The following is a 127690-nucleotide window of genomic DNA, read 5'->3' as shown; positions in this document are numbered from 1 at the left end:
ACATCCTACATCACACCCAGCCTACATCATCAGACACATCCTACATCATCAGACACATCCTACATCACACCCAGCCTACATCATCAGACACATCCTACATCATCAGACACATCCTACTGCAGTCTGCTGTGGATGTTTGACCCAGGCTGTCAGCCGGTGTAGACCAGCCAGCGTAGACCAGCCGGTGTAGACCAGTCAGGGTGTGTCGGCCGAGCAGACGTGTTTGTGTACCAGTGGCTGTCACAGCTTTTCTTTCATTGGTTTTCAGTCTCTGCTCAGCACTCTGCTGCGGTCGGCGTCCTGTCAGCTGCAGGTACACATCCTGTCACGTCCTACATCATCAGCCTGCGTCCTATCAGCTGCAGGTACACATCCTGTCACGTCCTACATCATCAGCCTGCGTCCTATCAGCTACAGGTACACATCCTGTCACGTCCTACATCATCAGCCTGCGTCCTGTCAGCAGCCACTGGTTCAGCACGTGCACGGTGGCAGCCTCAGGGCCGTGCGTGGTGGCAGCCTCAGGGACGTGCGTGGTGGCAGCCTCAGGGGCGTGCACGGAGGCAGCCTCAGGGGCGTGCACGGTGGCAGCCTCAGGGGCGTGCACGGTGGCAGCCTCAGGGGCGTGCACGGTGGCAGCCTCGGGCGTGCGCGGTGGCAGCCTCAGGGCCGTGCGAGGTGGCAGCCTCAGGGACGTGCGTGGTGGCAGCCTCAGGGGCATGCACGGTGGCAGCCTCAGGGGCGTGCACGGTGGCAGCCTCAAGCGCATGCACGGTGGCAGCTTCAAGCACGTGCACGGTGGCAGGCTCAGGCACGTGCACGGTGGCAGCCTCAGGCGCATGCACGGTGGCACATTTTTTCTTCTGGAGCTGCAAACATTTTTTGCAAACATGGCCAAAACAATTTTAGGCAAACATGGCTAATACATCCTGAATGTGTGGCCACATTTGGTAATGATGCCAAAGTATTTGCTAAAAGCAATTCATTCAACATGGCTGTCACTTGACTTTCAGCTATTTAATGTAGCTTTTTTCAGTTTTGTTGACAGCCCTATGACACCAGACCAGGGCATAAAAATGCCTTTAACAGAATATGATTTTAGGGCTTAATTTTTGCATCTTCTATAACTATAAATCAAACACACTGGCAGTCCCGCATGGGTAGTCCCGCATGTGCAGTCCCACACTGGCAGTCCCGTACTGGCAGTCCCACGTGCCTGACCCCAGCTAGTGCGCGTCCAGCCACCGTTATGACTCTGCTCCTCATCTTCACCTGGAACCGTGTAATTCAAGCAGGACAACACCCCCAGAGAGGCAACATGTGAGTGCTGTCTGGGCACCAGTAGCGATCAGCTCTGCTGGGGTGACCTTCATGCCACCAGTGCCGTATAATTATTCTACATTTATGGTTCTTACGTTTGCTGCCAATGTGATACTGTGACACTAAATTCAGTAATAAACGAATAAAGTCTCCAATAAAGTGTCAAGGTTGGGTGCTGGATTACAGGCAACCTGCACAAAGTCCAGTTTGGGCTAGAGGGTAATTCATAAAGTCATCGCAGAATAGCCTGAACGCTCTGTACAAGTTTTGATTCGATCAGAGACACATTGAGTCATAGTCAATGTGCCTCTGATAAAGGAAAATGACCTCTGAACATGAGATGTTTAATACACCTGTAACTTCAGTTAAAGAAATCCGAGATGACTGTCATTTCCTGACTGACTTGTGGGTGAACTAATGCTCCCATATGAAAAGGTGGATTAGAAGAGTTTAAGGATAGAATACCTGCTAAAATTCAAATCAAGGGGAATTCATCAAGATCTGAAACTCTTCAATCATTAGGAGGGGAATTCTACAGATCAGGACAGTAATAGGAAAAGGTTTCCCTTCTACTGTAATGCCAAGTAGCCAGTAAGACCAGCATGTTCCTGTGAGCTGAACTGAAGGCTCTAAATAGTAAAAACGTAATGATCGTGTCATATGATTGTGGCACAAGACCATGAAACCAGTAATGGTGGATAACTGAGTGAAGACAGGTCTGGAGTGATTCCTTGTGTGTGTGTGTGTGTGTGTGTGTGTGTCGGTATTCCTGCTGCATCATTTTGCACCCTCTGTAAATTCTCTTGGGCTCTTGGGTAGGTCAGCATTACAATAGTCAGGGTGTGAAGACATGAACGTCTGTGAATGTTTTGTGGTGTTCCAACACACAGACATGGTGGAGACTTTTGTTTTTGTGTAGATCTGTGGTGGGCTCTGATTGGTGGATTCCACCAGTATAGATGGGGGATTGCCTCTGGTGCCGACCCTCTTGTTTTCTCTCCCTGTGCCCAGCCCTGTCATATGCTGTTGCTAAAAAGTTAGAAATAAAACTCAGTTTGGTTTTTCCTAGATTCTGCCATTGTGTTTTCCAGTTGTCTGCTTAAACAGTACTGAACGTAGTGGTGAGTAAATACATGTTACTCCCAGTCAGCCAATGGGATCATGTTACACACCCTGTACATATTTATAAGATGAAAGTAAGTTGTTTTGCAGACATTGCTAAAATTTATCTTAAAAACTGCATAGATTTTTAACTGAACTGAATCTATACACAGGGCTTTTAATATGTCATTTTTAACTGAACTGATTCAATAGACAGGGCTTTTAATATGTCATTTTTAACTGAACTGATTCAATAGACAGGGCATAATATGTCATTGCTTCTGCTGTCTCATCACTGCTGCCATTGACAATGATTTCAGTTTTATCTTTATCTTAAAAAAATATTGTAATGCATCCAGGAATTAATGTTGTCAAGACAACTAAGTGTGTTAGTTGTTTCTAGATATATACTCTGCTTAGGATCAGACTAAGGAACAATACAGTTGTGTGCCATCTGCGTACTGATGGAATGAAATATAGTTATTTATTAATTAGTCTTGCCAGTAGCAGCATGTAGAAATCGAATAGTCTTGGCCCCAGAGTAGAGCCTTGTGGTACTTCCCAAGACAGGGGGTCACGCTTGGGTGAGGAATTCCCAAATGCAACATAATATTCATGGCAACTTAATTTAAGGGTTGCAGTGTTGTTGGCCAGCTGTGTGTTGCTACGTTGTAAGTTCAAGATGAGCAGGAAGTGGAATTGCATGAGTTACAGGCCTGCTAAGGTCCTCAGCATCTGGGAATGTGGAGGGCTCAGATTGCAGGGATGGATGTTACAGTCAAATACTGAACATGACAAAATGTGTGGTGGCTGGACTGGGGTTCTCCACGTACAGCTACACCCTGAAGGTGAAGCTGCCATTCTCCACGTGGTTATTATTACACTTCAAATACAATGTTCGGGAATAGAGTTCCAAAACAAAGAAGCAAAACTGTGTCACTGTCTAATTACTGATGGATCTGGGCTAGTGGAGCGTCTCTCTCCCTCTGGTTTGTCTGCAGATGAGAGTAAGTCATGGTGAAACAGTGAGCTTAATTTGGCAGCGTGGAGTGGAATGGCGTGACCTTACGTTCATTGTCATTTGGGGCGTCTGCTCTTTCTAATCCTGCCAGTTGACATTGAACAAGAGCACCAGAGAAAGAGGAGACACTAATCACCACAGAAGCCATGAGTCACTGGAGTCTGGTTGAATAACTCGACTGGGGCATCACTTACATGAATGTCTCTACTGAGACCTTATTAGATTAAACAGACAACTTAATGAATTCATACAGGCATTATGTACAATTATTACACATTTATATACTTAATATTATATGCATGAATACATGCATATATGCATGAATATATTAATAAGAGTGCTTCCTGGGATGCTGCAGAATATAATAAATGGGTCATCATAATTTCTTCTGCAACTTTTACAGTAAAATATATGCAGCAGTAGAACAACACTAGAAAGTAGGAAGCGCTTCCTATTGGCTAGAGCTTAAGCTAATGGAGTACATGTTAGTAATGAACAGGTGCTGACAGACATGCAGGGAGTAAAGCAGTGCGTGCAGATCTCCTGTCTGCCCCAGCCAGCCCACAAACACTCTGCTCCCACGAGCCTTTTGTCTCCTGACTTCAAACATACACGTGTTCCTGGGCTCCTTGTGAGAGAACCACGGTCTACCAAACCTGTCCGATCAGTTGAGGCTTTGCACTTCCGTACAACACAAAAAAAACATAAAATGAAGACAACAGAAATGAAAGAATAAACAAATGTTGATTTATTTTATGGAAAAACGCTGAATAGTTAGAGAATAATTACATCGATGTAGTGTTACAAACACACATAATATACAGTTAAACTTCATTCAGTACAAAGATTAGAATGTAGATGGAACAGAGTAAAACTAGCAGTTTTCACCATCACCAGCAGATGGCACACTATACAAGGAACCACGTGATGACCTACATTATGGAAAAATGCTTTAAATGCCTCATTAGAACATGAAGAGTTAAATGACTGGATAATGTTGTTGGTGTTAACAGCATTCGATGATAAAATTGGGTCAAATAAGATGATGTATGCCCAAACACGCTGCACTCAGAACCTCAGAAAACAAATTGGATTTTTGATGACGTTCACAATGATACAACCACTAACCTAACATCAGTTGTTTTTGTCCATCTCTGTACCCAGATGATCATGTAATCAGTCTTAGAGCCACAATGAGTAGATGTTCTCCTCTATTGGTCAGGCGTTAACTCTAACCTATGACAACAGCCATCCCTGTATAATAACCCCTTACATCTCCCCCGATCAGCCTCTAGAACAGGATATAAACGTGGACAGCATATTCACACCCCCATGTGATGTTGGGACACACTTCAGACAGACACTCCTGAGGTAATCTAGAGATAGAGTCTAGAGACATCTCGTACAAGACAGGGCCATAGCCAAGGACACCAAAACAGCAGAACAGTAGAAGGGTTCGGTCCCTGGGGTTCAGTCCCTGGGGTTCGGTCCCTGGGGTTCGGTCCCTGGGGTTCGGTCCCTGGGTTTCGGTCCCTGGGGTTCGGTCCCTGTCTAGACAAGTGCTCAATAAGAGTCCTTGGGCCAGACTCTACAATTATGTACGTCTGCAACATGATTGAAATGTTCAAGTTGCTCTGAATAAGAGTGTGGAACAAATGTAAATGTCCAAGTAACTGGGCTGAAGAATCAGCCCCATTCTAAGAGCAAACTGCAATACTGCAATCACACACATCTCTGTGGCTGTCCGTCAAATACTTTACATTGTCATATTGTTTAGCCTTGTGTGTAATATATAATATACCAGCAGCCAGAAGATTTTTCATCAGAATCAAATGATGTGGAATACAGTAAAGCAGTGGTTCTCAAACTTTTTAGACAAAGTACCACCAACTGTCAAACGAAAAACCTCCACGTACCACATACTACCCCCCCCCAAAAAAAAAAAAAAAAGAAAAAGCTGTTTGGCAAGTTTAAGTTGTTGACGGGGGGGGGGGGGGGGGGGGGGGGGGCGAATGTAAATTGTTACCGGGAGGATGTAAAATGGACACGAATTAAGTATTATATCACGATGGTTGGCGCCAGAGCGAACTAGTAACTCATTGAATCATAGATGTGGATCAGAGGTAAATAAACTAGATTTTTTTTGTCGACGTGAGAAATCGGATGTGTGGCGTGTGAAGACGGTCAAATGCATGTGTCTCACGCATTTGGCAACCCTGCTCATTACACACATATGTTATAATGTCAGGGTTGCCAACTTTCGTTCGCCCCCCCCCCCACCCCCCGCTCAACAAAATACACTCGCCACCGGCTCCAGGTTAAAATCTCACTCCAAGCGAACGTCAAAAGTTGGCAACCCTGTAATGTAGTTCTCCTGTAGTTCGTGTTGGTAGTGGTTGGTTTACAGCACAAAAAGTCTTCGTGCGACATGCCCTCATACTCATATCGCACGTAAACGAGCAAGTTGGCTAAATCTGCGACATCTATGGATTCATCTAACTGCAGTGAGAAGCATTTACTCATTTTAATTCTCTCGGTCAATGTTTGTCTGACGTTGTCCACCATTTCATCAATTCTGCGAGTGACCGTGTCGTTTGAAAGATGCACCAGGTCGAATTGTTTAGCGACATTTTCTCCGCACATAATACGAGTAATCCCTTTTAGTTTCTGAATTTCAGGACTTGTCATAATTCTGTTTTAATAAAAAAAAATGTGTTGTGTAAAAAAAAAAAAAAACCTCAAAGCATCTTTTATTTTCCGAGTTCATCTGGCGTACCACCGCGGGGTGCTCTGCGTACCACCAGTGGTACGCGTACCACAGTTTGAGAACCACTGCAGTAAAGGATAATGACCAAGTTAAGGTGACCCAGGAAATGGATGTGGGTACTTGGAAGATCATTGAAAATCAACACCAGCAGATTAAGTGATGAGCATGTAGTCAAGCTCTTCATGACGGAGAAATGTTCAAAAGGATCCTGGTAAGGAATTTCATAGTTCATAAGGAGTTTCAAGGTTTAGAGTAGAGGGAGCTGTCACAGTTTGTAAAGAGAATTTCAAAGTGACAGAAGGCCAGAATGAACCGGGGAAGCGATGGGCAGATGGAGATAAAGACACAAAGGTGTGTACTGGAGTCAGGGTGGAATAAACAGGGATTAAGTTGGGATGAAAGTGTGAGTATACAGATTAAAAAGGGTGGGCTGAGAATGCAAGGGGGGAGGGGTTGGGACAAAAGAGGAAGGGGCTGAGACATTGGTCAAAAGGGAGAAGATCTGGACCAATCAGGTCCATTTGTTGTTGGAGACGTTTTAGATGACCGGGAAGACAACTTTACCCCCAAAACCAGAGCAAAACCAGACTAAGCAGAGGCAAGCAAAGAACAATAAGGCACACAGGCAGAACACAGACTGACCGCTGGGCTGTCCTGGAGGCGGGGCTTATCCAGAGTGAGAGGGGAAGGGGGTGGGGTTTGGCCAGAGTGAGAGGGGAAGGGGGCGTCTCAAACCCCTAGTCCTGCCAGAGCACCACACCCCTCATTCAGAAAAGTGATGGTGATGGAGGGAATGGGGCGGGGCTTGTCTAGAGTCAGGGAGACAGGGAATGGAGCAGGGCTTTTTCTAGAGTCAGGAGACAGAGGGAATGGGCGGGGCTTGTCTAGAGTCAGGGAGACAGAGAGAATGGGGCGGGGCTTGTCTAGAGTCAGGGAGACAGAGGGGAATGGGGCGGGGCTTGTATAGAGTCAGGGAGAGAGGGAATGGGCGGTGCTTGTCTAGAGTCAGGGAGAATGGGCGGGGCTTGCCTAGAGTCAGGGAAACAGAGGGAATTGGGCGGGACTTGGCATTGTGTTAACACTATCTGGAAAGGACATGACTCATGTTTTAAATGACAAGCCAACCAAGTCAGAAATTATGATCTAAGGAACCATCTATGAATAGATCTATGAACCATCAATATGAAAATGATGGTTATTCAGAGAAGTGAGAGTAATAGCAAAGAAGTGCTGACCTCAGTGGGTTTGTTCATTAATGTTTAAGCTCTGTCAGATGCTAATGATTGTTGGATCACAAAAGATGTCGATGTAATCAGAAACTAATCCTTTATTTTACCTGTAAAAATGTAGTAGCCAACAAGCTAAACGGTATGGGTTGATTACCAAGAATGTTCCAGATGATGGATGCCTCCAGCTACGTCTTTACACTAATCTCCCACAATATTTACTAATGCAATTCATGTAGGTAATTCGTTTGTTCAACCTCATAGAAGCTCTCAGATGCTGATCCAACAATGTGAAACAAGGATACATTACACTCCTGTTCCTCGCTGTACGCTTGGGGCAGAACATGTTAATACTGAAGGATAAATAATTAAAATTATCACAAATGCATTTTGGAATGTTTGACTTGTAGTTGTTACTTGTACTTTTGGTGAAGATTTATGTAAATATTTCACCCATGCGTCAGGTCCCCTAGACCAAACACAAAGGTCTCCACTGGCTGCAGCATCAGAGAACTTAAGTGTTGAGAAAGAATGTGGGTTACGGTCCACCAGGGTCACATCAAAGTGACTGAGATGTGACCGACCTGTTGCAACAGTCCAAACTAAAGTCTCCACACCTCTCCTCATACACGTCGCTCTACAGCTACAGTGGAAACTCCTTTGCTTACATTCAGATCAGTTCCAGTCACTATTTAATAATCCGTAAGAGCTGCATAGCACGTTCCTCAAATTTAAAACAGCGACACAAAAACCATCAGAGAGAAGCGTCTTTGTAGAAGTTTTATTGGTCTTCACATGCAGATTTTTATTACAGTCTTGGGACACAAAGGATGCTAGTTGTATGTTTGAGAACCATGGCTGACCCAATGTTAACATCCTGGATACCAGGCCAATAATATTACAAGGAACAAGAAGGCACAGTGGGTCATCAAGTTGAATCGACACCATCAGAGTGAGATAAATAAACTAGCATCTTCCACTGTGAAGAACTGTAGTAATAGATCTTTATCAACATAGCATGCAGAGCTTAGTCTGATAAGAAGCCACTAATCAATATTGCATATTAAATATGTCTGAGCTTTTAAATACATTTATAGAGCAACCATCTATGAGTAAATAATTAAATCTATTGATGCGCTCAAAATTAGATGTCTTACACTGGTCTTGTATCAAACACACACACCCACACCCAATAACTAGCATCATAATCCAATATAGTAGTTATTTAAATAGTCAAATATTCCTCCATCATTGGTACATCTTCAGAAATTCTGTCTGGGACCCACAGTCACACTACACAAACACTTTAGAGCTTATATAAATGCATGGTCATATGATGAAGCAGAAAAGAACTGAACTAATCAACAACCAAATGTTCTCCCATCACATGAACACAACGGCTCAAAGCACAATTAAGTAGCAACGTTTGCTCTTGCTCAAAGGCACATTTAGCTCTATGCTACATGCTACATTTACAAGAGCATTTAACACTGTGCCACGGCGGTGTGGGCGGGGCCAGAGGTGGCGGGGAGGCGGCGGCATGCAGAGCACTCTCTGCTCTTATCTTTACAAAAGCACAGGAGCCTACTAGCACTGGTGAAGGTGCGGACACGACAACCAATCAGCTGGCATGTTCACCACACTCTTCCTCAGCTACGGGAACGGAGTCTTTTTAGTAAAATAACATTAAAACAAAAGGTACGTTAAGGAATGACGATAGCTACTTCACATACTGTAGTGCACTAGGTTTGTTGTACAAAACGTAGGAGGCGTAAATTCACTGAATTATTGTTCATCATATTATTTGGTCAGAAAGCTGAAGCGTTTCGTCTGTTTGTGCCAGACACGCAGGGACCAGCTGTCGATCACACACGCTTACACATCTCCATTCTTCAGACCAGACCAAAGAAAAGCTCAAAACACCCATGAACTTTCTATAAAACATTAACATTACTTCATATGAAACTCACAAAGCTATAGATCTGTAGTATACACAAAGTGTTAATTCACACCACCTCTATATTACCATCAACACTGATTACAGTCATCAAGACTTGAAATGAGACGTTTATCGTAGTAAGACGTAACCACACCTGGTTAGCGTTGTGTTTGTAGTGTTAGCCCTCAGATCTCCCCACTCTACAGGAACAGGCATTACACAAATGTGCTGCTCCTCCTGGGTTCACAGTTGACTTTGTGCTGATCTGTTGGATTTTATGGTTGATTAATGGTAGAGTTGGGGGAAAAACAAAAAAAAAAAGACAAGCCCTCCCTCTTTTATCCATCGTTTGCCATTAAAGCGAGTTCACAGGTGGTGGGACTGATTAACTGTTAACAGACAGGAGTGAAGAGCCCAGCAGAAGAGGAGGGCCATGGGGGGAGAGGCGGGGCTGGGGCTGGTGGGCAGAGCTTCACAGAGAGGGGCGGGCTCAGAGGGCTTGTGGGTGGCTACTCATCCTCCATGTGCAAGCTGCTGGTGGGACACAGGAGAGGCTGGCTGGAGCAACTGGTGCACTGAGTGACCAGACTCTCCATGGAGCCCGACAGACCTGCGGAGTGGGAGGAGCTCGTCACAACAGGCCACACAGGATGGACACGCCCACCTCACACATCTGTTTGATGGCCAAGAAGAAGAAACGTGGCAACATGGCACCTGCTGGGTCGCTTTTCAACATTTACCAACATTTGTTTTCAGGGTTAAGGAAAAAACACAGAGCACAGAAGAAAGAAAAGATCGTGCAAGACCGAAGGCAGAGCAGCCTACATACCAGAGTTACTCTTCCATACCAATAGAGCAGCAGTCGGGACCTAGAGCTGTCCAGGGCAAGAGGAAGAGACGGCAGGCAAGAGAAGTGAGAGACAGAAAGCGAATATGCCACGCGGGTCAGACGCCACGCGGGTCAGACAGCAAAGCTGACAAGGCAAGACACCGCGAACACACACAGAGGATGAACAATCACACACACGCTATCAAGCATGCACACACAGGACTGAACGCATTTGTCTGGTCTGGTGTCCGAGCCATGCGGGATACTCACCCGGCGGGTCACTCTCAGTTTTAGTCAGACTACTGTGCTCACTGCTGCAGTCAGGGCCCATTTCACCTTCAGAATTCAGCCGGTCCTCTGCACAGAGCAACACCCCACCAACACAGTCACACACACACACACACACACACATTTCCATAATCTCCGGTTACAGAGGCTTTAGTTATCACGGCGCTTTGAGATGAAAGATCTGGGATCAAAAGGCTTATTTCACAAATGCCACTAACCATCTTCTGGAGACAGAGAGTCAGGTGCATCATCTCCAGCGGTGCCCTGTGAAGGAGATGGGGGCAGCGTGTGAAAGAGTGAAGTAAAACCACACACACACACACACACACACACACACACACTCAGGATCAGCCAGACCTCAGTAGGAGCAGGACTGCTGGACAGCAGGGTGTGGGCCTGTGCGTCGGACAGCTCTGACAGCTTCTCCTCATCCTCCTCCTGGATGGGGGACGACGGGGAACGCAGGGTGCTGTTGACAGGGCAGAGAACACCTCAGCTGGGACTATCACACACACACACACACACACACACACACACACAGGCCCCTCATCCCAGCGCTGGGGGCACAAGGAGATCCTGACGCCTGGCTGAGGGCTGGCCATACCAGGAACACTGGCCAACAAACAGGAAGGCCTGCTTTAGTCAGGACCTCAGGACGTGGCTCGTTACAAACACAGCGAGACGTCCCGCTGAAAATGCCATGCTAACAAAGCTAATGACAAGCGCTGGGGCAGAGTGCTTCACAACAGCTCCAGTGGAGGGGCAGTGGAGGGGCATTTACCTGTCGGGAGACTTGCTGGATTTGCCCTTCTGCAGCCCGCTGTCTCCAGAGTGCTCGGGAGAGCTCAGCTGCCTGCTGTCTCCGCTCAGGCTCCCTGAGAAGTTGATTTCGTCATACAGAGGAGCAGACGGGACCCCAGGAGAGACTGCCGTAAGCCCGTTCAGAGCCTCCAGCAGAGAGATGGGCTCGAAGCCGGGGGGGACGGAGTCAGAGCTCTGACACACACACACACACACACACACACACACACACACACACACACACACACACACACACACACAGAGAGTGCAGGGAGGGCATTAGTTCAATGCAGGCCTGGTCAGTGTTTCACATGTTTCATAGCACATACCCATACAAGTGTTTGCTAATGACTAGAATTCACTGTATTATGAAATTGTATTATGTATTATGAAAATGAAATGAAAAAATGTTTGTTGTGTTTACTAGGGTAAGTGTTCATAACTAGTGGTGCTAGTGGCCGTGTTTAGTGTGTGGTAGTGGTGGTGGGGTAGGGGCCGTGTTTAGTGTGTGGTAGTGGGGTAGGGGCCGTGTTTAGTGTGTGGTGGTGGGGTAGGGGCCGTGTTTAGTGTGTGGTGGTGGGGTAGGGGCCGTGTTTAGTGTGTGGTGGTGGGGTAGGGGCCGTGTTTAGTGTGTGGTGGTGGGGTAGGGGCCGTGTTTAGTGTGTGGTGGTGGGGTAGGGGCCGTGTTTAGTGTGTGGTGGTGGGGTAGGGGCCGTGTTTAGTGTGTGGTAGTGGGGTAGGGGCCGTGTTTAGTGTGTGGTAGTGGGGTAGGGGCCGTGTTTAGTGTGTGGTAGTGGGGTAGGGGCCGTGTTTAGTGTGTGGTAGTGGGGTAGGGGCCGTGTTTAGTGTGTGGTGGTGGGGTAGGGGCCGTGTTTAGTGTGTGGTGGTGGGGTAGGGGCCGTGTTTAGTGTGTGGTGGTGGGGTAGGGGTCGTGTTTAGTGTGTCGTGGTGGGGTAGGGGCCGTGTTTAGTGTGTGGTGGTGGGGTAGGGGTCGTGTTTAGTGTGTCGTGGTGGGGTAGGGGCCGTGTTTAGTGTGTGGTAGTGGTGGTGGGGTAGGGGCCGTGTTTAGTGTGTGGTAGTGATGGTGGGGTAGGGGCCGTGTTTAGTGTGTGGTAGTGGTGGTGGGGTAGGGGCCGTGTTTAGTGTGTGGTAGTGGTGGTGGGGTAGGGGCCGTGTTTAGTGTGTGGTAGTGATGGTGGGGTAGGGGCCGTGTTTAGTGTGTGGTAGTGGTGGTGGGGTAGGGGCCGTGTTTAGTGTGTGGTAGTGGTGGTGGGGTAGGGGCCGTGTTTAGTGTGTGGTAGTGATGGTGGGGTAGGGGCCGTGTTTAGTGTGTGGTAGTGATGGTGGGGTAGGGGCCGTGTTTAGTGTGTGGTAGTGGTGGTGGGGTAGGGGCCGTGTTTAGTGTGTGGTAGTGGTGGTGGGGTAGGGGCCGTGTTTAGTGTGTGGTAGTGGTGGTGGGGTAGGGGCCGTGTTTAGTGTGTGGTAGTGGTGGTGGGGTAGGGGCCGTGTTTAGTGTGTGGTAGTGGTGGTGGGGTAGGGGCCGTGTTTAGTGTGTGGTAGTGATGGTGGGGTAGGGGCCGTGTTTAGTGTGTGGTAGTGGTGGTGGGGTAGGGGCCGTGTTTAGTGTGTGGTAGTGATGGTGGGGTAGGGGCCGTGTTTAGTGTGTGGTAGTGATGGTGGGGTAGGGGCCCTACCGAGTGTTCATCATGGTCCATGCTCTGAGCCAGCACGGGACTGAAGGAGACTGGGGAGAGGGCGCCGGCTTTCTTCCTCACAGCTCTGATCTGCAGCAGGGCTCGAAACGCTACACACACACACACACACACACACACACACACACACACACACACACACACACACACACACACACACACACACACACACACACACACACACACACACACACACACACACACACACACACACACACACACACACACAATGCTGTCAATACAGAGACAGCTATTTAACACTACATTTTCAGTGGTTTGGTGTACGGAGCAAGTTGTCCGATTACTGCGTAGTAGTTCAATAGTCCAGGTGGTACGTACGTAGTCTGCAGATGGGGCAGTTGTTGGCCTGGTAACGCAGTGTGTCTGCACACGAGTTACACAGGCACAGGTGCCTACACGGCAGGATGAGTGTGTCACGCAGGTCTGACAGACACACCACACACTCATTGCTGTTGTCACTGTTCTCATCATCAGACGGCTAGAGTGATGAAGAGGGAGGAGACAATTAGACTGCAGCATCACACGCTCACGTCATCACGACAGTTCTGCTGGAAAACATTCACCACGCATGCTTTTAAAATGTATTTACATTCAGATGTCAAGAAGCAAAAGGCCATCAGATCGTGAAACATGGACGGGGTGACTGCCTGAAAGAGGAAAACTCAGAGACTGAAAACGTGGATGACATCGTGGATATCATCGTGAATTACATTCACCTTAGTCTCCTGGTTGTTCTTATTTTCAATGCCATAGATCTCCTGGAGCAAGTAGCTAACCCGATCCACCTACGGACAGTCAACGGTATCAGGTGATACAACAGCTCCTTAGCACAAATGTAAGGTGACCTCAGGAACAAATCAATAATCCATTCAGCAGTGGTTAAGAAGTTAAACGGTCATCAGCTGCAGAGCAGAATTACTCACAATTTGTTTCTGCTTTAATGGCTTCACGGAGAAGCTGCCGTCCACATGCTGCCACGTTGGGGAAACAAAACAACAGGTAAACAGGTAAACACGCGTTTACCATCAGCACACACATGAAATCGCTAACTTCATCATAGTTTGGTATGGTTCTTATGTTGGCTCTGTGTTGCATGTGGTTTCTCTAAACACTTGCTTTGGCTCCACCTACTTTCTCAAAGGCAGCCAATAGCACATGTGCGTGTCCCAAGCAATCTGCAAGAAAAACATAACAATTAGCCACCTGTGCCATTCCTAAGACGCTGGCCTCTATAAAAGACACAGCACACAATATGGGCAATAGGATTTAGCAAGAGAATCATATAAAGAGGACTTCCTGTCCAGGTCACATGACCAAAGTTGTACACACCATCTCCTTCATCCACCACGGCCTGGATGACCATAGGGAAAACACCTCTGTCCAAATCAAAGTTAAGCTGAAAGATATTACAGAACATGTCAGACAAAATTATTCCCTTAAATCATTCTTTATTCAAACACTTGAAATTCTGCTTGTTTATAAGCGACTTCTCTTCCTGCTGTACCATTGTCTCCTAGCAACAGGAGAGGGACTTGTTGTTAATCTCAGTTCCTATAAACAGTTTTTTTGTTTTTTACCATATTGAAATGGATTCTTCACATCATTCATCTCAATGTTTACAGTCAAATGTATCTACTTGTAGTTTTTGTTTATTCAGAATGTTTTGCCCACGTCTTGCCTAACAAGAACACATGTAAACACAGTGTGCTGTTCTGGCGCACATATTGCTGAGAACAAATTTCTAGAAATGCAAAACAGACCAAACAAGACATATTTGACCATACATAGAGTTCCCAATTTTCATCTGTTTTTAGACCTCTCTCACTCTACTAACTAATCCAACTCTACTAAGCATGGATGTGCTGGTGCCAAAACATTTCTTTCATTTTCATTTAAACGTGATTATGATGTCATAAAGAGAGAGGGTTTGTAACTCACATCTTCCTCCTTCCATTCAGAAAAATTGATCTTGAAGGAGGGCAGAGAGAACTGCTGGCTCACACCCCGTTTGTAGTGTACCGTTTCAGACACCAGGCCTGGATTCCTGGGACTATAACTAAAGAGGGGTGAGGAAGACAGCAAAATGTTCATACAACACCTATTTATGTCTGACATCACACTGCATGCAATAATAAAAGGCCCTGTCTAATACTTTTCTTTATCCTCTATGGCTTGTGAGGAATTTGACAATGTCCACTCAATTATAGGAGTCAGAGTAAATGTTTTATGAAATTAGACATCTGTAAACTAGGTGACTGAACTAACACAAAGGAAGGAAATGAGAATGTGTGTAATTCATTAAAAGCATCAGATGTTTATAGAATCCTGCTACGCGTCACCTATCCTCCCGCTCCCCTACAAACCTGCTGCGTATCCATGGAAACACACTGTTGCTAAGGGCTGTGAATATCTCTATGTGGTTCTCAGACATATAGTTATGATTCATTTATAGCCAGGAGCACAACCCAAACACATTTAATCAAAATGGCAAAAACTTAGAGCCTTGAGTGGTGAAAATTGCAAGAGCAGGTGTAAGGTATTGTGTATTTAACAACAGCAGGTGTGAGGTATTGTGTATTTTAAAGCACTGCTATACTCAATGAGATGCACTCTACAACACTACACTGCCAATGAGCTGCTCGTCATTCGACTTTCTGCCCATAAGAGTTCACGAGCATCCATGAAGAATGAATGAATCTTTCAACTTGTATAGCGCCTTTCTAGATACCCAAGGGGAGCCTCAGGCGGAGATAAACGGTCCCTCAAAGATGAAACAGAAACGGCAGAAACGTTTCTGCTTCACAGTTTGCGTGGTGTTCAGTTATACAGTGCAAGTCTTACACTGCCATTCCATTAGTGAACTCCTCAAATGCCTGGCAGTAGATAGTGATAGCGACTCGGGCATCTGAGTCAAAGGTGAACTCCACTCCATATAAAACCTTTGGCTTTGCTCCTTCCTCTGTGGGTGAATCACCATCATCTTTGTACCTGTAAATTGCACACAATTTCACAAGCAGTCATTCCACTGACACTGACTAATCCAACTCTCCTACTTAAAACCAAGGTACTGAAGAGGTTAGCTTAGTTTTCTAATCAGCAGGAGCTTCCATACCTGACAAGTCTTAAAGAGTCCTTTCTGATGTTGATAAGACTTCTTAAAGTCTTCACCGGTTCGTGGGGTGCAGGAGTCACATAGGGAAACTGTGCATTGTGATGTTAACACAGGTGTTAGCATAAGACCTTAAATAAAGCAAACACAACGGCTTAAGAAAAACCTGTGAACTTGACTTCTGCACCTGCACTGGACGGTTGCCTAGAAAATTGAGATCCATGTTTTCCCCAAACAGATAACCTTCCGGATGTGGTGTGTCAAACTTCTCTCCTCCCATGAAGAAGTGACTAGCAAAATAATTCCCTTTGAGGAAAAGAAGAGAGCCAAATTAGCTTGAATTTCAATTTCAAACAATAAGCAACAACCCTTCTGTTATGTAACTCGCACTGTCCATTAACATGCCTCTCCAAAACCCCAGTGCACTATATTAAACTATAAACACTAGTGGGTAATGTTGATCAAGGGCAGTGTTTACATCTCTAGTAAAGGTTCATTACGAGTTAGTAACAGCCATCGGAGAAAACAATGTAGGACTGAACTACTGAAATCAGAAAACACTGTAACTGATGCCAAATATCGCAACGTATAACTCTTTGTATCCTGTCGCATAAATGTAATGAACTATATAAGTTTAATTTATAATATCACCACATAACCAACTAGGACACAAACAGCCGTTTAGCTCGCTGCCCACATTACCCAGCTCAGCACGCTAGCTAGCACCGCTGTCCAACGAGAAGAAAAACGTACCAGATTTCGGTGGAAATCTATATGCCGAGTTTGCCTGAATGTCAATATCCTCCACCCCAGCGATCCTTCGCCCGAGGACGGAGCCCATGACTCAGCGACGGCCGCCTGGCCCAACGCGACGGGAGAACGGGGTGAGGTGGCCGGCTAGCTGCAGCTCACGGCGTCGGCGAGGCTAACGAGCTAGGCTAGTTACAGCGCCCACTTCTGTGGCGTGTGGCACCAGGAGTGGATATTTCCCTCTCGCGTTCAGCTGCGCAAATATTTTTACATTATTCTAAACATGTCAAGAAGCAACTCGGTCGCCATGTACCCAGTTAGCCGTCTTAGCTAACGAGCCCCGGGTGGTTCACGTTATGCTAGCTGGCTAATCGGCTAACGCGAGAATTCTAGAGCTCGAGGAGGTGCGCGAGCGTCGAGTGTTCCGCTGGCAGCGCAGAAAACAGCACCAACAGCCCCGAACTGCAGATTTGTGTATGTTATCAAAGTATGCACCGAGCCACCTAGTGTACAACCTACTTTTCTAAAGACGGTACGCTAAAAACAACAAACCGGAAAGTGGTTGTTCGCTATTTAAATTATAGGATGCGCTTGGATTTGTCATCGTGACATACAGATTATTCATCCAATCCAGACTACAGCCTGCAGACGACACGGGCCGTTAACACAAACGCAAACTCGAGTGCACGCTTCAACAGAGTCGAACCTAACGGCACAGCTTTTGCAGTATTTCGTTATATAACCATCGGATAATTCTGATAAAAATATAACTGTACTGCATACAGATTTATTGAGTACCTCAGAAGCAACATTAAGATGGCAAAAATAGCAGGGCAAGATAATAATATAACAAAGATGAAAGTGGCATTCTGTACCCGAGTTGACGCGTAATTAATTGTGTCGTTGCAAACGATTATCCTAATTATAAACGTTACGATAAAGTAGTTTGTACAAAACGTCTAGGAGTTGTTTCTAATCATTCGATGACGACAAATATCATATAAAGCACAAATATAATGTACACTCTGCTTTAATCATGTACTCGCTAACATTTAGGTTGTTTTCAGATGAGTACAAGAATGACATGTTTCTTATTCTCACGTCCCGGGAGCGTTGATGCGCTACGTGAAGCGGCCGTTAGGGGGCGCCACGGACACCGACGTGCACGGGCTAAACGCTCCGTTCCGCATCAGCTAGTAGGCTATGAGTGACTCCGAGTTCGGGGAAGTGTAAAGGTGGGGAGGCGACGTTTTAAAGATCGATAGATTGTCTGGTAACATGGACGAACTAAAGCATCAGGTGATGATAAACCAGTTCGTGTTGATAGCCGGGTGCGCGCCCGACCAGGCCCAGCAGCTGCTGCGCGCGGCGCACTGGCACTTCGAGGTGAGATGGCGGTTTGTTTACGGACGCGCTCGCGCCGCGTTAGCCGGTTAGCATGTGTGAGTGTTTCTGTCAGACGTGTGGCTGATCCTGAACTACCTTCATTCGGCCGCCCACACTACAACACACACGGTTCTGGGGTTTAAACCTTCGTGTGAAGGCGAGTGAAGGAGAGCGTATTGGTTAGCCACTCGTTTTGTGCGGCGATATAAAAACTTCCAGAAGTCAGTAGGCGACTAACTTCTCTAGTTAGTGCTGCCCAGAACATCGATGAGAGGAACAATTGACTTTATGAATGAAAACATAACCTAACTAGACTGTGAAAATGTTTAATCAATTTTATTATTATTGTGACCACATTATTTTATTAACATGGGCACATTTCTTCGTATTAGCCAATTAGATTACTAATAATAGCTGGTTAACATGTTTTCCTTCTTCTTTCGCTATAGACTGCCCTCAGCGCGTTTTTCCAGGAAGCCAATATACCATACAGCCACCAAATGGTGAGTTATAATAATCTCATTTATAAATGGTCGTTTGGCACTTCCGCCATGTTGTGTTGCGAGTACACGAGTCGGACAAAAACAAACATGTGCCACGAGTATCCGCATGGCCGACACTCCACCTTAGTTTTCACCAGACACCTAACATCTGTCAAACTTCATTCTGCGTTAGCTCATTTATATCATTACAAGGTGATGTTTTTGGTAAACGTGTCCCAAGTCGTGGGGGAGGGAGATTCCTGGAAAACGAGAGTACAAGACACAACTTCCCACAGTCATTTTAACCATTTCGATTCGTCACGTTAACGCCTGAACAAACAGTATAAACGCAGGATGGTTATCTACCAAACTGTATTCACATTATCGCCTGAACCAATGAAGTCATCCTCGTGGATGATTTGTCTCTGTGCCTAACGTGCATGTTTTGCAAGGAAGTGGAGACAGTGCTGTGCTTAATCAGTTTGGGGGGTTTCCCGGATGTGTCCATGACCTTGCATGGGCAACTGAGCTCAGTAGCCTCCTGAAATCTGCTGAAAGAACGAACACGGGTGCTTGTGAGCGGAAGGCAGAGAGAATGAGCCATCTCAAATAACAGCGCTCGCCTGAGCCTCTCGGACAGAGGCGGTCTTTCACAAGGACAGTGGGTCTCCTCCCAGGGTGCTTGGGCAACAAGGCATGTTGGGACCAAGTTAGTTAAGTGTTTCAAGTGGCACTTTAATTGTCAGCAATGCATAAATGTGTGTGTGTGTGTGTGTGTGTGCTTTTCTTGAGGACATCTGTGACCCGGCTGGTTTAAAGGCTTTCTGTAGTAACATCCATAGTAGCATAGTGTCTTTAGTCTTCGCAATAAACAATGTCTGTCTCGTGATTAAAGCCACACCTGCTAACGAGGCTTATTGTATGTGTTTTAGCTTACACTCATTTCTGGTCTCTTGCAACAGATGTGCACGCCTGCCAACACCCCAGCCACTCCCCCCAACTTCCCCGACGCCCTGGCCATGTTCTCCTGCCTCCGAGCCTCTGATAGCGTGAACGGCTGCAGCCCCGCGGTCTCCATGGGCACCGCACCACAGGGCGTCTGGGCCTCGGCTCCGCTCCCACCCCAGACGGCGACCCCGGACTGGCCTACGGCACTCAGCCAGCAGGCCTCGTCCGAACAGCCTGGCCTGGCCATGGAGGCGGAGAGATGAGGGGGTGTGGGAGGCCTGGTCCTGACCCAACACAGGCCTGAAGCGCCGTTCTGGAGGAGCAGTGGGAATATAACACTGAGACTCTGGGAGACAACATGGGACAGAACGCGTGGTCCCGAGACTGAACAGGAGACTAAAGACATTTAAAACTCCTTGGTGTTTTTTTTTATTTTATTTTATTTTTTTTTAAATGTTTTTGTCATTATTGAGTTTATAGTGATTTAGATTTCAGAGCATTATGAATATTCAAAGCTGACCACAAGGTGCACAGGTGTGATTAGTTAGTTTTATATTCCCTTTCAAAGGAGCTCAATCAATAAGGCATAATTTCTACTGTAGTGTGCACTGTGATTCGTCTGATTTCCTGTTCCAGTACTGATGACTGATCTGAAATCAGTTTGTGTGTGATTGTTGTAGGCTATAGGAGCTGGAGTGCTGAAATCATACTGAGAGACACAGGACAACTTGATTTAGTTTGTTGTTGTTTTAACAAAAAACCACCAACACTGAAGATTTAGTTATGTTAAGATGGTCTAGTGTAGGATCAAGATCCGGTTAATTACCTGTCATGTTTATGGAAGAAGAGAGGGACATATTTACTCAGAAGCTGTTTTCTACATAACATTATTTATTTCCTCCAAATGTTTGTGTAATTCTTAGAAGTAATCAGTGTGCAGATGCCTTTTGTAACAGTTTAAATAAATTGCGCAATGGACAGCTCAGATCTGCTCCATTTTGATAATTTCAGTCCGATACAATACACATACCATCCTTCCATTATCTGTATCGCTTAATACCGCTGGTCGAGGTTACACACACTCACACCTACGGGCAATTTAGAGTGACTGATCAACCCAACACGCACGCCTTTGGACTGTGGGAGGAAACCGGAGTACCTGGAGAAAACCCACGCAGGCACAGGAGAACATGCAAGCTCCACACAGAACGGCCTGCAGCCAGAATCAAACTCAGACCGCCTCTCTGTGAGGCCACAGCGCTAACCACCAAAAACAGTACATTTTTGTTAATGTTTATCTAGATTGTTTTTATTTTTATACACAGATCTAAACATTTCCTCTCCTTGTCTAAATGTGTGTGTGTGTGTGTGTGTGTGTGTGTGTGTGTGTGTGTGTGTGTGTGTGTGTGTGTGTGTGTGTGTGTGTGTGTGTGTGTGTGTGTGTGTGAAACCACGTGCAAGAGGTGATGACGGTACACAGTCACCAGGACAGTCAGAAACTCAGTTCCTCTCATTGTTATGACTGACAAAAACAAAACAAACAAAAAGAATGGTCCAACTTCCAGAGGCTGTTTATAACCAATCCCAAGGATAAATGTTAACTGTCCACACCAAATCAAAGCATGATGAAGCCGCTCTAGTCTGAAAGCCTTTTGCCATCTGTCCTGACTGCATGGTTTTTGTGCTCGTCATGTTCCGTAAGGCGTTTTGGTTGCACTCATGTTTTAAGATGTTTTTCTTCATGCTTTGTGCAGGGCGCAGTAGTTTTGGATGGGTAGTGAAACTGAATCCCTGGAGAATTACTTGCCAAGATCTTTACGACGCTTGTTCGGCATGAACAGTACATTATACAGGGAGAAGCACAGAAAGCTTCCCACACTGCAGCCATTTGGAATGTGTCTGTCTGTCTTTCTCTCCCGTCATGATTCCTGCACCCAGACGTCCTGCAGAGTGTCCAACAGCACTATCTAATAAAGCAGTAATGTCCGCCTGCTGCCACGTTGACTCGACTAACTCGTACAACTGCGGTTGCACAAACAAGCTCAGAAAGGAAGTGGCTGAGAGGTGACGGACACAGCTGCAGTACAGAGCTGTGAGTGCTTAACGCCTGCACACTTTGGCATGTGATTGTTTTTGATGTTGAGTGTATCTCAGTGCTGACATGGACAGGTCTGAAAAGGCCACGTGTCCTGCATCCTGTCCTCGTCCTCCATGTAACCATACGCACAATTAGCATGTATAGCTGTGCGATGCAGAACCTTCTGCACATGAAGACTAGACTAAATGTGAAACAGCAGAAACATTGTATGCTGACAATTCCCTTTCATTTAATTGTACTCAATTATTATTTTCCACCAAAATAGAGAGAGTGCTGGTACAGTTAAGTAGCGTTCTCCTTCAGCTGGTTCTGACCACTCTGCTGGGTCCGGCTGCCTCACTGCGGGTCGTCTGCACACCTCGCTTCCAGAACACGATGTTCTGGTGTAGCAAAGCAGACGTGCCACGACAGAGGTGGAGATTTCCCACAATTACAGCGCTGTGACCACGGTTCCTCGGTTCCTCGGTTCCTCCCTACACCTAGCCCGAGACTCGCATCTGGGCAAACTCAGTGACCCTGTGTTTTTAAACTGTTACAGACATCGCCATGGTGAGGGGGAGGTAGATTTATGTAACCATGGTTTCTGACAAAAAAAGCACCAATGTTCCTATCTGCTTGTCACAGAGAGAGAAGGACAGTGCCATCAGAGCCATGACAAAATGAACATATATATATATATATATATATATATATATATATTTTATGAGTAACTGCATTGTGTGCACATGATAATAAAATGACTTAATACTGAGACATGTTAAATAGTGTTATATAAAGCATCTACAGTATATTACCGTGAAAGAATAGGCATTTCTGTACATATACAGTTGTGGACTGAATAATACAGATGATTCATTTGACTCATTTAAGCCATGAAGTATGACAGTGAAGAGGGTGTTAGCTCATAGGCGGAAGTGTAGAGCTCCAGGGACAAACCTACGTTTGGATCTGCTGGACCTGATGCTGCTGAGAGTTTTGTATGAGGGGAGGATCTTCCCAGGGGGGGAGGGGTCAATGTAGATTTGGCCTGGATGCTTCATGACTCTGGCTGTAATGTTATGTGTGATGATCAGTACTTGGTTGTAGGTCTATGTTCTGTCTTAAATATGTAGTCCATAGCACATTTAATTTTTTGCTACCAATAACTTAATATCTAATATTTATCCCAGGACAACAATTAAAGAGACTGAAACAAAAATATATTCATTTATATTTTAAAACAGATCTCTTGGTAGGCACTTGCACAAGATCATGAGAAGATGTTCATCTTAAACCTGCTGTCGTTTTCATGTATTTACAACAGTTAAATAACACATGCACCGTTAACACTGTTTTGACGTTTTTGTGCTCACAGTGCCCCCTTTTGGTAAACTGGAGATCAATTCGTCACCGCATTGAGATTCTAAAAACCTATAAACCTATACTGTAAATCTGACCGAGTCTGTCATTTACTCAGAGAATGACACTTAAAAAAATTCGGCCCTTTCCCGATCAACTATCAATATTACTTGTTATAAAACAAAACTGAAGCAGAGACCCTTCTGTTTGTGTTTGTATTACAATGAATAGAAAAATAAAAACATCTCATTAAAAATTAAAATTCCTATTTTATCGTCAGCTTGGTTGGACGCACCAAGTTGCACACAGAGATAACAATATAAAATAGCAGGAATACAGAACGTAGACAAAACGTCCAACCAAGCTGACGATAAAATTATAATTAAATTATTTTTTTAAAGATTTAAGTTTCCTTTTTTGCTTATCTATGTTCGTTTAAAGTGATTAACACTTTACCTTTTTCACAACCAACATAGCATACCATTAAACCGTATTACCCTTACCAATATACGTTATTACACCATTAACTAGCTCACACTCCTATTACATAATAATGTTGAATGCACACATACAACCTAATTTTATGAGTGATAATTAAATATATGGTATTACGGTACCCTTGCCACGCCTCTTTCAACAATAGCACATTCTTCCACATTGACCAACTTCATGAATAATCCTGAATAATGCAGTTCCTGTCTGTGGCACGAAAACGAGCACCTTCATACGATTGAAAATCTCTTTTTGGGAGCTAAACAGTAAATCATTACTTACTGTGACTATATAACTAGTAGCAGTAGAACAGTAGCAGAACAGTAGAAAAACGCAACACTGATAGAATTTTGCTCCCACATTACATTTTATTCCAAGGCAAATAATGTATTGTATATTCAATAACATTCAATATTCAACTCATTAATTAATGTAATATTCAAATAAAAATAAATATTTTTTCCCAACGATACTTCACATTATGAAACCAGCCATTACACTGACATCTAGAGGTTGGGATGATTCCAGATTCAGTATTTTTAAACATGGCCTCACCAGTTTGACTGAGAACTACAAGGCAATATCATAGAAAAATAACTTAATTAAAATAAATATTGATTGCTACTAGCAATGACATCGCTCCTTTAAAATCAAGGATTAATTAACAAGAATTAATTAATTAACAAGAAGCTTGCATAAAATTATGCACAAACTTCAGTTGTGTGGTCAAACATGTATATATGTATACATTTATGTGTGTAGCACATGATACTACCTTTATGTAATGTAAACTCTCTAATTCACAAATAACATTTCAGTTCTGAAAAGTAAAACGCACTTAACAATTAATTGGTTGACTGGAAATGTTACCACTGTTCCTTACGTATTCACTACATTTTCTGGTCTAAAAATACACACACACACACACACACACACACACACACACACACACACACACACACACACACACACACACACACACACACACACTAACAGGCCTCTCACCATGGTTACGTCAACCCTTCCTACAGTGTGTGTATTGGAGAAGCAGGCTGTGCGCACCAGAGCTCAGAGGAGTTTCAACTTCACGGAGTTCTCAGGTGAAACTCACACGGGAAACTTCACCAGGTAACTGGACGTTATTTTCATCCATTTTGTTCTCGATAAATGACTCCACGCTCTCTTTTCATGCGGTACGTGGACGTTATCTGAGGTACACAGCGCTGTGGCTAGCTAACCACGGCCCGAGTACACGACAGGAGCGGAGGACGGCACCAGCTCGGCGTTAGTGAGCCCCAGCTCGGTGTTAGTGAGCCCCAGCTCGAGTTAATCCGTGCTGGATTAGCGGTATGAGGGGGACGGGGACGGTCGTGTCACTTATACGCCACATCGCTGGACGGTAAACCACGACACCGGTCAGTTATCCAGCCCGCCAGTGCCTTCATCTGGTGTGTGCTAGCCAACAGCTGGGACGCTTCTTTGTGCATTTATAGCGAACCGTTTTGCAAAAGTGATTTTATTTTATCGCCGCACTCGTACTCAAACTCTGCTCCATACTGGATTACGGCGCCCGTCTACTTGTGTGGATTAACTCGTCATTGGTGATGGTTTAACGTTAATGATTAGCTCGCAGGCTGGCGTGTGGAAGGTACTAGAATGGACTCCTGACTAGAAACTGGTTCATGGTTCATGACGGGGGTTGGATTGCAGTGTGTCCACTAAAGTGAAGCAAGAGCCTATTGATAAATAAAGAAAACCCAGTATAAGACAGCCATAGGGGACTGGTGTCGGTAGATTAGAGGTCTGTAAACACCCCCCCCCCCCCGCCCCGCCTACTTAAACAGACGTGACAATGTTTTGCTCCGTATTGCACTTATTCAGCCATTTGAATTATGTGAGTATTCAACCTATTAATCAAAGTCGAGCAGCCTGCTCCACTCTAATGGAGCCCTGCAGGTGAAGCAGGTGTGTTCTGGCGTGACAGCCCTGCACTCCGCCCTCTGCCACACCTGCCATTCCTAGTTTGTATACTTCAGAAATACATCTTGATGCTCATGATGCTGCCACCATTTGACTGTTATATTATATAACATATTATATTATCTGTTATATTGTGCAATGTACCATTATGGCTACACAGAGCTTTTCATATCGTTTGGGCTTTCTAGGAAGAAGATGCTTCATTGACTGGGAATACTTTTCCTAACTGGTTCTGCATTTTCCAGTAATGTTGGACTGGTTCTGTCTGGTGTCACTTTATAAAATGGGACCACAGCATTCAGGTCCATCAACGTTGAGATAAGAACGTTGAGTTATTGATTCTCTTTGCACTTTGTCAGACTTGTGAACCTCAGTAACAAAAAGTTGTGTCGTGTATAAGCTTTCACTGGGGTTACACGTTTTAGAGCAGTGGCCGTCTGTTCAGATCAGAATGGTGAAATGGTGGTCGTAATGTGATATGGTCCAGCACAATACATAATCAGCTTTCCAAGGTGGTTGCACCAGTGGCTGTTATGGGTTGCATAAGTGTTTATTTTATGGCTGTGTGTATTTTCATTTTTTTTAAAACACTTTTTAATATCAACACAAGCGTACTAAAACGCCTTTATGTAAGACTTGTTAGCTGTATAATTTTAGCTAGCTTAAATTGATTAAATTGTAATTGGATGGTTGTATTACACAATTAGCTAGCTGCCGTGGTAAAGGCGGTTGAGAACGTTCTACAAGAGACAGCCAGATACAGATTGAAATGGTTCATGGCATTTATTGATAAACAGGCAGTTTTTATTTGTTGATTAACAAGCGGTCCTCGCAATGTCTAATGAGTATTGGCAGACTACATGATGAAACGATCAGGGCCATAGGGATGTGTCAGATGTCTACATTGGTTAGTGGTCTGTAAATGAAACAAAAGTCTGAAACTTCAAGTCTCATTTTGCTTACTCAGAGAGTGCGAGAGAGTCTGTGGGTGGGCTGGGAGCGGCGCTACCTTGCGAGGTCTCCCCCAAGAGAGGCAGTATGTCTGGTGAACCCCCCCCTCCCTACCCTGGGGCCCCCAGTGCCCCTCTCATCGAGGAGAAGAACGGACAACCTCCAGTCTCTGGTACATATTTAATATCCTCTTCACGTCTTCACCTGACAACAGCTGTGAATTTGTGGTGGGATTTGAATTTGCCTGTGAACTAGGAACCAGAATCAGGGATCAGTCTTTCAGAGTTTGGATTTGGTGTTAGTTGTGCTTTGCTGCTGAATTACAAACGCGGTGAAAGCCAACAGGAAACCAGGGAGACCAGAAGCGAAGGCGGCCGATGCTTGTTAATGACCCGTGATGTCCTCCTCCTTTAATTCTTAAACAAAAAGGAAGAACTGAATGTTTTAGTTTGTTGCAGCGGTGAACTGTAAAGTGTTACAAGCTGTGAAGAGGTCTTGGATTAAAATGGGAAAAAAGCCATGAGAATTCTCGCTTGTTTTAGGTTGTTTTATCATATAAAGAAACACATTCACAGTTGTACCCAGACAGCGTGTATCATAATGCCGTGTGATTGGTTCTCTAGCGGGCCCAACCATGGCAACCAGCGGGCCCCCGCACGGACAGCCCTTGCCTCCAGAATATGGACCTCCTCCATATGAGGCCACTATGCAACCAGGCTTCGTGCCCCCACACGTCCCGGGCGAGGGCCCCATGCACCATCCACACGGTAGCCCACTTCAACTATGGGAGCGTTGTTTCATCTTTATGTTAAACCTTTTGGACACAAACTGAAAAGTGTTATATAAATATATATATAAATAAATGTATTATAAAAATATGATAATATAACGATGATGATCTAATAATAATAACTGACATTATTTAATGTTATAATAATAACCTTTATAATGTACTTTAGACTTTTTGTCAAATCTAATTATTTACTAATTCATAATTTTAATATACTTATTATAAATGTTATACATAATTATTATAAAATGTAATAATACATTATGCCATACATGTTTATCAGAATGATCTAATAATTACACAATGTCAGATTATATAATAATAGTAACAATGATACAATTATTTTATAGAATTAATAATATTATCCCTAACAATAAATTCTTAACTCTTTGGTAAAAACACATTAAAACACAGTGGGGATTACTTATGTGCTGCTTTTCAGGCGGTTTCTACCCTCCTCCCGGACACTTCCCCCACCACATGCCTGGTCACTTTGGTCCCGGACCCAGTCACTTTGGGCCGGCCCCGGGCCACACGGCCGCGATGATGGCTCCTCCGGCCACGGCCACCACGGTGACGGTGCTGCAGGGAGAGATGTTCCAGTCGGCGCCGGTGCAGACGGTGTGTCCCCACTGCCAGCAGGCCATCATCACCCGCATTAGCCACGACGTGGGACTCATGAACACCCTGTTCTGTCTCTTCTGCTTCTTCGTGGGGTGAGTGGCCTGGCGAACACCACACCAACATCCTGCCAAGCCCAAAGTGCCTCCAGGAGGGCTGGAATGTGTTCCCTGGACACGGCTGCAAATAGAATAAATAAAATCAGTTAATTTGGAAGGTATATAAATACATTTGGCTTTGGCTTTATTTGTGTTCTGTGAACATGCTGTTGTGTACAGTTTGTCTTTTAGTGCAACAGGACACTAATATGACTGCTGAGGAAAAGTGATTACAAACTCCTTCTTGTTGCTCCTTTTATATACTGTGGGCCCGTTCTCGGGCATAGGAAAGACAGACAGATTTATTTTTAATATTACCATTACTTGCCTGATAAGTGACCTGGTCTCGCCCCACCCCCACCCCCCTTGTCTTGCAGTTGTGATCTAGGCTGCTGCTTGATCCCATGTCTGATCGATGACCTCAAGGATGTGACGCATACATGCCCCAACTGCAAGGGCTACATCTACACATACAAACGTATATGCTAACGGCACCCCTCCTCCCCACTACCGCCCCCCCCGGGCCGGAGTGGCCGCCCCGACCTCGTGCCACACCCTCGTGGGTGTCGCCGGTCTCTCCTCTTCCCCGCTCTGCGTGCCGTGCTTCATGTAGTCCCTTGCCAGTTGCCAGTTGCCCAGTTTCCATTTTAACCCAGCTCCCACACACTAATTACTGTATATAACGGCCTACAGGGACCTGGGTTTAGTTGGCGAGGCCACACAACAAATTAAAAATAAATAAAAAGAGGAAAGTAGAAACCCTGACACTGGAAGGGGCAGCAGGTCAGGACTTTACTTTTGTTTGTGCACATGCAAATCTTAACAAGCTGTGGAAGTAGTGTGAGGATTTTTGTACTGTGTGAGCAGCATGTTTTAGAGGCGTTTGCCATGTGGAAGGGGGCTAGGAAAATTGCCCACTTTTTCAGTCTAGTGTGGGAGCTCGGCCCCGTAGCATAACTGAAGGATCAAATCCATTTCAGGGTCAGTGTTATTTTTATTGTAATTTTCTGATGTTGTTCATGTGTCGTTACTTTAAGATGCTAACATGAGCATTAATGAGGTTTAGGCAAAGAATGAATGTTTGTTCTAGCTGTGAAGACTCATGCTGGTGTATTCAGTATCTCCCACTCGGTACGGCCATGCTGGGATTGTTTGGATTTGCAAGGTTCAATATGTTCATTAATAGTTGTGAAACACCCTTGTGTGTAGACGTGCAATTTTACATGAAGAAATTCTTAAACTAACAGCAAATGTAATGCAAATGTCCAAATTAATTTGCTCCTTTATAATAATCAACAAATATTAGGTGGGTTATGCACAATATTCTTCATGTACTGATGCTGCATTGTCTATCATTGAGTCATGTGTGGTGCGCTTGTTGGTTTGCTGTCCTGTTAAACTGTGAATCAGACAGATGGCTGTAATGTGCCTCAGCTTTATCCTTCATTGTTCTGTGCTGTTAGTGAGGAGCCATGTCGGCCTCTTGGTGGAGCTTTGTTTGTTCCCACCATTTTACTGTCACAATCGGGACCTAAAATGAGTCAGCTAACCTTTATAAAACCACAACCCCCTACCATTATAGCCCATTGCAGGCTCTTATGTATCTAAGTGACTGCCTCTTATCTGGAGCATTAGGGAAGCGCATGTTCAGAGAGGCTGATGATGATTCGCCTCGGGTGAAGGCACTGGCCTCCATCAGTGCTAGCGCAGAGCAGACCTGCTTGGCCTGAGATCTTGATCAGGGTGCAAGGAGTCACTCTGCATGATCTCACTAATCTGGAGCAGCACTCTCTGGCCATATGGCCCATCTGTGCTGGGAGCCCAGTGTCGGTCTCTCTGCTGCTCACCGCACTGGGCCTCCAAAACTCAAGGGAGATTAACTTTTCACTTATTCATGTCCACTGTTGGGATTTAAAGACATAGAGCACCGCTCCTCTGGAAAATAAGACACTCTCCTATTTAGTGTGGTAGTGAGATCGATTCCTACTTGCTTTCTCCCACTCAGTATAACTTCTGCTTAAAACTGTTGCAGTGTGTTATTCAGCACTGAAATGCCGTGGCAGACATGTTGGTGATTTTCACCTGTGTTTTTCTTTTCCCCTCCTGTATGTTTGGTTGAGTGTTGATTATATGCACATTGTTTAAACATTGTCAGTTCTGTTTGGTTGTGATAAAATAAAAAGTTTTTTTTTATGCAAGAAAGATGCACCAGGTTTGAAGCTTTATTCCCTTAGAAATGATCCAGTGTCATGCAGTCTGCATGTAATGTGCCACATCTTCACACCGTACTTCAGAAACGGATATGGAAGTTTTGCTTTCAAGTTCACTTGGTTTTATGTTGTATCACTCGCAAACCAGTTTACTGTTCTACATTTCCACACATTTAGATACCAGCATGAACATACTTTAGATGAAAATCACATGGATGCCTCTCTGAAGAAGACGATCTAATGCAACAGTGGTATGCATGCTCCTCTGAATTTGAGTACTTGCACAATCTGAGCTGACTCCCTTTAATCCAACATGCTTTTGAACGCTGTAGACCTACAGTGCTTTAAGTGGCTTGATGCTCTGAAAGACAGACTAGATGTAAAGCTTGTGTTACTGGAATGCATCCATTTTAGATCAATGACTACAGGTAGTTTGTGGCATAGTACATGTTGCCATTCTAAACTGGAACCGTCATATGTAACATATGTATGTAAAGCAAACTAAGCTGACTGTAATTATTTTAAGAATAATAATAAAAATACAGTAGACTGAGTTGTCGTTTTATTACATTTTAATACACTTTTTACAAGTCAAAAGCATAAAGGTTCACAACACTATATTCAAGACTTCATCAATGATTTTCATTCAAGAATCTGCCCATTATATACAGACTGATCCTTAGAGTCTAATCTACCACCATCTAAGATTATGTGACTGAGAAGTTTGACACACATTATATGAAACAACCACTATACAGACTAATAGTTCAGTCTCTCCAGCGATGCCCACACTGTAGACTGCAGCACTTGTAGAACGTGGTCATGGGCTCGTCGGCAGATCTGGTCTGTATCTGCATGAAATAAGCCCTCGGGTGCTCACACTTCGGACAAGTTTCTGCAGTTAAACAGATTTAAGGTTAACAAACCAGGTTATGGTGCTGCATTAAAATAACAAGGTACGTACAGATACTGTGGAGAATATTGTTGTTGTAGATACACCTTCCCCAGCTAACGCACCTGCCGTGGAGTCCACGTTCTCCCACGCAGCAGCGCCGCCCAGAACGTCGTCTACCTCTTTCAGTTTGGGGTACTTCCTGTTGTTAACCTAATTAAAATGCGTACATGCACAGATTACCGTCACGTTAACTGAAGGAACAAATCTCAGTAGACCTCAAAAGTTTTCGTCCGGCATGAACTCGCCTTCCTCGTGATGTTGTGAACGTAGGGGCATGTGTTGCACGCGAACCGGTAACATCTTTGACCCTCCTCTACGATCAACACATTTCCACACGTGGGGCAAAATAGCAGCATTTTTAAACCTACGCTACAGGTCAGTATACTCGTACTACAAACAAATAATCGCTCATTACGTTTGCCACGTTAAGTTAGCTAACATCGCTGCGACGCTGAAACGACCGGAAGCAAACTTTGGACCGGAAGTGCGTCCGATTATTTGTGTTCGGCGAGAAACAAAGAAAAACACTCAAGAGATGCGTTTATAAATAAATGCATTAAAATCTACCCCAATGTGCACGTTTACACATCACATCGTTTATAATGTAACAGTTTGAATCCCTCAACTTTCGTTTTAGAGTTATATTTGTTAAGGGAACCTGTTTGCAATACAGTTTGTACTTTATCGATTCAATAACAAAGCGGCACTCATGGCGTTCTTGGTGGTGTGCGCATGCGAGAACGTTTCAGCGCTTACGCACACGGTATTCATCGGGGTTAACTGACAGTATGTCAGTAGTTCGGGTTCAAACAGTTCAGTTACTTGTAGCTAGCGAGCTCTCCAAAACTCATCCGATGTACAAAGTGTACACAACTACAAACCTTAGGTAGCTATGTTAGCTTGCTAAGATAGGTAAGTTTACACTTAATTGTGTAGAGTGTATATATACACTTATATAAACTATATATATATATATAATTACATCCTACGAGTGTGTTAGGATGTAATAAGACGTTCAGTTTTAAAAGTGTTTCGTCATGCGTTAAAATGAAAAGAAACGTTTTTCAGATGTTTTCAGAAAAATGTGTATAGTAAGGGGTTTTAACTTGTCTTTCACACATGACAGGGGCGAAGGTCCTTGTGTTAGTGGCTAAAATGGACGAGGAAGTAAAGATAGACGACATACCAACAAAAAGCGTGGATGAGACTAAAGTGGAGAATGAAAATACTGAAGAAAAAGTGAAACAGGAAATGGATGAAGAGGAAGATGAGGAGGCCATGCCACATTCTGAATTTTTGGATATCTTTGAGGAAGGACTGGCTTTGATAGTACAGGACCCACTACTATGTGACCTGCCAATCCAGGTGGGTAATCAGAGTCCTCTTTCACACAGAGACCCTCCTGGAAGATGATCAGAGTTGATCCCTCATCCATAGTCGCCCCCCCCCCCCCTACACACACACACACACAGTCACAAAAGAGTGAGATCATATAGCTCTGGGCTAGGCTAAAAATTGGCCCTTAAGGTTTAAAAACATCAGTTAAACTAAATGCACCCCAAAACAATTACCTTTCATACTGTGTAAACCACTGGTTTGATTTTATTTTGTTATTTTTTACTTTTTTCCTGTAGGTCACTTTGGAGGAGGTGAACTCCCAGGTGGCCCTAGAGCACGGGCAGGCCATGACTGTTCGTGTGTCTAAAGCTGATGGAGAAATCATGCGTGAGTCTCTATGGAGCTAATTTAACTTCTGTCAATAAGAAAAAGGATTCAGGACCCAACTTGAGCAAAAACATCTACCAGTGACCTTTGATACTTTGATACTGATCACTAGTGTGTGTGTGTGTGTGTGTGTGTTCTCACTGCACAGATGGGTAAATGATTGGGGTGAAAAATAACAGTTGACAAATATGGCATGTTTACATTTACATTGTATTAGCCTACTGCAGTTTCATTGTTTGCTCTGGTCATTTGTCTGCTTTAGGTGGAGGTCCTACTGGTGCACACTGATGTGGGTTGAATGGTGCAAAAGGGTTGATTAAAACAAGACCGGCACTGGTTAAAGTGTTTGTTTGGCATGCTGTGTAGTTTGGTAACTAAGCACGTTGGCCTTTTCTTCAGCCATCGTGGTGGTTCAGTCTGCCACTGTGCTGGATCTGAAGAAGGCGATACGACGGTACATGGAGCTCAAACAGCAGCGTGAGGGAGGCGTCAAGCACGTCAGCTGGTACTTCTCACGTTTGCTGTGACAAGTCCTTTAAAGTTACCAAAACTATTTTTTGTTTGTTTGAGATTTTCTCATAAAATGATTGCACGAGTATCCAAAAAGCCATTTTTCTCTCTTAAGGAAATATGTGTGGCGGACGTTTCACTTGGTCTTTAATGGAGAGAGATTGGAGGATGACATCAGGAAACTGAAGGAGTGAGTGCAGACAGCCGTGCTTCATCATGGCCGCCCCCTTAAAACAGCACATGTTTACAGTCACACGTCTTACCAGATGACAAGATTAGTGGTTGTTTCTGGCGCTTGAAGTTGAAAGACATTATTTTCTCAGAATTGTGCATAGTGTTTTTTTTCACATTCATATTTTCATTTGTTTCTGTCATCAGCTATGGAATTAGGAACAGAGACGAAGTAACTTTTATGAAGAAATTGAGAAAGAAATGAAAATAAATACTTCTAAAGGTTTGTCTTCTACTCCAAATATAAACTGTAATCAGAAGGATGTAGTCCATTTAATTTGCTCAGCTAAAATTAGCTTAAATTTTCTCTGGTGAGTCAAAGTCAGAATACTCAGAATATTCAAAACATGGTTTTGAGAACAACAAGGTGCTGTTGTTTACTTATTTATTACTTATCTCATTCACATCAGCATGCAAATGTGAAAATTTTCAAGCCGTGTCCAGGTGTAGGAGCACATACCCTTTGATAAAGGGCAAAATAAACTAAATTGAATGGTGAAAGTAAGGTTTATATTACTGAAACATTTTCCTTGATCTGTCTTTTCATTTTTTAATGTCCCTGTGAATTAAATTTTTCAGGCGATCCTGTTCATGGCCAGCACCTGGTCTGCAGAAGCATGGATCCAAGAACAGCTGATCTTCAACCACGAGCTTTAAATATTATGACGTAGTTCCTGGTGTTGTCACTTGAATTTCCAGAGTTCACTATTTCCTGACTAAACGCAACAGACTTTTGTGACAGTGGCAAATAGCAAGATCTTTTGTTTCTTTTTATTTCCCCTGTGTTGTTATAATCTTAATTGTCTTTTCTTTGGAATTCCGCACTAAATAACTGGATGGCTTATTTGAAGCTTTGGAAGTTGAGTACTCACTTGTATTTGTACATAACTTTTTAAACCTCCTTATATTTATGTGGTGTGTGTTACTGTTTTCTCTGTAAAACTTTACTTTGTCAATAAACTTAAGTGGGATGTTAAGTGATTAGTGTTGTTTGTGGTTATGGCAGCAGTTGGTCCTCAAGGTTGTGCAGGAACAGGAGCTTCTGGGATCAGAGCTGTGAGGAGGTTGTGGTGAAGATCACTCGTGTTTCCCATGTCATCCAACATGCCTGAGCAATCCCAGGAGCAACAGATGAAGATGGTTTTTGAGGAGCTGCAGGAGCTGACATTCCGCAGACAACATCTCACAAACAGGCTCAATCTGCTGAACATGCTCAAGGAATTCCGCCAGAGCACTGGTCTCCATGAAGAAGGCGAGTATGGTAAGACTGATCATTCCTCTCAGAGGTGTCAATTCCAGGTTCAGAAAGTAAAAGTCCTCACCAGGAGTTTGCTCAATCTTGCTAGATTTTCTAATTTGTGCAATCCAGGTAAAATTAGTGGAATCAAAACAATTCAGGAAGCCTGAGCAAAATCCTGGTAAGGAATTTTACTTTCTGAACCTGGAATTGACACCTCTGCTCTCATGTACTGAAAAGCCCTGAAGGTGCACATGTAGCTGTATAACTAGCATGTCTCTGAGCTGGTCTGAAGTCGTGGTTGCTTGTAGTTGAAGAAACATTCAACATTCAGGAGGAACTGAAGAAACTTTCAGACAGGAAGAGTCAGCTGCAAGAATTCCAAGAAATCCTTGAGTTAAAAGGTTTTACAGGTAACGTTGAATGCTGGATGCTGGTCATTAATGCCATTTGCCCTAAATTAATATAAATTAAATATAAAGCAATGCATTATAGTACATTTTAAAATGACTTTTAGGTGGTACTTTAACACCAAAACTGATAGATGGACCTGCCTCGTCATCATCTACACGTTCTGAAATATTTTTTGTGGAACCCCCATCACATCCAGGTTAGAACACTTGACTTTTTGTTATCCAAGTACAATGTACAATATCGTAGTAGCATATCTATGTCTAGAGTTAAATATTTACAATATGTTTAGTATTGCCATCTTGAAATAAACAATTTGCCATTGCATGTATTTATTAAGAAGTAAATGTGATGGGACAGTATTTTAAATCTACCTGTTTGCTACAGGGGGAGAACACAGCCATAGAAACATCAGATGAAAATAACGCAATGCTGTGAGATTACCAAACCAATCACTTGTACAGTTGTGATCAAATTTATTCAACCCCCAATGCTGCGAAGGGTTTTATGGAATTCAGTGCACATTTGTAATTGTGTTCATAATGAAATCTTACAAGGACTTGTTAAAGAACTAAATACAACTAAGATAGCATCAATTTTTTTTGTCATAAAGTATTAAATGGCCTTTTTGTGATTTCTTCATTGACACAATTATTCAACCCCTTTACGACTACCACTCCTAAGAACAGAGGTTCATTCCAGTGTTTTCCATCAGGTATTGAAAACATCTGTGGATGTCAACGAGCAGCAATCAAGCATGATAAGCACCAATTAGGCAGATTTAAAAGGACTGTGATACTCAGCTCCTTCTAGACATCTACTGGTGTGTTTCCAAGCATGGTGAAGGCAAGAGAATGGTCCCAGAAGACAAGAGAAGAGGTTATTGCTCTTCACAAGAATGGCAATGGATATAAAAAGATTGCGAAGTTGTTAAATATTCCAAGAGACACTATCGGAAGTATCATTCGCAAGTTCAAGTTAAAGGGCACAGTGGAAACGTTACCTGGTCGTGGCAGAAAGAAGATCCTGACCGCGACTGCTGTGCGCTACCTGAAGCGTAATGTGGAGAAAAATCCCCGCGTGACTGCTAAGGAACTGAAAAAAGACCTGTCAGATGTGGGCACTGAAGTTTCAGCTCAGACAATAAGGCGCGCACTGCATAACGAAGACCTCCATGCCAGAACGCCCAGACGCACCCCCTTGCTGACTCCAAAGAACAAGAAAAGTCAACTGCAGTATGCCAAAAGTCATGTGGACAAGCCACAAAGGTTTTGGAACAGTGTACTGTGGTCAGATGAAACTAAATTAGAACTGTTTGGGACAATGGACCAGCGCTATGTTTGGAGAAGGAAGAACCAGGCTTATGAACAAAAGAACACCTTGCCTACTGTGAAGCATGGCGGGGGGTCAATTATGCTTTGGGGCTGTTTTGCTTCTAATGGTACAGGAAAGCTTCAACGTGTGCAGGGTACCATGAATTCCCTTCAGTACCAGGAGATCTTGGAGGAAAATGTGATGGAGTCAGTCACAAACCTGCGGCTTGGGAGACGTTGGACCTTCCAACAGGACAATGATCCGAAGCACACATCCAAGTCCACTAGAGCATGGTTGAACATGAAAGGCTGGAACATTCTAGAGTGGCCATCGCAATCACCAGACTTAAATCCAATTGAGAACCTCTGGTGGGACCTAAAGAAGGCAGTTGCAGTGCGCAAGCCTAAGAATGTGACTGAACTGGAGGCTTTTGCCCATGAAGAATGGGCTAAGATACCCATAGGTCGCTGCAAGACACTTGTGTCAAGCTATGCTTCACGCTTGAAAGCTGTCATAACTGGAAAAGGATGTTGTACTAAGTACTAAAAAATAATGTCACTAGGGGGTTGAATAAAACTGATAATGATGTGAGCACAGTAAAGACATTTGTGGTTATTCCATCATAAATATTATGTTATGTTTGTCTAATTTATAAGTGCCTCTTTGATATAATTGTAAATAAGATGACTGAAATGATCAAAATCAATGTCAAACTGGCCAAAACACTTTATTTCAGTGGGGGTTGAATAAATTTGATCACAACTGTATATACATCTATCATTTATAATAGGCAATATTGTGAAATTACCAAACCAATCAAAGGTGTATATACATCTATAACCTACAATGTATATTTTGTTTTGCTACTAGCCTCAGTGTTGGTGTCAACTTACCAGGTCTCAAGCTGAAGTCATTATGTATAAAAGTTCCACTCCCACTATCCATGCGTATTTGCCTCAAGGGTGGTAGTGTGGTGGTTTACTTCAACAACTGCCCTTTACTTTCACTTTTTTTTAGCACAACATTATGTCGGGGCCTGTATGTCCATGTAGAGTGAGTGAAAGGTTTTGAGTTAACTTTGAGCTAATTTTTTTAGCTATTTTTCATCTGGGCTAAAGTATTCAATAAAATGTAATTGCTGAGAGGGCCTTAAAATATTACTGAATTATATTTCTGGTATTGAAATCATATATTGGCAATACATTTAATTATTTATATTTGTCTAAACACATTTAAGCATAAACCTTTAATCAAAAATGACTTTAATTCTATGAAAAAGCAAAGTGAGGTTTGTTCACCTTTTGACTGGAACTGTACAGTCCTGTGCATCCATGATGCAGAGCAGACCACCTCATGATGCAGAGCAGACCGACTCATGATGCAGAGAAGACAGACTCATGATGCAGAGCAGACAGACTCATGATGCAGAGCAGACCGGCTCATGATGCAGAGCAGACCGGCTCATGATGCAGAGCAGACCATCTCATGATGCAGAGCAGACCATCTCATGAAACTTGGAGTAGATAGAATCACAGCTAATATGAACTTCCACATGAATGTTGGGTGACTCATAAATTATGTTGAGTGATCCTTTTATATTAAATAATCACTCATCAGACCTTCAGTAACATATCAGCATATCAAAGACGTAGAAATGGGGGAGTGTCTGAATATGTTCAGTATAATAAGAAGAGACTTTTTTAAATAGTATGATGAATTCAGTTATTTCCCCTTTAGTTGGAGCGTCCAAGTTCATATATGAAAATGTTAACCCGAAAAAAGGCAATGAACATCAACCAGATTAAATGCATACTGTCTCATCAAGAAGCTATTTTAGACATTCTGTAACTGGATTGTAAGTGGATTATGGTTAGGGTCAGGATTAGAACCATGAGTGAGGATTAGGATTCATTTTTGGATTGAGGTTAAAGCTGGAGTTAGTTTAGGTTTTGAGTTGAGATTAAGTTTAGTTGGACTGGTTTGAGTGTCTGACCAGAACTTATTCTTGACTGTGATTGTACCCAAACTCTCCTCTGATTCATCCATGACAATGTTACTGATACCCTGTTGACAGTTTATTAATCTGTAAAGGATCACTAAAAATAGCGTTACCAAAAGTTCACGAGCTTCCGCAGAGCAGTGTTTGCCAGAACTGTGTTAGTGAAACAGTAGTGATATCTTCACATTGCCATTACGAGAACTCGGGCACAGATAATGCTGGATGGATAATAATTAATTCTAATTATATCTGGAAATTTGGAATGGCTCCAGATGTAGGTTGAAAAAAGAGGAAGGAGGATGTTTTATGAACACGAGCAGAAAACAGTGTGAGCATTTGTAGTATTGGCTGCTTCATATGTTCTGGTGGCTGGTAAAAGTACACAGTGGATCTCTGCAGAAATGCAATACAACCAAAGTCCCAACAAGGGGTAAGAACAAATGGTTTTACTAGAAATTTCTGTAAGAGCTAGATTGTTATTGGCTGTATTAGCTTTGCACATCTGGATCCTGATATTTTTGCCAATTTTTCTTCATGAAAGTGGTTATGCTCTTTCAGAGTAGATAGAAAACATTGGTGATCAGCAGTTTTTGAGTCTTTTCACACATTTCCAGTCAGGTGAAGGGCCGGGCTTTGCCCGAGACATTCTGGCACATTCTTGGTGTAGATCAGCCCAGTGCAGCTCAGGATCATCGATATGTTAGAAGATGAACTCCATCCCAGTTTCAGGTCTTTGGCAAACTGGAAAGGATTCTGGAAAGGAATGAATTTTATTTGTCTTCATCTATCCTGCCGTCTACATTGTCCAGTTTCTTCTGAAAACCCTCTTCACAATGTGCTGCTCCCACGCCGTGCTTCACTAGGGACGGTGCTTTTACACTACAATAGATGCTTTACATCTAGGATTTTCTATCTTAGGATTACATCTAGGATTTTCCAACTATTTTTGGGATAATCTACATAACCATGACATATAATCCAAATTATATCCATTTCAGTTCCGGGTTTCACCATCACCAAAATTCAAGGCGAGAGGAAACAGGCAACACACCGTATGTAATTAAAGTTGTCAAGTTGTCGAGCTCTGTCTGCCTTATTCAGCTCCTCAGGTGATTATGGATGTAGCACAGCTGCCTCCATATTCCTCTCCAACACGATGCCCCCATTGTAAGCAGTTTGTCACTACAGAGGTGATCACCATGGCGGGGAACACTGCCTGGCTAGTGTGCCTTGTTTGTGCTTTCATTGGGTGAGTTTCATTACGTTACATGTCATCACAATGTAGATTAAGAACATGGAGCTCACCACGCCAAGAGGTTCTGTTCCCATGGAGCAGTTTCTGTCATACTGATAGGGATATGCAAGTCACATATGTAGCATATTGTAGCGTGTACATTTTAAATACATAAACTGCAGTATTAACCATCATTCTCATTTACCTTCCAAAGTACCTAGCACTTGACAGCATGTAAGAGTTTACAGGCATTGTGTGATGGCGTGTGTGAGCACAGGAAGACCAGGAGGTTATGAAGGACCATGACTGTTCTGTCTTCTTTATGATCTTCAGCTGTATAGCAGGCTGCTGCCTGATCCCCTTCTGCATGAGCAACTACAAAGACGTCGTCCACAAGTGTCCAAAGTGTCGCAGTCAGATCCACAAGTGTACCAAACTTTGAGCGAGGCGGACGCCTCCATGGAAGGGCCTTCGTTTTCCAGACGGCCGAGTCTGAGTTGCAAGTGGAACCATTGAAGGATTAAAGCACAATGGTTTGGTTAAGAACTACAAAAGTTGAAAGCTCCACTGGTCTGAAAGAAGCAAACACCTTAGCGCATGATGCAGACTTCTGAGGAGAAGCTCTTAGAGGTCATGTTGCTGCAGAGTTTCTGAGATTATACTCCTAATACCACCTTCCTCTGGGAAACAGAAGTAGTCTGTGCAACTTGCATGTACACAAACATTTTAATGGCGCAAAACTGTATATACAACGAACATATGTACAAAAACGACTATTTACAGTTGTGTGTGTGCCAAAGTTATAAAAAGAAATATTTACACTGTGCAAAAAGATGTATTACAATCTGCAGTTAAACTCTATGCCACGTTTGATCAGCTATTGAAGAGTTCCCCATTATCCAGCAACTATGCACAACAAGAACAGTTTTGAAAGGCCTGGGTCTGTAATCACTTCTGTCACATCACCAGCTGTTTTAGTCACTTTCAAAACTATTGTAGAAAGTATAAGATGCCATCAGATATGATATTTCATTCAAATTTAAATGGGTTTTGTGGGAGTGGACAGGTGGTGTCATTTTTGTTTATTAAATGTCATACATCCAATTTAATCTTTACTATTGCAAATACCTCAGTTTCCATGAACATCTATTATAGCCACTCCTCTTTGCATAAACAAAGTGCAAATAAGATGAAACAGCTGCAAGCGTGTTGGTTTGGAGTGGTGTTGCTTTTGCTTTGCCCATTTCTAAATGCTTTCCTGCAGGTTTCAGTGAGCAGTCTCCCATATTGTTGCTTTAATGTCCCGGCGTGTCAGAAGCACAGCTTGTAGTATGTGGACGAGGACCAGGAGGCTGCGGTGTGACGACAGTCTACAGTCCAACAGCATGAATGCAGGAGAATGTGTCTGCTGATCTTTGAATGCTATGTGAGTGTATGTTGTGAAAAGGAACTTACAGGAATATCTTTTGAAAGGTTTTACATTTTCTATGCTGTGCAAAACAAAAAAACAACATGTACTCAGATCTTCTTTGGCAGAAGACTGAAACACCTCCAATTCATTCTGTAAATGTAATTGAGTACATACCATGACACAGGTTTGTATGGCAAACTGGTGGGTAACTGATATTTGTATAGTGAACTGACTGTCATTAAAGGTACTCTAGAAAGTGAATGTCATGTATTCTAGAAAAGTGCTGTATTTTTGGCACCGCTTGAAAGCCAGCTTTCAGTAAGAAGGATACAGTGGTATTTTCTGCTAACAGATTATGGTCAACATGCTACCAGTCTGCTTAGCTGCCAAGCCAAAGCTAAATCATAGTGTAGCTGAAATGAACCGTTCACCAGTTCACTAGCGCATTTGACTGTGAGTCTTCAGTGTTACCAGCAGGTGGTGCTCTATTTTCACATTTTTACAAAAATAACGTTTATTAGTTTTTTTTGTTGGATATCTAAAATAATTCCAGCAACATGATGTAAAAAAAGAGAAAGACTGGTCTGAAGTCATTACAGATCATCTTAAATGTCGTGTTTAAGATCTCTGAATCCGGTCGAGGAACCCTAAGGATGTTTCACACCCAGACCCAAGTGGCTCTGGGCAACCAGCTGTCATGGGCATCATTCATCAGAGATGTTACATATACCACTGGTCTTTGTTCTCTAAGCTACTAGTGAAGTACTTTACATACACATATATAACATCTTGTTTTAGCTGACCAATAAAGGCTTTCTGTACCCACATACATGGAGGCTGAGTCTACACTTCTCTTTCCCTTCGGTTAAAGATGTAAATGGCCTGGCTAGCCCAAATCTCACAAGGCCCTTCTCTGTACTGTGACACCAAGCTGGATTTTGTAGGCAAACCCCAGAACAGGGTGTTGTTTCTTGGGCTTCTGCATGTCCAAGACTGAGGGTGATGCAGTGGGATCGATCGATATCTCTCTCTCTCTCCTCCGACGAGGATACAAACCAGGAGTTTAAGGCATTCACAACAGAAGAGAACTCAAAGATGTGTTCAGTGCTTCACCACTGTGAGACTGTGATATACCAACATGGTTTCATGCCAATGAGTAGCAGATGCTAATGTCAAACTTTAGACACCATATTTTCTGCATTAATGTCCTTGTGCTGACCACAGAACAAATGTTAAAAGGGGGGGAATTTTTGGACACGATGTCAAAGGCACAATAAATCACATCTGATGTCATTTCCTCAAGCTCCTTATAAAAGTGAAACAGAATGTTTGACATTTCAAAGAAAATATGCAAAGCCATATGTCTAAAACTTCAATAATTAACTTCAATAATTATATCAAAACTACCAAAGGAGGTGCGAGTCACTACCTTGAAACATAACACTACCTTGAAAATATCAGACATTCTTTTTGTCTTGAAACACGCTCACTGATGCACACGCCGACCCAGAGATCAGGGACAGGTGAACAGAGCAGGTTCTTATCTACCAGGTGCACTGCACTGGTTTTGGCTTCTAAAAGAGATCTCTAGCCATTAATCATGTCCAGGTCAGTTTCTCTCCTACGATGGTGGTCTCCTGGGGAGATCCAAGACTTACACAGTTCAGCTGTCTCTTCTGAACATCTGCTCAGGCTGGGACGCTCGTCAGGAGCCTTGGGAGCCGATCTCTTCATTCCCAGTGCAGGTCGCGCGAGTCTAAGAAGTCGGAGGAGAAGACACCAGCGATGGCGGAGATGCCTGCTGGCCCGGGCCCTGTGAGGTCCATCCACTCCATGTGTTCCAGGCCCGCGTCATGCAGGTGGAGGTGTTGCGGTGAGTGGGAGAACCCGATCTCACTGGTGTCCATGGAGGAGTGGGCCGGCTCCAGTAGTTGGCTGTGAACCTCGTCCATGAGGCAGAGGGCTCGGGGTTCGGCCTCCGCCACCAGAGAACCCTCCAGCAGGGCCTCCAGCTGGTCCTCTGTGGCCAGCGCCACCAGGCTGGGCGGAGGCTCGGGGGTGGGGCAGGGGACGCGGGCCACCTGGACGTGAGCGGGAGGCCGTGAAAGTGCGGTGTTGATGGGGAGAGTGGTCACACTGGCCGTCACGGGCAGCAGCGTGTCCAAGCACAGAGGATCTTGCTGGATCAAGGGCGAGATTTCTGCACCAGACAGGAAGATGAGATGTTAGATGAAGTCTTGTCTAAAACTAATGGAGAACAGGCACATTTGAATGGATTTGGTTCTCACCACCACTCTCGACCAAGACGTCAAACAGATCATCCATATGCTGACTAGTTACAGTAGGAACCTTGGAGAAATAAGACGATTTGAATAAATCTTGGAGAAATAAGACGACAATCATTTTAGATTTTAAGATGATTTTCAAAGCGAAGCCACACTGGAATGACTGCTGGGTAAAGCAGAGCGCAGTGAAGCCGTTACCTGCATGGTAGCGTGAAGAGCTCTTCTCTGTTTGACGGCCTCCTCGTAGCGGGGCGGGTCTTTGCTCTTTGGGCTGTGGTGGTTGGTGAACGGAGACATCGGGAGGATATACGTAGGTGGACAAGGAGACGGACACTGATGTGGACATGGACACACAGAGCAAAGGGATTCATTAAGCAAACGGAGTGAGAAGGAACCGTTTCATTTACCAAAGTCACTACGAGTGCTGGTGGTTCCTCCTACAGCCCAGTGAGCACCTCCCATCTTTGGGTCTTGTCCAATAAGAGGAGGAGTGTGCAGTACTGAATCTACTCCCTTAGAAATGCAATTATATAGTCCCGCCAGTGTTTATTATGTGATTTATAAATAAATAAAAAACACCTACAACCTTAAATTTGGTCTTACTTTGGTGACGAGCCCGTTCGGGGCAGTGTGTCGCGGGGAGAGGCGGGCCGGGTGGGACTCTGGGGAGCTGCTGAGGTAACACGGGCCCACATCTGCCCTGGACAGACTTTGATTCGGCGCCAGCTGGTACGCTGAGGAAGGGCTGACGCACAGGCCCATCACCTGTGGACCAGAGCACCGATGTGAGGCCTGCTGGGGCAGTCTGGGGCAAAGTTTGGGAGTCTGCGAGCGTGTGACCGGCCACAAAAGTGTGACTGCAACCTAATCGCCACTCTGCCCTGCTCCTGGGCCGGGGTCACGGTTCTGGTGCCGTTAGGAGAAATTCATGGACTGCTGAGTGAAATGTGGACCACGGTGTGGGAGCAGACGCCTTTCGTCTTGGCGCCCGAGCCAAGGTGCTGTGGAGCGGGCCCGAGGCTCGCGTAGGGAGGGCGCGCCGGGGGAAATTTAGTGGAAGCGGAAAGACATAAAACTACACAGAAGTTCTGCTTGCATTTCTGGTTTACTGGTTTACCATAGACTCCCTATTCCAGGACACATAAACAGAACATAAACACAACACAACCCAAACAAATGAAAAACAAAAGAACAGCTAAAAGAACCCAAGCCCGTTGGCAGCGCTGATGGTGCCGGGTGGGCGGTGCTCACCGCAGGCGTAGCCGGAGCGGGCCGAGTGTGCTGCTCCAACGCCGCGCTCTCCGCTTTCAGCAGAAATGAAGTCTGGTCGTCGTCCTGGCTCGGACCGGACGCTGCCGTCTGCAGAGGACAGAGAGAGACGACGTCAAACAACCGTGAGCGCGTGGTGAAGAGTGAACCGAGCGAGTTGGTTTCTGCAGGTGCCTGCTGACCTGCGGGGTGGACGTGCACGGTCCCTGGACGGCGGGGACGCCGAGGACGTGGCCCGGCTGAGGGACGAGTCCCGTCTGGTGCGGGGGCCCCACGTAGAACTGCTGCACCTGGGGCTCCTCCTGTTTCAGCTCTGTCTGCAGCGCCCCCAGGGGGTCACGAGTGGAAGTGCAGCTGGGCGAGGCCTCGCGCTCCTCTTTGATGGGAGCTGGCGGGGCCGGGTCGGCCTGCTGCGGCGCCCCCTGCTGGCTCCTCTTCTCCACCTCCAGCTGCATCTTCAGCTGCTCCACCAGCCGCTGCTCCTGCTCCAGTTTGCGCATCAGCTCCTTGATCTGGCGCTCCTTCTCGTGGAGACGCTGGTCCTTCTCGTGGAGACAATGGTCCTTCTCATGGAGACAATGGTCCTTCTCTGACATTTTGGCTTCCACTGCTTCCTCCGTCTTCAAAGACAGTGTCCCCGATGGCGTCTCCTCCATAGGGGTGCCAGACCCCTGGGACGTTACGGGAGACGCCGGGGGACTGGTGCTCACGTGTTGGGGCTGCTGGCCGCCGCTGGTTTCCATGCTTGTGGCCGGGTGAGCGCTGCTGTCCTGGAAGGGTCTGAGCCTCTCGATGAGGTCCGTTTTGGTGCCGGACACGGGAAGACCACGAAGCTTCAACTCCATTTTCAGTTCCGCCACCTGACACATGCAGCACAGCTTATCAAATACTCATTAGAAACAGATAACTTAGATATTAATTACTTAATTGCCAACGGATTCTTACTAATTAGCAAACATCATCATACTATATATTTTGAGAAGGCTTTATTCGTTAATAACCATAATATTTTTATTAACTTTTCCTTTCAGGTATTTCCATATTCATACCACAGACACAGTCAACTGGAAATAGGGACATGTCCATCATGTAGATCGTGTAGATGGCTTTATTTACACGTACCTTCATCTCATCCAGGTTGGCAGGCAGTGGGCCAGGCCTGCGACTGCTGGCAGTGGGGGCGTGGTTAGGCCGTGCCGGGGTGGAGCAGGGCAGCGACACTACAACAGGAGGGTGGAGGCCACTCGGGGCTTCAGTCATGGGCCTGCTGTACACATAGGATGGGGGTCTACGGTTAAAGGGGAACTTCCTGGATCATCATCGTTTACAATCACTACGACGCGTCTGGAACAATGGCACCAGAAGCCGTCCTGGAACAAACAGGAGGCGGAGAGGAAGAATATGAGGAAGCGTGGCGTGTTGGCGGAGGCGCTGACGTGTTCAGCCAGACTGGTGAAACCGTAGCATTAAGACTCATAAATCAACACACTGTGTGTTTGCATTCCACTCTGCATTACGCAAGAAGTGTCGGCGACGAAGCAGTTTAGCAAGGTCCTTAATCCCAGCATCAGAGCCGACATGCCAAGAGAGGGAGGCGTGCAGGAGCTGAACGTTGCTCCAGCTGACGGTGAGAATGGAAAAATGTGAGTGTTGTTAATAATGAAAGAATCGATGACAGCTAGCACGAGGCACTTAGTGTTACGGACACGTACACCCAAATCCCTTATAGTAGCAAAATAAAGTGAATCTGAAATGTGCTAAATGTTTAAGCCACGCCCACCAGTGTTATCATGTCTGCAGCTGTTCTCCCGGAGGAGTGGGAGGGCCCGGCGGGTGGGCGGGGCCATCACGCACCTGCGGGGGGCCGGTAAGATGGCCTGGTAGTTGTTCTGCTGCTGACTGAGGATCTGGAGGTGCAGGAAGTGCTGCTGCTGGTGGAGCAGGCGAGCGTAGGCCGAGTCCATGCGCGCCTCGCTGGGCTCCTGCTTCTGGTCCGGCGGCACGTACTGGTGGTACTTCAGCTTCCGGACCCTCGGCTTGGGCTCCTTGCTCTTTTTACCACGGCTCTTCTCACTGCTCAGCTTGGGCTGGCTTTGCTGGAGGAGGAAGAGGGAGACAGGGGGAGGACAGAGGGAGGACAGAGGGAGGACAGGGGGAGGACAGGGGGAGGACAGGGGGAGGACAGGGGGAGGACAGGGGGAGGACAGGCAGCACATGAGCCAAGGCACACCTGCGGTCACACGGTTAAGCACACGGTTGGACGGACTGGGCGGCAGCAGCGATGATGCAGTCGTCCACTGAGAGATTTGTGGGAAGAAGCCACGAGTCCTGGTGCACGGTAGTGAAGGGGTGGTGCACAAGTCAACACCTCCCTCAAATGACAGGATGGGGAAGCAGGATGCAAGAAAGGGGATGTGACCCTCATTGTTTCAACCTGCTCAGCTACAGGATACACATGAAACGCCTGCGAGGAGACCAGCTGAAAGCCGCTACGCTGTAAAAGTGTCATTTCGGGCTGTGGCGAGTACCGAGGGTCAGGGGTCACGCCCCCCTCGTTCTGTTCTGTCCCGGGAGGGGAGGGGCGGCTTTCTGGACAGTGTTTTGAGGGCATGCATTAAGATGGATGTGCAAGTTATTGCGTGGCTCCTGGTTCGGAGATCAGCAGAAGTTCAACGAGCGTGTTTCACTTGACCTCCAGCTGACGACAGGAGGCATCTGTGGCTGCTGCTCTCAGATGTGCGGAGATCTTCGAGGCCTTTAGGCCAGAGCAAACGCGAGAGAAGAACTAGATCTCACCGTCAGGCTCTTATTATGACAGACTGTTCAGTATCCCTGGCTCTAACTCCTGGATCAGACCGCTCTTATTATGACAGACTGTTCAGTATCCCTGGCTCTAACTCCTGGATCAGACCGCTCTTATTATGACAGACTGTTCAGTATCCCTGGCTCTAACTCCTGGATCAGACCGCTCTTATTATGACAGACTGTTCAGTATCCCTGGCTCTAACTCCTGGATCAGACCGCTCTTATTATGACAGACTGTTCAGTATCCCTGGCTCTAACTCCTGGATCAGTCCGCTCTTATTATGACAGACTGTTCAGTATCCCTGGCTCTAACTCCTGGATCAGACCGCTCTTATTATGACAGACTGTTCAGTATCCCTGGCTCTACCTCCTGGATCAGACCGCTCTTATTATGACAGACTGTTCAGTATCCCTGGCTCTACCTCCTGGATCAGACCGCTCTTATTATGACAGACTGTTCAGTATCCCTGGCTCTACCTCCTGGATCAGACCGCTCTTATTATGACAGACTGTTCAGTATCCCTGGCTCTACCTCCTGGATCAGACCGCTCTTATTATGACAGACTGTTCAGTATCCCTGGCTCTACCTCCTGGATCAGACCGCTCTTATTATGACAGACTGTTCAGTATCCCTGGCTCTACCTCCTGGATCAGACCGCTCTTATTATGACAGACTGTTCAGTATCCCTGGCTCTACCTCCTGGATCAGACCGCTCTTATTATAATAATAATAATAATAATAATAATAATAATCTTTATTTGTATAGCACCTTTCATACATACATGTAACTCAAAGTGCTTTACAGTATAAATAAAAGAAACATTAAAAGGAGATAAGACAAAGACAAAAAGACAAAAAGAAAATGTTAAAAGAAATTAAAGATAAAAATATTAAGATAACATAAAAAGTAAAAAGTGAAGTAAGATAATAAAAAGTAAAGTAAATAAGATAAAACTATTAAGACAGAGTTTCTTAACTAAAAGCGGATCTAAACAGGAATGTTTTGAGACTGCTCTTAAAACTATGCAAGGATGAAATGCCTCTGAGCTCTTCAGGAAGAGAATTCCAGAGCTTTGGGCCATAGTGGCTAAAAGCACCCTCGCCAATCTTTAATCGGCTTTTAGGAATCACCAGTAGATTACTGTTTGAAGACCTGAGAGACCTGACTGGAACATATCTAACCATCATTTCACTTAGGTAAAGAGGGGCAAGACCATGAAGACATTTAAAAACCATGACTAGAACCTTAAAATCTATTCTAAAGCTGACAGGTAACCAGTGCAGTGAGTGGAGTGCAGGTGTAATATGATCTCTCTTTCTCCTGCGGGTCAGAACCCTTGCAGCCGCGTTCTGAACTCGCTGTAGGTGTGAAATAGAGCTCTTTGGAAGAGCAGATAGAACAGCGTTACAATAATCTAGCCTTGATGTGATAAATGCATGGACAAGTTTTTCACTGTCAGCAGGAGAGAGCATATCTCGGACCTTAGCGATGTTTCGAAGATGAAAGTAAGCTGTCTTGCATGTAGTCATGATGTGTGATTTGAAGCTGAGCTCATTATCAAAGGTGACGCCCAGGTTCTTAACACATTGTCTGGCTTTCAGATTCATTTGATTTAAATAAGTCTGGACATCATTCCTTTGTGAATCACTGCCAAGAACAAGAACCTCTGTCTTCTGTTTATTTAACTGCAGAAAATTGTCAGACATCCATGTCTGTATATCATCTATGCAGTCAAACAGTGAGCAAATTGATTTTAGGGCTTTAGGTTCTAGCGAAATATAAAGTTGAGTGTCATCTGCATATTGATGATAACTAATACCATGTTTATTAATGATGTGTGGTAACGGAAGCATATATAGGTTGAATAGTAACGGCCCAAGAATTGATCCTTGGGGGACGCCACAAGTTATTTTTTGACGTCTGGAGGAAGAGGTACCTAATGCTACATAGTAATCACGCCCAGTTAGGTACGATCTAAACCAGTCTAAGACTAAGCCACTAAGGCCTACCCAGCTCTGTAGTCGATCAAGAAGTATTTCATGATCAACGGTGTCAAAAGCGGCGCTTAAATCTAGCAGAAAAAGGACTGAGAGTTTGCCTGCATCCTTATTCAATCTCAAGTCATTTACTACCTTAACTAGGGCTGTTTCAGTGCTGTGGAGAGCTCTGAAACCAGATTGAAAAGTGTCATTTATTTGATTTACTTTGACATAGTCATTCAACTGAATTGACACTACTTTTTCAATGATTTTGCTAAGAAAGGAAAGGTTAGATATAGGTCGATAATTATTAAGAATTGTGGGATCAAGATTTCTGTTCTTTAATAGTGGTTTAACCATTGCAGTTTTAAAAATTTTAGGGAATTCACCCAATTGCAGAGACTGATTAACAATCGTTAGAACTTCATTTGCTAATGAGCTCAGAACCTGCTTGAAAAAGCTTGTTGGTAAAGGGTCCAGTTCACAAGTAGAGGATTTTAGTGATGAAATCACATCAAGTAGTGTTACCATGTCAACTTCTTGGAAATAAGACATATTAAAGTTAGGCTGAGTAACTGATATAAGGGTTGATGGTCTATTAGTGCTTGTTGCTATGTTCTGCCTTATACTAGTAATCTTGTCCCTAAAAAATATAGCAAACTCCTCACATTTTTCAACTGAAACAGTCTCAGGGAAGCCACAGGAGGTGGGGTTTACTAGCTGATCTATGCTTCTGAACAAGACAGCTGAGTTATTATTGGATGAATTGATTAAGGTAGAGAAATAGTTTTTCCTTGCTGATTTCACTTCACTGTTGTAATTCTGCAATGTTGTTTTATAAATATCAAAATGTACTTGCAATTTTGACTTTCGCCAACGTCTCTCAGCCTGCCTACAATCTTGCCTAAATTTTACAATAGATGGAGTGTTTCTCCAGGGCATCTTAATTTTACCAGAGATTATTTTAGTTACCTTTGGTGCCACAGCATCAATACAGTTCCTAACTCTGTGTGTGAATGTTTCAACTAGCTCATACCCATTTTCTGAGAGGGGAGGGAGGGACTGTATCATGTCTGTGAAGGCCACGGCACTGCCAGCACTGAGATAACGCTTGGTTATTGTGCGCTTTTCACTGAGTGTTCTAGTAGATAATGACATGTTGAAAAATACACCAAAATGGTCAGAGATTGCAACATCAGTAATTTCAGTATTATTAACCTCTATACGTTTAGAAATGACCAAATCTAAAATGTGGCCATGCTTATGAGTTGGGCCTGATACATGCTGTATGAGATCAAAAGAGTTAAGCATCCTCATGAATTCTGAAGTGATTGGATTTGTGGATATATCCATGTGAATATTAAAATCCCCAGCAATTAAAACATAATCAAAATCAATTAAAATCCTTGAAAGCATTTCTTCAAAATCTTCAAGAAAATCTGCATGTAGTCTGGGAGGATGATAGATAACAATAAAAAGAACTGAATAAGTACTGTTGAGTTGCACTGCCAGATATTCAAATGTAGGATGTTCCCCTAATGAGATCTGCTTACATCGGAATGCTTTATGGTAAAAACATGCAACACCACCACCTCTCTTATTTACTCTAGAGACATTAAAATAGTTAAAGTCGGGAGGTGAAGCTTCATTTAGCACTATTGCTCCATTGCTATCAAGCCAAGTCTCTGTTAGAAAAAGAAAGTCCAGACAGTAATCTTCAATTAATTTAGCTATTATAAAAGACTTGTTTGTGAGTGAGCGGACGTTTAGTAAGGAGACTTTGAAGACTTGATGTGTTTGATCAGCATCGCTTACATCACTTGTGCATTTCACTGGGATCAAATTTTGTTTGTTACAATGTTTTGTACCCTTATGTTTTCTTTTGATTACATTTTTATTTCGATTCTGAGAGCCATGCCACCGGCTATTTAAAATAACTGGAATGTAGCACTGACTAGGAGCATGGGTTCCAGCGTGTCAGACCTGAGAATTCACTGAGTGTGCAGGAGAAGTGGGTGAGTTCCTGCAAGACAGCAGACTGTAGTGTTGCAGAACCTCTTCAATCTCCTGGAGTTTACCTCTGAGACTGTGGACAGATTCTCTGACAGGAGATGGTGGGCTCCTTTGACTGACATTACTGACGTTACTGCTTGCGGTTTGGTGCAGATTCCGCATGTGAGTGATTCCATACATTAGATTATCCACAAGCATTTGAGTCCCAGCCCTGTTAGGGTGAAGCTGATCAGGTTTAAAAAGCTCAGGACGCCTCCAAAAAATGTTGAAATTGTCAATGAAGTTTACCTTCCGATGTGCACAGGCTGTAGTGAGCCAGCTGTTTAGAGCCAGCAGTCTGGTAAAGTGACCACTGCCTCGACGTGCAGTTGGTATCGGTCCAGAAATGAACACTTCACACTGGGAAAACTCCAGAATGTCGAACAGATGGTTAAAATCCTGTTTCAGTATCTCAGACTGTTGTTTGTAAACATCGCTAGAGCCGACATGTACAATCAGTCTTTCCGTAGCTGGATGGTCATGCAATATGTGTGGAATCATGGGTATCACTTCACAGACAGTAACACGAGGAAAGCAAAAGACCTTAATACTGTTACTCCATACATCTCTGATGACTGAGTCCCCAATTAGCAGCGTTTTGGGCTGTGGCGGTGTTCCTCGTCTTCTTTCACCATTAATGCCTCGGCGGCTAACATGGTTAGCATCCCGATGGCCAACATGGTTACCACCCCGATGGCCAACATGGTTACCACCCCGATGGCCAGCATGGTTACCACCCCGATGGCCAACATGGTTACCACCCCGATGGCCAACATGGTTACCACCCCGATGGCCAACATGGTTACCACCCCGATGGCCAACATGGTTACCACCCCGATGGCCAACATGGTTAGCATCCCGATGGCTAACCCTCTTAGCATGCTTGTTAGCATGCTGCTGGCTAACACAGTTGGCAGCCTGGTGGTTGGTCCGCGAATGGCCAGAGTTATTTGCAAGCTTAGCAGCCAGACTGGAGTCGGATCTCTGATGCTGATTGGGGTGCGTTTGATGTCCTTGATGTCCTGGAGAGGGAGGCAGTATGTTGTGATGAGACTGCTCAGTTTCTGCTACTTCAGTTGAGGCAAGAGCTTCATATCTGTTATCGAGAAGAATGTTCTGTTCTGAAGATTGCTGCTTGCCGCCGCTGCTGTACTGGTTTCTGCTACGTTCCTTCCCCCGAACAAGAGTCCAGCCCTTATCATTGTTGTTGTTAACAGGATTAGGAGTTGAGGCCAAGATGAGCTTAGGCTTTGCCCCCAGTACATCCCAGCGACAATGGAGAGAAACGTCTCTTTCTTTGCCAGTCACAGGGACGGTTTTGTCAGCGGTTTGTGTGGCAAGAATCGAGTCCAGATATTCTTCCTCCTCCCTTATAGAATGTAAGGTATGGATTCTTTCCTGAAGTTCTGCAACCCTCTGAGACAGTTTGATACACTCAGAGCAAATAGATGATGTGGAAGCATGAGCCATAATCGCAAAAGCACCGGGCACAAGGCTCAAATATCAAAGTTAAAAATCCAAAGTGCAAAAATAACACCCAATAAGTTCTGGCAGGTATTTCACAGCTGAAAACAATATCAGCTGCTGATAAAACAGTGCACAAAAACCACTCACAAGGATGAGGCGCAAAAAACAGTTCACTCGCAGTGTCGGACTGTCGAATGTAAAAATGCTAAATAATCCTTTATAGATGAATGTAAAAAAGCTTACCAAGTGAAGTAACGAGTAATGGATCCTTTTAACTTGTAAAAATAACTTGAACTTGTAGATATAACTCAAATAAATGAAAGGACAGGCAGAGCTGACAGAAAAGCGTCTGTACAGGAGGAAAGCAGGAAGTGAAAGATGACAGACTGTTCAGTATCCCTGGCTCTACCTCCTGGATCAGACCGCTCTTATTATGACAGACTGTTCAGTATCCCTGGCTCTACCTCCTGGATCAGACCGCTCTTATTATGACAGACTGTTCAGTATCCCTGGCTCTACCTCCTGGATCAGACCGCTCTTATTATGACAGACTGTTCAGTATCCCTGGCTCTACCTCCTGGATCAGACCGCTCTTATTATGACAGACTGTTCAGTATCCCTGGCTCTACCTCCTGGATCAGACCGCTCTTATTATGACAGACTGTTCAGTATCCCTGGCTCTACCTCCTGGATCAGACCGCTCTTATTATGACAGACTGTTCAGTATCCCTGGCTCTACCTCCTGGATCAGACCGCTCTTATTATGACAGACTGTTCAGTATCCCTGGCTCTACCTCCTGGATCAGACCGCTCTTATTATGACAGACTGTTCAGTATCCCTGGCTCTACCTCCTGGATCAGACCGCTCTTATTATGACAGACTGTTCAGTATCCCTGGCTCTACCTCCTGGATCAGACCGCTCTTATTATGACAGACTGTTCAGTATCCCTGGCTCTAACTCCTGGATCAGACCGCTCTTATTATGACAGACTGTTCAGTATCCCTGGCTCCAACTCCTGGATCAGACCGCTCTTATTATGACAGACTGTTCAGTATCCCTGGCTCTAACTCCTGGATCAGACCGCTCTTATTATGACAGACTGTTCAGTATCCCTGGCTCTAACTCCTGGATCAGACCGCTCTTATTATGACAGACTGTTCAGTATCCCTGGCTCTAACTTCTGGATCAGACCGCTGTTATTATGACAGACTGTTTAGCCCTGGCCTCCAGTACTGATTCATCCCAGTGCATCCTGCCACTCCTTTAACAGAGTTAGTAGGGATAAGAGCTCGTTTCTGGTGTACCATTCTTTTCAGCATGTAACAGTGATTTGAAATGTGTATTTGAAACTAGTATATAGGTATATATAGTCAAGTATATAGGTATCTCAGAATGGGTAGAGACAGCAGCCTGGTCTTGTAGGACTTGAAATAACCATTTGGAGGCATTAACAAGGTGGCCAGACCTGCCTGTAAGAGATCTGGTCAAATCAATCAAGGTCAGAGTTCATGTTTACGAGGCGCAAGGACATACATGTTGAGGTAGAAAAAAAAAGTGTCTCCAATTTTAAAATATAATTTGAACAGATTTAAATTGTCATGAAATGTACATGAACAGAACAAATGGTTTCAGTCAAATACAGACAAAACAAACAAACAAAAAAAAAGATTTCAGACAAAACAGGGAGGATTGCTCAAGTTTAAAGTTTAAAGGGCAGGCTGTGTTTCAGTGTTTGAGATTTAGTGACCTTTGTAGAAGATAAGCTGGAATGAAAAATTATACAGAACAGAAGTGATCAAGGCTTGTTTCATAATCTAGACATTTCATAGTTATTATATCTGCCCATTTATCATGGAGTTCAGGCTGATAAAGAAGCCTCCTGCAGAACTCTTTTGGGTTTGAGTCATCAACCACTGGCCAAGAAAAAAAAAACATTGTAAGGAATCATGCTAGCACACCTTCACAAGGGCAGGGCCAGGTCTGGGAGCACCAGCAGAGGCGGCCGACCTAGAAGCGGCACTGGTCCGACAATGGACCTGATCCGATGTCTGGCTCAGCGGTTCTGAACTCTGGGACGTAGGTGGACAGAGCTGAGATAAAGACAGACAAAAACCACATGGCCATCAAGACTAGGGAGGGCAATCAAACGCAGAACAGAACCTGGGTATGTGCCAGAACCACAGCAGCGACGCATCCACTGTCTGAGCAGCTTAACACGTATGCATCACAATTCTGTTGGGAGCACATCCTTAATCAGTCAGCAAATACCTAAAATAATTACCCAACAGATGTGGTGTTTCAATATAACAAATCTCACCAATGTATTTTTTCAAGCAGCAAAGCAAACGCATGTGTATCCAGTTGTAGACCACCGCAAACACTCTAGTTCAGGATTAACAGTAGGGAAGTGTGTTGATGAGAATCACCTGAGCGTTGGAGCCAGAGCTTGGAGAAGCAGAGATCTCGGGTAGCTTGGCCTCTATGGGTGATGGGACTGAGCTCTGAGATTCCTGACTGTCCGTGTTCTCTGGAGACAGGGCTTCACTGCTGTCCTCATCAAAGTTATACACATCCAGGGTCTTCTGGGAGCTCACCTCTTCTTCTGTGCCAGCACCATAAAAGCAAAGCACAAAGCCATACTCAATACTCTGGAATGAGATCATACTTGGTACTCAAGATTAATGTGGTCTCATTTCAAAGCTGCCTTTAAAGTTATTGTTTTCCTCTATGATAAGACCCTTTACCAATGATGGCCTCCTTAAGGATGGCCTCCTTATGGTTAGAGTCTACAGGTAGGATGTTCTTCTGTACCAGCTCCAGAGGGCCAGGCCTCTGGGCGATCTTCTCGTTGAGGTCATCGGCCAGTCGGGCCCTCTTCAGTTTCATCTGGGCAGCCTGCAGAGAAGGTTCTGCCTGGGTCTCTGAAACCCAACGTGACCTCGTGAACACACAGCATACAGCGCAGAACACACAACTCTGTCTCTCCACCACTTCATACACCACTGCTCTTATACAGAAGAGCGTTTTTGTCTCAATAAATTTCCATTGTTATGTAAAAACAATATTACACTTACAACATACCTGCTGAGTTCTTACAATGTTCTAGAAAGCTCCTTATCTGAAGCAAATCACAGATCAATGTTTAATGAGTATAGTACTCACCTTGGAGGATGTGCATACGGACAAGCTCAGCGCGGTCAGGTCTGCTACGGATCTTGTGTTTCAGGAAGTTCTCGGTCTGCCCAGAGTGAGGAACATCAGAATGTCAGAGACGAGAATGTCCTGAGTACATCAGAATTATGAGCGACCTGCAGACTCCTCTTTATCAGGTTCAGCAGTGAAGCATTGGCCCTTGATTATGAACATGTACGTTTCTGAGATGCTGACGGACGTGTTGGAGAGTCTCACCCTGGCTCTCTCCAAGCTCCTGATCTGCTCATGAAAGACAGCAGGAGTCTTCAGTGCTGCAGAAGGAAATGGATGGAAAATCATGAAGAAAAAAAAAAATCTCTCTTTGCTAACATCTAAGACCTCTATGCTCTATATAAACATTCACACTATGTACTTTGCTATAAAAGACTATAATTCTTTTTTATGAACAGCCATTTCCCCCAAATGCCAGTTCATGAAAATCTTTAATATTAAATGTATTTTTATATGCAGAACTGAAACTAGTCAACGTTTTAACAAATGTTGCCTTGTACTTCAAGGAACACACACACACACACACACACACACACACACACACACACACACACACACACACACACACACACACACACACACACCCCCCTCCCCCCCCCAACTTGGTGAGTCAATTTCTGCTTCTAGGATGAACAGGAAGTGACTCTTTTATCCACCCATGACAGGCGGGTTAAACCTTTGATTTGGCAGACACAGTTTACTCATCCTCCTTTCGCTGAAGCTGTACAAGGCATCACACTAACCCCAGAACCACATTTCAGCCTATTTCAGCTGTGTCAACCACAACATATCATCCCTAGACTTTTTAGAATGGGAATGAACTGAAACTTCAAATGAACTTCAAATGAACTCCTAATGAATATGGAATTCAATGTCAATGAGGAATGTAAATACTCGGTTTGGTTTCAACTGATTTGTGCATCAAACACACCTCCATCAAACACTCAGTACTGAAATTAATAGCACTTCTCCATTTTTAGGGTTTTAAAATTTACTAGCTAGCAACATGCATGTTATTTTGCTTGTATTGTGGTTTTAATGGGGACATTAAATGTGCGGGCCTGGAAGAACCCCAGAATGGGTTTGAGAGCAACAACCTACTGGTGCAACTTTGTTAATACCAGATTCTGTTGTAATCCATCATCAACATTTCAAGAGAGCGTCTCCACACATGCACGTTCATTACAAGATCACGTCTCACTGCAGTCACCCACGCACGAAGCACACACACACGTGACTCTGAAGTGCAGTGGAACTCCGGGCCCAGGATAAACGTTGTGTTTGATTGACGTCCCGTGTGAATACCAGATCCATCTGTAAGCAGGAAGGCTGGGTGCAGCCTTGAAGACACAGGGTTTTCGGAGCAGCCCAGTGGTTTGCTCAAGTATGGCAGGAGCATGGGGCTCAGCAGGACACTGTCCTGACGACCACTGGTGTGAGAGGGGGGTGAACTGCAGCCAGACAGACGTCAGTCACACCGCGGTCCTCTCTGCTGTTATCAGTGAGCATCCCCCACACACACTTTCTTTTATTAGAACTACACCTCTTACCCACACTCCTCACACACTCCATTCACCATGGGACATATCAACAGAAATCTGGGACTTGTGGCTAACGTGCTTGTGTGTGTGTGTGTGCGCAAGGTTTGCCTGTGATAAAGTTGCGATAATCATTGGCCTAGGCCATGCAAGACTTGATGACAAACAGCGTCTGTCTTGATTCTCCTGCTGATGTTTTTGTGAGGGACTAGGAAGCTGTTTAATCACTGTTGGTGTGGTGCTGCTGTGTGTGTCTGCAGGGTGACTCTTACGTGGCATTATGCCCTGCTCCACGAGCTGCTCCCGGGTCCTTCTCTGCTGGAGTCTGAGCTGCAGAACTGGGAGAAGGGAAGAAAGAGTTCTATGAGCAGACACAAACGAAGACGTCTCCTTCAACAGCAGCGCAAGCCAGAAACACTGAGCTCACTTAATAACCCACCGTGGCCAAATCTGGAAAAACAGATCATTCATCTTAAAAATTTTTTTTTTAAATACATGACGCACAAACTGTTTGCTCTTCTTTCACATTTACTCTTGGAAGTTTGCATCAAGGACGGGGACCAGGGAAGTGACTTCAGAGAGCGTGTGTTAATGCTGAAGAAACGTGAGCGTGAGTAAGAGAAGCTCGTTGAGCACATTAGCAGAGTAACGTCACCGAATAAAGATCCGAATAAAGATGAAACATGAAGAATAGTGTCCAGACACTGGAGTGAACTGCTGTATGTGAGCAGTGCCACAAAAATCCCTGCTCGGTGTTCGGAGGAAATTTTCCTCTTACACTCTTCTAAACACAGCAGCGTGGAGGGATTATTTTGGCACGCCACGCTGCTCCTCTGTGGAAGTGTTTGAAGAGGAAGGGGACAAGCGAGGAGGTGAGGGATTACACACCCACTCCGCACCCTCGAGCATCCACGGCGGGTCAGACCTCTGTGGACGTTGTTCTCCGGGTCGGTGTATTATAGCCTGGTCTGCTCCCAGGAGAACGTCCACTGTGAACAGAGCTCTGACTCACCCTGGCGAAAATAAACCCAACCGCTGTGAGAACCAGGCCTGGGAATGAGAGGGGACCGGGGCCGGCGTGAGGGGAGGGACCGGGGTGGACATGAGGGGAGGGGCCGGGGTGAGGGGAGGGGCCGGGGTGGACATGAGGGGAGGGGCCGGGGTGGACATGAGGGGAGGGGCTGGCGTTAGCCGCACAGACCTGTGCTCCCTGCAGACCAGCAAGTCCGGGCTCCTACACCCTCCTCCTCCTCCCCCAGGGCCAGAACACTCCGTGCCTGCATTTTCCATTAGACCCTCGTGCCAGGGGCTGATGTGGGTTCACAGAGAAGACACTGTAGGCTGATTCAGTTGGGATGCATTAACGGCATTAAAAGTCCGCCACTAGACCACATGGGTACTACAACAAATGAAAATAATACTGACTGCACAGCCATCTGGGACTGCACAGTAATACAACAGGCTAATCCCAGAACTCTGCGGCAAACGTGAGTCCTGCCTGGGGGATTCCACGTCTGATGTCCACGCCTCTCCAACTCAACCATAAACTAAAGGTATTCAGTCTCTGCTACTGCCGGCTGTCTGATCAGCTCACAAATCCCCCTCACTCACTCCCTTACACAAGAGCTTACAGAAAAAGTGGACATATACATTGTGCAGAGCCTGGACAATTTCTGTGGAAGACAATAAAAAAAAAAAAAAGATAAACATTTTGGCTGATATACCGCATGAGCAACCCACAAAGCAATAACTCATGCATAACAATAACACGTGCTTCGTCCCACACATCAATAGAGAAAGACTGTAAAGACAGACGTTGTGTTTGAATGCACATATAATGCAAACATGGAAACGAAGGTCAGTGGAAAAACTCCCCAAGAACTCCTGAAAAAGATGGATGCCACAAAGCTGGATAAAAAAACAGTCCTATAATTCACCAGAAGGTGAGAAACATGAGCTTAAAGTTTTCAACATTCACACAAGATCAGAAAGCTACAGAAAATATAGTTTTTTAGACAACCAATATCAGAATATCCATCAGCATCGCCGTCATTAACGTCATCCTTCCAAGACTTCACACGCTGTTGGAAATCAACTTCTTGTTGTGTTGAATGGCGTTACGGATAAAAAAAAGTTTCAACTAACCTGTATTTGTCTCCAGTAGATTTTAAACTAAGATTACTGCAAACTCATCGTTCACACCTCGTTCAGTAATTTACATCGTCTAACTCCTCAAATATGAACATAACCGTAATGACGCGCAAGAGTAAACCACCACTTCACTAACATAAACGCAGTTTTCCAAGAGCACACAGGGAACAAAAGCCGTCCTGGATGGTGACTTTACCCCTGCAGACGCTCGGGGTTTCCACGTCGAGGCAGGCCATGGAGCTGTGAGGAGCTGTGAGGAGGTGCCGAGTCCCATGGACGGCTCCCCGCTGGAGTGTTGCCACCGACGGCGAGGTTCGGCACACACGGCCACGACGCTGAACTCGGTTCCAGCCGGGCTGAAGTGGCTGTGCCTCCGTCTCCGTGTCCCGCGCTGCTCTTCCGCGGCTGAGCCGGTGACCGGAGGCGGGACTGTGGGCGACGCCGTTAACCCTCAGCACGACACCCTCAAACCGCCTACAACGTACCAGCAGAGCCGGGACGCGACTATAGCGAAGAAACTTGATACGAAAGATGCGAGACAGACAGCAGAATCTTCAAGTTCCCGTTTCTTTCCTCTCTCTCTCTCTCTCTCTCTCTCTCTCTCTCTCTCTCTCTCTCTCTCTCTCTCTCTCTTTTACTGTATTTTGTGTAGGCTATGAGCTCCTCAGTTCCTGAGCAACGGATCCGTGAGCGCTTTCCTCCTTAAAGCAGATCACTGAGACAAAAATGACCCAACAGTACCAGCCCGTGGGACGGCAGTGTTTACCTTCGTCATTCTGGGCAGTTGTAAACAGCTGAAATCTCATCTGTTGCTGATTCTGCGTTATTTGGATTTCAAATGACTCTTACATTCTTCTTTAAAAACCGCCCCACAGGAAGGGCCACATTGTTCCTGCCGTGAAATGTCATCACTCACACATCAGCCTCCAGCTGCAGGCTTTATTCTAACTGGAAGGAAAAACACAGCTCCATGATTTTTAATTGTTCTGGAGTCATTTATACGTGCAATTTAGGCAACTTCTGTGTTTCCTGGAGTAGGGGCAACCGATATGAAAGGAGACGAGAAGGAAAATTAAAACAAATAGTGCACGGAGTCTAAACCACTGGAGGACAATAACGGATGAATGACCAGCCAGTTAACGGCCATTCCTGCCACATCTCAACTATACATGTGTGCATACCTGTTACTTCAGACTGTTATACCAGTGTGTGACGTAGCTGTAAGGAACATGGAGACAGGGGAAAGTAGGTGAACCCCTGTGTGAATCTCCAAACCTCATCAAACCTTTGGTTTATGTCAAATTTATACAGTGGTTATGAAAAAATATTTAGGCAATTCCTGACAAAACTTTATTATCTCTGCCATTTCTGGGATTCTTGGTGTGAATCAAGTCTCTTCTTACCACCCTTAACTGGGTTAAGCTCTTAGGTGACAATTCCATGATACACTTTCAGGCTCAGTTCTTCTGGTGACCTTGTGCATCTACATCTAGGTTTAACAGTGTATAATATTGTATTGAATAATTGGATATCAAACAGATTGTTTTGTTCAGTTCAGCGTTGGTAGGGGAGCATGTGCTCCAAGATGTCTAGTCTGAAACACTCACACTGTTCTCCAAGAGCCTGTGTGTCAGAAGTAGATTGTTGTTCTTCAGAACAGAGCATGTCACAGCAGTCCAGGTTTAAACAAAGCCACCCAGTCAACAGATGTGTGCGGATGGGTGTTTCTGGGCCTCACTGTCCTGTCTCAGTGTCCAACCCCAACTGTCCTGTCCCAGTGTCCAACATTTTCACTTTCATTCCCACACCACCTTGTGCACTAGTCTGTACAGTATCCATCAAATATATTAGTAGAACATTAATGTATTAATTAGTAGAATAACCATTTGAATTAGTTTTCAAATGACAGTTTTAATCAATAATCTGTACATATATGGAATACACAGTCTTGCTTTTGCTGGACCACCGCAGTGCTGGGAGGACAGCAGAACTGACCAATCAAACGTGTGTGCCATCTGTAAAAGGCAGCGCACCTTGACCACTCCAGCATCACCTTATTGGAATGCCAATCGATTCAAAATACCTTCCGGAGAAGCCATTAGTCTAGAGGCCTGTGTAGGTTTAAATAATCTTTTCAGTGTATTTGTCGAAGAAAATTATGTTTGAAGATCAGACGACATTCATTGAAGTGATCAATACAGAGGTTCAGGTAATACCAAGGATTAAATGTGTGCAGTTATGCATGTGCAGAGCTTGAGAATAAAAGGAGGATAAACGCACGCACGCAGACACACGCAGACACACACACATCAAAGCCCAGAGTTTGATGTTATCACAAATTATAATGAATGAACGAATGAATTAATGAATTAAAAACTAATCTCAAAACAGTACCCACTGTAAAAAGCTTTAAGGGTGAACTGTGGCGATACACAGATTATGTCAATCTAAAGGCAGCAAGAGGTCTTCACATGTCAGCTTGTACTCTTCATGCTGAACATTTATATGGGGACAGTTTGAGTTTGAATTAATTCCAGTGGTTAAAATTCTCTTTAAAAAAAGGTCAGAGCAGACACATCACAGCAATGTCATTTCAAGGCCTGACTGTGCCGTGTGAATATTATGATACCCCACGTTATTTGGAACCCTTTATTACGGCAGTACCAGAGGTCATGACGTTTCGCTAATGATTTGCCAGAAATGAACCAGTGTAAACAAACAAAGACATTCCTTTTTCATTTTTGAGATAACAGCCTCGGTGAGTCATGGTTTCAATTGTTTTTCCAAGCAGCTGTGTTGGGCCGGGCATGGGGTCTGTCCAGTGACGCATGAGTACGTCTGGAAGGAGCACTGCTGGGTTTCAGGCTGCTATGAGCCCCAATCTCTGCAGCCCGAATGGCTTACCGACATATTTTCAGCCTCCCATCAAGTGGTCATCTCCCAGGCAGTAGCAACCAATCAGAAGTTGACGTTGAGCTAGAGGATCTCGGGGAGCTGGGTGGATGTGAATATGTTGGTGACTCTACTGGGGTGTGGTTTAATGCCAGCCTGCCCACTGGCTCTCCTTATTATGGTTCACATGCCAGGAAAACATTTAAAGCCTGGAGCTTTGGCCATAATTGTGAGAACCAGGCACAAACAGCAATGGATGTGATCAAGGGAACACAATGTCACAATGACCAGAGGTCTCAAGAACACAGCAAAGCTTTCCAGCAAGGAGAACGTCACAACAGACACAAAATCAACATTGTGGAGTGCAGATTCGAGACCCTTTAAAACTTGATATCTAATATTAGAGCACTCTTTATGAGGTTGACATAAAGATATGTCGTATTAGTTTATCACTCATGCACACTGAAATCAGCCAAGAAATCCCTGCAGAAGAGCTAAAGGGACCATTTAAACGGTGATGCTATGCTGGCGTTTGTGTGCGATTTCAGTGCATTTCCCCAAATTCTGTCTCCACAAACAAATTCCTCATCTGTCTGAAGGGGCTTATTTTCTCAGTGTCAGAACATGGCTGGAGTTCAGCAGATGTGGAGGTAACGTGGGGTGCTGCTGGGCTTTGGGGCGTCGCCGGGCTTTTGGGGCGTGTCGCCGGGCTTTTGGGGGCGTGTCGCCGGGCTTTTGGGGGCGTGTCGCCGGGCTTTTGGGGGCGTGCTCTTACCGCTTTTACGATCCTTGATGGGTGGAAGATTCTGATTTGGCTGCAAGGAGAGCTCCTCCATGTCGTGGGTCACAGCCTCACTCCTGGGGCTTGGAACCAGAACCCCCTGGTCCCCCTCAGCTACTAGACTCCCCTGGGGCTCCATGTCTCCTCAGGGGCTGGACCAAGGGTTGCCCTGGAAACAAGAGTGGATGGGGCCAGCAGTTGGTGGGAACTGTGCTGTGGAAACAAAACAAGTGAGAATCTTGTATCATTTTGGAATCGTTACCATGGTTTGGTCACAAGCTTAAAGTGTAACAGTAATAAAAAAGGTACTGAAATTTAAAACTGTATGATCAACCATCCCCTCTGTCTATTCCAAGTAACTCCCACATACTACTTAATGTTTTAAATAAAGTAGTTCAGGTTTGTGCTGTGTTTAGGCCTCTGCTCTTCTCTGCACACATGTTACTCTGCAATCTTTTGTTTTCAAACACATTTATTTTTTCTGCGGCAAACAAATGAGAGTTATAAGAACACTTTTCTACATGCAATTGATCAGAGTCTGGAACTCGGTGACAAAAATGTGAATCATTGTGGTTATTTGTAGGTTTTGCTATGTGCCAATATTAATTCGTGTCTATACTGTCCTTGGAGATAAAGCCACATTATTTAAATTCTAAAGGATTTTGAGAATAAATATATGCATTACTTTACAGTATCACATGAGCGTATTGACGTAAACAGGCAGAGACTTTTGCCTGCTCCCCTATAAGGTCGCTGACCTAGGAAACCTTCCTCCACCCACCTTTTCTACACGATGTACAAGATGTTTCAGAAAGTTGTAGCACGATGTTCTTCTGCGAGTGATCTGAAGAACTGTATGCGTCTTTACACACTCCCCATCCAACACTGTGGTACTGGTCCGAACAGACAGACTCTGGCAGAACTGAACAGACGCTGCATATACACCAATAGTTCTGTACAAAGCAAAAATGACAAATAAATCACGGCTGTGTTAGGCAGTGTGATGAGTGAATCATTTCTACACTTGGAGTGGAAAACGCAGATCACAGAACACCAGTACAAGGATGACGGATGTTCGTAGCTACTCTTTGTTCTTTTCTGGTTTAGGACAAGAGAACATGCGGTTAATTGATTGTTAGAAACGTTATCATAACCAGAACTGCTTTATGTAATGTCTAGTATGAAGGATTCTTGAAGCTTCTCACTGGAAACACTCATACAGAGAGGACAGGTCTATGTCCTCCAACACGCTGGCGTTCTACACCATGCTCTTAATAAGTCCACCAATTCTGAAACGGGTGTAGGCAACAGAAAGGGACAATGTAAGGTGAAGCTAATGTGGAGGTCTACCAACTTTGTGATATGTAAATAACATGCCCATTGATGAAGCTATTGATGAAACTCCACCCAAAATTTTATGATAACTATGACAAACTTGATAAGACTCATGGACTTGATAATCCTGATGTACTTCATAAGCCTTCATGTTTTTTATTAAAGACCTGGCAAAGTGTGTATGAATCTGAACCATTTTGAAACCTACCTTAACACCCCATTTTAATCGCAGTGCACCAACGTGTCATGATGGCATTAGGACGGTGTACCTGGGTGTCAGGTGAAGACTTAGAACAGGGCTGAAGTTCTAGAGCTCTGTAACGAAGGCTGAAGGAACCCAATCTGCCATGCACTCAATCCCAGGGTGTAGCTTTGGATACATTTTTGACATTTTGGTGAAAGTTGGCCATTTGCATGTTTTAAGCGCTTTTTCATTTAAAAAAATGTGCAGCTTTTTGTTAAAAAATGTACATTAGCTCAAAATCTCACTGACCTTTAAGGTCCATGAGGCAAGTGTGTGTCTTCTTGCAAGGAATCTGCCACTGCATTAAAAACTATGGCACAACATTCTCTCCCACATCCACTATTGTATAGGTCTGGTGAGACTCACACTGCCATACTCGTCACACCAACTATGGGGTGTTAAGAGGTTTTTTATCAGTCTTGGGTCAAAATAATATGAAAACACACTAAAAAAAGGCTATTACATTTTATGTCTCATATTTGCTATGAGGCATAATTCTCTTTCACCTACTTTCACTTAGAACCAAAACAAAATGAATTATGAGATGGCAAAAGGGGCCTCAGCCCAATAGTTGATGGTAACTGTCTAGAGCTCAAATACAGTGGCAGAACTCAAGAAACGCACATGTCATAACAGCAGGATACTATGACTCAGTGAAAGGCCAAAATTACTGCCATGCCAAACCTGCAAAGCTTTTATATTGTATGTGTTTACCCTTCATTTAACTGAAATAGCAGATTCCTGTTTTCTCTGGCTTCCTTTCCCTTTGAAGGGAGTGTCAAATTCAAATTGGGTCATCAAAATTTAAAGCACAAGAGCCTCTATATTTTGAAAGCGGGCCAGGAAAGTTTGAATTGAAATGAAATTAAAAATGAGTAATGCAACATTCGCTTTTTCCCCCCCAGAATAATCTATTTCACAAGTTTATGAACGCTGAGCTCAGCTTACAAAAAATATCAACAAAAATGTGTTTTTCCACAAAAACCCGACCAACCAGTGAAGCATTAAAGCCTTAGTTGATCCAGAGCCCAAGGTAATGAGGCTTCAAAACCAAACCATCTAACTGATTCAGGCAAACGTCCTGCTCTCCAGGGCTTCAAGACAAATTCCAAAGGCTGCCAGCAACAACATGACTCTCAAACCACTTACTTAGGAACTTAAATGAGTGACAATCACCACCTGTATTTCTACTCAAATGGTGCAACTTAAGCGCGGGTTTCCTGGCCACCTAGACGTAGGCTTCTGATGCCACCGGGCTCAGATCAGGGGCGCATCCACCTCGTCGTCTATACTGAAACCCAAGCAGTGTTTCTCCTTCATTGGATTAAAAGGGTAGAGATCCAAAAATGTGGAGATGACGGGGATGAGACAGACGCACAAGCTGGAGGCGGAGCTACAGGAGCAGCTTGCTCCCGTCAGGGAATCAGTGCTTCCATTGGCCAGCTCAGCGCTTCATGCCAAGCTGACGACAGAGTGATTAGGTCTTGGCATAAACACAACATTGCTTACTCCTTTCTCCCCAAGATATACACCCTGCCATGTGTGGTTTGCTGAGCATGTCCAAGATAATTTCTCTCTCCCTCTGTCTCTCTCTCTCTGTTAATTGCAGCAACTTGCAAGATAGGGCCTTTGGATGATGGATTGCACTGATTCCAGAGATTATAAGTTGATTACAAGTTAGTTCAACCATCTTGTTTAACCCTATGCATTATATTATATCCAGAGTTTTCTTTATCAGATACTCAGGCAGATGCTGTCGGTAATCGTACCATTCCATCAGTTGCAAAGAATGAAAAATGACAGTGTTTCTTACAGATGTTGACCTTTGACGTCTTCACTTATAGATGTGTGCGTAATTGATTCCAGCTGAACAGCACTGGGCAGTTTCTGCTTGTCGCTTGTCACCGAGGGATATCCCAAATGAACCCCCCCACCCCATACGAACCCCCCCCCCCACCCCCATTTGAACCCCTCCCTGGGGGCTGCTCCGTAGCGGGGTTGATGGTGGGAAAAACAGAGGCTGACCCCTGAGGATCATGGCCCAGTCTTTGAAGACATGCAAACCACAAATGCCTGGGACTGGTTTTGTTGGGGCACAGTTGCTATTTGTAGCATGTGGGTATCTAGCTGTTGACTGGAAAATCTAGACAATATAGAGTGATAAAGATCCTATTGAGTTAGCAGTGGACAGAGTGGTTACCATATGAAAAATGAGAACGCTTCATAACTAGTAGGTTAGTATCTACTAACCCTGCTATGCACTTGCATAACCTTAGAACCTCATGCAGGTTTGTTTACAGGTTAGGTAATGACGGTCAGTAGGTGGCGCTGTGATCTTGATGTGGTGACACAGGAAACATTTCTATAATGCAACCTAGTTCTGTCTGTGCTGTACACACTTGGAGAACAAACATTTTAACCGCCTTTCTAACATATGTGGGATTTACAAGACATTGTTTAGAGAACTTTAATATGAATGTAATATGATGAACTGCCGGTTACCTGCCACAGGAGAAGAGGAGCAGCAGGTTCACGCCGGTGCTGTCCGAGGGGAGCAGATCATGACGCCTCTGAAACAAACAAGAAATGTAAAATATTAATTTAAAAGGTGAGCTGCACCATGTGATGTGGTAGCAACGCTAAAGTTCATTTACCAAAGCTTTTGATGAAGGGATGAGAAATGAATAGTGTTCTTAAGAAAGACGTCTTAAGAAAGAAGTTTTCTATTGAGTTTGGTCAAGAGGTCTAAATATATCAAAGCCAATGCCACCACACTAGACCTCTCTGCTTCTGCATGCAGAATGCACGATTCCATACGTCCTCTACCAGGCCTGAACCTGCCCCCCACAAACATATATAACCACCACCACCACCACATATGTTTAAACCTGCACTATAATAAAGAGGTAATGAATCCCTGAGAGAGAACTTTATGGTAGTACTGCAACAGTTTTTTGCAAAGTTGCACATTGAGATTAAAACAACTGAAAAATTTAAAATGTGTTTTCTAGATAAACAAAAAACATCATAAGAAAGAAAACTGGTTTTTAAACAGTTTTATGGCCATTTCAGTCTGGTCAACATAATGACTAAAATACACATAGTTTGACTTAGATTCCACAGCAGCATGAGAGTGGTAGAAGCCATAACCCCCGGTTCTTTACAATAAACCTTTACCCTTAAAAACAGTCCCAGTGTTTACTGCCTAAGGGGCAAATGAACGCATGTCCTTTTCCATTCGTCTCTGGCTAGCATGGGTAAACACTCCAGAACACCTTTCAGCAACAGGACAGCCTGGGACATCCAGTGGAACCACTTGATAGAGACACGAGGAAGCGCCACAGCGTGGCGTCAGTGCAGAGGGAAGGGAGACGCCCTGCCCTGTGTGCTACAAGACTTCCTGCACTCCGACCCCTGACCTATAGGACAGTACGGGGCACAGGCGGGCATGTAGCAGACACAGAACACACTGCAGCTGTCTGAGAAATGCAATTCTGTAGCTTATATTTCTTATATCTGTCTACATATACAACATTACATGCAATGTCCAGAATAAAGTTTATAAATTATACAATCTATATTGTATTCTCCCACTGCATGTAGCACCATGGCAAGGTCATTAGAATATGACACCACAGTAAGGTCATTAGCATATGACACCATGGCAAGGTCATTAGAATATGACACCACAGTAAGGTCATTAGCATATGACACCATGGCAAGGTCATTAGAATATGACACCACAGTAAGGTCATTAGCATATGACACCATGGCAAGGTCATTAGAATATGACCAATGATGGCTTAGTTACCTTGAAAAAGTAATATGATTACTGATTACTCCTTTAAAAAGTAACTTAGTTATGTTACATATTACTTGATTTTAAAAGTAACTACGTTAGATTACAAGTTACTTTAGTAGTTACATTAAGCAGCAAAATGAGTTTTTCCAATACTCACTTTATTGGAAGTGCATTTTTAACAGTAACAACGTATCTCCTGACATTACGTTTGTGTTGCTGCACGGTATTATTTGTAAATGTATTTGTAAACGTAATACAAGCGAACCTTTCAGTCAGACAGCTATTTGTTGTGAAACGAAATACCATTACAATTTCAAGCATTTTTAAGTAGTCTACGTTAGCCAAAATGCCAGCATTTTTCAAACCTGGAACACTAACAACATTAAAATTGGTCAGGTAAATGTAAGTTCTTTATGAAGTTACAAACCTCACCTAGAACATGGTGAATGATCTATTATACTGAGAAGCAAATTAACAAGTACAGAGGGTCTAAAAACAGTTGTTAGCTTCTAATCAAATGCAGTTGTTATGGAAACTGTAATCTGGCCATGTACTGATAAGTCATGTTAAATAATAGAGGGTCAGATATTTATGGATGAGGGCCTCTCCTCTGAAGTGCCCATTAAGAGATATGGAAAACAAACCTAGAAAAGGCCAGGTAACAATATCAGAAACATCCTCTGTGCTCTGGTACCCAGTGCGGGAAGCTTAAATGTTCACTTCTGGACATTTCGTCTGCTTATACTGCTATCAGTGTCACAATAACTCCTCTGATGGATGAATCAAACACCTTTTCATTTCAGCCGCGGAGCACAAACTCTGTTTGGCTAACTGAGCTAAACAAATTCATTTTTTTGCAGCAGGTCGGTCGATGTGTGCGGGCGAGCGAAAGCATCCCGTTATCTTTTAACAAATTAAGACTGACGTGCTGACAGTGGCCTTAACTCGTCCAGGCGAACGGGCCCCTGTGGCGGCTGGAGCTCGTGAGACGTTGCTTTCTTGGCTGGCTGAAAACACGCAGCCTTAGTGCTCACTCAACAGAAGCTAGAGCCTGCAGGACAGAGGCTCGGTGGGTCTGGACTCTGGATGACGCACGGTGCTGACTTTGTCTTCCTGAAGGGCAATTTATAAACCTCAAACTGCAAAGAGATTGATGATTGATCTTGATTTTATGGTGGGCTGTAATTGCTTTGGCAACAGGCGAGATGGTGTGTGTGTGTTGCAGGGCTGGTCAGAGCTGAGGGGGATGGGTGTGGGTGTGTGTGTGTGTATGTATGCGTATTGGGGGTCAAGGGTAGTCTGTGTGTGTGTGTGTGTGTGTGTGTGTGTGTGTGTGTGTGTATGTGTAAGGGGGCAGGGCTGGTCTAAGCTGAGCTGTGTGTGTGTGTATAGGGGGGGCTGGTAACACACTACTAATATATCTGACAATTTCACCACAACAAACACGGACAGATTCACCAACAGGCAAACAGCAGGGTTCATGGGGGGTGTGTGTGTGTGTGTGTGTGTGTGTGTGTGTGTGTGTGTGTGCTAAATCTGTCTCTGAGACAGTCCAGAACAGGCAGCTGAAAAACACAACAGAAAAGGTCCACACCCCACACTCTTCCGTGTGTGGTGATGTGTGGGTCAGGACCCAGCACACAGAGACAGTGGGACACTTGAGTAAGAGGAAGAAATAGAGAGGGGGAATTCCTCAAACCCTCCCACAAAACGACCCCACATTTCAAACAACTTTCCCAGAAAACCAGCTAAGTCCCCAGGGTTGGTCCCAGAGTCATGGCACACAAGGCCTTTGCCCCTCTGATCCGCCCAGCAGGGCTCTGGTGCTGGTAAGCAGAGCTCAGCAGGGGGCCACCAGAGACGTGTGCTGCGTGGACGTTGCTCGAAATAGCCTCCCGCGTGTGTTTCCTGCCCCAGACCACTGCGAGAGCACACTGAACGTGTGTGGAGTTCTTCCCCCGCAAATCACACAGGCCTCAGAACCGGTGATGTTTTTCAAAGAGGTGTAACAATGATTCACAAGGCGAACGTGCTGTCTGAAGATGCAACATGCACTTTAAGTTGATGGAATTAATACTGATTTACTCAAACTTCCTGTGAACAAGTTCAGTGAACTGGTGAATAGAAAACACTCACAGAGCACATATTCTAGATCCCAGCCCATATTCTAGATTGTTACTTATTATGTTTGTGAACTCTGCCTGAATAAAATGGATCCATTAATATAATTTTCAACTAAGTCATAATTAAACAGACAGCGTTACTCACCAAACCACAATTCAGAGAAAACGTAAACCATACACAGAGACAAAGAACACATGTGGGAAGAACAATGTACTTTGTCTACAGACATTCTGGGGAAATTATTTTCCAGATTTCTTTATATTTATAGCCTCCACACCTAGATGTCCAAACTCCTGGAGGCTATGGTAACAGCCCTTTGGTGATTTTGACTGGCTTACCACACATACAAAGCCCAGTGTGTTTAATGGGTAAGTTGAGCCGGGCACACCTGATCTACACTTTTGTGGTCCAATAAAGAGGAAAAGAAATAACAAATGGTTAATGGAAGAACCTCTGCAGAACCGTTTATCTTCTAATAGAACACAGACACAGATTTAAAAAGCCAAGCGGAGACCTCAGGCATCTGTCTGAGAGTAAGAATTCGGAAGCAGAATCCCTCATATTGGCCAACAGGAGGATTTTGGCTCATCAATTATCCCTGCGTGTCTTTTGATCTGACCGATATCTGAGAGCAGTGTGATGGTTCTGGATCAACAAGAAATCTAACCCCTACGCAAACGCAAGAGGGGCAGAGAATAGGGAAAAGTTGTTCGTCCGATATCTGAGCCAAACATTCCACTAGAGGCACTATGTATAAAAGTGGGGAGGATGTTTATACTGTGACATCATGGTGATCGTGATCATAGAAAAACATGTCTGGCTTGTTTTGTTCACATTCCTGCCAGTGAGTGTGAACTTTTATGTACTACAGCTCAACCGCAAAAGATCAGTAATAACATTTACCCGCATATTAACAGGTAACAATAACAGCACCCATGAATTCAGCTTCAGGTCAACCAGGCAGCGCAGCAGTCTGAGAAAACAAAGGCCAGACCACTAGGGACTGGGGCAGAAATACAGCGACCTCCAGCTCCTCCACCACGGCTCCAGCCCCTCTACCATGGCTCCACCGACTCCATCACGGCTTCACCCACTCCACTATGGCTCCACCCACTCCATCACGGCCCAAGCCCCTCCACCACGGCTCCACCCACTCCACCACAGCTCCACCCACTCCATCACAGCTCCACCCACTCCATCACGGCCCAAGCCCCTCCACCACGGCTCCAGCACCTCCACCACGGCTCTACCCACTCTACTACGGCTTCACCCACTCCATCACGGCTCCAGCACCTCCACCACGGCTCTACCCACTCTACTACGGCTCCACCCACTCCATCACGGCTCCAGCACCTCCACCACAGAGGACAGCTGTGGCCTGTGGCATCCTCAACATCTCACCCAGAGGATGGGAGTCGAGACGCAGCCTCTTCACTCCTGTCCTGACTCACAGGAAGGGAGACGACCTCACTGAATTGATGGTGCAGAGAGGTGGGGGCCTTCACACACCCCCACCCTGCACTACTCAACACATCACCCTGCTGCTACTGAACACTCCTCCCATTCATCTGAACAATCCGACTAGCGCAGTACCACACAGCCCAATTAAAGCAGAGAACAGCTGGACAAGCAAACTGAGCCCAGTCCAGTAGTTCAGGCAGTACAAACACAGCAAGGTCCAGCTCTAAACGAGTACGGTCTTCATCAGACGAGGCTGTGATGATCACGAAGAGTAAACCATCTTCTTAAAAACCATATTGTGTACTGTTAAGGTGTCTGGTGCAATAATTTGAAATTTCAATTTTAAACTTCTTCCAGAGTATAACTGCCCAGGTGGTGTAGTGGCCCGAAACCGTAACTCCTGAAAGAATGTGGAAGGTTACAGTGAAAGTTTAACTATACTCATAAAGAGAAATTCTCATAATGGGTGTGTGTGTGTGTGTGTGTGTGTGTGCAAAGTATTTTTTTTAATGAACCATGAAAGATTAGTTCAGGTCATAGCAACATGCAGTCTGGTCATAGACTCAGAGTGACTCTGGAGAGAGAAGAAAAGGCCTTTGTTGTATTGTACTGTCTTCACATCTGTTGAATAAACATTCATACCCTACAAAGTTAAAATGCTTCAGAGAGGGCTGTCATTTCAGACTAAATCTATTCAGTAGCCATCATTCAGCCTTAAAACAGAATGCAGCCAAAACCATATACGCGCGCACACACGCACGCACGCGCAGAGAGAGAGAGAGAGAGAGAGAGAGAGAATATTAAACGTGGAATTACCAATGAATTACGAGTTTGTGGTTTCATACAGAACTTACTGTTAAACCAACAAAAACGTTGATCATTAATACGCTTCAACATTTCAACACGAGTAACTCGTTAATGTATTTGTTTACTCCCCAGGACACAGAGAAACATCTTCACACGACCTCTCCAATGACCAGACCAACTCTTATTTATTACAATACCTACTTATACAACAGAATACTAAGTACTCTTAGTACTCTTTTACAGTTTGTATTCTTGACTGTAAAAAACATATGAATACATGCCAATAAAAATTTAGCGGACAAAACAACTGGCCAAAGAATTAAAAGCCCAAAGCCGAAGCAGGTTCACAGGTGAGATGCCGACACCTACAAGGGCGAAGCAGCAGTCCTGTCACCGCTGGGGAGACTAATGTATCATTCTCGGATGCACCGGGAGCTGCTGCATCTTGCATACTTAAATCTTAAAAAACTACAGAAAGAAAGTCGAGAAGAAAACACAACAGCCTTACCTCTTTGCAGATCGTCCGGAATATGTTGTTTCAAACAAACTGAATGACACGACTGAACTAAAAGATAAAAAACTATCAGGTCATTTGTTTTCTCCGTTGAGAAGTGAAGTTCTTAATAAAGATGGCCGCTCATGGTCGGATGCGATGATGTAATCGGATTAACCCCTTCACCTCCAAACGCTTGTACATTTCTTCAACTCTTTAAAAGCGAAAAGTGGGAAAGTGTCTATTGCAATTGAATAAATAAATTCACAGTACAACACAAAATTGTAGTCATGTTTTTAGTTGTCAGTGTAGGCATAGTAACAGTGTAATTAACCAGGTACGGTAAGTATAACTAACCAGGTAGTTTTAGTTTATCTATCTATCTGGCATTGAAATGGGGAGCACGAGGTTTCCACCAGAAACAGACGTGCAGGCCGATCTGTGCATCACTGTGTCACACTGCCACCTGGTGTCTCCTTATTGTGCTTTGAAACTACAGGGCGAAATAAGAATCATCTAGGAAATGTTGCGGGCGAAGTAGATTTAACAAAAACGTAAAAAGACCATTTAAGCGACTAACTCACAGAGGCATGTACGAAATTTTGATTTCATGGGGGGGGGGGGGGGGGGGGGGGGGGCGACTGGCTTGAGAACTGTGGCGCGGGGTTTACCAAAACCGGCTTTTGAAAAAAGTGCAGGGGACATGTCCCTTCCCCCCACCCCCACCAAATTACGTCCGTGCACAGAGGTCCTCCTGTCCCATATCCACCCCCAGGACCCCAGGTGTGTCCTCTCCTGAGTACTCACAGATGTTCCCCATTATATTACTGCGCTTGCTCACTGTCTCTGTGTGAAGCACTTGTCCAGGTCCTGGGACAGTATGGCCTTGCCATGCAGTATGTTATTTGTGTATTAGCTGCATTCGTTTATTAGCAGTGGCTTTACTTCTGTGGTTTGCCTAGTTTCAGTTCTGTCTTAGTCGCTTTTCTCTTTGACGCACCCTGTATTTCATCGTTTGGTCAGTGTGGTGGTTTTGTTCTGTGGTAATGTTCTCCTTTTAGATTTGCTGTGTTAGAAAAATTTCCTTTGCCACAGTGTGCTCACTCTCCCAGTCTGGTTACTGGTTACACCTACTAAACTTTTCTAGATAATCTAGAGACTGCAGGAAACATCATGATAACTACGGAACAGTAGATGAACTGTTCTTGAGATCTGTAATTAAAAAAATTTCCTCTAACCAGCATAAATCCTTCAATAATAATAATAATAATAATAATAATAATAATAATAATAATAATAATAATAATACATTTTATTTAATGGCACAAGGTGTTATATAATGTAAAACATAAAATATGACAATAAATAAAACAGCAAAACAGAGAGACAGTATTCAACAAATGAAATTGATCAAATAAACAGCAGTTGGAGTCAGATGTTATAGGATAAGTTTTGAGACCTGACTTAAAATGTGAAATGAAGTCAGAATTCTTTAAGTCAGGGGGTAGAGTATCTTCAGTCAGCGTTGCCATTAACTGATTAAAGGAGGCAGAATTCATGATATACATGAATGAAAAAGGTTTATGCAGCTACAGGCATATACTTGGTCACACAACAGGTTAACAACCAATAACCAAACAGAGCTAAACAGACACTGAGCTGGCACTCTAAAGATCAGACAGCTTAGTCAAAACAAGTACACAAACAAGCAGGAGCAGAGAATGTGAAACTGCCCCAGGTCAGGGTGCGAAGAGCCTCTTTATTTACTCTTGTTTTCAACAGCCCCAAACAACCCAGAAACTGGGACAGTCTGGCTTTTTTTTTCTTGGCACCTTTCAGCAAGGTTTGATTGTCTGTCCTGCCAGGTGATGGGTGACTCGTGGGTGCATGGGGCACTGGGGCCTTGCTGCTGACCCGTGATGGGGGTGGGGGGGGTGGGGGGTTGGGGCCGTTTCCTCTGGTCCCCCTGGGCCTGCGCTCCGTGGTTGGGGGGGTGCTGTCTGGGGTCTCCCTCTCCCAGTTGATGGGGCGGGCATGCATGTATAATGATTCATCACTATGCAGGTAGTAGTGTATAATGGTTCATCACTATGCAGGTAGTAGTGTATAATGGTTCATCACTATGCAGGTAGTAGTGTATAATGGTTCATCACTATGCAGGTAGTAGTGTATAATGATTTATCACTATGCAGGTAGTAGTGTATAATGGTTCATCACTATGCAGGTAGTAGTGTATAATGGTTCATCACTATGCAGGTAGTAGTGTATAATGGTTCATCACTATGCAGGTAGTAGTGTATAATGGTTCATCACTATGCAGGTAGTAGTGTATAATGGTTCATCACTATGCAGATAGTAGTGTATAATGGTTCATCACTATGCAGATAGTAGTGTATAATGATTCATCACTATGCAGGTAGTAGTGTATAATGGTTCATCACTATGCAGGTAGTAGTGTATAATGGTTCATCACTATGCAGGTAGTAGTGTATAATGGTTCATCACTATGCAGGAGGTTGACACAAATGTTTACTTGTCATCAATCACTGTATGAAGATCTTCTGATAACGTGGTCCTGAGAGTACGTCAGACATCACTTGTGTGGTTGCTGTTGGAAACGGTGAAGCAAAGCCAGGATGCAGAGACGCGATGCACTTTAAACAGTGTTTTTATTTTCACAAATGCTGCTCAGTTAACACACAAGCAGACATTCAACACAGAACACAGCTAGATATTAAACATTACGCGGACTCAACAAACAACTCAACAACTTTCACAGCATATATATATAATATGCTGTAGGAAATACATATATGGACATAACCAGACACAGACTACACATACACATGCCCTGGGGAGGGGTCAGGGGTGGTACCATGAATTCAGAATAATAACTTCTACCAGATATTTGTTTGACATGAAAATGTAGGGTTAACATTTTAGTTAGCTCTTTTAGCAGAGACAGAAAACTGTGTGACATTAAGAAAACTCAATACAAACACCTTGTAAGGTCCGACAGGCATATCTATTCTCATATTAAACACATAACTGCTTCCACTGCAGTGTGGAGACACAGCTCACTAGCAGCAGGGGAACTGTGTAACCACTATACTATCAAGAGAAGATGCAAAAACACAACACACACACAACACACACACAGGGTCTTCAGCATGATGGCTTCTCAGGACATTCAAAAAGAAAGGATGTAATCAACTGCAGAGAATATCAGAAGAGGGTCTGTTCAATCATTTCTAAGGTAGCCTGTAATTTCCACAATCAGTGTTCAATGGTCATCATCTGTATTTGAACAAACTGTCTGATGAGAGTCGGCCAAAGGTGGATAAGGTGATGTTCAATAAGTTCACGGGCTCAAAGGAAGACACTGACCCACATCAACATTTCTAGCTTTAGATAAATTGGAAACACGGTTATAGACTTAATTTCTCATAATTTATATGTATCATATAAATGCAGAGTATTCATCTGACCAGTGAAGCCAATGGCCTTTTGTTCAGTGCAGCCTACGCTGTTAATGGACTCACACCATCAGAGAACAAGTGATGAGAGAAAACAAAAGCTCAACTTTCATTCCCTTGGGCTCTCTCTCTCTCTCTCTCTCAGCATTGTCCTGATTACACAGTTGGGTCGTACTACTATTTGAGGTGCAAATAAATCCTAAGAAAAGCCCAGAACAGAACATAATTTCAGGAAGAACTGGTGGAGTGTGGGGGGTGGATTGAAGAAGGCAGACCCGGTGCTGGCTGTTGGCCACATCTCACTTCTGTGTGAACTGACTCATCTTGGCATGATCCTCTCTTCTCTGCCGTGTTCTCCGTTGTGTGCACAGATGGTAGGAGATGGACAGGCAAAGATCTAAACGAAGACGCATCAAGTGTCCACAAATCCAGGGGCCCAGAAGCTCAGAATCTCACTCAATAGCTTGACGATGGACCAGGCCTGGTGCACCCTGGTGTCCCAGTGGAAGGGTCATCTTCTGCAGGACCAGTGAGATCTTGCTGCATGACGTCAGCGTGAAGTGACACTTCCAAATCTCCTGTATCTTCTTCTGTCGGTGGGACTGACAGGTGTTATTTATAAATGCACAAGCGCATGTACATGTATACAAGCAAACAGATGAACAGATATTTTAAGAATTATGTTTATATATTCACAGGCATAATTATTAGCACATTGGTGATTTATTCTGACCTCTTTGAAAGTATCATACTACATTTCTGTTGCATTTCAATGTGGAAAACACAGCTGTTTCTTTAAAATAACCATACAATAACAATAGCAAAATATGTACAAATATTTCGTATGTAAATGATTTTATATTTGTAGTGTAAATATGCACATATTAGTGAGAAAATTATTAACTGAAACTGACTATATTAATGATCAAAATCAAATTATTAACTACATTATGTACTTAACGTAGGGGTTAAAAGACTAATGACTATACAAACAAACAAGCCTTGAAATTGGTCATTGATTTACTGCAACTAAATTGAGGCATTTCCCGATTCAAGTGGCAAAATGCCACCAGGGGGCAGTATAGTATTTCCTTTTACTCCTTCGTAAGCAGTAGCACATTTTCTGGGAAATAACAAAATTAGACTTGGTTTTGTATTGAATACCCAGAACAAAATGATCTCAAATGGGAGAGAAAGACTTTGAACCCACATATACACGTGCACACACACACACACACACACACACACACACACACACACACACACACACACACACACACACACACACACACACACACACACACACACACACACACACCATCAGGTTCTGAGGAAATGAGCAATATACTATAAAGGAGAAGTGTTATGAGCAGGGTTTTTTCTGGTCATCTTCAGTGGCCCAGATAAGCTCCTGTTCTCATCCCATAAAAACTGAGTGCTGCTCATACTCTATTGAAGATACTGATGCAAATGTGTTTCTATTAGTTTGTATCAAGGGAACCTGCAGTCTACATGCAGCACAGAGGCCCCTCCCACTTCCCTGTGTGTCCTGGGGTCATTGTGTATGATGTTGGAGTCACTGCCTGTGATATAGGAGTTCATGGATTTTCTAGCTAAGGTAGATGAAATGACAGTGACATAAGAATTACCACAGCATGACAGACCTCTGGCTCTAAAGATGACAGATCTCTCTCTCTCTCTTTCTAACACACACTCTCTCTCTGTCTCTCTCTGTCTCTCTCTACACACACACACACACACACACACACACACACACACACACACACACACAAACACACATACACAGCTGCTGCCTGACAACATACATTAGTACAGGCGAGAGATCGAGGGTGAACTGAAAAAAATCTTTATTTGTAGCACAACAACCCCTTTTCAATAGACGGACGCTGAACATCTGCATGTAATTGAATGGCCCTGTGATGCTGACGGATGTGCGTAGCCGTTTATAGCTGAGCTAATCCTGCCACCCGCTCTAATGCCGAGACAGTGAGCACTCCTGCCAAAGCCAGCTCAGATATTCTCGCGGTCTGCACGAGCCCAGAAATGACATTCAACAGCAACATGAAATATCGCGCTGTTAACCAAGATGCCAAAGTGAGACACCTCCCCCCTCCAGCCCACCAGAGCACAGGACGTGGACCTTGTGAATTTGATCACAGTATCGCAATAAAAACAGCTCCTGTGCAGGAACCTCCATGGGGGATTTTCTTAGCATGGAAGTAAATTGCCTGTTAGACAAAAGCAGCTATGCACTTCCGAGCTTCCTTCCTGTCTGCTCCCCTGCTGTGGATAATTATCCTCACTTTCTGTGGCAGGTGAGGATGCGCTGAGCACACGCAGCCACGCACTTGTAGAAGAGAAGAGACCAGCTCCAGAACCAACAAACCCCAAGACCCCAGCTCCAGAACCAACAAACCCTAACAGCCCCAGCTCCAGAACCAACAAACCCCAACAGCTCCAGCTCCAGAACCAACAAACCCCAAGAGCCCCAGCTCCAGAACAAACAGACCCCAACAGCCCCAGCTCCAGAACCAACAAACCCCAAGAGCCCCAGCTCCAGAACAAACAGACCCCAACAGCCCCAGCTCCAGAACCAACAAACCCCAACAGCTCCAGCTCCAGAACCAACAAACCCCAAGAGCCCCAGCTCCAGAACCAACAAACCCCAAGAGCCCCAGCTCCAGAACCAACAAACCCCAACAGCTCCAGCTCCAGAACCAACAAACCCCAACAGCTCCAGCTCCAGAACCAACAAACCCCAAGAGCCCCAGCTCCAGAACCAACAAACCCCAACAGCTCCAGCTCCAGAACAAACAGACCCCAACAGCCCCAGCTCTAGAGGCAACAAACCCCAACAGCCTCAGCTCCAGAACCAACAAACCCCAACAGCTCCAGCTCCAGAACCAACAAACCCCAACAGCCTCAGCTCCAGAACCAACAAACCCCAACAGCTCCAGCTCCAGAACCAACAAACCCCAACAGCCCCAGCTCCAGAACCAACAAACCCCAACAGCCCCAGCTCTAGAGGCAACAAACCCCAACAGCCCCAGCTCTAGAGGCAACAAACTCCAATAGCCCAGCTCTAGAGGCAACAAACTCCAATAGCCCCAGCTCCAGAACCAATAAACCCCAACAGCCTCAGCTCCAGAACCAACAAACCCCAACAGCCTCAGCTCCAGAGGCAACAAACCCCAACAGCCCCAGCTCCAGAACCAATAAACCCCAACAGCCCCAGCTCCAGAACCAATAAACCCCAACAGCCCCAGCTCCAGAGCCATGCATGGCAGCAAACACCCAGTTCAAGACCCCTTTCCCAACATGTTGAATTCGCTTTAAATGGGAGTGTTTATTGTGTTGCTCACTCCACAATGATCATTCTCTTATAAAGCTTTTGGGAAGAATGTTCAATCCTCATAGCAGTTTAGGATACTCATAAATACTAAGTCCTAAGAATAGGATAATACCAACAGGTCATAGATGAAAATCCATTTGTTAGTCCCACATGACATTCTCACTTTTGATTGTTGGATCCTGTAAAGGTCTGTGAAGCTGTCTACATTAAATAACATGGTAATAGTTCACATTCTCCTTAGGTCAGTGATAACGTGTGTTCAGAACTTACATTTGAAAAATGAGTGAGATCAAACGTGATGATTTTAGCAGTGTAGGCATGCCCATAGCTGAAGGAACATTCCCTTTAAACAGTGATGATGCACCAATGTTTCTGTCCCTCCATGAGCATGACACCACGTGTGAAAACTCTCATTAAACGGTTTGTCTTGTAGACATAAAGCAAGTCAAACACTCCTCTGTAAGGCTGGGCTGTAGGGTTATTCATTCAGCCCCACTGTTTGAAACCAAAGGTTTACTGAATTCACTGTGTAGGACTGGTAAGATGGAAGGTGTCAGCAAACAGTCCTGTGTGTCACCCCAGACAAGAGTGGCATGGAGACACGGAGATCTGAGGAAGCTTCTCCTGAGATGGTATTGATTTGGTCATCCAGACAGATCCTTAAAATCATGTTTAGTCTGAAATAGTATGGAAGTGTCCATACATATAATGCTTAGCTATGATACATTGGCAGCATATACATAAACAACCACAGGCAATATGAGATGAGTTAAACTTATGTAATAAATCAAATACAGTTTATAGGCATGAAAATTTGAGAAGTGAAAAGGATGACACGCCCAGAAGGCACAGGCTGCTGTAGACGAGGCGTCCGTGTCAGAAGTTAGTGATCTTTACATGAACATTAAACATCATGGTGCACACAACATTGAACTACAGTTCATGGAGGCAAAAAAGAGAGAAACATTTTGCTAAGGAGGAAGAAAGCACAGGTCTGATCTTCATGGGCTCTGCTACCACAGCTGCTGAGCTCACCAGAGACCCTGTGCTTATGACCCTGCCCTTATGACCCTGTCCTTATGACCCTGCCCTTATGACCCTGCCCTTATGACCCTGTCCTTATCTGCCCTTATGACCCTGTCCTTATGACCCTGCCCTTATGACCCTGTCCTTATCTGCCCTTATGACCCTGTCCTTATGACCCTGCCCTTATGACCCTGTCCTTATCTGCCCTTATGACCCTGTCCTTATGACCCTGCCCTTATGACCCTGTCCTTATGACCCTGCCCTTATGACCCTGCTATTATGACCCTGACCTTATGACCCTGCCCTTATGACCCTGCCATTATGACCCTGCAGTAATGGTGGGGTACGGAGCTTCTTCCAAAGGTCTTCTAGAAGACACTGGAAGTGAGCAGCTAAAGGTGACATCACCTTTCCTGCCTGGGCACACTAGCAGAATATGCTTCTATAGCACCCTGTCACAGTATACAGCATTCTTCACAGTTTGTGTTCAGAGGAGGCGTGGCTGAAATGTTGTGACTTCTTGTGCTGGACCAGGTGCTGGTATGTACAGCTAACATTTCCCCTCATTAAAAGGATAATTAGAATTACCAAAGAATCTTTCATTCTTTATTACATGGTATCAGAAGCTGGTGAACTGACTTCCAGTCAAAAATGTCTGGAAAGGTTGGACCCACTCGAGAGCTTTTGTTTCAGTCGACCAAGGGAGCAGGTCAGGTGGAAACACAATGACCATGCTGGAGAAAGAAGGGGCTGCTTGAGTTCAGCACTCTCATTTACGCCTTAGGCAGGCCGAGGACATCTGAGCTCTCTCCCATTTTTGAAAGAAGACACAAACTATGACGTATGATGCTTGACTTTATTGTGAACGTCATTCACGAGAGAGCCTCTTCCCACCAGTGCGTACAGTGTGAGGAAGAGGAGGCCGTTTCCTCTCAGAACACTGTGATTTTGGAGCTAATCACAAAGAAAACACTGGGGATGGAATTGTGGCAGGGATCCAGGATAAAGTGCGGCCACAGAAATTGCAGCTCAAACTAAATCTTACCGTGGAGACACAGGAAGCGAATAGAGGATGTGAGAGCTCAGATGTGGCAACAAGGCCAAGTACCGCGTAGGAAAAAGTACCAAACAGGAAAAAGTACCAAACAGGAGAAAGTACCAAACAGGAAAAAGTACCAAACAGGAGAAAGTACCAAACAGGAGAAAGTACCAAACAGGAAAAAGTACCAAACAGGAGAAAGTACCAAACAGGAGAAAGTACCAAACAGGAAAAAGTACCAAACAGGAGAAAGCATAAATGTAGTAAATTTGAACATAGATACCTGGGGCTGACGTGTGTGTATTGAGTGAAGATGTATAAAAAATGCTAAAACCAGAGCAAACGCTGTTTGATGCTAAAGCTGTGCTGCATGTGATGGGTGTTGTGTGTATTAGCTACTGAATGCACCACTTCTAACAGCATTCTAGCCTTTTGTAACTGTATTAACTGTATTGTAAGCTGTATTAGCTTTGGATACTTCAAGATAATGACTACACACGTTTGTAAGTTGCTCTGAATATAAGAGCATCTGCTAAATGCCATAATTGTAAGTGTATATGTATATGGTGGAGGGGGGAGGGCATATCTGAAGTGTGCAGCCTGATCATGACACACACTGAGTACAAAGATAAAACATATTAATTCCAAGTCTTTTGTTATCAGAGGTGAGAGTGTAAATAACCTACTCAGCAGGCCAGTAGCTCAGACAATGGGAATAGTAAAAAGTTTTCTAGGTCAGCAGTGAAGTGTTTGGTGTGTTCGAGACACATCCAGTGAGAACCAGACTGCTGGAGAATGTCCAGGTGTAGGCCGTCAAAACAGCACGCAGAGTCATGCACTCATGCACACTCACTCACTCTAACCCACAGAGCTGTGCACACTCGTGTACACTCACTCTAACCCACAGAGCGGTGCACACTCGTGCACACTCAATCACTCTAACCCACAGAGCTGTGCACACTCGTGCACACTCACTCACTCTAACACACAGAGCTGTGCACACTCATGCACACTCACTCATTCTAATCCACAGAGCTGTGCACACTCATGCACACTCACTCATTCTAATCCACAGAGCTGTGCACACTCATGCACACTCACTCATTCTAATCCACAGAGCTGTGCACACTTGTGCACACTCACTCACTCTAATCCACAGAGCTGTGCACACTCATGCACACTCACTCATTGCTTTTGCCTTCAACAGTGCCCCCCAAATCGTCCAGAGGTAGATGTCAGAAATGCTGGATGAGTTAATGGGATGGCAGGTCACAAGGATGACATCATTGTTCATGGTAAGGACATGGTGGAACACGACCACCACCTGCAGAAGATCTTGGAGAGGTTAGAGGTATGAGGCTGAATAGAAATAATACTGAGGTAGAGGAAGCTTCACGTCTTAGGCCTGGTGATGGAGGCAGAATGGGTGTAGCCCACCAACAGGCTCCACCTGAAAATGGCCATGAACTCAAAAGGGTCCTGGGACTGGTTCACTATGTGGTAAACCCACAATCTTCCTATAGCTGGGCAATTATGACCATGTGCTGGTGCAGCTCCACGGACAGGAATGGAGAACAGTGGCATACTGCTCCACACACCAGAGTGAGGCTGGGAGATGGCCCCCCCACACAGGGCAGGACCGCTCAGCAAGCGTTTGGGCCAGTCAGAGATTTGACAAATACTTGTATGGCCTAGAGCGATTCAAATTGATCACAGACCACAAACCTTTATTTCCTTTGTTCAACTCCAAAGGCATGAAGAATGTACTGATTTGATGCCAGAGATTATTGATGAGGCTGATGAGGTTTATCCCCATGGTGGAGTACACACCAGGCAAGACCCTATTCATAGCCAACAAAGTCATGAGGGAGCTGGGCACACACAAAATGACAGTGACACACAGGCGTGGAGGGCTACACTTCATCCATCATCAGTGCATGTCTGGAATCCAACAGACGCTGGACAGCATCTGAACCTCATGACCAGCAGATGAAAGGCTGAGAGTTCTGATCTCATACATAGTCTGGGGGGGTCTGCATGCATCGAGGAAGCACACGCCAGTTTTAGAGCATTTCTCCCTGTGGAAATGCTCTGCACAATGGGTTAATAACTAGGTGTACCTGACTAGTCATACCAGTGGTGCTCAGAGCTGGGATGTTAGGTCGTATTCACAATGGCCATCAAGGCCTCCCCAAGTGCAGTGAAAGGGCAAACACATCAGTGTGGTGGCCTGACGTGTTACCCCAAATCAAAGCAGGGTTAGGGTTAACCCTAACCCTAACCCTAACCCTAGGTTCTGGTTGCCTGTCAGGAGCTCAATCCAGGGAGCCATCCCTCTCCACGCTGCTTCCTGACTGACCACTCAGGAGAAGCGGCATAGATTGTGTGAAAACAATAAGCAAAACTACTTAGTGGCATCACATCACTACTCCAGGTATCTGGAAATACTGCACAAACCAACAACAACTAGCTCAAGTGGCACCACAACTGCAAGCTGCTTGTGCCTGATATGGCACTGCTGAGGTTCAGTCTGGCCCGTTGAGCAAGCAGTGCTTATCAGAAATGGAAGATGGTTGATTACGCCAGCACCCCCTGCTCCAGATTTAGGCCTCCCGTGACGTTCTTCTGCTCCTTGTGAAGCTCAGGTAAGGGTGGACAGGTGTGTCCCAACTTCTCCCCTGTTTTGAAGTCCACTGCCATGCAAAGGTGTAAAAATGATGAAGGAGTTGGTTCAGCAGCAGGTGGGGCATGGACGGTACTGCTAGTTATTGCAAACACTCATATCCACACTGAGGGTACAGCAAACACTCATATCAACACTGAGGGTACGGGCAAACACTCATTTCAACACTGAGGGTACGGGCAAACACTCATATCCACACTGAGGGTAGGGGCAAACACTCATTTCAACACTGAGGGTACGGGCAAACACTCATATCCACACTGAGGGTACGGGCAAACACTCATATCCACACTGAGGGTACAGCAAACACTCATATCAACACTGAGGGTACGGGCAAACACTCATATCAACACTGAGGGTACGGGCAAACACTCATTTCAACACTGAGGGTACGGGCAAACACTCATATCCACACTGAGGGTACAGCAAACACTCATATCAACACTGAGGGTACGGGCAAACACTCATATCCACACTGAAGATACAGCAAACACTCATATCCACACTGAGGGTACGGGCAAACACTCATATCCACACTAAGGGTACGGGCAAACACTCATATCCACACTAAGGGTACGGGCAAACACTCATATCCACACTGAGGGTACGGGCAAACACTCATATCCACACTGAGGGTACGGACAAACACTCATATAAACACTGAGGGCACGGGCTACCTTGTTGAACTTTGTTCAAACATCTTTCCACAACATCTACACTGAAGTCCTTTTATGATCAGAGTAGACTGTATTTCATCATTTCAGTCACTTTTGTTTCCTTGTAAATCTTGAGGATTGATGGGAAGATGAGTATGTAGGAAAGACATCAGTCTTCCTTCCTCTCCTCGCTGTGTATGTATTTACTCCATAGCATCACACCCTCATACCTTACAATAGGTGGATGTAGTTGGTCTGTACACCCACTTATCTTGCTGAAAGTTGACGAATATTACTGAGTTGACTGAGTTGACTAGAGCTGCTAAGACTGAAGTTGGCAGTAAGCAATCCAGTGTCAGGACAGCAGTGTCCTGTTCTCTCCTGTTCCCTCAGCGTCTGTCAGGACAGCAATGGTAAGGGGACAGAAAGTCTGTTCTCTCCAAGACTTTATTGATGTGATTTTACAAACAGATCCTTAACAAGAACATAAAATGCCAATTCCGAATCAAAACAGAAACTTTGCGCATTGTCTTTGTTACACTTAGCAACACATTACAATATTGGGAAAGCTGTTCTATGCAAATTGGCACATTTCAATCAAGGCCACGAATGAGAAAATTAACATAAGCATGGCTTAAAGATTATCACTAAAATAAACAAATCACGTGACTTCCTTTGTGTCCTTGATGCACACTTGGAAGAAACTGATACACACCCAACATGTCATAACATGCAACATAAATTTGTGTTCAATACAGAATCACTCATCATGCTCTTGGTTGGATTAACTCCTGCCCAAAAAGAACCTAGTGCGTCCAGTGCTAACATATGTCAAGATAAAACCCGTGGGATATGTGATGTGACGTACAGAAAGAATGCATGATGATTAATTTTATGAGCCCAACAAGAATTCCTAACTGAACATAGGATCAAGGTTTCTTTACATTAGCATGTAGCACCTTGTGGATGTTTTTGCTGCATTGAAAGCATATACTGGAACACATTACTTGCACCTAAGAGATATTCCTCAATCTAAAACCTCTTTTAAAAGCACCTATGAATGACTTCTGAATCTAAAACCACATATTCCTCACTCAAAAACATCTTTTGAACAATTCTTTTAACCATAAACAAGCAAAACTAGCATAGTGATACTAAACAAAGCTATTAGACTAAAATTAAAATATTCATGAGCTTAAATTGTCAATGCAAAACAAGACCATTCTTTTGGATGCAGACAATTTATGCCCATGATATAGACTATTGTTTCAGCAAGTATAACAAGCTTGTCACACCAGGGCAATATAACCTGAGAAATATTGTTTGCACGCAGGGCCTGGGAGATGTATGACTGGGGAAAGTAAATTTACACGGAGCAGAAAATGGAAAAAAAAAACAAACAGACGTCCTGTGCGAGATGCAGACGGGAGCTGTGTTCAGAATCAGACCTAAACAATCGCCCCACACATCAATCAGCAGGACGTCCAGCCTGAAGACAGATGGGGGAATGTTTGACTATGCCGTCAATGGGTGACAAGAGTGCAGTTTAGAAATATTGTGTTAGGGTCACTGCTTCATTAAAAGAACCCAAGACATACAAGCAGCTGATATGTAGGCTTGGTTTATGGCGTCTGAATTTCAAAGTTAAAACAGACCTGTGACTGATGTCCCCATACAAATGCAGCGGACGTGTCTGGAGCTTCTGTGCTGGGTTTGGAGAATCATGGAGGAAGCTGTCAAGCCGCCATTAAGGTCATATCCAAGATGGAGTGATTCAGCTGCCTGGTGGTCTAAGACAGATCGTTTCCAAAATTATGAAGCTTTTGTAGAAACTCGATATAGCTTGCTGCTCATCTGCATTTTAAATATTATACGATTCTTCAGAGTGAACACTTTTGCCATGGCCATATGTGCATGTCTATTAAGGTTTACCTGAAATCAGATTTAAAAATGCTCTATCATACATGATTCAAAGTGAAAAAAGCATTTAATACATATAATTTGTGTTCCTGCAAAATCTTTAGTCAATGTACAGTGACCTTTGCCCCCCTCTGAACTGCTTCTGACCTTTCACTACGTCACCTTGGACAAAAGGTGGGTACAAATTATTAACCAATAATATCATGGCATTTTCCTCACTGGTTCTTGCCAATGCCAACATGGGCTGATGAGTCTCTGCCCCCACTCCACTCTACCTAAAATACCTTCGTTTCCATGGTTGGACTTTTATTTTGAAGGAGGTACTGGAGAAGACCAGATCATGTCCAAGGTATTTTAGCCAGGATTGGTGGAAGAAAGTAACCTGTCTACACCAGTCTATCCATGACGGATATGAATCTCCTGTCAGACTGCTAGAAGCATTTTGGAAACAGATCCGCTGCTTCCTTATTCTGTGTTATCAAATCAAGGTCATAGTCCTCACCTATTGACCATCCAGCGCTGTGTAATGCTAACATTTGGGAATATGTGCACCCTATAGGATCCAAGCTGGTGTCCAAGAAATGCCAGTTTTTACAAATTCCCCACAGTCCCTATTTTACCTGAAATTAAATCATGTTAAGTAACTAAAATACTTTCTGTTTCACGTTGACTTTAATAAGAGTGTTTGAGTAGATCTCCTGACGTAGCCTCCCCAGCAGGAACACCCTCACACAGACGTCCGCTCGGCCGCCTTCGGACCTGCAAGCCCTAAATAGACAGGGGAACAAATCGAAGTAACTGTGATTCATATTACACACCAGAGTTATTCAGCAATGCCCTCTGAGGTCGGTCAAAGGCTCAGCTCACATATCGCCAAACTATACCCTTAGGAGAGCAGCTGACAGACATGGCGCATATTAAATGAGGCATTTTTAGTTTTGTTTTGGGGAACAAAGGATGAAAATCCAGGGGTTTGATTCTAAATTTTTCATATGGATTCAGTGTACAGAAGGACATGATATGTCAGTATACACACACAAATCACATGTGGGTGAGGGGGCGTGGGGGGGGGGGGGGGGGGGAGCGAGGGGGGGCACTACTGTGAGAATGGAGACAGGCATCTGCTTTTGTCTGGTTTTGTTTTTACAGTTTTACAGAACACCAGAATGATTAATATCAATTTGATCTTTAAATTGCTCATTTGCATGGTGAAACACCTTTATGGACTTTCCCACCCTAATCATTTGCAGCACCGTCTAGACGATAAGACGGTCTCAGAACTGAGAGACAGTAGGAGCTTGTACTGCCCAGTGAGTCATATTTGTCTGGGATGGATGCCAGAGTCCTGTCCTGTGTGTCGCCATGGTGCCCTGCCCGTCACCATGGTGCCCTGTCCTTTTACTGTTCAACAACGGCACCTCCTGCTCCCCCAGTGAGTCAACCCCTGACTCCTTCACACACTCAGGTGCCTCTCCTCTTCTTGCTGTTGGTGTCCCACAGCAATGCCAACTCACTACACCCAGGCAGTTTTTCATATGAAACGTGTGATTGATAGAACCAAGGATGTACAACAAGACCACGCACAAGCGTTAAAGGTGGAGATCCCAACATGTCTAGTCTGTTCTCTCCAGGCTGATGAGAACATGCTGCTCTGTACATTTCCAAAGGATGTATGTTGTTAAAAGAGTGAAGGACAGAACGCAGGCAAGAGAGAAATATGCAGACAGACAGAGAAAAAGAAAAGCAGACAAAGAAAGAATATCTCAGTCACACAAGCAGACAAACATTTCTTCCCAGCATCTGTGTAAAACAGGACTTAATGTCTCCTTGGATTAGATAGAAATGACTAACTAGATCACATCAAGGCAAGGACAGGAAGTCACCACTTTGAGTGTCTGTCACTGATAAATGTTAATGTGTATTTGTCTGTGCTTAACAGACAATATATTTAAGACTATTTCAAAACTGTCTCATGCAAAATCATACATGCTTCATATAAAACACCTAAACGTCCGGTAGCATCATGTTTTTAGCTGTATTAGAGCCAGTACAATGTCCAGCGCTTTACACGGTTGTTCAGGCTACATGACTCAGTATTGTAAAGCTGCCCCAGAATGCACCTGCCTTATTACACACGAGGCTAGTAGGTAGCACAGATGAGAGGGATGCCTCGCTGTGCCAGCTGCGTGGTACCACGTGTGCTGGCGTCACGTGTGCTGGTGTCACGTGTGCTGCCGTCATGCGGCCCGCGCATGCCGTCTGTGTCAGGCCGTGTGTCCCCTGCCTGCAACTCCTGCTCCTCCTCTTGCTCCTCCTCCTGCTCCTCCTCTTGCCTCCTCCTCCTCCTCTTCTTCCTCCTGCTCCTCCTCCTCCTCCCTCCTCCTCCTCTTCCTCCTCCTTCTCCTGCCTCCTCCCCCCCTCCTCCCCTCCTCCTCCTCCTCTTCCTCCACTTCCTCTTCCTCCTCCTCTTCCTCCCCTCCTCCTTTTCCTCCTCCTTCTCCTGCCTCCTCCCCCCTCCTCCCCTCCTCCTCCTCCTCCTCCTCCTCCTCCCCCTCCTCCTCTTCCTCCTCTTCCTCCTCCTCCTCCTCCTCGTCCTCCTCCACAGCAGCTGTGCCACACAAGCACATGTGAAGGTCTGGTACATTTGTCCCTTGAAACTACAGAGGGTCAGAGAGTGTAACTGTAATGTGGTGATATTTTAGTTCCTCTAATGTCATGCTGTTCTGAATTTGCATTTCAAGTTCTTTTGTCACTGGAGAAATGAAGTGGAAGCAGATGCTGTAGACGTTCTGCCCATGGTGGAGGACACCCATGTGCTAACAAAGAACAGACCGGAAAGATCTCCAAAGTTCATAGGAGATTTTAAAAAGCCGTATGGTTATTTTACTGCGCCCCTGATATATGGTTTACTACCCACTGCTTTCCCTGGTGATGTCAGGATGAAACAATGTGTTTCTTAAAATGTGCTTTAAAGTCTGTGCTTTACAACCTACTGCCTATCCTGGTAATATCAGGATGAAACGTGTATATAAAAATGTGCTCTATGCTTTACTCCATTTGCATATGGGTTTCCTCCAACAACACAATTCTTAAAGCTTTCTGTGTTGTGGGTGTCCTCACAGTCCAGGAAATGAATCCACTTCATGATGAAACCATGACATGAAAGAATCATAAAGGACTGCAGCTAAGAATCTTTTAGCTCCCCCGATTCAGAGCAGTATTATATCTCTGAGTCAGGTTTGATCTTTCTGCTCAAACAACAACAGCTAAAACTCCATAAACCATGCAAGACTGTGAGTTCCCGTTCTGACTGTAAATCAGGCCCAAATCCTGGGCCTGGGCACTGTGATCCACTCTGATGTTTGTGCTGGGATAAAATGGTATGATGGTCTCCATTTCAGTTATAGTGCGAGTGGAACACTGCAGGAACACTGCATGGTCACTGCAGGAGGAACACTGCATGGTCACTGCAGGAGGAACACTGCATGGTCACTGCAGCAGGAACACTGCATGGTCACTGCAGGAGGAACACTGCATGGTCACTGCAGGAGGAACACTGCATGGTCACTGCAGGGGGAACACTGCATGGTCACTGCAGCAGGAACACTGCATGGTCACTGCAGGAGGAACACTGCATGGTCACTGCAGGAGCACTGCTGAGTGACTGATATCAGCCATCTGTAAGCTTTCTATGGTCTCTGTAAATGGTCTCTCTAAATGGTCTCTCTATGGTGCTGTAGCGTCTGGAACCTGCTAAATAAACTCAGAGCAAATTAAACTTGTTAAGCTGTTATATTGTTATATATGACAATAAGAGTCTTGTCTTATAGCACCTGGCTAATAAGACAAGATGGGCAATGCTAGCATGATGCCAGTGATATGGAGCTCCCCACAAGCTCAGAAGAAACCCTGCAGAAATATGAATGTCAGATGATGAGTACCTGAGACAGATGAGTACATGTGAGCTCACACACAAGGTGACATCCCCACCCAGCCCAGCTGGACAACACAGAGGCCATTGTTTGGTCTGGCTCTTTCATACGGCTCTGCCTCTGCGCCGTGTCCGGATGAAGCGGTTTTGAAGTGAAAACAGATCATGAAATGCATTTTAAAACAGACTTTCCTAACATGGCCCTCATTGCTCATAGCCATGAAAACTGGTGTTCAGATGTCTCCATGACAACCCCTCCCTAGCCCGAGTTTTCTGAACGTTCAAATAATGCTGTAAAGCTGGGAAAAATACTCAGAATTTGTCATCTTAAAATTTCACAGCCGGAAACCACAAACTAATCCCAAATTGTTATTGTTACTTCAACAGAAAGAAGGAACACAGGGGGTAACAGCTTGAGTGCCCCACAGTTGGGAGGTTTCTGATCTGAATTTCAACAGCTTCTGCCTTTGAGCGACTCTGTGACTGCAGTGTCAGCCTGTACGATGTCTCGCAGGACTGTTAATGGTCCAAGCACAGAAATGTACTGTCAAGTTTTCCCATCAATCTGCATATCATGACAAAAACAGCAACATGAATGAAGCACCATTAGCACGCTGAAGTTTAGCTTGTACGCAGGTTTATCAACATGAGTCTCTGGAGAATGAGCTCATACCTTGTTGAGATTTTCACAGAACTTGCAGCACTACAGCGAAAACAATTCAGACCAAGGCAACAACGAGTAGGTACTGTTGCTACCAGAGATCCCAGCACTTACACGAACAAAAGACTGGTGCAGTGCTACTCCACGTGGCGCTCCACGTGGGCTGAACTCCCACTCCAGCTCGGGATGCGTCATACGTGCCAAACACCCATCTCTCTGGCCGCACTACGCACGCAGTTAACACGGCACTCGTCATCCCAGGCATCCCCTACGCCCGTGCCTAGCCAAGACACACTACTGCCTGCGTTGCACAACACAGATGCGTGAGAGCACTCACACGCTGCCACTCATGGTTAGAGGAACACTTCACAATAAAGTGCTCACGTGGCCAGCCATGAACGTTCGCCCGTGCGGAGCGGTTAGCGGGATCTCACGTGGTACCTGCCTCCTGCTAGCATCGTATTAGCATGAACAGTCAAAGCATGATTGAAGTGGCCTGCTTCATGATAATAACGCTGAACCGAAAGTACACGATTCTGAAAGAATAAAGTGCCAATAATTCTTTAGGAGCACTAAAGAACGAACTTCAAGACATTTCAGGAGATGCTTTTGTACGATGCCATGGATTGCAACACTGAAAGGAGGTTAAAATAAAAGAGAATCTCATAAAAGAGATCAACAGAGAGAAGACAGCTCAGACGACCCGCTAATATCCAACCATAAGGTGCCGTTTCAGAGGATGTATTAATATTAAAGCTGAACCTTATTCTCCATAAGGTTCAAATAATTACATTCCCATTAGAATATTCAGTTCTTTTGCATTCAAATGTAAGCGAAATGCACACAGGAACTAAACAACAAACACAATCAGTACATTAACTACACAACATACATTATTCCAGAGGGAAAACACTGCATAGTTAAATATAAATGAAGCAGTCAAACCTGCTTTAGTTTCTGACTCTAGAAAATATTGGTCTCCTGGGAACTCATGGAATTTCAGCCTGTGGCAAGGGGGCTTTCCCACACACACACACACACACACACACACACACACACACACACACACACACACACACACACACACACGCACACGCGCACACACACACACACACACACACACACACGCACACGCGCACACACACACACACACACACACACACACACACACACACACACACACACACACACACACACACACACACACAGAGAGAGAGAGAGAGACGCACACCCACATACACACACAGACATGCACACCCACATAGACACACACACACCCACACACACACACACAGATGTGCAGTTTCACAAACACACACACACACACACACACACACGCACACGCGCACACACACACACACACACACACACACACACACACACACACACACACACACACACACACACACACACACACACAGATGTGTGCTTCCGCAAACACACACACACACGCTCACACACACACGCATACACATTATTCACAGTGGGAGCTCCAAGCTCAAAGAACAACTTGTGTGCACACCGTCATTTGGAAAAGGGTTTCAAAACCTGTTAATTTGCTTTCCAATCCAGACTGCCTCATGGCTTAATAGTGTGTAATTACAGTGCACTTGCTGAAATTGAAGAAAGCTGAAGAAAGTCCCTTATAGCTATCTTGTTGACTCAGTGATGCAGACCAGATGTAGTGGTAAATATGCTTTGAATACTACAGCATCTTTTCATGTTAATTTCAGAAAATAATTTTAATGTGCTGCACTGTATTAATCAGCATGAGTTGGTGAAATTTGATGCTTTATAAATAATAGACTAAAAGTGTTTCATACCCGCTGTAATATTCTGTAGCATGCAAAACATCATTCATAAGGGATTCTTACTACCAGAATATTAATGACAGGGATTTCTATATTACTAATCATTGAAGCAAAGGGGATTTGTAAATTCTAATACATTGGTATTCAAATCCCCTATACCTGAAAATCCTAAACAAAGAGATTCTTCAAAATATCCCCATAAGATGTCCTTTGGATTTCAGTTACAGCTTAATTGATGTGTCACGATAACTGAATTCAATCCCCATCCAATCCCTGCAAATAAAATCCAAACTGTGCAACCCAAATCATTCTCCATCCACAAAGGAGGTAGTGAGGACATCAGGTGAACTTTGCTGAGAAAGAGGAAATGCTTTCAGGTTATCGTATTGGAATGTGAACTGTGTAATCAGGGGTGAAAACAATCCCATTGTTGCCCCTGGTGATGACAGCCAGTGTAGGGGGCCTGGCGTGGTGTCTCCAGGAACCCGAGGCTGACTTAGGAGGGGCCTCCCCTACCAGTGTTATAGAAAACCAAAGCTGTCTGTCAGAAGAGGAGCTCTCACACTGTTAAATTAAATCTGAGGTTTCCATTACAGTAAGGAAATGATCTCCGTCGGGTAATTCCAGAGCCGCACGGCCACAACACGTCATCTCCTCAGAAAGTAGAAGGCATTGCCTTCGGTGAGGCTCCTGACTGATGCCCTGCGATTCGGCGCTATAACGGACGACAGCGAATCCATCACTGCCTCCTGACGTTAATATAATCTGTCACAAAGCAAGAATTGCTCAGTGTGCCGGGGACGCGGGGCACTGAATAGGACATGTCACCACTCAGTCCTTTCCAGAAGAATCCGCCGATCCGGCAGGCAGGACGGGTCTATTGTCGGAGCTGGAGGGAGCGGAAAGGTCAGCTTACGTGAGGCGTTTTCGAGGCTCCGCAGGGCGGGGACTAATCGAGCTGAGAGAGGCAGAGCCGTTTCAGGGAGAGTGAAAATACCACTGACATGTGAAGAGCCAGAGACAACATTTCACACACGCCTCCTTCACCCCCCTCTATTCTTTTTTGATGTCTCTCACCCTCACAGTTCAGAGTGTTTGGCACACAGACTGGAGAGGAGGCTGAGGCATTGAGAGAGAGAGAGAGAGAGAGAGAGAGAGAGAGAGAGAGAGAGAGAGAGAGAGAGAGAGAGAGAGAGAGAGAGAGGCAAGGAGGGGCAGAGAGGCAGTGTGGGGCAGAGAAGGGCAGAGAGTGGAGCAGAGAGGCAGGGATAGAGGCAGAATTGACTATACAATGGGGGGATCCATAATTACACCAAGATCTTAAATGGTTAAAGAAGGTGTGATAACCATCAAGGTTTCTTATATAACAAAATAATATCCTTATGACTTCTGTTTTATTAGGATAAAGTGACAAAGTTTCTCAACATCCAGTGTCTGATGTCCTTTATACATTTCTCATTAATAGATATTTGTCCTCTGGTTTAGCAGAACCATGCACATGAATCTAGCACAGTGTTTACACATAACGTCACCTAGAGGTAGCATATCTAAAGAAAAAAATAGGGGCCCTAGAACAGATCCATGTGGGACATCTCAATTTATGTTGGCAAACTGGTAACAATCAGATTAAATAAGATTTACAGTTTTTACGACTGCTAATATCCTTTTATCCAATCTGTAGTCACATCTTAAACACAGTAAACACAACATCAGTCTTCAGTGGATATACAATTAGTACAATTAGTACAATTAGTACAATTCATGTTGTTTTTGTACAAAATGCAGTCATTTTACATGTTTCTATAATGCTTACATTTTCTATATACACAAGGTTACTCAATAACAAAATTCTGGATAATTTTTGTCTTATTTACAAAAATGAAACCCTAAGGTTCAAAACCTTAAAGTTCGGCAAAAACAAAGGCAGCTGAAAAGCTATTACTGTAATACACATGTTGTGCACATATAGATCAATGAAATAAAATGAAGTACAGTAATGTACCAGGTCGGAGAGGACCAAATATCACAATTTGTCCTGCAATCTCAAGTGCAGGTTTGGTCCTTCACAAATTCAAGATCGGTCCCTATAACAGTGACCTCCTTCTTTCATTTTTGAATGAACTCTACCAACAACTGGTTCCAGAAGCAGAAAGGAAACAGGTGGGAGGAAACACAAGGACATCTGTGATGGGACAATGTAGCATTCTGTCATTCTCATGTCATCACAAACTGGTATATACAGTTGTGATCAAATTTATTCAACCCCCACTGAAATAAAGTGTTTTGGCCAGTTTGACATTGATTTTGATCATTTCAGTCATCTTATTTACAATTATATCAAAGAGGCACTTATAAATTAGACAAACATAACATAATATTTATGATGGAATAACCACAAATGTCTTTACTGTGCTCACATCATTATCAGTTTTATTCAACCCCCTAGTGACATTATTTTTTAGTACTTAGTACAACATCCTTTTCCAGTTATGACAGCTTTCAAGCGTGAAGCATAGCTTGACACAAGTGTCTTGCAGCGACCTATGGGTATCTTAGCCCATTCTTCATGGGCAAAAGCCTCCAGTTCAGTCACATTCTTAGGCTTGCGCACTGCAACTGCCTTCTTTAGGTCCCACCAGAGGTTCTCAATTGGATTTAAGTCTGGTGATTGCGATGGCCACTCTAGAATGTTCCAGCCTTTCATGTTCAACCATGCTCTAGTGGACTTGGATGTGTGCTTCGGATCATTGTCCTGTTGGAAGGTCCAACGTCTCCCAAGCCGCAGGTTTGTGACTGACTCCATCACATTTTCCTCCAAGATCTCCTGGTACTGAAGGGAATTCATGGTACCCTGCACACGTTGAAGCTTTCCTGTACCATTAGAAGCAAAACAGCCCCAAAGCATAATTGACCCCCCGCCATGCTTCACAGTAGGCAAGGTGTTCTTTTGTTCATAAGCCTGGTTCTTCCTTCTCCAAACATAGCGCTGGTCCATTGTCCCAAACAGTTCTAATTTAGTTTCATCTGACCACAGTACACTGTTCCAAAACCTTTGTGGGTTGTCCACATGACTTTTGGCATACTGCAGTCGACTTTTCTTGTTCTTTGGAGTCAGCAAGGGGGTGCGTCTGGGCGTTCTGGCATGGAGGTCTTCGTTATGCAGTGCGCGCCTTATTGTCTGAGCTGAAACTTCAGTGCCCACATCTGACAGGTCTTTTTTCAGTTCCTTAGCAGTCACGCGGGGATTTTTCTCCACATTACGCTTCAGGTAGCGCACAGCAGTCGCGGTCAGGATCTTCTTTCTGCCACGACCAGGTAACGTTTCCACTGTGCCCTTTAACTTGAACTTGCGAATGATACTTCCGATAGTGTCTCTTGGAATATTTAACAACTTCGCAATCTTTATATCCATTGCCATTCTTGTGAAGAGCAATAACCTCTTCTCTTGTCTTCTGGGACCATTCTCTTGCCTTCACCATGCTTGGAAACACACCAGTAGATGTCTAGAAGGAGCTGAGTATCACAGTCCTTTTAAATCTGCCTAATTGGTGCTTATCATGCTTGATTGCTGCTTGTTGACATCCACAGATGTTTTCAATACCTGATGGAAAACACTGGAATGAACCTCTGTTCTTAGGAGTGGTAGTCGTAAAGGGGTTGAATAATTGTGTCAATGAAGAAATCACAAAAAGGCCATTTAATACTTTATGACAAAAAAAATTGATGCTATCTTAGTTGCATTTAGTTCTTTAACAAGTCCTTGTAAGATTTCATTATGAACACAATTACAAATGTGCACTGAATTCCATAAAACCCTTCGCAGCATTGGGGGTTGAATAAATTTGATCACAACTGTATGTTTACAATGGTAATTATTTTTTGGGTTAGTGTGACGGGCAGGGGTGAGCAACTAAAAGGAAGCGATCACGCCAAGTCTCAGGGAAAAAGGATGGTTTAATAGAAAGTGTGCAAACCAAAAACCCGTGCAATATCTCCAAATTAAGGATATAATAACCAGCAGTCAACTGGTACAAAGACAAGACATATATAGACGAACAAACGACCCTCAGGTGAGACGGATCACGGGTCCCGCCCACCTGAGGGACGAACATCACGTGACCAAAAACAGGACCGCTGCCGCTGTAACCGGGGGCGACCGGCAGGGGCCCCCCCACAACTTGACAGTTAGGCTACAATTTACAGTAATGTCCCTAATACAGTAAAATATAAACTTTACTGCAAAACTGACTCCTTTTTTGTCTAATCTACTTTCCATACAGTACATTACAGTAAATATCACTCATTGTGTATACAGTATGTTGCCAAAAATGCACACATTTGAAAAAAAAAGCAGAATAAAATATTACATGTAATACTGTTTCTGTAATTGACAGTGGTTGTGCAGTGATTGACCTTACATTCCTCTCAAATAGAGCATCAGCACTAGTGTTAGAAAGAATGATTGTATACTGAACCAGGTTTGCTGTGTTTTAACAAAGTTGGTGTATAAAGAGAAAACTTTGCATTGTGAAATGCAGAGTTGGTATTTAGTTAAGAAAATGCGCTTTTGAATCGGATATTAACTATTTGGCTATTTGTATGAGGTAAATGTGTTGCTGTGTTTAGAGTTTTGAAAATGTATCTCTAGTATTGGGAAATGTATGTTAGCAGTCGTAAAAAAACTGTAAACAGGGCAAGGTCTGCTCTCCTAATCCCAACAGCATTTTGAGTCTGTCTAGTAAAATGTTGTGATCTATGGTGTCAGATGCTGCACTGAAATCAAGCAACCCTGGTGAAGCCAACAACAGGTCATTAAGCGCTTCGAGCACTGCAGTCTCTGTACTACTTCATGTATCTGGTTCTGCAGACACGAGCTTACCCGCTGAGCTACAGCTGTTTCTAAGATCTTGGAAATGAAGAGAAGGTTTGAGTGTCTGTCAGGAGTGTCTGTCAGGAGTGTCTGTCAGTAGTGTCTGTCAGGAGTTTGGCACCTGTGTAGCCTCCTGGATGGGGCCAGATTAGCACTTGGGTCTCTGTAGAGTTCTGGCACTGAGGAGAGTGATGAAGGTAGGACTTCAGACTTCAGACAGATGGCAGACCGTCCAGCTCCCTCTGTGGCTACTGATCCTTAACAATTCCACTTTGGAAAAAAAGCCAATATGCACAGATCAACTTGGAATTATAGATTTATGGAGTTGTTACATCTGATTGGTTTAGTAGTGAAGGATTTACAATGCATAGCTATGAAAGTACTAAAAGGAAGTTCTGTCTGCTCCTGTTTCAAGTGGAACACAAGGATGGATAAGGCTGTTCACTGCCCTCTCCTCCTCTGTCCTTACAAGGCTGAAAGATTTTCACAATGTTAGAAAAACTGTTGGAGAAAAGACAAATACAGACCGTTCTCAAATAATACGATTAAATAATGCAATTAACATGACAGTGATCACTGTAGATTAACATGGAAACAAGGCATGTGACTAGGCTATTAAAGTCAGTCTGATTGAAAGGCTGTGCAGCCATGAATGACAACACAGGCAGACACAGAGCCAATGCAATCTGAGCCATTCTAATTTGAGCCAGACTAATCTGATCCAGACTAATCTGAGTCAATGTAATCTGAGAAATTCTAATCTGAGTCAGACAAATCTGAGCCAATGCAATCTGAGCCAATGTAATCTGAGCCAGATGAATCTGAGCCAGACAAATCTGAGCCAATGCAATCTGAGCCAATGTAATCTGAGCCAATGTAATCTGAGCCAATCTAATCTGAGCCAGCATATGTGAAGAAGAGGTGTTTGATGGGCTGTGTTGATTAGTTAGTCAGGTAGCGTGAGGAGCATTGAAGTGATGGCAGAGTGTGACACTGGTTAAACTGAAGCTAATGATTTCAATGGGACAGACACACACACACACACACGCACACACGCACACACACACACACATAGGTAATATAAGGTAAGGTAATATGGTCATGTTCGTATTTCACTTCCCTGACACACACATAAATCACAGCAAGGGTCACTCTCTGCAATTTCCCCCATGGGATCAATAAAGTATGTCTGATTCTGATCTGATTCTGACTCTCGTATTGAGTTCGTTTTATCAGTTTACATCACTAACTAATGGAGAAAATGGACGCAACATGGGCAAAGTGCACAAGAATTGACCCTTGACTGCTGAAACACGACATCACGTTTCCCATCCAGACTCGGCTGCTCCACCCCACATGCATTACGCCATCTTTGTCCTTTACAACCGTCAGCATCTCTAAACATGCATAAATTGTGAATACCATTGCCAGCATTTGCATAATGTCAACAGCACTGCTCAGAGAATTCACTGCCTTTGGTAGGCAGAATGATCCGCTGCACATTTAAACCATGCCATTTAGCAACTTTTATTTTCAACAACCACAGTTTGTATGACATCCTGGCAGAAAGCTATCTTGTTCTTCTGAGATAAACAACATTCCTTATTTAAAAGCTGGTGGCATGACTATGTTTCTGGGTAACGACATTTTCTGCAGACAACATCTACTGTGTTTTAAGTTAAAAGTCCTTGGAAGCCTGTGAGGGTGATGGCAGAGAAGATCTTTACACATTGAGGCAGGGAAAGTTTACATCAAAAGACTCGTGAGTAGAGGTGCAACGGTGAGAATGACGAGATGCAGTAGCACCACAGTGGTAGAACTAAATGAAGCTGACTTCACAAGTCCTTGGAGCAAACCGACGTCCATCGTTAATGATAAGAAGACACATAAGGGGCCTGTCTGAGCCGCTGTGTGTTCAAGGAACATGTTTGTTCTCAAGATCACCTCTATAATCAAGCACAATTTATGTCTGAGACAGCTACTCTCCCATGCGCTTGTGTGTAAGCCAGCAAACGTTAATGAACTAAATTGACAGCACAACATGAATAATGATTCATAATGGCGGCTTATTTTCCGAATGTGTGGTCTCGGCAAGGCCAGCTGGCACAGTGGACAGTTAATGAGTCAACCTTCTCTCCTGTAAGATAATGATGTAATTCACTACATTACTATGACTGGGCTTTTATACCTTGACTACATATGCAGTATTTCTTTTACAACTCACCAACAGTTCCTCGCATGCAAAACGTCCTACATGGTATTTAATAGGTAATTAATGAGTGACAGTCTCACTCAGATCAAATGAGACAAGTGTGTAATGCATGCTGGGAAGTTCTCTCCTTACTATCGCCAGTCTGCTGAGCAATTGCCCTTTCATCTCTCCATCAGGAGGAGCCGGTCACAGCTTTGAGAAGCAAGAGCAAACGCGTATCTTCCTCTGGGACATGAGCAAGCTTCAAACATGTGGATCAGAGTTCTGAACAGGGGGCGAGAGTGATGTGTGAGGTAGGAATCTCACACCAAAACTCTGAGTTTCCCACAGGAGGAATGTGACGTCTGCCGTCTTTCCAACATCACAAGAGCCAGGGGTACATGGAGCTGGAGTTGGAAATCTGGGCCTGCACCTGGAAATGTGATGGAGGAGGACTTTGTTTTATCCAGTGCTGTTGTTTCGAATTAGTTTTCTGTCTTCTGACACAGTTTTTAACACAGAGATTATGGAGATTGTTTTGATTATATGTTATCATTTGCTGTGCATGGTTTAACAGAAAAATGTGTATATGCCTAAAATGTGTTGCTTGACCTCCAAAACACCATGCAGTGGATGCCTGTGGGTATAATTCTGGTTCCTCTTTGCTCATCAGTACAAATGAGTAGTGCTTGAGCACTTTATGAGCCTTTCAGTAATAAAACAGCTCTCTTTCCTGTTCTGATCAAAGTGGAGTCCACGAGAGTTTCCCCTTACAGCCTCCTTCACACTTAAAGGCTCCTGGAACCTTGAAGATGATGAAAGAATACCTTCTCGTCAGTGTATTCACCTCCCTCTTTAGCATTCTCAAGGTTGTGTGTGTCAGACACAGGTGACCTCAGTGATGCGGTGGGTACAACCTGAGCACATAGCTTTGAACGCACTTCGAGCACATTTCCCAAGCTGCCTGAGCTAAGGGGGTGTGCTGAATCTCCCTGGAGTGTGCCTTCAGCCAATCAGCTATGGTCAGTGCTTCACAGTCATAACCAGCACCATTTACTGGACAATGCTTCCTAAACTATAGTTTATTTGTTTGATATATGCTGGTATGGAGTGCCATAGGTGCAAACACAACAATCATAAAAAGGTTCATATATGGCAGGGTCAAAAAAGCAGGTTACAGTAAACGTGAAGTGGTAGGAAGCAATAAAAGAGAATCTTTGATGGACTGGGATTAAAAAACAAACGTCTAGCAGTGACTAGACTGCTAGCAAATTCGTGTTTGAGATGTTTGACAGGAAACAACTGGCCAACACCCCTGGTCCTTTGTTTATTGATCAAAGACTCAGGCAGCTCTCTGACAGCTGGCTATTTGGGCCTCTCGTATCTGTCCGATTGAAGATCTCTACTTTGATGAGTTAGCAGATGGGGAGGGACTTCCTGCCCAACATTTTATTTATTTATTCTTGTTATTCCAGTTTGCTACTGATGGCCACGGGCAAAACCAGGAGCTTTTCTGCTTATGTGGGACTTCAGATAGAATTCTGGCAAAAGTCACTTAAACTAGACTGAACTCCTGCCCAACATATACACTGGTCTGCTCACTGGCGTTCCTCCAGGAGACTGCTGGGTATAAAGAGAGAACATTTCCTTCAGCAGCAGGGACTGAGTGTAGTCCACCACTGAAGACAAACTAACACATTGGTCACACTCGGCAGACCTGTTGAAAAGGAAATCCCAGGAGGAGACACTGTTCCTAGTTCTTCTCCTCATGGTTCAACGATGCACTAGAACAACCTTTTGATACGAAATGCGTCAATGTGAATGTTTCTTCAGATCAATATGCGCACACACACACATGCGTGATAGGACAGGATCATAAAGTTAAAGGTGGCATGGCATTCAGCTGATCTGGTGTTCCAATGTTCGAAAATCCAATCAAATATGTTATTTAAATATACAATTATATGGGGTTCTGTTAAGTAGCCCAGTCTGAAACAATTTGATTGTTTTTTTTTTTTTTACAATCAAACAGTCTGCACTGTTATTCAGAAACATACATCAGCGTCAGACTGAGAACACAGCTTGGCAAAGAGCAGGCAGACAGACGTCGGACCCTCGGTGCTGTTCAGTGTTGACTGTGTATGACTGCACTTCATGCTCGATGAATCATCACTTTCCCACACTTGCATACCAGATTAGTCCATTATCCTCTGGAGTGTATGTGTATATGAGGTTATGACCTCCCACAGCAACTGGGGATCACCAGGGTGACCAGGGTCCCTATGGTAAACACTTGCATTAATGGACAAAGTCAAGTTAAAGTCTGGACCAAGAGAGAATGAGAATGACAATCAAGAGAGAATAAGTAATAGAACAGAATGCACTTGGCATCAATCCCTTCCTGAACCCTTTGATGTAAAAAATTTACTTCCTTAATTTTTTAAACTAAATTACATTTTTTCCCAATAATTCTCCAGCTGTGGATAATTTTGAGAAAGTATTCCATTAGAGACCAAAACAATTATGCTTTTCAGAATACACACATGCACATTAATAAACATGAAAACACTCATCTCACAGACAGCACTGCAGTGGGAACAGCCCAAAGACCCTGCACAGACTTTCAGTAGTAATCTACAGCCTGGTAGTTCTCTTCACACCCGTCCATCTGAACCCACTGGGTTTAGCAGAGTGTGCCAAGAGTTCCACGCTCCACTATCAGCTCAAATAAACTGTGCGGGAGTCAATTTAACTCTGGTGATGTTGCTATGCATTTTAAGAGCATAACGATTTTATTCCATGTGTTTTGCAGAGCAGACTTCACGCTTCAATTAACCTACCATAAACTTTGCTGGTGATCCAATGAATTCAAAGAACCGAGTCATGCACAGAAGCACTATGACGGGATGCAGCCCCTGGGCCTAATCCAGTCTGTCCGAGGCCCAACTATCCTGATCATATTGTTTGCCTATATTTTATATACATGGAGAACATACATACTCAAACGTAGAAATAAATATGTCCAAATGCCTTTGATAAGGCGTGTGTGAAAATATCTGCTTTCAAAGTTCTGTTTGGGTAGTGAGCCAAAAATCACCAATGTTAAATGAAATCCTCCAGAATTACAATGAACTTACTCTGGCAAAATTAACTTCTTTTTATTAATAAAAAAAATCCACTCAATAACAGTTATAAGGTTTATCCATAAAATATGAAATGATGTGCAGTTTGGTATTTTTATAACTATAATTAAAGGACAGATTCATATGTTTCTGTCACATCTTCCTATCATCAATGCAACATATTCAAAGCTCACACCAACCTATTATACCCTGTCCACCTTCACTATCACACCGGCATACCCACCACACAGCCGACGCACCGATGTTGTTTCAGTGATTTGAGCACCATGCTGCTATGAGCAGCCCCCCTTCAGTCATTACTGTGGAACTGTGACACATCTAAAAGGTTTACGCTCCACTCATATAGCGAATCAGGTGGAATGGTGGCGTGTGTCGTACACAGCAGGGTCTGTGGTCCTCTGTGATCCGATTGTTCCACAAGCTCCATTTCACAGCCTGTTTCCCTGGGTTGAGCTCCACTGGGGAACAAACGGAGACCCTCAGGTGAGCGTGAGCCCCTTCAGGTGAATGTGAGCATCTTCAGGTGAGCGTGAGCCCCTTCAGGTGAATGTGAGCATCTTCAGGTGAGCGTGAGCCCCCTAAGGTGAGTGTGAGCCCCCTCAGGTGAGCGTGAGAATTTTCAGGTGAGTGTGAGCCCCCTAAGGTGAGTGTGAGCCCCCTCAGGTGAGCGTGAGAATTTTCAGGTGAGCGTGAGCCCCCTCAGGTGAGTGTAAGCTCCTTCAGGTGAGCGTGAGCACCTTCAGGTGATTGTGGGTACTCACGCAGTCAGAGAATCACATTTTGCTTCCCTTTTCAATTCGCCTGGGGGCCGTGTGCTGGGGGCCGTGTGCTGGGGTTCATGTGCTGGGGGTCGTGTGCTGGCAGAGGCCCACTCCGATGATGTAGCCAGGCAGCTCAGTCACAGTCTGCTGGGAGCACAGAGCCACATACCGGCTGCAACGCCGTAACGATTTTTCGAACGCTGTGTCCTATAAAGAGGGAAAAAACTGGACAACTGTGTTTTTGGAAACGTTTCCACACAGCAAAGACACATTTGAGTGACAAAGAGCAGCTGTGAGGGAAAGAGAGAGAGTAGAGAGAGAGAGAGAGAGAGAGAGAGATAGAGAGAGAGAGAGAGAGAGAGAGAGAGAGAGAGAGAGAGAGAGAGAGAGAGAAAGAGAGAGAGAGAGAAGAGAGAAAAAATGTACTAGTGAAATGAACTCACAGCATTTCATTTGCATTACTGTTATCAAAACATCCCTGTTGTTGTGTCGGCTATGATTTTTCTCTTTATTGTATATGTATCATATGTATATATATGTACATGCATACGTATAACAAGCTAAGCTCCCAATTCAATCTCCTTTGAACAGCAGTTATTATTCAATGGATTTGAACGATTACATATTTCACATTACATATCCCTAAACAAAACTGTCTACAACTTCACACACCGACAATGCTGATCATTCTTCCAACAAAACATATTTTAGTACATGGTAGACATTGTAAACAATACCAACCTTGGTGTGGCAGATGAAGCGTGAGAGTCCTGTGAGTCTCGCTCTTCAGGAAGTAAAGCATCGGGCTGGAGAGCTGCAGGACCTACGTGGCAGGACCATGTCTGTGTTGTTTCACTACCTACTATCTTAAATATAGCCATCAACCATATAACCTACGGATAATTCTTCTACTCAGATCTACAAACAATAAAGACAAATCAAGAATATATTCATCCTCATCTTCTTCACTCCTTGAATCGATGGCGTCTCTGCAGTGGGTCCTGGGTATCCCAGGGTCCCATGACCTCCATTCCTCAGTGGGTATACCTCTCCTCCACTGGCTTCACTAAGCACAGAGGAACAATGGGTGGTTCTCCTCTAAGCTCCTCAGCCAATCACGGTGAGCCCCGCTATTTGGCAGGGAAAGCTCTGCTTGTATCTGTGATCGCATTCTTTCAGTCATTACCCAGAGTTCATGAGCACAGGTGAGGGTGAAGGTGAAGATCAGCTGGTAAACTCCATCTTTACCACTGCAGTCTGGGCCAGCGGTCACATTACTGCAGCCACAACTAAAGCACATGGAGCTCTCATCCTACAATAAAGAACCCTCTCTCCCAATACCATAATCACCTTTAAAGCAAAATAAAGCACAATTTGAGAAAATGTGATTACGTGAATAAAAAGTTTTTAGTTTTTAAAATGCTTTGTGTTTGGCAAAAACAAAGCTAGGAAAAAATCTAACACTACTGTTAACACTATTTCACACAATGGTGGAAGAAACCCAGCATGTGAGAACATTGGTAGGAACCACGGCAAAGGAATCCAGGGAGCACAGTGTTGTCAGAGGGGAGCTGGACGCTTCCTTTAGAGTATCAGAGTAACAAACACAACAAGTAACAGGAGAGTGGTTTAACAGTAGCTGGTCTTTCACTTTTGTCTTTCAAGACATTGCACAGCTATGTTACAGGACATCCTTGGATGGGGACAAAGTCTTGGGACAAAAAACCATGAGAAAGATCACAAACAGATACCGAACCAACCTTGGGAAGAGGAGTCATTTTTGATTTACCGGAGCAAGCTAGTTGAGAAACAGCAGAATATGCACAGACAAACAAAGTGCCCAGGAATGTTTTGAGCAGCGTAACCGACATCCACGATGCTGATGAATGAGAACGAGGTGGACAGTTCACAGCTGCGTCTAGACCAGGTATCACCAAATGGCGGACCGCGGTCCGGATCCGGACCCGAACGCCGTCCTGTCCGGACCCAATCACATTCCTGATTAACTGGATACGGACCCAAATGCCAAAAAATTTTTAACGGGAGACTATATTTTAAACCGGAGAATTAATTTTTAGACGAGTGTTACGTTCACCACCCATTTGAGTGTTACGTTCGCCCCCCCCGCTCAACAACTTTCGTTCGCCACCCCCCCCCCCCCCCACTCAACAACTTTCGTTCGCCACCGCGGACCCGGACCTAAGGTCTGAGCTATCTGCCAAAAATGGACCGCGGAAAGATTTAATTGATTACCCCTGGTCTAGACAGTTAGGTGATATGAAACCTATGAAAGAAAGAGGTGCATAAGGGATGTTGGTGAGAGCCAGTAGGAGCTGTGATGCCGTCAGCGACTGTGGAGAAGATGTTTCCCTCCTCAGGTCCATTAGCGTAAGTGACGACTATACACCTTGTCTGCTGAGGCTGAAAATAGGAAACATAGAAACTGAATTTGAAATTGACCCTGGAGCTGATGTAACAGTCCTGCCATCCACCTTGTACAGTCGGTGGAGCAAACGAGAAAACATCACACACGTTCTGCAAGGACCAGGACAGACACCTCTGCATGTCACAGGAGGATTCAAAGCAACTTCTAAGCAAAGGTGAGAAACACACAACACATGGCGCGCATGTTGTGATGGCGCTGCAGACCACTCTGGTCTAGTCTCGCTCTGTCGCACGAGCTTAGCGGCTAGGCTAGCACAGTGTGTCAGCACTCCCTAAAGAGTATGAAAAACCACCCCCCCCCCCCCATATCTTAGTAAAAAACTGGAACATGAAACAAAGATTGTGCTTAAATAAATATAATATATATTGAACAAACCCAATGAACTGAGCAATACCCTGGTCACACCACAGTCCCCTGCATGGCTAGGGACAGGATCCCAGGATGGAGACGCTGGAGTAACTCTCAGGAGGAGGAGAAGCGTACGCTACCATCCTCACATGGGCGTCCGAGTCATGGCACTGGGTGAAAAAAAAAACAACCTGTGAAAAGAGAGAAGAGCCCAGACCACAACGACTGGAGGGTGGTGGAGACCGGAGGGTGCTGGAGACCGGAGGGTGCTGGAGACCAGAGGGTGCTGGAGACCGGAGGGTGGTGGAGACCGGAGGGTGGTGGAGACCGGAGGGTGGTGGAGACAGGAGGGTACTGGAGACCGGAGGGTGGTGGAGACCGGAGGGTGGTGGAGACCGGAGGGTGCTGGAGACCGGAGGGTGGTGGAGACCGGAGGGTGGTGGAGACCGGAGGGAGGTGGAGACCGGAGGGTGCTGGAGACCGGAGGGAGGTGGAGACCGGAGGGTGGTGGAGACCGGAGGGAGGTGGAGACCGGAGGGTGCTGGAGACCGGAGGGAGGTGGAGACCGGAGGGTGGTGGAGACCGGAGGGAGGTGGAGACCGGAGGGTGCTGGAGACCGGAGGGAGGTGGAGACCGGAGGGTGGTGGAGACCGGAGGGTGGTGGAGACAGGAGGGTACTGGAGGCCGGAGGGTGGTGGAGACCGGAGGGTGGTGGAGACCGGAGGGTGGTGGAGACAGGAGGGTACTGGAGGCCGGAGGGTGCTGGAGACCGGAGGGTGGTGGAGACCGGAGGGTGCTGGAGACCGGAGGGTGGTGGAGACCGGAGGGTGGTGGAGACCGGAGGGAGGTGGAGACCGGAGGGTGCTGGAGACCGGAGGGAGGTGGAGACCGGAGGGAGGTGGAGACCGGAGGGTGCTGGAGACCGGAGGGAGGTGGAGACCGGAGGGTGGTGGAGACCGGAGGGAGGTGGAGACCGGAGGGTGCTGGAGACCGGAGGGAGGTGGAGACCGGAGGGTGGTGGAGACCGGAGGGTGGTGGAGACAGGAGGGTACTGGAGGCCGGAGGGTGCTAGAGTGTTTCCTATGTTGGAATCACTTTCTATATTTTGCCAAATCCTTCTCCTCAAGACGTCTGGCCTGCTTGCCACGCTCATGTCTCTGCTCGGAAGCTTTGGCTGCAACCAATTGTGCTTAATCTTGGAGAGCCTGTAAGCGCAGAGCCGCACTAATCAGACCGCAGGACCCCAGAGACACTTAAAGGCGAACCTGACCAGAGCTCTAGAACAGCAAACAAAGTTTTTCAGTGGGAGAGTGAGAGGGGATGGAGTTTGAAAGTAGGAGACAAAGTAGGAGAAGCAGAGCCAAGAGGCATACGTGAGGCGGAGCACTGTGGAGGTGTGGTCAGCTGCCTGGGGACATCCCTGACGCTCTCAGCCAAGCAGACTTCAGAGATTTACTGAGAATGGAAAGAAGAGACTCTGATGTGAGGAAGTGCTTAGAAGAAAGATGCCAAGCGGTAAAATGAGAGCTAAGTATCTCAGCAGGACAGTAGCTCCTCAGAAAACCACAGAGTTGGATCAGGCATCGTCACTCGAGTCGGGAGCATCTTTTCTTTAAATAAAGGGAAACCAGGGGGTGAGACCTGTTGTGTGTGTTTCCAACCATCAGCAGCAGAGAACAGAAATGTGCCCCAAGGAATCTCTCTCCTAGAGCATGAAGCATGAAGGATGAAGCATGAAGGATGAAGCATGAAGGATGAAGGGTGCGTCACCATACGCAGAAAAACAGATCGCAGGCCTGAGTTTTCACTCCTAAGCACCACAACCATAGCAGCAATTCTCCAACAACACAGTGCCTGGGGGACAGTAGAGAGACACAGTGAACTGACACAGGGTCCTGTGTTATGGAGGAAGAGTCCAGTCTGTGCATGCACGAGTAAATGACTAGGATATCTGTACAGAAGAGACCAAAAGTGATATCAGCAAACAAGATGAAGTTCTGGAAAACTAGAAAAGGAACAGCTAGCTGATTTTTTTATGTATTTTGCTTTTGAGTTCACAGAATAAAATGGATAACTCAAAAATAATTTAATGCTCCAGATTTTTAAATTACACATAGTACAGCAGAAGACATGTGATACCTACACTTACAGGGAAAGCAACGTGTATCTTATAAACACACACACACACACACACACACACACACACACACACACACACACACACACACACACACACACACACACATACACACACGCACACACATACACTCAAAAGTAATCTAATGATATTTAGATTTTTAAAAATTGAGGTATTTTTAAAGCTCACGGGATACTTTCACACATGCTGCTTTTGAAGCAGAACAGGGAAACTGCTCACAGCTGTCTGTCTGTTTGAAGCTTATCAGATTTAGTTCTTAACAAGTCTTTAACTGCTAATCCATGGAGTAGCCAACTGAAAGGTTGTTTCTGAAGAGAAAAAACAGCAATCTAGCTCTTCCTTGCCGAATTCCGTCTCCTGTTATCTTTCAGAGCTTCTGGAAGGTTTTGGTCTCATAAGCTGCAGGTGAGAGGCATGCAGGTGAGCGGAGGCTGGGTCTTTGTGGGAAATGCGTTATGATTGGCCAGGAGTTCATGATTGATTCTCATTGATGCAGCATGTTATGGAGGCTACAAAACTCTGATAGGGTTTCCTTCATGGTAATAGCTGTCCATTCCGTCCAGGATTTGTATGAGACACAACTCTTACACTGACTGTAAGGACAGAACAAAGCAATCAATATGTGTGCTCAGATCAAACAAACAGCTGAAAATGGACAACTGGTGATATTTAATGCAAAAGAAATAGGGTTTCATGAAGTAACAGCAAGGTTTAAAGCTTGAACAAGCCATGCACAGACCGATACCTTCCTCTGTGAACATGTGGCTCCATTACTCGAGACTACCTGAACTGCTCAAGGTCAATGCAGAAAAACACACTGTCCTGTTCCGGTCATACGCTCATTACAGAACCCAGGTTGGACATACAGACCTTCACAAACTCAAAAAAAGAGCAACAGACAGCGGTTCTGGAAAAAAAATATTAACAGGAGATTCAGCACTCGTGATCTAACATGACTGAAGCCAGGATAATATGGCTGTGTGAAATAAAAAGGAGCCTTCAGTGCAGGATCAGATCAGCCCAGATCAGCCCAAGACAGGCATCATGCCCCAAAAGACTGTCCCGAGGAGAAACAGCTCATCTTCTGACAGTGTCAGTTGTACCTGCAGAACAAAAGCTCTTTCCTGATGGTTCTCCTGACAGCGCAGTGTTTCCAGATGACGCCGCCTCTCACCAGGGCTCCGTCTCGTCTGCCTGGGAAGAACCTCAGGAAAGGGAGACGTGGCGTTAGGTGATTACATCATTAAATGCGAACAGCGTGGCGTGTGCAGCCTTGAGTTGAATGTTAGCGCTGCGGTTCAGCCACAGCTGTTTGTGCGCAGGTCTGTCACACGTGTGCCTTTGTGTCTGCAGGTCTGTCACACGTGTGCCTTTGTGTCTGCAGGTCTGTCACGCGTGTGCCTTTGTGTCTGCAGGTCTGTCACACGTGTGCCTTTGTGTCTGCAGGTCTGTCACACGTGTGCCTTTGTGTCTGCAGGTCTGTCACGCGTGTGCCTTTGTGTCTGCAGCTCGCATAACACAACACATTCAGCACCTGACGGACAGCCTGTTGGGCCACTGTTAAACCCCTGCCAATCAAATTCAGCAAATAATCATTTCTGTACATTGATATACAACATGCGATTACTACAACAATCGTTTGTACCTCTGAATTCAGGAATATGAATGCCGAACTCTTTATTGTCCCACAGTCTCTTCATCATCCAACACGGCAATACTATAAATACACCTGATTTCTTGCTTCTAAGAAACACCTGCTCAGTGAGCCCGAACCCTATTCGTCTGACGAGGCTTTTCTGATGTTTGCTCACGGCAATGGCAGCCTAGGTAGAAAAGAGGAAAATAACACATTAAATAATAATCTTTCCACGGGATAACAATGTGAGAGGAATTCAGAGTTTGGTTTGCCCTGGAGCACCGGCAGAATGCTGGAGAGTGCGAGGCTGCACCTGTACGACATGTTTGATTAAACCACGCACGTGCAGACTAGAATGAAGAACATACCGCTAACTATCCAACGCGTGCTGTAACGATACACGGCCTTCGCCTGGGCACACCTCGTCTCTTTGTTTCTAGCCCTCCTGCACTAGGGTATATGAACACCTAACGTAGACCAATCTCAGAATTGCCATGTTTCTGAGGATTGATGGGGTTTACCTAGACTTGAATTCCAGGTGACAATATCACCTGGAGAAAAAGACCCATGGCTCTGGATACAGGGCTCCTGTATGAGGAGGCTTTGCATGCATCAAATAATCCAGCTATTTTCTCCTCACAAATAGAACAAACAAAGAGGTGCGATAAGGCGGGATTTGTTGCCTCCCCTCCATCACCCGTGGCACACCCAGCCAATCGGCTTCGGCCGCTCCTGAATTCCACAGTGAGGCTGCGGCGAGGGATCATGGCACTTATACAACACAAACGCATCTTCCGCTCAAACCAACAGCCTTGAGCTCCAGAATGGCCGTGATTCTTGGGTCGCATGATAGCCAAGCAGTTTCTGTGGCTTAACGAGCCCCCCCGAATCCCTGGAATATTGTTTGTTTTATCTTCAACAGGCAGATGGTAAAGAAAAGCTGGATATGTTAATTGAGGAACAAATGCAATTTGCTGCAGATTCTGCACCCTTGCGCACACTGACCCTCAGTGTCAGCCCTGCACTGTGGAGCTCAGGCTAAGCTCCTTGGGTCAGCGCTCCAGCACAAACAGCCATCATCATCTTTTCTCTTCGCCTATGCAGGATTTTTTTTTTAACTGAAAAATGGAGCGACATTTTTAAGGTGATCATCCTGCTAAACTCGTTTGGTTTGACAGCTCTGTGAATAGTGTCATTTTTTTACATTTTATCACAATAATGGCCTCTGCACCCAATACGGCAGAAGACTGCAACATGGAAATGAACCCTGTAACAAATAGCTCTTTTTACTGTGTGCAGACAAAAGCTTGACTTGCCCCACACACACGAGATAAGGTTCTGGAGGTATTTTGATGAATTATAACATTCACATAATCAAACGCACGTACAATATAATGGTGTAAAATAATGCAGGGCACCTTTTATACATCACATTAGGGTTCAGCAGTGTAATATATTGCAATGAATATCACAATTTCAGCATGTAGAAATATATGCGGAATACATCAAAATGTAATATTTCAGCTCAGATCACGAAGCCTCAAACAATATCAACCTTTAATATTTGTTACATTACTTAATTATATGGACAATATAATTCTTCTTCAGCACTACAGGTGTAGAAACTCAAGCCACTGTCCATGCAGTCTGCATTTACAAACACTCATGAAAGAATGCGAAAAAATTTAGAAAGATAACCGTTTGCGAAGTGCTGACTGAACTTGAGGGAGGAACCTGTAGCAGGAGGCCAGTGCTGCAACAGGTCAGTTTGAAATTTCGGCTCTTCTAGAAATTCCACAGCCAACTGAGAGTGATATTATTGAAAACTGAAAGCGCTTAAGAACCACAGTAACTCAGCCACAAAGTGTCAGAACACGTCCAGAGCGGGTGGAGAACAGTGTGTAAAAGTGGCCAACACTCTGCTGACTCTGTAACTGCTGCGTTTCAAGCATCCTCTGGCATTAACGTCAGCACAAACACTGAACCGGGAGCTTGGTGACCTGGGTTTCCATGACACCACCAAACGGAGAGGTGTAAAACACACGGACACTGGACTCTGGAGCAGGTGAGATGTGTTCTGTGTGAATTACAAATCACACTTCTCTATCTGGCATACAGACGGATGTGTCTGGGTCTGACTCTGAGTCTGGGTCTGAGTCTGGGTATGGCAAATTGTTCAGAGGACATTACTTGCTCGGGGGGGTAACTCCAGATTATCACCTGTGGAATTAGAATGGAATAACGTCAGGAAAGCTCCTGTAGAATGAGGGGATGTTCAATTTAATGAAGAAAACAGACCTCAGCGCCTTAAGGCAAAACAAGCCCATAGTGACCTGATGATATAAACCAGGCCATTTACTGCTGTCATGGCTCCAACGCACCCAGTTTAAAGTCATGAAGGACTTGACAACCATCTGTGTTGAATCAGGCTATAACACACAGGACAAGGCCTGCATTAGTAGCTTTCACTTTTACACCACCCCTTTCAACTGAAAATACTCTGCCGTGGGAGGCGGTAAGATATCCTGACATTATCTTATCACTGTGAATCACGGTCGGGGTTCCTCGTCATGGCAGAGAGAGCATCACTAGCCAGTCTGAGAGGGCCCGTATCACACTGGTGAAGTCAGCCCTGGCAGAAGAGAACACACACACATGGTCCATGAGAACCTCGTGTTGCCAGACCAGCAGTGACCTCACACTATACACCTGTGTCACATGGGCATTCACGTTTACATCGGGAATTAAATCTACAGTATGCTGGCTCTGTATCTGCTGGCACCCGATATGTAGATCTATTTGTGTAGTGAGCAACATGCTTGGATGGTCAGTCCCATTTTGACTTCGTGCCAGTCGCAAGCTGAAAATATTCAGCTTGGTGGCAGCAGTCCAAATAGACGATGATCACTACAAGTAGTGAAGATTAACATTTCCTCTTGGCAATGGCAGAAAAGGAAGCTGGTGAGAATCAGGAATGTTACAGTGGCCTCAAAGACAAAATCAGTAACCTTTGACTAATCACAGAACATGTACAATTTGAGTCACAATCAGACCCAACCTGACTACATTTCCCATGTTGCTCGGTAATGGCTCCCAAATCGCTCCCTCTTGTCTCTTTTCCTCTCTCCCTCTGTGTTTTTCTCTCTCTCTGTCTCTCTCGGGTGTGAAGGAGCTGAGTGTGGTTGGAGTGGCTCCCTGAATCACTCTTCCTCACGAGGCTCAATGAGCAGGTTGATTTACACTCCTCCCTGGGATCTGCTTCTCATCTGCCTCTTGAATGCTAAGCAGGAACTGAGTTTTTCTGAGCCTTTTTTCCGACCTCTTTCTCCTGAACTAATAGATTTGTGCTGTGCTCTTTGCACTGGCACCGTGTTGATGGACGGAAGGGGCAAAAGGTCTCAAAAGGTCAATGTGCATTTGGCTTCAGTCTGATTTAACTGTGACACGTGGACGATTTTATTTAGTCACTATGGCATCTTGGACTCACTTGGCCATAATTCATCACAGAAAAACAGAGATTAGCCTCTACCTTCCTGCAGGCCTGCAGGTCATGTGTCCTGCACCCTACTCAAGTTCTGCTGCTGGCTGACCTGGACAGGTAGAAGGCCAGGTGGTGACTGCAGGCCTGCTCTTGGTTCTTCTGCAGCAGAGATCTGCAGGAACAGGGAAAGCACCTTCTTCTCCAGCTCTCACAAGTTCTGCAGCGCTGCTGTGGAACTGAGGAGATTGTCTGATCACATCCTTTCCCCATGCAGGACGAAATGCCGCAGCAGGTCACTGTATTATGGCTCTGCGTGGCTGAGTAGATTCAGTAAGATGTTCCCTCTGGCTGTGAGGAATGGCATCTGTTGCAGTTTCAAAGTGATACAGCTGCTCTGAAATCTTCTATCATCCTTATTGTCTCACGGTGAGACTCTTGAAATCTTCAGGGTCAGTTTACCACATGAAAGTAGAGCCAAGCTGGATTTAACCAGGATCTGAGCTTTCTGTGTAGTAACCTCAGAAATGATTAATGAGACAGGTGCAGTGATGTTTCCACTGTGTTAGACATCAGAGTTTCACCACTTTGACGAACTGGACTGTGGGGATCACACAGTCATCATACATTTTCAAAATCAAAGTTGGATGTGATGTTTGTTGCTGTCGTCTCTTGGTTGTGGGTAGCATAAACAGCACAGTTGGGGCTTTGTGTAGTCAGCTGGTGTGATTAGGAAGCGCCAGCCAGCTGTGCTCTCAGAGGTACACACACAATTTCACTCCTACAAACTTTATAGAGTCCCCGTGGACGGAGGGCACCGTAGAGCCACATTTAAAGATAAAAAGAGAAACAGACGTGATTCCTGTGACAGCCAAACCTAAATAGAGTACTGCTCCACAGTTCAGATGAACTTCGCATGCAAATGAGAACATCTTCTCAGGTGGCAGACGGCGCCTTCACATTCTTTGCGTGCAATGTGAGTTTTAGAGTCGCCTCTTGAAAAATAAATGATACGTGTTTCAACCTGTCGCGAAGGCTTTGCTTGTCTGGGCACCTTCATCATGTTGATAATAAAGCAATAAAGAAATACATCATTACTTGAAGAAGCAAACAGATGCCAGTGAGAGTTGCTGGGGTAATAAGAATGTAGCCGCTCTGTTGCTGGGGTAATAAGAATGTAGCCGCTCTGTTGCTGGGGTAATAAGAATGTAGCTGCTCCTTTGCTGGGGTATTATGGATATAGCTATTCTGTCTAATGTTCAAGAAGAAATGCTTTCAATGCTGAAAATAGGTCATTTAATCTATGCGTCGGGTTGGCTGAGACTGTACTACTCATTGTTTGGTTACACATGACTGCCACAATTATTGAGCATAGATACTTAATTATTGAGCATAGAATGAATAATAGGTCCTCACAGGTGCAATGAAATGAGGGGCCTGGTTCCCATGGTGGACAAAAATAATATAGATAGAAGTGTTGTGCAATCAACAAATTTAGTATCTTACTTTCCTGAGCTCTGGGGGGTTATTATGACTCATTGAGGGTTATTACGGTCCTTCATTAGGTGAAATCATCAAGCAAAATTGGCGTCACTAATTTATCACAGTTAATCAAAGTTAAAATGCTTTCCCAGAAGTCTTCAGAGACAGTGCTCGCGCTCTGGATGCCCTACAGTGACAAATACGATAGTTCGATCTGTCTGAGTCCTCATTCTTTTATTTCTGTCTGAGCCTTTGTGTTGCGCGCGAGTAGGCCTAGATCTTGTCAGCTAATCACAACTGCTCTAAAATAAGCTTTCTGATTGTCATGGTGGACAAAGATCATATAAAAGACAGAACTGTTGTGTAATCAACAAATTATTATCCTGAGATCTTTTCTCTTTTTTTTGCAAAAAAATCTACAATGATGATGAGGACTCGATTCTGTTTTAAATTAATAGAAAACACCATTGCGCCTGGTGCAGGGCGAGGAATGATGTGCTTTGAATGTGTCACTGCAGCACGGGTTATGACGGCGTTATAATGACGTTTATTTCACTAGCTGATTTTTAGTTTGCTGTTTAGTTTGGCCACGTTTCAAATACATTGACGTTCTTTGCGAAATGAAAATCCAAAAACATACCCACACTTAGGCAATTTTTAAAAACGGCATTTTTTAACTTCGTTAACTATTAAAAGAATTGCTTTACATCAAGGTGCAACATGTATTTTTTTTAATAAACACGTCAGTTGCGTACGCATAGCGGCACTCTGGCCGTTTCTCGCTTTCTTCTCTTTGCACCTACCCACACTTGGGTCTCTCCTCCTCTCATAATTACGCGTTTGGTCCTGTTCAGCGTTATGTGCGTGAGCTGCGTGTCCTCTGGAGCTGCCAGACGGCGCTACGACGCACCACGGACATGGTGAAGAGTGATTTAACCTGCTGGACTTAAGGATACCTACAACAAGCCACAATGCAGTTTTGACTTGTATGTTTTGTTTCTTAGTAGGCAAATACCCCAGTCGTCGAACAACTAAATATTCGAATGTGAAGATAATCGGCTGTTGCGCTCTGAAGTGTCCGATACAATGAGAATAATCGCGGATGGCGGTAGGATGCTGGTTCGGAATAAGCGTCCTGACACTTTATGAGACAAGACACTCAAGTCTGATTTTCAGCGTCACATCCACCGTTAAACAGAAGAGGATAAGAGCGCAGGATGAAAAGCGCGGGGCTGCTGCTTGGTTACTTTCTGATGAAAGTTCTTGTGTGTGATGCCGGTGGAGAGCCTGGGAAACAACTGGATGGTTTAGTGATGGTGTCGGGATCCAACGAGTCCAGAGACGGAGAGAACGGTCTCCCAGATGCTCCCCACACGGAAGACAGATGCCGGGGGTATTACGACGTGATGGGGCAGTGGGACCCACCGTTTATTTGCCGGACGGGCAGTTATTTGTACTGCTGCGGAACCTGTGGCTTCCGATTCTGCTGCGAGTTTAAGACCTCGCGGCTTGACCAGACCACCTGCAAAAACTACGATACACCACCCTGGTCAATGACAGGTAGACCGCCGCCGAAGAAAAACGACAACACTCACGATCCGACCAAGGATAAAACCAATTTGATTGTCTATATAATATGTGGAGTAGTTGCTATCATGGCACTAGTTGGGATATTCACAAAACTTGGACTTGAAAAGGCACATCGACCTCACAGAGAAAACATGTCCAGGTATGTGAGAACATCCCACAGTTTTTCTATACGTGTACCTAACGATCTAGAGCGCAATAATTACGCAACATAATACGCACATGCTACTGTGTCCAAGAAAGGACTGTGTAGTTTATGACTGTGTAGTTTGTGCCAGCTTAATTGTATTGTATGTTAACATGTCAGCCATTTATTCCATGATATTTGTATACAAACGTGGTTAAAATAAAGTAGCGATCTTAATTGATCTTCAATAGTCTCATTATCTGGGTCGGCATCTGACCCTCAAATAGGTCATCGCTGGAGGTGTAAACAGATCCTAAAGACGCAGACAGTTTGCCTTAGAGTACCGAGCCACTCTCCTACACGTCACAACTGCCATGAAACTATCGTTTGTTAGGAAACATAAAGTAGAGGTCAAGAACCATATTGGAAAAATATTGGGATAAAAACTAGGAATGGAGACAGCTTGATTTTTCAAAAAAAGATTTTGAAACTTTCTTCAAAAAGTTCATTCCCAACAGCAGATATGTGCAAAGGAATTTGTGGGTAAAACTGTGAGTTTTGCAGTAGCACTAGCTGGTGATCAGTAACAAATATGCCAAGATCTCAGAACATGTCCTGTAACCTCTGCTTCTAGTTTAGCCAGTGTAGCTAAGAATGGATAATAAGATAATAAAGTAGTCATCGTTCAACTACAATCTATCCAGCCACATACCAGATGTGTTGTTCTAAGTCAATGTTATTCAATAAAAAAAAGAATCAATTTTTTTCAATGCTCCATCTGTTCTAGATTTTATCATTTTATTAGCAGACCAGTAGAAGTTCCTCACATGCCCTCGTTAGCCTGTGCTCTGAGAAGTTCACGCTGGGTTATGCTTTCATTCCACCACACTCATGTGCCTGCAGGATGATGTCAGTCTCCTGCTCAGTAGACATCCACCTCACTCATGACACGAGACCTTAGAATACAACTAGGGCATCAGCTGCAGTGCAGTGCACCTCTCCAGTGTATCAGAGGTGTGTGTGTGTGTGTGTGTGTGTGTGTGTGTGTGTGTGTGTGTGTGCGTGTGTGTGTGCGTGTGTGTGTGTGCGTGTGCGTGTGCGTGTGTGTGCGTGCATGTGTGTGTGCAGGGCCCTGGCACAGGTAATGCGGCAGACGGCACCGGCCCAGACCCTAGAGCGGGAGGAGAGCCTGGTTGTACCTGGGCAACCTTACGACACATTACCCACCAGGACGTCAGGAACCAGCCTGCGTAAGTACCTGCTTCTCTCTTCATGTTCAGTTGCACCAGCAGAGGGCTCTGATACAGCGATCCGATACGGCGATTCAATACGGCGATTCGATACAGTGATCCGATACGGCGATCCAATACGGCGATCCGATACGGAGCTCTGATATGCTGTGGAGCTCAGGCATGCAGAGCAGCAAGCGTGGCAGCGTGTGGGACACACTCATCACTTTCAGAAGCCGATAGCAGCAGCTGGTGGTTATTGAGAGCGGAGCGGCAGCTGCAAGCTCCCATAGTGACGGAGCAGGGCGGAGCTCCTGGACCACTCAGCCCAGCCCACTGGGGGACAGTCCAGCAAGCTGCTCGTGTCCTGCGTCCTCCACCCTCGGAGAGTGTCGAACACACCGGGGTTGTAATTACCACGGGCTCAGCGGCTGACTGACACACGCAAGTCTCCTCACACACATGTACTCGGGAAGACGCTGACAGACACGTGTGGAGACAGGACTCTTAATCGCCATGACGGCACACGGCCTGGGGAGCAGCCGCTCTCGGTGCCAGCACAGATCAAACGCTGCTTTTGACTGGCAGGTCACGTTTGTAAATATTAAGCCTGTGTTCGTGACTAAAAGTTTTATTCTGGAAACTTCAGTGGCCCTGTACAAACACACACACGGTCTGTGTCCTTGTTGCTATGGCATTACTGGATTTTCCTCAGCTGAGTTTCCCTGTTGCTTATGGGATGTTTAAATCAATCTGCTTGACTAATATGCCTGAACGTAATATGTTAATAATCACCCGTGGTTACCACTACTGCTGCTTTCCTTGAGCATGGTGTGTAAAGCTGTATTGGTGGATGTTAGTAGAGAGGTGGAGTGGGTGTAGCAGATGGCGTAAGCTCTTATGGTAGCCAGTGCTGCTCATGTCAAGCTTTGAGAGGATGAGCTAAGAGGAGCTGACTAGCGACAGGAAGATGAGCAGCGTGGACGTTTCTGACGCGATGGTCTTGCAAACGGGTAGCGATGCTCCACTGGATTTTAGGATGGTGGTGACATCTTGACCGGTGTCTGAAATACGTGTTTAGGGCCTGAGTGTGGAGTTTAGCCACATGGTAAGACTAGCAGAAGCGGTCAGGGCAAATTGGATACTGTGGTCTTATGGCCTTGATGTTTGTCGTTCATAAGCTGGGACCAAACACAAGCACTTGTCCCTGTGGCCCTCCCTAACACACCCAACAACAGGCCTCCTCTCCAGCAGCTAAACAAACGGCTCCCTGGATGATCACTGTTCTGGGGATGTTTAGAGAAAAAGGTCTGGGAAATGCACTCCTGGTTCTTTATGTCTGGTTCTGCTTGCTGTGTGTGTGTGTGTGTGTGTGTGTGTGTGTGTGTGTGTGTGTGTGTGTGTGTGTGTGTGTGTGTGTGTTGGTTCTGGGTGTGTGTGTGTGTGTGTGTGTGTGTGTGTGTGTGTGTGTGTGTGTGTGTGCTGGCTCTGGGTGTGTGTGTGTGTGCTGGCTCTAGGTGTGTGTGTGTGTGCTGGCTCTGTGTGTGTGTGTGTGTGTGTGTGTGTGCTGGCTCTGGGTGTGTGTGTTGACTCTGTGTGTGTGTGTGTGTGTGTGTGTGTGTGGGTGCTGGCTCTGTGTGTGTGTGTGCGTGTGTGCTGGCTCTGGGTGTGTGTATGTGTGCTGGCTCTCGTTGTGAGTGTGTTGGCTGTGTGTGTGTGTGTGTTCTGGCTCTGTGTGTGTGTGTGTGTGTGTGCTGGCTCTGGGTGTGTGTGTATGTGTGTGTGTGTGCTGGCTCTGGGTGTGTGTGTGTGTGTGCATGTGTGTGTGTGTACTGGCTCTGGGTGTGTATGCTTGAGGACAAGGAGTGGATGATTGTTAACGTGGTGGATGTGTGAGGGCACTTTCACTATGAGATGTGTGTATAGGTGTGGAGATGGGGTGGATATGGGGGTGGAGATGGGGTGGATATGGGGGTGGAGATGAGAGAGGAGATTGGGTGGATATGGGGGTGGAGATGGGACTGGATATGGGGGTGGAGATGGGGTGGATATGGGGGTGGAGATGGGAGAGGAGATTGGGTGGATATGGGGGTGGAGATGGGAGTGGATATGGGGGTGGAGATGGGGTGGATATGGGGGTGGAGATGGGGTGGATATGGGGGTGGAGATGGGGCGGAGATTGGGTGGATATGGGGGTGGAGATGGGGTGGATATGGGGTGGATATGGGGGTGGAGATGGGGGTGGAGATGGGGTGGATATGGGGGTGGAGATGGGGGTGGAGATGGAGTGGATATGGGGGTGGAGATGGGGCGGAAATGGGGAGGATGCAGAGAGACGCCTCCTTTGAACCTTGGTGTCTACTGTGAGACCATTGACGGGGGAACTGTGGTAAAGTAGGTTACACAGAGGAAACAGGCCAGACAGGGCAGAGAAATGGGTTATGTGTACTTCTATAAAACATGGCAGAGTTTCAAAGTTTTAAAACAGCAAATCTCTTATTTAATGGCACTGAAAACTTAAATTGGCTTTGCTTGAAACCCCTCTTTACTCTTTTAAGGTGTAAGACGACACATCAGCTGTAGTATGGGCGATTCGGTGACCGAAACATAACTAGAGGAAGCTTGACTGTGTGAGTGACAAGAGTGTTTGCTGGGTGCTGTCAGCTGGTCCCGCCCCTGCACCTCACGCAGGCAGCGTGTGCAGTGGCTCACGTCCTCCTGCACTCACTGTGAGGTTCAGACAGTGTGCTGCACCGCACGTGGGTGTAGCTCAGGGCGGAGGCTGTAATGCATCCACCCGAGTGCCTCTGCCGTGTGTCCCTTGTTGCTCTGATCCTCACCCACAGCAGCTGACGCCTGACAGCTTCCCGTCGTCTGAGCATAGGCGGCCCGTGCGGATTGATCACCACGTAGCAAACCTTCAACTCAATCATCTGATCAATCATCAGAACAGCTCAGGGAACCACCGAGTCATAATCTGAAAAAATTCGGACTGGGTCGAGAAAGTAGAGGCTTTTGTCTCGCCTCTAAATCTAGACTAGACGTTTCATCTCACGTGAGGTTTTAGCAACCCTTTAAAAGTCGAGTTCTACAGAGCAACCGTTATTTTCTGCTAATGTACTTTCATGTTGCTGTAGTTTAGAGTAATAAATGTGTATATTTCCTTTGCATCTCCATGGAAACAATGCCGTACTGACAAAACAATCGTCTGAGCAAGTACTAAGACGTTATCTCCTTAAATGCTGGAACCAGCGTAGCACAGTGCATTATATTACGAATCCGTTTTCCTCCATGACAAAGTCCTTGAGTTCAACGCCACTCTGGGTACAAGAACAACTACACCTGGGTTACGCAGCTGCTGTTTCCATGGTAATACTACATGGTTTTGGCTGACCACCTCTTCAACAGAAGACTGCTATCATAAAAACAACAAAATAAGCTCAAAAGTGATTTTCCAGAAAAAAAGTGCACATTCTTTTTGAAGTATTTATTTATGTATTTATTTTTGACAGTTCATCTGTAGCGTTTGATGTGTGTCACTTGCTGGAGAAAAGGCCAACGGTGTAAACAAAATCCCCTAAACCAGCAGGAGCAGAAAAACGGCTTAGAAACGGCTCGTTTAACAACTTCTCTGTAATTAGGGTTTCTTTTTTTTTTTTTTTTTTGTCAAATTTCCGTCAGTATCAATAACTTAGATCAAATATTCTCAGTTATTACCATAAGGCCCAGAGGCCATATACAGCCTACCAGTAAATGTCATCCAGCCTTTGAATTTGGTAGCATGTTATAACTGAAATAGCCCTGATAAGGCCCTGATAAAGCCCTGCATAAGTGTCATATGTTCAGTGCAGTGAGGTTGGCAGTGCTGTGAGATGACTGAATTCTGGCCACTCACATACTCACGTAAGCCCAGGCCCATGAGCTTTATAACATATGGGCAACCTCACCGCTATATAACAACACAATCACAGACAATCCACATTTTTTATCATAGAGTAAATCTGTGTGCTAGATGCAGCACTATTCTTAGGTTGTGGCCGGCTACTTCACTCCACAGATCCCACAACATGGAGCGAAAGATTTCAGACAGCTCCCTCTAGTACTCTACATACTACACCACCCATGTTTTAATACATTTTCATATGTTACTAATATGGTACACATGTCCAGGGAAGGACTTGCAGACACTGGCTTCCCAGTTTGACTGCAATTACTGTTCTAAATGTTAATGAGTTTCTGTGCAGTAGGAGAGAGGCTTGGCAGGAGGACCAATCAGCTCACTCTAAACAGAGACCTTTCAGTCTCTTCTCCTCCCTAGAATAATTATCAGTTAATATCCTGCTAGTGGATTGGCTGACAGGTCGGTGGCTGTGGGTGGAGCAGCTCAGGTGGACAGCTGTGTCGGCAGGCTCATTATAATTGGATAAGAAGGGAAGAAAATGAACATGTAAAACAACCACAACATATAAATAAGCATTAATTAGTATGATGTCATAAATTGTGAGGCTGGTTTCAGAAAAGGACAGCAGGTTCACACTTCTAAAATCTCTGTTCAGATGGCACAGTATTTTCAGGAAGAAAAAAGTATTCCTGCGTGTGTGATGGGATGCTGAGCAGTGTAGCATTCCAAAGATGGGGGCGAGGGGTGGGGCGAGGGGCGGGGCGAGGGGCGGGGCGAGGGGCGGGTCAGTGGTGGAGGCAGATGGGTTTAGCTCTGTGCTCTTTAGACTGTGCCGTTGGCCAGCCACTGCCAGTGGTTGGCTTTCAGATGACCATGGTAATGATGTAGGCATAAATGTCTCCAGTGTAATATTCATATTTTGGGGGTCATGAGCTGGAGGGAGATGATTTGACCCTGGCTGTGTGTTTTAATTCAAATGCGTAGTGGTTGTTATTAACACAGCTTGTCAGGGTTACACTGGAGCAGAGGAATTAACAGTGAATTCTAGCCCTGACAGACTTAGTCAGATCCAGGCGTCAGTTCATCTGAGACTGGGAGAGATCAGATGTCCAGCAGGTATGAGAACATGTGCAGGTCATGCACACAGCTAACAGGCAAAGCGTTTTACAAAGTCTTGTGCTCTGAACAGCAGAATTTCACCAGAGGACAGAGCTCTGAGTCCTCCTGTTCTCACTTGTATCAAGTTTATTTCTGCCTGAAACTGCAAATATATTTATATACTAAATGAGTGTGTGTGTGTGTGTGTGTGTGTGTGTGTGTATGTGTGTGTGTGTGTGTGTGTGTGTGTGTGTGTGTGTGTGTGTGTGTGTGTGTGTGTGTGTGTGTGTGTGTCTGTGTGTCTGTGTGTATATGTTACAAAGTGGATTACTTCTCTTCCTATCAGCTATACTATATCATTTGCATATGTGTCCACTGTCTGATTAATTAATATAGTGTTGGAACCGCTACTCTGGTGTCAGTGTCACACTACTGCAAATATCAAGCGTCCTTTATCCCTGTAAAGGGCCAATACATGACAGTACTATGCTGTGATTACGCTGCCACATATTGCTATGATGATATGCCCTGCAATATTTTCAAGCAAACTGGTGAAACCTTTCTTTCAGTTCAAGATTTGCCTTCTTTATTCTGGTCAGAATGGTTCACAGTTGTCAGATCATGTGATTGCTGTGTTTTGTCATGTCAGACACAGAACACTTTTCTGGTCGGACATGAATGACATGGATGTTCAGAGTAAAATAAACTAAAATTTGTGTTATGTGTAATATATTTGTTGTTAGAGACCTCATTTACATAATGTAGTCTTCTGTGATTTCAGTATGGAACAGGCCAATATGTTTAAAATGATTAATAATGATCAGATTACAGGATCTTGGAGAGCTAACTGCAGTAATAACGTTAATACCAAAAGACCCTGCAATCAAATCAAATTACATTTTCAACTAATGGCAATCTGGAACATTTGATATCATAATTTACTATAACATGGGAATGTCGCAGAACCACTGTGGCATTTATGCAGTTTAGTTTGGATCTTTAGGCTGTAAGAAAACTCTGCCTGCTGTCTGTACCACCGGAACTCCAGTGTGACCTTTAACCTTGTTGTCAGCATCTGCCCAAGGGAATCCCAGACTTACACCCCCAGCAGTGCTTGTGCTGCTACAGTGTCCCTGTCACTGTGGGGGTTGGGGGATTACCTGGGGGGGCACCTGCTCCCCTCACAGATAGAGTGTGTACGCATCTCAGTTCCCCACACACGACATTGCTGTGTGTTAGACCTCTCATAGATCTTGTGTTTGTCAACACAAGCGGATTTCAAGGGCGCCTGCGTTCACCTCTTCCACACACAGCACTGTGTGTGACATGGGCGCTGGAATACAACACTGCACCACAGAGCAGAGTGAGAATCTCACGCGGCTCTGGTGTCCGCAGAGCAGAACTCCTACACGCCTGCAGCAGACACACGCTGAGGTCAGAGTGCAACAGACACATGCTGAGGTCAGAGTGCCTCAGACACACGCTGAGGTCAGAGTGCAGCAGACACAAGCAGAGGTCAGAGTGCCTCAGACACACGCTGAGGTCAGAGTGCAGCAGACACACGCTGAGGTCAGAGTGCAGCAGACACACACACAGTTCTGAGTTGACTGGGTACAAACTCCCTCTCAAGAATGCCTAGTTAGGTCCTAAACCCATGAGAGGAGACCCAGTCTTAACCACTGCTTGACTTGCCTTTCAACGAGCTGTCATCTGTCTTTTGGTGTCTAGCATTTAAGGCCCGTGCTTTCATCATTGCTACTCTATTGTCTATTGTTCACGTATGGCATTTACATTTTCTTGGCTGTGTACAGAGCAATATTGGTGTTGTTACATCACATTATATTAGATATTGTATATTAGAATATTATAATTAGAATTAGAATATATTAGAATGTTTTGTTCATGTACCCACAGTTTTGTCACTGCTCACAAGAAAAAAGGTTAATAATCCAAGTATTTGTTTTTGTTTTGTCAAATGCAACTTGTTTGTACAAAAGGCTGTGTGGAGTTGCACATTGAAAAGGCTTAATGTGTAAGCTTTTCTATGGCTTTAGTATGTAAGCTGTAGTATGGTTTTAGTATTGCTGTAGTATGTAAGCTGTATTATGGCTTTAGTATTGCTGTAGTATGTAAACTTTAATATGGCTTTAGTATTGCTATAGTATGTAAGCTGTAGTATGGCTTTAGTATGTAAGCTTTAGTATGGCTTTAGTATTGCTGTAGTATGTAAACACATTTTCCTCCCAGTTCCCTGGAACAGGTATTGATTTTAATACCAAGACACATGAAAGGCTGGTGCATCGGAATGGGTGGTGTATGGGTGTGGGTGGTGTATAGGAATGGCTGGTGTATGGGTGTGGGTGGTGTATAGGAATGGGGGTATATGGGAACGGGTGGTGTATGGGAACCACGCTCCATCCTTACCTGATGCAGCTAGGCTAAGTAAGGAAGGGTGTTTTCAGGGCTACAAAAAAAAAGAAGAAAGACCTACATGTGATATTTCTATTGCCTTTACAATGTCACAAGTATTAGCGTTACAAATATTAGGCTACTACTGTGTTGTTTGGTGCTAACTCTGTGTCTAGAGCTAATATGCTGTGGTTTTAAGTGAACATAACGAACACACAACTGCTGCTCCAAATATTTGCCCATGTCATTCTT

The 127690-nt window shown here is 44.8% G+C and overlaps 7 protein-coding genes and 1 long non-coding RNA gene across 19 annotated transcripts in view; 4 read left to right on the top strand and 4 right to left on the bottom strand.

Moving 5' to 3' along the window:
* Window positions 1–8201: 8201 nt before the first annotated feature.
* Window positions 8202–17552, bottom strand: mgrn1b (mahogunin, ring finger 1b). 3 transcript variants are annotated; one of them, XM_077009309.1, is made up of 17 exons: window positions 16888–17551; window positions 16322–16440; window positions 16138–16226; window positions 15867–16013; window positions 14964–15081; window positions 14355–14421; window positions 14157–14200; window positions 13949–13996; window positions 13742–13810; window positions 13344–13503; window positions 12987–13096; window positions 11273–11487; window positions 10849–10960; window positions 10710–10755; window positions 10474–10560; window positions 10204–10249; window positions 8202–9984 (listed from the first exon to the last, which is right to left on the bottom strand). In XM_077009309.1, the coding sequence occupies exons 1-16, from the start codon at window positions 16973–16975 to the stop codon at window positions 10209–10211; spliced, it is 1560 nt and encodes a 519-aa protein (XP_076865424.1). In that variant the 5' UTR covers window positions 16976–17551; the 3' UTR covers window positions 8202–9984; window positions 10204–10208. The 3 variants fall into 3 exon arrangements, with proteins under 3 accessions (XP_076865424.1, XP_076865423.1, XP_076865425.1); XM_077009310.1 differs by having other exon boundaries at window positions 9948–10047; window positions 16888–17552; XM_077009308.1 differs by lacking the exon at window positions 10204–10249.
* Window positions 17553–17985: 433 nt separating this feature from the next.
* Window positions 17986–20685, top strand: ubald1b (UBA-like domain containing 1b). Its single transcript, XM_077009311.1, has 3 exons — window positions 17986–18270; window positions 18720–18773; window positions 19715–20685. The coding sequence occupies exons 1-3, from the start codon at window positions 18163–18165 to the stop codon at window positions 19961–19963; spliced, it is 411 nt and encodes a 136-aa protein (XP_076865426.1). The 5' UTR covers window positions 17986–18162; the 3' UTR covers window positions 19964–20685.
* Window positions 20686–24596: 3911 nt separating this feature from the next.
* cdip1 (cell death-inducing p53 target 1) lies at window positions 24597–30831 on the top strand. Of its 2 annotated transcripts, none has more exons than XM_077009301.1 (5): window positions 24597–24756; window positions 26576–26731; window positions 27183–27326; window positions 27792–28065; window positions 28446–30831. In XM_077009301.1, exons 2-5 carry the CDS (start codon window positions 26647–26649, stop codon window positions 28555–28557), a joined length of 615 nt encoding a protein of 204 aa, XP_076865416.1. In that variant the 5' UTR covers window positions 24597–24756; window positions 26576–26646; the 3' UTR covers window positions 28558–30831. The 2 variants fall into 2 exon arrangements, with proteins under 2 accessions (XP_076865416.1, XP_076865418.1); XM_077009303.1 differs by lacking the exon at window positions 24597–24756 and adding an exon at window positions 24787–25043.
* polr3k (polymerase (RNA) III (DNA directed) polypeptide K) lies at window positions 30828–31611 on the bottom strand. Its single transcript, XM_077009307.1, has 3 exons — window positions 31479–31611; window positions 31296–31383; window positions 30828–31173 (listed from the first exon to the last, which is right to left on the bottom strand). The coding sequence occupies exons 1-3, from the start codon at window positions 31587–31589 to the stop codon at window positions 31046–31048; spliced, it is 327 nt and encodes a 108-aa protein (XP_076865422.1). The 5' UTR covers window positions 31590–31611; the 3' UTR covers window positions 30828–31045.
* snrnp25 (small nuclear ribonucleoprotein 25) lies at window positions 31106–34681 on the top strand. 3 transcript variants are annotated; one of them, XM_077009306.1, is made up of 7 exons: window positions 31106–31234; window positions 32360–32598; window positions 32868–32958; window positions 33358–33463; window positions 33584–33658; window positions 33847–33922; window positions 34279–34681. In XM_077009306.1, the coding sequence occupies exons 2-6, from the start codon at window positions 32389–32391 to the stop codon at window positions 33902–33904; spliced, it is 540 nt and encodes a 179-aa protein (XP_076865421.1). In that variant the 5' UTR covers window positions 31106–31234; window positions 32360–32388; the 3' UTR covers window positions 33905–33922; window positions 34279–34681. The 3 variants fall into 3 exon arrangements, with proteins under 3 accessions (XP_076865421.1, XP_076865420.1, XP_076865419.1); XM_077009305.1 differs by lacking the exon at window positions 31106–31234 and adding an exon at window positions 31468–31608; XM_077009304.1 differs by lacking the exon at window positions 31106–31234 and adding an exon at window positions 31934–32145.
* A 5920-nt stretch (window positions 34682–40601) lies between these two features.
* Window positions 40602–74229, bottom strand: mrtfbb (myocardin related transcription factor Bb). 7 transcript variants are annotated; one of them, XM_077009294.1, is made up of 18 exons: window positions 74014–74229; window positions 67814–67881; window positions 64514–64685; window positions 63727–63945; window positions 58181–58246; window positions 56575–56630; window positions 56329–56404; window positions 55911–56087; window positions 55593–55768; window positions 55125–55256; window positions 46714–46955; window positions 45982–46126; window positions 45042–45719; window positions 44842–44949; window positions 44194–44355; window positions 43789–43923; window positions 43594–43654; window positions 40602–43505 (listed from the first exon to the last, which is right to left on the bottom strand). In XM_077009294.1, exons 4-18 carry the CDS (start codon window positions 63869–63871, stop codon window positions 43036–43038), a joined length of 2829 nt encoding a protein of 942 aa, XP_076865409.1. In that variant the 5' UTR covers window positions 63872–63945; window positions 64514–64685; window positions 67814–67881; window positions 74014–74229; the 3' UTR covers window positions 40602–43035. The 7 variants fall into 7 exon arrangements, with proteins under 7 accessions (XP_076865409.1, XP_076865410.1, XP_076865413.1 ...); XM_077009295.1 differs by having other exon boundaries at window positions 45982–46123; window positions 74014–74173; XM_077009298.1 differs by lacking the exons at window positions 63727–63945; window positions 64514–64685; window positions 67814–67881; window positions 74014–74229 and adding an exon at window positions 60826–60894.
* Window positions 74230–87565: 13336 nt separating this feature from the next.
* Window positions 87566–89032, bottom strand: LOC143516252 (uncharacterized). The gene is made up of 3 exons (XR_013131623.1): window positions 88674–89032; window positions 87907–88041; window positions 87566–87740 (listed from the first exon to the last, which is right to left on the bottom strand). It is a non-coding gene; the product is annotated as an uncharacterized LOC143516252 (long non-coding RNA).
* Window positions 89033–117876: 28844 nt separating this feature from the next.
* The window catches only part of shisa9b (shisa family member 9b), a 24734-nt gene continuing 14920 nt past the window's right edge, over window positions 117877–127690 (top strand). The window contains 3 exon segments of the mRNA XM_077009293.1: window positions 117877–118293; window positions 118295–118816; window positions 119930–120051. Of these exon segments, the coding sequence (XP_076865408.1) occupies window positions 118190–118293; window positions 118295–118816; window positions 119930–120051 (748 nt within the window). The 5' untranslated portion in view covers window positions 117877–118189.

The sequence above is a fragment of the Brachyhypopomus gauderio genome, chromosome 6 (genome assembly GCF_052324685.1).
Source record: "Brachyhypopomus gauderio isolate BG-103 chromosome 6, BGAUD_0.2, whole genome shotgun sequence".
NCBI lineage: Eukaryota > Metazoa > Chordata > Actinopteri > Gymnotiformes > Hypopomidae > Brachyhypopomus > Brachyhypopomus gauderio.
This window is presented reverse-complemented; position numbering and strand designations above follow the sequence as displayed.

Coding starts and splice junctions, on each gene's coding strand:
- mgrn1b (XM_077009308.1), bottom strand. CDS start 16,975: ATGGGCTCCGTCCTCGGGCGAAGGATCGCTGGGGTGGAGGATATTGAC. Junction 15,082..15,866: donor TTCACTAATGGAATGGCAGT/GTAAGACTTGCA, acceptor ACCCCTCTTTAG/TTATAGTCCCAGGAATCCAG. Junction 13,811..13,948: donor CATTAAAGCAGAAACAAATT/GTGAGTAATTCT, acceptor GACTGTCCGTAG/GTGGATCGGGTTAGCTACTT.
- ubald1b (XM_077009311.1), top strand. CDS start 18,163: ATGGACGAACTAAAGCATCAGGTGATGATAAACCAGTTCGTGTTGATA. Junction 18,271..18,719: donor CGGCGCACTGGCACTTCGAG/GTGAGATGGCGG, acceptor CTTTCGCTATAG/ACTGCCCTCAGCGCGTTTTT. Junction 18,774..19,714: donor TACCATACAGCCACCAAATG/GTGAGTTATAAT, acceptor CTCTTGCAACAG/ATGTGCACGCCTGCCAACAC.
- cdip1 (XM_077009301.1), top strand. CDS start 26,647: ATGTCTGGTGAACCCCCCCCTCCCTACCCTGGGGCCCCCAGTGCCCCT. Junction 26,732..27,182: donor CGGACAACCTCCAGTCTCTG/GTACATATTTAA, acceptor TTGGTTCTCTAG/CGGGCCCAACCATGGCAACC. Junction 27,327..27,791: donor CCCCATGCACCATCCACACG/GTAGCCCACTTC, acceptor GCTGCTTTTCAG/GCGGTTTCTACCCTCCTCCC.
- polr3k (XM_077009307.1), bottom strand. CDS start 31,589: ATGCTGCTATTTTGCCCCACGTGTGGAAATGTGTTGATCGTAGAGGAG. Junction 31,384..31,478: donor TTCACAACATCACGAGGAAG/GCGAGTTCATGC, acceptor CATTTTAATTAG/GTTAACAACAGGAAGTACCC. Junction 31,174..31,295: donor GAACGTGGACTCCACGGCAG/GTGCGTTAGCTG, acceptor GTTTAACTGCAG/AAACTTGTCCGAAGTGTGAG.
- snrnp25 (XM_077009306.1), top strand. CDS start 32,389: ATGGACGAGGAAGTAAAGATAGACGACATACCAACAAAAAGCGTGGAT. Junction 32,959..33,357: donor AGCTGATGGAGAAATCATGC/GTGAGTCTCTAT, acceptor CCTTTTCTTCAG/CCATCGTGGTGGTTCAGTCT. Junction 33,464..33,583: donor GGCGTCAAGCACGTCAGCTG/GTACTTCTCACG, acceptor TTCTCTCTTAAG/GAAATATGTGTGGCGGACGT.
- mrtfbb (XM_077009294.1), bottom strand. CDS start 63,871: ATGGAGCCCCAGGGGAGTCTAGTAGCTGAGGGGGACCAGGGGGTTCTG. Junction 56,088..56,328: donor CCGTATGCACATCCTCCAAG/GTGAGTACTATA, acceptor GTTGGGTTTCAG/AGACCCAGGCAGAACCTTCT. Junction 43,506..43,593: donor CGTCTTGGTCGAGAGTGGTG/GTGAGAACCAAA, acceptor TGTCTGGTGCAG/AAATCTCGCCCTTGATCCAG.